Here is a 128,359-nt window from a genome sequence, read left to right as displayed (position 1 = left end):
AAATAATCTGGCTTGGTTTGCTGAACACTGTATGAAAATATATTTTCTTGTTTGGGGAAAGAAAAAATGAAATAAATGAGATGGTACAAAAGGATAATTAATTCCTGTAGCAGATCTAGCCGTGTGCTAATATATTTCTTCTCAGGGAACCCTTTGAACTAGAGAATTTGTATAGTCTGCAAAGAATGATTTTATCAAATGACTAACAAAAACCAATGTTTACTGTCAATGAAAAGTGTTAGCATATTTTCCCAGGGTCTTTTATTCCCCCTGTATGGACAAATTATAATTAACTCTACATGACTGACAGTTCACTCATGTGTCTCACATGGCCCTAAGTCAAAACACACAAAGAACATAAATGCTTGTGTAATTAAAGTTGCATGATAATGTAGACACAAGCTATGTTTTATTTTGTGCTGTTTATTTTCAGTATCTATTAAAATTTTGTTTATGCAAATATTTCCCCCCACTACTTCACAGCAAGGAGAAAGCTTCAAGCAAATATTTTTAATCTGCCGGCCATTTCCAATCCAGTTCATTCAGGGATTCTAGTATTTGTGACAGCACTATCATTTTGGAACATCAAGGGCTACTGAAAGGAGGCGATAATTGTGCTGGAGAATGTGTCAGAGTGAGGATATACCAAAAAAAGGGTATTTGACAAATGTAAGAAAAATATTAGGAAGTAATGATGATATTAATGGAGGTATTATTCCCACCTGTTTGATAAGAATGCAGCCTCTCTGAGGAAAGACATACTTAACAAAGGTCATTATAGCTGATGAAAAATATAAGTTACTGCTCTGAAGGAAATCACTAGTCTTGACGTTTGTTTTTGTCTTGTGTGAAGATGAAAAACCAAACTATTGAAATGTTTTGCCAAATGGAAAGTTTTAAAGGATAGAAACATTGAAATGTTTCATTGCATTAATCTTTGTATTCTCCTCCACTGTATGCAAGGTCTCTTGGGAGCTGGTCAGAACTTGTCAATGGGTAAAGAAAATAAGTGTAATATATTGCATTTCTCTGATGTTTTTGAAGATTGATTTTTGTAGGATTAATTATAATTATTCAAAGAAAGATTTGATCTTATTAGTTGCTCTCCTCATGCAGTCTTTTGCTAGAACAATCCACTTCTGTTCATTATGATTTGTGCACACCAAATCCCTGGTACGATTTAGTAGCTGACTTAATATAGAAAAAAGTTTTAAGAGGAGTTGACCTCAGATATGTCATTTTCATCTTCTGCTCCTCCCCTGCTCGGTTGGCCTGTGTCTCCCATGATCCGCTGCAGGCTTTCCCTAAGGCTGAACAAGCACAGTGCATGACAGAACGCCAAGAGGCTGGAAAAGTGGGTGAAGAAGTGCTTGCCTGCTTGAGGGGCAAGGCTCACTGGAAGAAAAGGGACACAGCAGGGAGCTGGAATTAAAACTCCCATAAGATAAAATGGCTACACTGACTATGGAACTAAAAGCTTCCCAGATTTTTCTGAAGGCTTTCCTGTTAAAAAAAAAAAAATTCCCCGTTGACCACATTGTATTTTCCAATCAGAAATTTCTTTTGTCTTTGCACCAGTGTCATCTGGAAATCCATGTCTGAGAGAAAGAATCCAAATGTGCTTCAAGAACCAAAGCTTAACAAACATCACTTAATTCTAGATTCCCAATGCAATTTCTCTGACAGATTGCATGCAACATGGCCAAATCTTCACATTGGTGTCGATTTGAGATGGTCATAGGAAGTCTCTTTCAGATTCTTAAATTCCATAGCTGAATGAGCTGACTAGTCAGATTACTTGAAGTTTTGCTTAAAAACCAAAGTCCAACTGAAAGTCAAACTTTTGTTGAGCTCTACAAAGCCACAATTAACAACTTCTTTCAACTCATGCATTCTCTTCCTTTCTTAGTCTAGGCTAGAAATGTAAATATCAAAGCAATAACAAAGATGTTTGAATGTTATTCCTCAACAGAACAAAATTCATTAGTAGTATAAAATCTCATGCACCACTGCCTCTTCATTAAATATCTGACCTGATTTCAGCAGTGGGAAACTAAGACAGAAAACTGAAAGAGCTCAGTAAAATCAAGGAAGCTTATCTGAAAGAAATCCTAAAACCTTTAGGATGTTAATGCTTCCTAACTTCAGCATAAATGCATATACTCTGAACTGAAGAGAGACCACTATGGCTTTCTAGTCCAACACAAATACAGGGAAGAAACTCTGAAACTTCCTCAAACCTTGTGGTTTAATAGAGCACATCTTATGGAAAACGGACAGACTTGATGTAAAGGTATGGAGTGAAAAAAATGTATTACAGTCCTTGAATATTTGGTGGTATTATTATAAATAATAGGAAAAGCTAACCCTACAAAACAGTGAGAAGTATATTTTATTTGAAGAAAAGTAAATTATATTAGTGTACATGGTTAAATACGATGTATCCTTTGTTTCTGAAGAAAACTAAATATGCCACAGCTTGCATGACAAACTGTAAAGTGCCTCCTTAGAGAGATGCTTGTGGAACGATAAACTTTGTTACAGACACATTTTAAATCCTCTGGAAATACAGACAACAAAAGTATTCTCCAGAAAATTCCACATGACATATCATAACTGATAACCTCAACAGGCTTTGGATTCAGCCGTGAATCTGGCTAGATTGCTCAAGACTTATTTGGGGGATCTGGAGGCAGATAAATTAACTCAACTCCCACACTTTTTTCCTCCCTCTTTCTATTTGGTACATGTACATATGTACATATAAATCCTTGAATTTAAAAGCATTAAAAAGGGAAGAGCCAAGCACTTAGTAACAAGGAAAATTATGTGTGTCAGAGACAGCTTAAGTATATGCACTGCTGCTGTGTGTGCCTGTAGGCGTAAGTGTGCAGGATGAGTGCTGTCTTCTGAGGCATTTTGTTGCCTTTCTAGAGAGATATGGGGACAGTTTGTTTGGAATTTAACAGGAGAACATAAATAGAGTGTTTTTAAGCCCGCAGATAGCTACAAGAAACAGAGATGTAGGAGATGAACCCCGCAGAGATGTTAGGACACTTGGGCTGGTTTGATGGGATTTTTTTTGGTTCATAAATAAACATTTATTTTGCAAGGCACTTGCCAAATGGCATTGGATTCTCTAGGTAACAGTATTCAGAGAGATTATGCTCTAAAATATCAAGGAGTTTTAGTGTGTTTAATTTTGAATGTTATTTCCTAATGAAAAAAAATAGGAGAGAGGAAGAGAGAAGAAATTATGTGGGATCATCCTGATTCCCACTCATTCTGGATCTATTCCAAGATCACTGCTACCTGTGCCTAGATGGCACATAATGAATCAAGCAGTCAGTAGCAGATGGGGGGGGCAGCTGCTTGGTAGGTTTCACTATTACTTGCTGAAAGTAAAAGGTCAGAACTGGGATTCCAGTGTTCAGTTGCTGCCTTAGTAGAAGACAATGCTTTGGGGGTCTTTCATGGGAGAGTCCCAGCCTTGAACTCTCCTCTGTCCCCACCTTCTAAACCCCAGTTCCCTCCACTCTTCCCCTACCCCAAACTCCAGTACACTGTGCATTTGTGTGCAAAGTTCACCCCCCCATTTCCTATCACCACTTGTCCCTCCCTCCTACAGCCCCCAGCACCTATCCAATTGCTTTTTTCCTCCCCATCTTTCTTGTGCTAATTAGCCTTCCTTTAGTCCCATCCCTCATTTCACTTGCTTCACATCCCCCCTCCCACATGATTTTCACCCCTTTGCTTTACTCAGGCTGTCTCCCCCACGATTTCTGCAGAAGGAGCACTGAGGAAACAAACAGCAGTCTGCTGTCCCTTCCACAGCTGAGCACCGGACCTGTCCAGGGCCACCTGGAGAGATGGCTGCAAGAAAGTCCTGCTCAGTCCTGCCAGTCCCAGCAGGGAAGATGCATGATGCTAGGTGAACTTTTTGGTTAGATCCACAAGGATCTAACAAGTCTCTACAGCCTGATGTAAACAAAGTTACTTGTACAGACTGGGACTAACAGGCAAGCCTCGATGAGCAAATGTAGGTAGATATTTAATAGAATAGCAATAACTGAGGCACCTGAGAGGCCCTCCAGTCTGCTAGATTACGTATCTCTGCTCCACTGCACAAAGATACTAGTCCTTATTCATGAAACAGCTAGAGGATCTTTTCTAGCATGGGCAAAACATGGGCCCTTTCGTCCCAAACTTCAGTCATCAAAATTATCAACTTTATTTTTTTTACTGAAGCTTTCAAAACCTGTGCTTTTAAAAAGCAGGCAGAGAAAGTATATTTCTCCCACTCTGCCTGAGACAGATACCCAGTGCTGTTAGTACTTTCATCCAAAATTTGTGACATCTCAAGTTGACATACAAAAGTTAATCAAAAGGAACAAAATGGTTCTTACCCACATTAGTGGGGGTTGATGTAGCCTTCAAAGCATAATATGCATAAATTCCACTGCACTAAGAGTATTCTTAGGTATCAAAACCAACACTGTGCAAACGTGAGCAAAATATCTTTTTAAGAAAACATACTTATTTTGACTTTACTGCATTAACAATAATAAACTAGCTGATAACAACACTTCTATGAACTGCTTTTGATGCTCTGTGGCACCCCTAAAAGACTAGGTGGCCCATGAAACAGTAGAGGCAGTTTATAAATACCATGAAAACACATGCAGAAAAGTCAGTTTTGAGGAGACAGCAGCTATGATTCTGATGTTCAGCCTTAAACCCTTATCTTAAAACACACTTTCAGTGTCCACTGCATATTTCTGTTTCTTAGATTAAATTAGAATACGAGGGGAGACAAACCAGAAGCATAAAATTTAATGAATTGCTCTTCCTCTCAGGCTATCCTTACAGCCTTACCCTCAGAAGTCAAGCCATATTCACTGATTCTTGCTGTGCCTTGAGGTAAAAAGGACAGAGAGCCTATTTGCCCTTAAACTAAAGTATAATTAGATTTTAAAATCCCCAACCATACAACATAAGCACTGGTAAGTCAGACAGAGCTGGAGAAAGGAAAAAGGCTGGGGCCAGGGGAAGGCACGGAGGATAAGAAATGAAAGCGGAAAACAGACAAAATAAGCACACAGACTGGGGAGGAGTGTTGCTGCAGTGGATGTGAGCACACAGTGAGGACTCAACCCAGAACCTTGCAATGGCGTGCTGCTCTGAGACGACCTGATTTAACGACACAGTAAGTGAACAGTCAGTAAGCACCTGATATTAGAGACCACTGTACATATGTACGGTTACTGGTGTGCGCAAAGACTTAAAAGATCAAGGGTTCAGTCAATACTAAACTGGAAACCTACAGAAACCCATACACTATATATATGTGTGTGTGTGTGTGTGTGCGCGCACGCATTACAATATTATAAAATCAGCCTAGAAGACACTCATGGTTCAATACTATTCTTATTATGCTCAATAGTAAACATGAAACCAAGAAGAGCAATCTGGGGGAGACAGAAAAGTCTGCAAAAATATCTCAGTAACTTACTCAAAATATTACTTATACTTCCTTTTGAAGTATTTCTGTTGAAAGCCAATCAGGAGAGCAAGAGTAAATAACCTTAACTCAACTAAACTCTGCTGGAATGCGTTCCAGGAAAGTGTCTGACTTGTTAAACATTAAGTGCCAGCCAGATGTTCTTCCTGCCCATCAAATCTTCTGCACCAGCAGTATTTTGCTACAGTAGCACCTCAAGGCTCTTACGGAGGTCAGCATCCCTATGGTACAACAGTCCATTGCTGCCCCAACAAGCTTACAGTCTACGTAGACAAAACAGACAAAGGTGTAGTTACAGAAAGGAAACTGTATGTAGGCAATTTGCTCAAAGCCACTGTGTGTATATCTGAGAGGAAAAATTGAATCCTGATCTCCAAACTGGCACAGGAGTATCTTCTTATTTTTTTTCAATCGTCATTACTGATAAAGGTTCATCTTGGAATCTGGCTGGCAAATGCGTTGACAGTACGAAGACGGAATGCATACAGCTCATTCTTCCACGGCTATCTAGTGACTCTGCAATAGTCTAAGCCATCCTAACTAATCAAAACCTACCCACTATTTACAATCCAACACATATAGCATGTTTCCGCAGTGTTTTAAAAGCAAGAAGGGTTGCTGAGAACTGGAGTTCAGTACATATATTCTTTTGATACATCACTCCTTGAATCATTGCTATGTACTAGTTTATTTATTTAACCCCTTATTTAACGGTGCAAAACAACTAGAGCACAGTATTAGTCATTTAGAGTTCCGATCCAAGAAAATGCTAAGGAAAATATGAGAAATAATGAATAGGATTATAGCCACCACAGAAAATTTTAAGTTGTACTTCACATCTTGCAGGATCCTGTTGAGTGCTGCCTGAAAATGCTCAGTTTAATCGCTCTTGCTTAAGACAAACTCCTGAAGCTTTGAATACCATGAGGGATAGGATATAATTTATTGTAATTTCAAAATGATTTTTGCAAATCCTTTGAAATACAGAACACCTTTTGAATGTAGAAAAACTGTAAGATGAGGGTGACAGGACTAGAGATTTTACGGTTTATATGAAATCATGACAGATAACTAAGTAGAACATTTGTTCTGCTTTATTTCCAGAGTTTTCTGACAGTGACTTCAGTGACTTTTAGCTAAGTATTCAATCCTGAGCTAATATGACAAATTAGCTAGTTTCAGTTTTGAGTTTGAAATGGGGTTGCTCAATTCTATTTTCATTTAAATGGGAATGAACTAGGACACCCATGACTTAAATCAATGAAGTGACAGAGTCAATGGTAAAATTAATTCAGAAAACAAGGAGGTGCAGGTCCATACAAGCTCTGCAACATATACAGCATCTCCTTAAAAAAATACACAGAACTACTAACATTGTGCCATTAATACTCTCTAGAATTAAAAATTAATTTCATGTATCATACAATATTGTGATATAATCAGCTTTTATGAAGCTAGTGATTCACAGAGCACTCAAATCAACACACCACAGAACTTACAAGAATTAAGATCTCTGGGAAATGTACAAGTCACTGATTGCGTGATATATAAGGACACTGTGAATTGCTGCCAGTGAGTCACACAAACACAGAAAACATTAATAAATGAAGCAAGAAAAACAAAAACCAAAAAAAACCAGAAAGCAAGTTGAGGAAGGGACAAATTTCTAAACAAGCCCTGTCCAAAATGAGCCCTTTCACAAAGGAGTAGCTGGCAGAACTCCAGTTTGAACTGAACACCTAAGAGGCAAAATGATAACCCCAAACCTTCCAGGTCTGGTATATTTCTTGATTTTGGCTCATCTCTTACAAAATGTCTCTAGAGATATTTTTTCCCTATGTGTGGTATTTTCTGTAACATCTCTTCCAAAAGCTACCTACTTAAATGACCAGCCATATCAATTCCATCTTTACACTAAAGAAATGCAGTCTTTTTAGCATTTTTTTTCTTGTGAGAAGTATCTTTCCCCATGAAGATCTTTGATTTTTCTATCAAAAACAAACAAATGACAAATCTAAAACAAAATATAATGATTTCAAAACATAAAAGCAGAACCGCTCATTCTTGTTCTCTTGTTCTGAGCTGATTTGGATCCTTGGTAGAAAAAAAAAATTTTTGTCAAAGCTTCCTCCCATTCTCCAACCATCTCTCTGTTTCAAGAAATGCCCAATACCTGCAAAGGCATATTGCAGTAGCTGATTTCTGCAGCTGAGAGTAACTTTGGCAAAAAGGATATTTTTCAGCTCTGAAAGTAAAGACAAGACATTGTCAAGACAAACTACAGCTCTTTAAATCATTCCTCTATGAAGCAATAGTTTCCCACAGGGAGAATTCCCAGAGGTGTATTTTTACATCTGCAAATGCCTTAGCTGTTCTTCTACCCAGCACAGCATGCAGAAGACTGAGAAGATGAAGTCATGCTTCCACCGAGTGGGTGGTTTGGCTTTCTTTTATTTTTTCTTTTTTTTCTTTAATACTTCAGAAGAGGGCAGAACTCCCGTCCCCCTTCTTCCCCCCCATCTCAAGCAGTCCCACTAAAATTAGCGTGGTTGTATGAGTGGTACTGTTAAGCAGAATGTATACTATATGGACATCACTGGGCTTATGATGTTGCCCTGTGTGCTATGACATATCACAACCATATGAATGCAAGGATAGCTAACAGCAACAATGAGAAAAAACATTCAAAACGTATCAATATCCAAACTAGTTTTGCTCAAATGGAATTAGGTTCATAGATTGGGGGGCCTTTGGGGGAGATCCCTGTAGCTCTACGCCAACTGCTATTAACCAACTGGATTTAACCTGAGTTTGTTCCTGAATACAGGCAGCGGAGACTAGTAAGTGCCTCTGTTTTCAGGGGCAGATTGGGCAAGGTGGATGACAGCTGGATAACAGTTGCATCCTCTTCCTAATAGACATGTTCTGGCAAACTAGTTTGTGCAACAAGTGAGCTGCTATCTCACTACCCCTCTCAATGTGCACATCCATATCCATAGCACTGCTTTATGCCAGGTTATGCTCTCCCAGCTCCGAAAGCATAAGATGACACCAAGCACTTCATCTCCATCAGAGCAATCTCAGGATAAACCAAACCTAAATGTCTGTATTTGCCAAAAAATAAGAAACTGAAGTCATACACTTCCTTTTCTTTTCAGGTAGAGTGAAGATGCACAGAAATTACACCAGTAAAGCAGGGCCATATAAATATGTGGGTAGAAAAACATCCAGTGAGAAATAAGGCCTTAAGTGTAAATTAAATGAGCAAACGTAACTTTAAGTCTGTCATGATTTTCAGTGAAGTGGTACCGAGGAGCTAAACCCTATGACAGCAAAAGAAGGGGCTCTGAAGCAGCAGCCTGAAACTTAATTTCTGTAGGACTACAGCCTTAGCTCTTAGCTCTTGCTAGCTCCACTTGAGGAGCAGATGTTCACTGCAGTTCAGGAGAGCTGCTTTTACCCCAAATGCCAGAGGAAGCATCTCCTGACAGCACAGGTTTAAAGTAAATAAACAAACAAACAAATCAAACTGAAATCAGACTCTGCCAGTTCACAGAAATTACCATGAACCTCCTCAGCTCACCTTCAGGAAAACAAATAGGATCTCTGGACACACATTGGATTCAGCTGCACAGGGATCTAGGGACACACTGCACACGGTAATCCGCACTCCCACAAAGATATGCTTGTCGGGGTTTGTTTCAGAAGTCACTGATACAAAGTGGAGGCTCTGCCTGTCCTGGCACTCTGCTCTCGGCTTTCAGCGCTGCTTGACAGCCTGGCTATCCCAGACACTACACACACTTGTGTTGCCACAGCCTCTGTGGAAGGAGAGCTGAGGAGCGAGTCCACCAGGGCACCTCCCTGACATTCAGCTTCCGCCTGGCCCTTGAGGGCTGCGGTCATGAAGGATGAATGGAAACTGGTCTCTGCACATCTTGGCTTGACCTTCTCTGAGCCCGGAGCTCCCCGTGGCATGCAGTGGACTGCTAGCCATTAAGGGCTGAGCTGAAAATGCCAAAGCAAGATTTGTTAATGCAGCTCTTCAAGGAAGTGCTGGATTAGATAGGATTAGCAGCTGACATTGTAGTCGCACATAATGAATTATGTAAAACGGTCGTGCTCATGTCAAGCAGATGTACAACCACATGACTTAAATTGCAGGCACAGCTAGGAATAAAACAGACTGGATTCAGCTGGGGGGGTGGGGTGGAAAATTTCTTATGCTTCCCCACATGCACTGTATCATATTGCTTATTCCAATGACACGTGAAAGCAACACAGTACAGTAATTTCAGCATGGGAAGTAAAATAGAGTTCAATTATGTTTAGATAAAACCCTTTTCCTTTGTCTTTCTCCTCACAACTACATGACTCAGGAAAGACTATATGAGCCTCCAGGAAGAGCAATCTTGAAAAGACACTGGGGGCACAGTCTAATCATTATCCATTTGTATCTTCCATTTAAACAAAAATGCTTTCACCTAATAAGGTTAGCCTATGCATTTTGATAATGTGCTTCCCTTCAAAGACAGGTCTTCTATCAACTTAAATGAACTCAACTGCCAATTAAACAACCAGAGCTGAGAAATTCACCAGCCAACAAGAATAACCACTGAGAAGACAGATAGACAGGATAGCTAATGTTTTCAAAACAAACATAAATGAGTTTAATTTAGATTGAAATGTGGTCAACATCCCCTTTAATTTTAAACATGGAAGAACTAATATGTGGAGAACATGACCTCAAGAGTCCAATGATATCAGACATTTCTTACTTTGGGCAAACTTCACACCAGCTTGTGCTAATTGGTGTAAAAAATATATACATAAGGAATATTTTGCCTACAGTAACTAGATAAAATGGCAAAAGCAGCAGGATACTCTGTACAGGTCAGTAAAACTGTGTAACTTAAGTCTTGAGAGGACAGGCCTTCCCTGCTACTGTCAGTTTTGCTAGTTTGATCAAACACAAAGAACTCCCTAATTACTGACTACTACCAAGCTTTCCATTCCTGAGCAATCTCAAAGGTCTAGCCAAACAACAGCTACCAGTCCCTCTAAATTAATCCTATACTTCAGGCCTGCCACTGTCCAGATTTAGGCTGAGACACAGAACTGAAAACACATCAGTATCACTAACGCACAATGTGCTGCCGAAGGACAGACGACAGGCACTCATTTTCAACTTCTGTGATGCTGCAGCACCATTCAGCACAGGGAACAGTGAGATCCTGCTGTCTATTTGCCAGACATAAGTGGCGGGGTTTTATGGTAACGTACTAAAATGGTTTCGGCCCTTCTAGAGAGAGATCCCCCAACGAAAAGGAATGAACATCCTTCATTAGGAAACTCGCTTGTGGATCACACTAGAATCAGTCCTCTTCCTGCTCTCATTCAACATTTTTTTTCAGCCACCAGATGAGATATTCAGACCGAACAGACTCCAGTGCTGGTCACATGTGCACATTCCTTCAGATTATATAACCTTACCACTAATGCTAGTCATTTGGATAAGGTCAGCTCATAGATGAAGAGCAGCTGAAATAGCTGAGGCTGGTGGAAAAGAATACAGAAATAAAGAGAGCTGGTGCTTGTTTTGTTCACTGTACACTTTATGCCTATGGGAAATACCAGCGGAGAATCTGAGAGAGCTTCTATAGCCTCCATCTCATTCTAGCTGAAGGTTCAGACTTGATCACACATTCTTTGCAGTATGAGTATACACATTACGTGGCACAGTACTACGACCACAGTGTAACGCAGAAGAAAAGCTAATGGCTAACTAGAATGGGTAACAGTAAGAGCATCAATATGGCAGCATGATACTCAGTAACCTCAGTAAAGAGGCTGGGTAAACGGCAATAATCCTCTACTGCTGCATCTATCTCACACTTGCGCTAGATGGCGTAAAGCGAACTTGGGTATGTGCGAAACCCTACAAAAACCCCTTAGAAACGGAAATCAAAGGGAACAGAGAATCCTCAGCAGGTTGCAGGACAAAGTCTTCATATCTGTTTGTTAAAATAAACTGTTACAATAATTTTCTCTAATTTCTGTATGAGGTTTTTTCCCTCCTTCAAAACCACAGGTATTGTATCTGTTTTTCACTTTTTAAATTGACTGCTTTCAGAAGAATGTATTTAATATATTCAAACTACATCCCTTGTATGGGTATGAAAAAGAAAATACAGCATATTATTTTGTTGCTCAATTCAGAATCTAGATATTAGTCTGAAAAAAATAATGCTTTCACTGAGGAAAGATTTATTAACAAGCAAATCAAATGGTGTGGAAGTGGCTCAGAAATGTACACTGCAGCACTTTATATTGCAGCATTCCAAGTGGCCTATGAGCTCTGTACATTTGGGTGATTTTCATTGAAATTCAGCACATTACATTGCAGGCAGGAAAGCTTGCCAACTATTTTATTTTTAAGATGTAGCAGCTACATGACCCATTTATGCCTTCACCATCAAGCAACTTCTCCCTCAAGGAAAAAAAAAAAAAAAAAAAAAAAACAGTACAGATTCCAGTACCTGTCCTGTATTTTGCTTTCTATTTGTGAAATGGTTGCCATACAGATAATTTGAAAAAGCGGCAAAGATTGACATTAGACAGCTAATGAGATCTGGCTGTTTTCCTCCATTCTTCAGTTTTTAGTCTCATGTCCAGATGAAAAAGTGAAAGACTATGAAACTATTTACTTAACTGTCAAATAAATTAGCAAGTACCTATTATCCAATAATGCCAACATAAACAGAGATGTCATCTGACAGCATTAGGATAACAACAGCATTCCTCACCCCCTCTGAAATGGCAGAATCCTCTTCTACCTCCACACCTCCCAGTCAATGCTTTGGCTGGATGTCAGTCAGCTGGTCCTCCCCCCTGCAGAGACGGCAGAGCTCTTGGGAGTCCATTACTTTTATAAATGACTAGTGTGAAAGAGAACAGGCCATTCCTTAAGCTTCCTAAAGCTCACACATCCAGTAAGAATTGCATTCACTTCCCACAGGAAAGAACGGCTGCTTGTCCAGTTTCTCAAGCTGGGATGGACACGGCAAAGCTGGAAAGTGAGTCCTGGGGCAAGTGAGAGGGCTGAAAAAACCCAAACAGCTATAGAGCCAATGGAAATGACCAGCTGTGCTCTGGGAAAGTATGTCTCACTATGTGCCTAGGCGGGAAAAATAAGTGTGTCCTTATGCTGCTCTGGGACAAAATACTTGTATGAGGCGGCCTGACTCATCATGACTCCCCAGTGGAGTTCTCTATTACATACACTGTAATCTAACCCCATTTTTAAAATCAGCACTGGCCATGCCCAACCTTCAGCACCCCCACCCCACACATACATTGTCTTTATAGTTACAGTTTTTACCTGCTTTGAAACTTTCAGGTTCATACTTTCAAGCGGCTCTCTGTACCAAGTACACATGGAAGTTTTTTTTTAATTAAAATTGGGACTTCAGGTCTCTGTAACTGCAGGAAGAAACCAAGCTCACAAAAGTCTTTGCAGGAATGGTAAGTATGCTTATATCCATTCAAGACAGAAATGGCAAGAGTTAAATTTTATGTTCCTGCCAAGTTAGATCATCATCTCTGATTATTTAACGCTGCAGTATGGAAGTACTCCAGTTTTCCTAAACAAGCAGAGTGGGCCTTCGCACCATAATTTAACAAGGAATTAAACAGATAGATGTAAAAATCCTGCTGCCTAAGGGTGGAACTGTTTGTGGCTGTTTATGCATGCTGTAAAACCCCAGAGGGCACTCAAGGTCAGTATGGGGGCATGAACATGAAAGTGTCTTAGTGGAAATTAAAGTTACAGATTATCCCCAAATTGAAGTCTGGTAGCTTGCTGTATGTCACCTACATTTGCCCTTTGTTGCATATAAAATATCCCAATAGATTTCTATTACATGTGCAAGCACACATGTAAAAGAAAGCTTGACCTTATTTATGGTCCAAACATGTCAAAAATAATATTACATTTTTGAGTAGATTAACAGAGAAATATTTATGTGATTTTTCCACTGAGCTTCTATAGAGATGATCTGGACTCACTTGAGATTAACACTTCATGACGGCCTCTTCTCTCAATTACAATTTTAAGCAAAAACCTGTCATTTATATACATACACATACATATATATATAAATACAGTAAAATATAAAAATTATGAAGGCCACTGTAGTGGATGACTTCCCAGTAACATATTTGGCTGACATTGTGAACTACTGACAGAACTACCTTAAAATAAAACAAGGCTAAAATAAAAGAATCTAATTAAAAGGGAGGGAACCCCCCTATTTGAAAAGAATTTGAACAAATTCAGCAGTTAATTGTTGCAGGTAACTTTTGATCTTTACCATTAGTTCCTATCATTTAAGCAGCCCTGTTTTTTTGACCTCAGAATACGGCAACAGTAAGTTTTTGTTTTCACTCTGAAACAGAATTTCATTTGGTTTCCCACACAGTAAAATATATCAACCAAACCCAGAAACTTCCCAATATAGATATGAGAAATTCAGTGTTCACCATCTATCCTAACTCTCAGGACGTTGTTATGCAAAAGATACGTGTGGAGCCTATAAACTGTTCTTCCACTCTTATCGCAGCATGTAGTGATAGAAGCCTTCTGATCCACCCTCTGCAGTCACAGTTGTGAAAAGTCATTTACTGCATCCAGTGTTGCTGTGTATATAATGAAAGACACCTGCATGCTATTTCCCTTTCTATCAGACTTTTCCAGCAACCTTCTACTGTGTTTGCCACTATGATAGCTCAGAGGAGGCCTTCCAAGGAGCACCAATATACATGCACAATGGGCATCTGAGAATCCAGATAGAATGAACATCACTTGAAACAGAAAACAGTTCCATAAAAAGGGCCTGTTCCATAAAAAGGACATCAAGGGACACAAAGATCAGTACGACAAGGCTCGGCCTAATAATAGTCAATCCACTCCTGGGACGAAATGAATCGCATCTTCAGAGAGCTCTAATAAAAAGCTTTTTAAGGCCTTCTATACTGCTGAAGGACTTTCACAAAGTCAGAATAATGCAAGGAGGAAAAAGAATACTGACTTTGGATTCAAGATACAAATTACTAAAGGTTTAGCAGGATTTCAGATTATTTTCTGGGAAATCCCAGAATATAGACAAAACAACTGTAGAATTTATGATGAAATTTGTTTTAAAACATGTCCCTAATTTCACAAGCTCATTGACAAAGAGGAGTATTTTGGAAAATTCTGATCATGCCTGTCTTTATTGTACTAGCGGAGCAGATTGGCACCAAGGAAAAAATGCCTGTCTTTCCCCAGCTACTTTAGCTCTGTTTCTTCCTTCTTGCTACAGCTCAAGTAGAATATGCCCAATTCCTCATGCCACTGCCTTGGTCAGCATCTTTGGTGGAACTTTCCAATTAAAAGCATTTGAGAATGTGGCCATCAGCATACTGGCTAACAGAAATTGCCTCACACAGAAGTGAGTGGACTGTAACCTGGGCATAGGGTGGCAATGAAGATGTCATGCCAGTGGTGTTACAACTACATCTAGCTGAGAGTAAGCTACAATTGCTCTCTGACATTGTCTAATCGTTGTGGCTACCAGTAAGTCATATACAACCTTTGTGCAAAGGTGCTCTTTACTTTGCAGTAAACCTAATTGTCTGGAGTTCTTTGTATTATCTGATAAGAAGCTCTGAAGTTTTATATAAACTACAATTCAAAGTTTTCACAATTTTTGAAATGCTATCTTAATTATTCATATCAATTGCATTAAAAGTAAAATCATTTCCTAGATACATGGAAAAAAAGAAATTCCTATTATTTGAAAACCTTAGACTAATCCGGATAGAAAGCAGAAGAACATAGGTAACCAGCTGTAAGTAGTAAACAGAGACTCAAGAATACACTTGACAGCCATTTCTCCAATACATCAATAGGCTGGTAATCCCAGTCATTTATTCTGTGACAGCCTGTGAGTTTGTGTTCCTGGGGATACAAACCAAGGAATCTCAGGGTCTCTGTGCATAGCAGCCAGAACAAAGAATCCCCTTTGTGTTTGTCAGAGTGCTTGTCCTTCTTATTTGCTGTTTTTTAGATGGAAAACACAAAGAAAGTTAATGGCATAGACCATGGCACAGTATTTTGGCAAATTGCCACTGGCAAATGAAACCATCCTTGCTTTGGCTGACTAAGCCTAGAAAACTCTTGCTCAGTTACCAGACCAAGCATACTAAGGAGTTCTGTGAATGGCAAAGCTAAGGAAATTCCGTGTCCTGCAATTTCTTCCTATTCCTTCCATTCTTGTGCAATTCTTTCATTTCCCTCAAGTCTCTTCCTTAACTTTTAAACTGGATTACACCAAGATTTTCCACCAATTTCAAATATACCTATGAAATCTCTCTCTCTCTTTTTAAAAAAATCTTATAATTTCAAAGTATTTTGGGGGGAACACTGCAGCTGTAGCAGTTTTTAGGAAAATACCTGATGAGCTATAAAATTATGGAGGACAAAGCTGTGAATGTTGGAACTATGTAACACACTGGAACCTTTTCCCTGCAACCACCTGGCTTTACTATTCTGATACGAACTTAATTATTCCCAAACATTCAGCCTTCTAGAAAGTTTGCATTAAATCACTCAGGGAGTTCAAAGCTATTGAAACGATGTGATGCAGATAAGGTGATAATCTTCTATCTCCCTTCCATTGTTTGGTTAAGAAGCAAAGTTAAAAAACAGAAGACTCCTCTTAACACTGGACCAGGGACTGCAGCTTCTGTCAGTCACAGAATCCCTAGAACCATGTTCCTTATGTTAAATTACAAAACTAACTTAAGGCAGACACTTAATACCCACCCTTATCAATGAGTTTAATGTAGTTTAATGAGCCCATTTCAAGTGAGTCTAAATATTTGGATTACAGAGCATCCTTTTTCCTCCCCAGAAAAACCCTGGAGTAATCCTATTTTCATCACATCTTCAGGTGATTAAGACAGGTTTCATTATATTTTAACTTAAAACACCAACTGAAAGGGAAGGGTATCACAAAGCAGCAGTCTCAAATGGATTCAGTCAAGCTGTTAAAAGCCCCTGCAGGGAGACAAGTTTAGTAACTGATAAAAGGAAATAAAGAGAAAAGAAAAGTTATGTTAAACATTCATTTGCTCTGAGCTACTAAAACAAAAAAGGTTTTTTGCTTTTGCTTCTCTTCCTGGTGCAAAACTCCTATATTGTTCTGACAGGAATTCTTCAATAACAAAAGTATATTTCACTCCTGAAAATGCTTTCTTTTTGCAAGCAGGTTATACATTACAGCGTTGAATTCTGCAAGTTAGATTGAATAGTTTACCATTCTCAATTCTGCCTTAAGATCCCCATATCCAATTAACCAAGCAGCTGGAATGACATATCAAAGTAAAATGTGAAGACAACCTTTCTTCTTTTTGTAAAGAAATTCTGCTGACACAATACCCTGATACGGAAGACATCTAAGCACTGGATCAGCTGCAGAGATAAGCCGCCTCGGGACCACTGGAAAATGAGAACTACATACAGAAAAAAACGTGAGAAAATGGACTATCGGAGTGGTCATTTTGCAGAGGAAGCTATTTGTTGTCTGGCTCAGCTAGCTGCAAGGGAATTGAGCAAAAAGAGGCGGGGAGACTGTCAGCAAGCAAGGAGGCTGGAGTACAGAGGAAATAATGATGAACGAACAGAGACAGACTAGCAAAAAGCAGTGCCAAATCTAAGCACAGAAGAGTCATGGCTCCCATCAAGCTTTAAAGCTGTGCAAAATTAACCACTTATCCGGTAATACCTTCCAGTACAGTCAGCACAGGACAAGCACTACCCTACACAGAGCTTCACTAGCTCCCCCTACTCAGAGGTCACATCAACTAATTAAATTAAACTAAGAGGACTGCAGGGACATGAAAGACAATGAATAGTGTAGCTCTAGGCCAGCCACAGAAGTGCAGAAGCACTCCAGTTTTTGAGTCACAGAAACACAAACAGCAGGAGCATAGACAGGAAGAAGTCAAAAAGCCACAGACCTATCACAGGAAGATGGTTTTCAGAGGTGACTAGTGATTTTTGCTATAAACAGTTCAAAAATCTGAATGATGTCCTCCTCCCTGCCCCTCCCCCCCCCCCTTTTTTTAAAGATGATACTGCTCAGCACCTTTGGGCACAGCAGGTGACTACAAAGTCTCAGGGTCACTCTACCTGTGAAATATAGAGGGAGGCCAAGATGATGCAATGTGAGATGCCTTATTGGGACCTACAGTTCAGGACCAGGTATTTGCTTTATAATATGCAAACTTAAATGCTGAACAGTAGTATCTGCAGAGGTGACTCCAGTCTTTTCAAGTATGGAAGGATCCATTTTAAAACACAGAGAACAAATTGTGTGTTACATGGAGAGGATTTGCTTGTGCTGTGACAAAACCGTGTAGTGAGATACTGCTGCCTGTTATACATCACTGCTCCAAAACTTTATCTGATTAGCCTTCAAATGGCAGAAGCATTGAAAATCTATGCAGCTTAGTCTTCTGAATGTCATGACACTCCTGGCTGTGCAATTAAAATAAGTACCAATAGGGAAGCATGCAAAACACTAGTTTCTCAATTTCTCAATTAGAGAAAACACATCCATGGTTTGTTGCTGCTTAAGACCATTCCTGCTAATCTAATGGAAAAGAAAGTAATCCTTTCCTCCCCACTGTCTTCTGCCAAAACTAGGACAGACCAACAGGTTAACCTAGTAAATATAGTGGATAATAAAGTAACTGGACTAGGACATTTTTAGATATAATTCAGGATGCAGTTGCCTGGATAAGGAAAGCAAATTTAAAAATCTGTCTAACAAATAGAAATCCTGAGACACAGTCATGGCCAGAAAAGGAAGGAAAACTGATATTTTGGGTGGAAAATACTTAATGTATTGCATATTGTTGCAGTCATCTAGATACTCATTCTAGATATAAACCTTATTGTACAGACCAAGAGAAATGGGACCTGGCATCACCAAACTACAGATGAGCTTGGCCTTAGAGAAAAAGAAAGAACTCAGATCACACTCAGTCTTTATGGAAAAGAACTATTTGCATTCATCCTCGACATACCAGTAAACTGGAAACTTCATGCCAATCATTAGCTGCTCTGGATCTCTAACCTTTCTGCTTTTGAACCCACAGAAGGAGAATGCTTCTTAGATAGACCTCAGAAGAACAGCAGCATGTGGATACACTGTGCATGACTTCATATATTGCTTTTGCCCACTGAAAAGAAATGAAAAGGCAAAGATGACTAGACATTTCATAAATGCTTTTCAGCCATCAGGAATTGTTTGATACTGAATTTGTTGTAACATATGGCGTGACAGTCCCTCCTAAACAGAGGCATTTAATAGAGAAAACGGTTATAAATATAGATGCAAGTAAATAGCTTTCAATGTGAAAAAAGTTCCAGCTTTAGCTTCTTTGTTTACCCAGGCTGGCTCTTGCTTAGAATGCTGTACAGCACACAGATATCTAATGGCTGAATATTAATGCAGACCATTATAGAGCACCACTATAATTAGCTTAAACAGACTTTACACTTTCCCCTCTTGTTGTCTGCTCTGGCTCCCTCTTCCAAGAACAAGCCCTGGGCATCATGTGATGCCTGCCCCCTGTACTCCCCCTCCCCCCCCCCCAAAAAAAAACCACACAACCCAGAGAATCCAAAACAAGTGATTATTCCAAAAGGGATAGTGAGAAAGAGGAAAGACAGACTGACTGCTGGCTTGGGCAATGGCTTGAAGTTTTCTGTTCGATGATAGGGATGGCACAGTGGCTTAGGCTAGCACTCCCGACTGGTTGTCCCATGCTTACTATATAATTAATTGAAGCATCTATAAATCAGCTATTGAAATGCCTCAACTTATAGCACAGCATTGTTTTAGTTATCACTGATTTGCATTAAAAGGCTGAGAGTTAAACAGTTGCAGTTCAGCAGTGAAAGCACAAGGGCAGGCCAGACCACTGGACACTGACTTCTTTGGTCGTGCTATTCCTACCCATCAGCCAGTGCCAAAACATTTAAAGAATGAGTTCAATAGCTTGTTCTTCAAAAGATTTGCCATGAATCTTAGACATTTCACTTTACCTTTTTGTGAACCAACACAGACAACGCTACAGTGCTTCACTGGTGTATCAAAGGTGGAGGAGGAAGACTGCTCAGGCCTGAGCCGCTCTGATAATATATACATCCAATATCAAGTGTAAAATGCACATTTACAACCCAGCTATATCATCATTCCAAATATCATAAGCATTTTGTGCAAACTAAAACAAAGCTTTGCGAGTAAGGTTTGTTTGCCTCACCACACCAGTACTGAGTACAGTCCTGTGACAAATGCAGCAAGCCAGATAAATTGATGACCTAGTCTTATCACAGCAAATTTTTTTTCCCCTCAAAATGGGGCTGGGTTTGGAAGGATTGGACACCTGCCATTTTCTCTGCCCTTCACTGATGAAAGTGTAAAAGGATACAAATAGCAAAGTGAGGAAAAGAAGCAAAATCATACAGGCAGAGTCTTGCCTTTTATTTGCATAGTTACTCCAGATATAAATTCAGCAAAATGGGTAGGTTTCCTCTCTCATAGGGTTGTTTCTCTAGTCTAACATGTTGTCAAAAAATACTTTTAAAAGAACAGGCTCTCTCATCTTCAGGATCAAGGGCATCTCAAAGGATTCAACCTTTAACGCAATATGAACTTCAGTATCAGCTTCATACACAGGTATAGAACCGTGGTACAGAGCAGCAAAATCCCAAATGTCCAGATCAAAGAAACACTTATTCTTTAAAGATGTGGATGCAAAGCAGAAAACCTCAGGCCTTCTGCAGATAAGATGCCAGTCTAAGACTCATGAGACAAAGGTTCAAATACCAGCTCTTCTCACTGAAGGCGTGACCTGCAGTATCTCAAATCTGGGCTGCTTCTTCTAATCAGTATGGAAGCTGCATCTCTCCACACTTGCTCTGTTGTAAGGATTTTCTAACAAAGTCTATCCCTTATTTTATATGCAAACAGTTGGGCCTGGTGGAGAACAAATATTTTTGTTTGCCAATTTTTTTTTTTTTTTAAGAGTAGAAATGTGAAATACATGTTCCTGGTCTCAAAAGATTCAGCCTGGTAGTTAGGGTACTCCCATGGACTATGGGATACTGTCACACAGCATGAGCACTTCTATCTTGCTTCTCAGGTGAATGTCCTTATCAGGAGAACATTGACAACCCCTAAGTGGGTCTCTCCTAACTTCTTTCATCCCCAGAAAGCAACAGGGTTTATTTTACTGTATTCATTATTTCATCAGAAAATGGTCCATATCTTACTCCTCCATGTACATTAAAAAAAAAAAAAAATCTGTTAAATTCACATTGGGGGCACTTGCAATTAGCACTTGCATTACAAACAATTCAAGGCTGCTCCCACTGCACAGGACAGCACGCACTGCATTAGGCTGGTTTGTCTAGCCTGCACTGTGCTTTGCAGTTGGATTTTTGAATTGGTGTTTTACTATTTTGCACACTTGTAACAACTTAACACATTTGTTTACTCAGAGCGATGTAGACATTTAGGCTCCAGGAACCTAAACCATCTTAAATACATGCTACTACAGAACACCTAGCAAGTCTAGAGTGCATTTACTATGAAATAAATTCCCTAGGTAACTTCACCTGCAAACATTATGTATTCAGTGTTATGACTGTCATCATCTGATTATATGAGTTACAGAAGATACAAGATTCAGTATTGGTGGGTAGAAGAATAGGGACACCTAGAGAATTCAAGACAGGCGTGGATTTTATGGATTACTTTCCCTGCTATTACACAATGCTGGGCTCTTAAGCTTAGCCCTCCTGTGTCGTCCCTGAAGCAGATGAAAGGGATCTCCATGACCTCACAACAAAAGAGCCTGAAAATCTTTCTCTCTAAAGCATGACTCAGGGTCTTAACTAGAGACAGGCCATATAAACACTTTTATATCTCATCCTGCCATTTAAATATTTTCACAATGGCTTTAGCTACTGGTGTTAGTCAGAAATAGCACAAGTGAGGTTAAACCCTAGAGATGTTCCTTTGTAGATCCAAAATCTTAACTGAGCACTTGATGCTTCATCCGCTTATTTTCTTTTGAGCCAGATTTAAAGAAAAGGTGGCTCCATATAGGGACATACCTGAAGAAACACACGTTTAGGTATAACTGAGAAATAAGTCTAACAGTGCCTATTAAAATGGCAATCCAGATGTAGCCTGTCCCAGAAAGTCCTTAAATTACTGATTCCTGGAATACTCTCATAGCTTCTAGCAGAGTTCTCACTGTTCCTTATAATCCTCTCCAAGCACTTACAGGCCACTGTACGGACTAAAGATAATAGTCTACATGGATCCATATCTCATCCTAGACTTCTAACTTTGCCTCATCTTCAATCATATCTTTTGAAGACAGGGACCATCTTTTCGGCCTGTACTTCACTTTGCACCTTTCATATTCATAAACAGCATCAAGGAACAGACACCAAATACTAAGCATAGTGGGGGGAAAAATGACAGACAAAGAGCAGATAGCTGAGAGACTCCTAGAAGGGTATCACCCTTTAGATTTCTATGATCGAGCCAAAATTTGGAATAGTTCCCTTTCCAAAAATTGGAATAAAAATCAGTTTTACAGTTTTTCTTAATATACAAACCACTGGGTATCATATAGGAGAGTGTAATCCCTCCATTAAAAAAAAGGCAAAAAAAGCTTTTTGAAGATCAGAACATACATAATCAGCTAATCGGAAGAAAACTAAACATGCTAGTGTTTTTAAGGTTGAAAACACCAGAATCTCAGTGACTCCAACTGCTGCACACCAAACAGTCCACACAACTATAGCAAGTTTCTCCAGCTGGATGCCTGGCACATTGTTTAAGGCCAGAAGAAATCAATAAAAGTTAGCATGAGCTCCTCCAACACAGCAGTTCCTACCTTCTGGCTGAAGCTGTGAGTCTTTAGGAAGGCACTCTTCACATAAAATCTCCAATACAGAGAAGACAAACATTTTCAGTTGGACTTCTACTGATAACCAGATCCCTGGACACTACCAATCCTTTTTTCTGAACCAAGACAGCTATAAATGAGTAAATCTATATAGGAATTTAGACTAACTCTTGACAGAACACTCCTGAATGCAAGCGCTAAGCATATGGGATGTAGTTTGTTTGATGATCTTTACCAAATAAAGTTGAATCTTACTGCATTACATATGCAACATACTGATTTTCTGTCTAGCTTTTCTTTTCACTAACAGCAAAACGAAGACCACAGTAACCTTCCTACAAGCAGTCACAGAAGCTATTCTGTGTTTTTATTACCTGGAAATATCAGTCTAATTCTCTGCTCAAGGAGCCTTTCTACACAATTATGATAAAAGTGAGTGCTTTTCCCCTGCCTTGTACAAAAATAACATTCTGGCCTGTGGCTCCAAATCCACTTGCTCCTCTGCATTTCTTGGCTGTTTCCAGAATTCTATTTATTACAGCTATAGAAGCTTTTTTGTGCTTTACAATTACTGCCAGATTTGCCACTCACCATTCCCAGTCATCATTCAGGCAGACAAATATTCTATGGACAGTATAAATACAGATAAATATGAAAGATCTGGAATTCTAGCCATAGCAAGCCAGTGATGAATTGAAGGCAAAACTCATAGCAAGCCAGGTCACCTCTCTACATGGTCTCAGAGGAGAACAGAGAAATATATGACTCCCAAAGCAGATCTGCAGCTTCATTTTGAATCATACCCTGTGTCAGGCACCTTACAACAGCTGCTATGTATGACCAAATCACCCTGAAATAGTCCTTAAAGAGGCAAATAAACTCATATTTCCTCATACTAGAAGCAGTCTATCTGATGTTAGTAGGCATATTCAAGAGCGGCTGAACATTAACTTGTTAAAAAAGTGACCATTTTCAACACCTTCACTAAGCAAAGCTTCAGGCAAAATGTAAACTCATGCCTCTTATCTCAGAGATGGAACTATACCTAGCAAAGCTCAATGAAATGTAAAGTCTTGTTTTTTGTTCAGTTCACATGGATGATTTTCAGAGGCAATTATGCCCCCCATATTTTCAGCTACTGCTCGTACATACTTTTATGGAACTGCCAAATATCACCCAATTAATTTTCTCCCAAAGAATCATGACTAATGTCTAAAAACATTTTCTTACCATTATTTCTTTTAAATGGGATGTTCAGGTCTCTTCAATCACTTCATGATTTGACCCTTCATGGTATGTTTTTTTTCTAAAAATTCACACTTTACCGCAGAAAATATGAGGGATAGATGTTCAGGTGTGGTAGCCCTTTTCTGTTGCTAAAACAAACACCCTGCTGAGTTCTCTCTGGAAAAGAAAAAGAAACCCCCCCCACAAAACTCCAAAAACTAGGATTTAAAGATGGAGAGGGAAAAAAAAAAAATCTAAAATTATATAAAATACCAAGACCAAGCAACACAATTCAGATTATGAACTTACTGGAGGAAAGGCTATCCATGCTTGCAAAGCTTTTAAAACAATAGAACTTGTGTGTTACTAAGACTCAAATCTGAAAAAAAAAAAGCCCTAGTAATTGAGGATTGAACTTACAGGTTCAATCACGCGCAAAAAAACTTTACACCAAAGATAGCTGCAGTTTCTAAGCTTTTACCTTCTGGAACAACAGAGGCTCTTTAGTCCTAACTTTCTTAAAACAAAAGAAAAAAGCAAAGCTATGATGTCCCTTCTCCAAAGACATATGTGGGAAAATATAATGTTCTTTTTATTAACAAAATATCACAGATATTTTCCCCAAAAGTGCATTTTGACACTGTAAAACTTTTGTTCAAACTGAAGAACTCCATCTTTCTTCCCTTACACTCAGATGCTAGATTTAGACAGACATAGCCCTAAAAGTAAGAGTTTTAAGCAAATAAAAGTAACGTATAAAATGGAAGTACCTTGCTTTCAGCTCCAGTGTCTTTAGAACAGACAGCAAAGAAGCCCAAGGTGGGCTTTAGATACACACCAGTTTACCAAAACAAACAAACACCCCCCCACCTTCCCCCCAAAAGAATAGCACTCTCAAGATTACACTGAGTACTTGCAGCAACTACTACAGAGTCTGTGGATGCTAAACCAAAAAATAAGGTTGCATTTATATTATGATCCTTAAGTATGTAATGTAGAAAACTAATTTCAGCCATCTTGCTATGAGAATTTTGGCCTACATTTTGTAAAACATACTATGTAAGAAGTCATACAAGATGTGCAAACTTAAATCAGCACCACTACACGAAACGTAAGATTTCCTTTCTGGGCTTTTCTACATATGAGTTTCTAATACAGCTAGCAATTGTAAAATAGCATTCAAGCTATTTGCTGTAGTTTGCTTGAAAGGTTAACTTCATTCTGAATTTAGGAACTCTAATAATACAGTCCTAAAGCAATTGCTTGGAACAATTCAGTCATAATGCTGTATATTTTTCTCGGTTAATAAATAACAGCATTGTCTTAAACATAAGACATTTATTAGAGAATGGTATGCATTACTACCATTGCCCATATCTTCATAAATTGGTTCCAGCCCTTGCCAACAAGCATAGCTCCAAATGGATAGAGTCCAGAAACAGAATGTTTCTCTAAGATATAAACTAGCAACCTATGATTAATCTCAGAAATTCCATAATGTATTATATCCATTTCTTAGCATATGCTATATTAAATATAAGCAGTAATGCCACGCATAAGTTATTCTTGTGTAGGAGCAAATTCTTCTCTGGCCCACATACAGAAAGACTGGAGTGACATCTGCTGTTTAACATGCAGTTTTAAGAAAAAGACTTTTTACTTAGCAGCCATTTTGATTAAACAGATGTAATGGAACTATCATCATCATCTTCACTCCTGAAGACGAGACTCAAATGTACTTGTTTATTTGCCTCTCAAAATGCTGCTGTTCATTTGAACACCAATATAAAGTAGTTCTTGAAGAGAATTTACATTCACAGTGACATCAAATGCATATAGCTCTTCTTGTTTGAAACTAAAAATACTTCAGTTCTCAAAGGAAGATTTAACACAGCATTTCTCATTAGTGAAAATCTAAACCAATTTCTCTGCTGTTTAGCTTTGGATATGAATACAGCATTGGAAGGACTTTCATCATACCAGTAAAAGAAAAAGCATTGGATTATTCAGGGTGAGGTTTGAGTATTTCACTTTTTTAGCATTTTGTATTATATTCTTGTAGTTACTGCCACATATAAAAGAGTTTATTTTCAAAGGTAAGAGAAAGCAGGGACATCTTCCATTGTCTTAGCTATTCCCTGATTAATCAATCCCTAATTAATTTGAACTGAGAGTAGATTTCAATCAGAGATGTTCCCAACTGGGAAACATTAGCACATTTGAGTGGCCATAACAAACACTTCTTCAGCAATTATCTACAATATTGAACAGGTGTAGCTCATGGTCAAATTCATGTTTACAAGTAAAGCATCATGACAGAACAGTTCAAGACCTGAGATAATTCAGGGAACACACTTAAGTCAAACATCAAGCATGGAAACTAATACTGTTTAAGCAATAGAAGGATAGACAGTGTTTGAGCAGACACTTCTAGGATTGTTATTTTAAGTAGACAAATGGAACTTAAGTACAATTTAGAAATCTAATTTTCCTTTTCTCATCTTTATTTTTTAGTTATTTGTTAGCCTGATCCCAGCAACAATGAAAAACAAGGAGCCGGGATTACGGCATATAAAACCAAGTGAAGAATTTGTCCTATCTTTGTTAGTTACACAAGGAACATTTTATTGCTTGCTTGCTTAAAATGGGAATAAGAGTAACATGATAGAAAAGAGAGAGAGGGAAGAAGTTGGCATAAATTGTCTTCCACGCCACATATATCACTGTTCAGTAGACACTGTGTTAGAGCAAAGTAAACACAGAAAAATTCACTTTTTTGAATCACTTCCTAGATTACCACATTAATACAGCAAGGGTGGAACCATTCATGGATCCTTCAGCTATGTCACGTATGCTCTCATGTCTATCCTTAGACCATGTTTAAATAGACTTTTATAGGCACCAGTAAATGGTCTTCCCTCATTCTTCAAAGTTCCAGCCTGGGAATCCTACATAAGGCAGCTCACGCTCTGTTCCAAGCTAGTTCCCATTTAGTTCCACTTCTCAAAAGATATTTCTCCTTCTCAGGCTTCCCAGAAGGCTAACAGGTTAGGAAGCTGCTTTCTCTAAGCACACCTTCAAGACCTCTTTTCTTTACAAGTAGATCCTAGCCAAAAAAAAGGAAAAAGTGCTTTCTAACATCTCAAACACTAGCAGGCTGGTATATCAGTTTCTACTTCAGTGAAGTCTTTTTTCAACTTCAGGATCAATCTAACAGCTATCCTCCTCACTTACTTAGCACAGACATCTTCAGATAACAGCAACAGCATTAAATGATCTGGCTCTCAAATAGGAACAGTGCTCTATTACAGCTGCCCTAGATATCCCTCATCAGGAACCATACTTTACATTCTTAACAGGGCACGACCAATAAATTTAGGTTTTTATTTACCCCTTTCTGTTTTGTCACAGGTTGTTCCTTTTAGCTAGTGGATCTCCAGGAGCAGCATGTATGTCTCCTGAAGTGCTCACTACAGAAACAGAACAATCTCTTTTTCCAGCACCTCTTCCAGGTCTTAGGCTTTGCTAACACGTAGTGTTCTTCAGTAGCTCAACTTTTTTCCTCAAGTTCCTTTAAAATCAGCAATTTTTCCATGTTCTTCAACATCAAACAAAAAGAGCACTCACAAAACTACTTCCTCTGAGGTATTTCTGTAACCCAAGAGGTTATGCCAAAGTCTGCAGTGAATTTCTCCTACCAGCTTTGCCCTTGTCAGATGCATTTTTCTTCTGCTATCTATCATATTCTGCCCACATCTTCAACTGTTTTGCTTTACTAATTACCTTTTCTATCATCTGCTGTATTTCTGCTCTTCAGCATCTGAATACCACCCTAGTTCAAGTCACTGTCTTCCTTATAGACAAAGGAAAGCATACCCAACAGACTATAGAGTGTTAGTGACGAGCAAGATTTGGAAACGAGGGGGTATTTCCTTAGCATTTGGCTCTAGCAGCCTCTGTCAACATCTGTATCAGCAAATAAGGAGGACATTTAGGTGCAGATTTTGCGCAATGAAACTGTTGGGGCTGAGGACCCTGTAGCGACATGATGCTTTTCTGACTAGCTCTAGCTTGGTCCTGTGGACCAAGGGCCCATTAACACCTGGAGCTTATCAGACAAGTGCCTAGCATGTATCTGTCAGTTTAGTGTCATCCAAAAAAAAACCAGTTCATCTGATCAGACACTGTTCCACAATACAAAACAGAATATACTACATTGGAAGATTTACCCTCAAAAGTGCACTCCTAATCCAATCAAATCCCACCCTCTCTCTCAAACCTGTAAGACACCACTGATATTCAGACTTATAGTGCCTTATTTTTCTATGCCTAGCACTATCCATACCATAGACCATTCCATATAGCAGTGGAGAAACACACCCACAGACAGAACCAGTCACGTAAGACCAGTTACGCTTTCTCTTTGGTATTTGCAGATTACCCAGGAAAGCAACATCTGTGTTGTACATGTCCTATCCCTAACTCTAGTCCCTTCCCAACTCCGTAGCTACACAGTGTATCAGCTTAAGTAACTTCCACTCATCTTGAGGGTCTGGAATTCCCTGGAATATGCCAAGTCCCATAAATATTGAGACTTTGGAGACTTTAGGTTCTCAAACCTCTCCCTGTTCCCTATTCCTAGCCCTACTAGTAACCCTGTTACTAGTTAAAGCTTGGTACCCACTAATACACATTAACAAGGAGTAATAAATCTGGGAATAACGATACTCTCACTTCTGACTCTCAAACTCACAGTCTTTCAAGTAACGAAATTGCAGTAGTCCCTACTACTCCCTTAAAATCACTAAGTTGTAACTCTTGAGTATACTGTTTATTAGCAGAGAATCCTCTTAGTCTCATACTGAAGCAATAATGACTCAGAGTCCAGCTGAGTCATCGCTACAAACTGCAAAACTAGTTTTTCCCCTGACCTCTTATTTTCTTTACCCAGTACTCACCAGGTGTAACAGACTGGAGTAACTAAGGATGGCTTTTAAAGAGGCAGAAGGGGCTGTCTAGCTTCTCTATTTGCAAAAGGCTTTATTATATTATATAAAGTAAGAAAGCTACAGATAAGAAATAGCTGTTGTGTTGCGGTATGCTGCCAAGCAAATGCTTAGTGGACAACATACAATAGTGTTATAATAGTAAGAAGCTAGTATTTAGTGTGTACTTGAAGAAATCTAATGTTGTTATTTTCTGTTCTGACAAAGACACTAGTAGTCAATCAGGAAAATCCAGACTCATCCGCGACATGTATGTTATGATATTCCGTAACTGTGAAGTTAAGACTGGAGTGCTACCGGCCATAAAGTTAACTAGTACTATAAAATAAATAACTTGTATTAGCTCTGGTTAAAGATACTCAGGTTCTAGAAATAAAGAAATATATTGTAATGTGGTTAGCTACTGAATTCTCACAAAGCCCATCTGCACAGTTTATAAGCCTGCTAGAAGCAGTCTCTTTTGCAACAAAAACAAACTATTTCTGCATCTTGGTCTCAGAACAGTAGTAAAGGCAAATCCAGTTTAGCTCTTCCTATGACACTGACTGACTCATATACAGATACTGATTTTTCTGAGATTGAAGAGTATAGTACTTATGAGTCACTTCACGTGGTGCTGCTGAAAATGTGACAAATACTATATTTTGCTGTTCAGCACAGCAAACTAAGGGCACAAGTAAAACTCAGAAGTTTAGTTTTGGGGTAAGGTGAATTCTGTTTTGCAGATGCTCTGCTGCACTTGTGATAATTCAAGCAGTATTTTTCTTATAAGCTTTGGCAACAATAAATTCTCTCTTCCCTTAGAGAGATCAAAAGCTGTAATACTTGGTTAACTTCGAAATGCCCAAACACTTCTGAAAAAATCAATATCATTCTACTGATAAAAAGGTTAGGTTTCCTGAACTCGTAAATCCATTTCTACGCTATCTTCGAGGATCTGCATCAGTTAATATGATATGAGGATCTGGTGTGAAACACATGCAGAGCGCACACTCAGAAGACATGCATGGTGCAGTAAGAATTTGAGGTGTCTGACAACACTTGTATTTCAAGTTGAACCATTCCTGCATAGGGCTACAAATTCACATTTCTCTGGATGTGCACTGAACATGTAAGGCAATGAACTAGGCTACTGTTACCTACAGTAACATGGTGCTCCTGGAGTCGGGGGGTGGGGGGGGGGGGAGAGAAGTCTCCTGGTTCAATACTTAGGGAGCACAGGGGAGTTTTTCCTAGCAGATTAGTTTTCAAGGAGCCTATATAAATCCTGGGCAAAGTTCCTTTAGTGAAATGCCTATGTTCTTTTAGTAAGGATTCGAGTTTGTTTCGAATTATCTATTTCTCTATTCCCATGTAACAAATAATTTTTCATTTTAACATCTGGATCTTATTCAGAACTCCTCACCCACAAATCTCTATGCTTTAAAATTAATAACCCTGAGCAAACTGTGGAAGGCAACCCGCATGGCTGAGGTCATGATCAGAAAACACTAGTCTTTTAGTAATAACCATGTAATGCTAACTTCTCCTGCAGAACAGACTTTAAATTTCAAGGAGAATGAGAGAATAAAACCATAGCGGCTTCTCAAAGGACTTAGAAATTGGAATATTTCATTTTCTAAATCCCAAAACACAGGGAAGAAATTGCCCTTTTTGCATCTAAGTACATTTTATCATGAAACATGGGAGTGGATATTTTCATGCTGCTCTTCAATTCAGAATCAAAGTTCTGTTTACTTGCATTTCAGAAAAATACTGAAGTTGGATACCTAAGTTACCCAGTAAAAGTTATAAGAACACTGTAGCACAACTGGGAACTGAACAAAACTGCTCCTAAGATAGGTTGCTAGCTTCATCCTTCATCCTTCTTTTCAGTCACATTGGGAATTTGTTATTAAAAGCATATTTACACATGACAATCTTTGTTTGGTTCAGGTCTACATGAATTTTTACCTACTCACCAAAAACTAAATCTAACCAAAGATTTGCTCTACCTCAGAAAGTTTACACTTTCTTTTGCTATTATTAAAATACTTTAGACAATAGCATGATACATTTTGCTAAGTTTTCCAGATGCTTTCACAATATTCTAACTATTCTGATTTTTTTAAAACTGAGGGGAAGAAAAACAAGAATGGAATCAGAGGCAACTCAGCTGTTTTAGAGTGGCTGTGAACTGATCTGTAGATACCAAGAAAAGTGGATACTAGCAACTACTTCTACTTAAATATTGCTTTAATTTTCATTTAACAGCCATCCTTACTAAACTCAACGTTTTTGCACTGCATGACAAGCTGCTATTATGGAAAGTAAAATACTCTAATTTGGTACTCTGTGTTAGAGATTCATCATTAGCTGAAGTATCAACAAGATTCTTCTGTGTTTTAAAATACACACCATCATTTAGCTCCATTATTCTTGATGTTTTCATGCTTCATGGTATATGGGAGGATCAACAGATGAAAACATTCTTTTCATTAAGTAACTTTAAACAGTCTTCATCTTAACACTTGTAATACTTTTTCAAATTCCCAATTGATGTCTTATAGCACTAAAACAATCACTTCAGTTAAAGAGATACAGCAATCTAAATAGCTTCACATTTTTTACAGTGATGAGATTTTATACTCCTAAAAATGAAAAGGACTGTGTAAAAAGATCTGAAAAATTCTATTTTTAATTACATATTTCAAAATTGAGTTATACAAAACAATTTCACTATTGAAATTCAGTACATATATTAAAAGCTTAGGAGACCAGGAAACAAATAAGCAGACTAGTCTGCAAGTAACTCAGTTACTTTGGGGAAAGCCATGTCATCAACAACTTGATCCTTGGTGCGTGAAAACAAAGAGAGAGAAGAAAAGAGGTAAAGAAAATGAATTTAAGCAAGAAACTGTAACATCCCTTTTGATCTTGCATGCAAGCTGAAATGAAAAAAGGTAAGTTTCAATCACTCAGTTTACAGCTCTATTTAAAGACCAAAACAAGCTGTAGCAGCTTAAAGCCTTACTTCATTAAAAGAAAAGAAGTTATGTGCAGTCAAGGAGTTAACTGAATGGTAAGTGGAACATTCTTACTTGCACCGTTGCTTAAGATGATAAGGACATCGTTATTTACAAACTGTTCTGTGTTCCACAGAATACAATAAAGTTCCACTGTACAAAAGTCTCCCCCCCTCCCACTCAGTCTGCCATTTCTTTTCAAGTCTTCCACTACCTGCTACCTTAAGATCTTGAGGTTTAATTTTAGTACCTTGCTAAATACGTTACTTATATGATTTGAAAATCTTGCAGTAATTTAGAAACAGGAAATGTATATGGTGAGAAGATCTTCAAAACAAAATTTGAAAATAAGATGGCTCAAGGTATTTGCTAAGGAAAGCCTTCACTCAGTTTTTACTGACAAAATTAAAACTACCAATGATAAATATCTTGCTGCAATACAATAGTCCATCTGAGTGCATAAAGCTTTTGTTGAGGCTACATAAAGTCTAATCTACAACATACACATTTTCTCATCAGCTCATTTTCTCATCAACTCAGTAAAATTTTCCACATTTCTCAGAAGAGACCAGAGCTAACAGACATTCAACACTTGCATAATACATGAAGAACATCAAGTGGGTCACCTTAAATTCAGCACTAAATATATTGAAAGAGCACATTCACATCTCCTGCAAGCATGCAAAAAAATTCATAACTTTTGAAGTGTCATTCACTAGTCTGAATACACTACTTTGAATACTCTAAGTCACATGTTACTATGATTCGGTGTATACTTGGCTAATCATGTAGCAGTTTCTAACAAAAAAATATTTGAAAAGGCCAGAAAGCACAGTAGATTAAGAATCAGAAAGTTAATTAATGGCCAGCAGTGTTTGATTTAAAATTTGTCTGTTGTCCATACTCTGATTACTAAGTGTATCGTAACATGTTATATATTACTCTGCTTTCAAGTAAGTAGCTTGCTGTGCAATACAATTCACATAAGAACAGAACTAATTTTGATCTTCAATTATGCATGAAAGATCTAAAATCAGACTGGCTGTCTCCACAGCTACTTGTAAGCCACTACATTTTGCAGCAAAACAGTCCAGTGTCAGAAAGTCAGTAGCTTTTACTGAAGGCTCTTTAGGGCAGCTCTGTAGAACAGGAGAGCTAAACTGGCTTTGCAAAACCCTCCAATTGAGATTCTGAGTGTTATTGTTAATCCCGCAGCCACATTTTAAAACTAAATCTGACCAGCTAGAGACAGAAGAAAAACCTGATGGAACAAGCCAACAGTGTCCATAAACCATGTCTGTAAAAATGTCTCCATCATCATGGTTCAGAGAGCAAGCTACAGACTCCAGTGAGCGGCAAAAGGCATCGGCAACCAATTGGTATTGCGTCTGAGAACAATCTATAGCTTTAAAACTGCTAGTCGACAGATTATAACTCTAAAAAACAAAACAGAAAAATCAACAGAAAATTAGAAAACTCTTTTACAGAAATAATGTCATCAAACATATATAGTACTGTTGCAATTTTTAAACAGACGATTCACATCAGTCAACTAAAAAAAATTGTTAATGTGATGGATTTTCCCAATAGTCAAGATTTCCAGACAAGTCAGAGTTGAGTTCTGCATGATCAGCACAAAAAAATAAAAATGAGTAGAATTTTTGTAAGTTAAACACATGAAAAAAATGAACACTTCCTATAATTAATGGATACCTAAAGCGACATTAAGGAGTACGAATACAGTAAAATTAACATGAGAGAAATCCTGAAACAGAAGTCATTAGAACTGAGTATTTCAAAATAGTTGTTAGAGAATAAAAGTGCAACATATATTAATTTAATATACTGAAGACAAGTGTTTTAACTGCAACAGTAATTCTATATAAACTAAGTTCTTGTTTCCTGAGTACGTTAAGCAGCTTTAAATAATCTCACAAGGCCTTACATACCTTGTGTCTTATGTAGGAAGCCAAGTGAGTTTCTGTACAGCCACCTCCTAACAGTGCCAAGGGTTCCTTGAGTGTTAACTGTAGCACATGCTCTGCAGTTTCATAGGCACGCTGAAACCATATGAATTTGTCATTACACATACCATAATAGGCCTCCCTCTTTTAAAAAACACTATTGAAACAAAATTTTGAGTAATTTCTGGGATATACTTTGTAAAGTTGAATTAAGTGCAAACATAGACCTGCTGAGGGATTTCCAAAACATGCTTATTTAATGAGAAATTCTGTTTATTTGTCCACGCCTTGAGTTGAAAAGCATAAGTGAAATAGCTGTATCTGATTTGTTTTCGCAAAAGGGAATTGTTCAGAAAATGCAAACAGTAACAATATCACTTTTAGAGCAACTATTCAATACAGAGTTATGCTTGACTACAGTTGCAGGTGTTGCCACTGACCTTCCGCTAGGCAATTTTTTCCTCATCCTCTCATAGATCAAGTAATGAGAATGAAAATATTTCTCCAGCACTGGCCTCAAAAACAGGTGGAAAAAATCTTCTGCCTCTAAATGACTTCCATGATTAAAATAGAGGCATTACATGAACAAGAGCACTTCAAGGTTCTTGTAATTCCAGAAAGAGGTAGTTTCTGAATTCTTTTCTGAAGTTATGTACTTAAAATCTCATTAAGCTCCATTAAGGTACTGAAAACCTCTTTTCTAAGCTCACTTTATTTATACTGTTCATTACTCTCACTCTTTTTTTTCCACTGAAAGTATGTTTTTTTCAATGAAATACTTCAGGAAAATTTGCCTACCTTCAATTCATCCCATGTGGTTTCATTTCTGTTACAGAGCATCAAGTTGCAGACAACTGTGTCATTAGGAATTAGATGCACAAAACATTTTGAAGCAAAACTCTCAGTGCACACATCCTTCAAACTGCCATAACAACTGGGAGAGAAAGAATATATGGAAGCTATCGGCTTTGAACCTGTTCAGTTAAGAAAAGCAGAGAACAGCATGTATTACTTTCATCAGACTCATTGTCTGTTGCATTTCACAAAGCATGAACTTATTTCTTTCTCTTAGATTTTTAAATAAGTGTTCTTCCAGGTATGTTCGCAGAACACTTCAATCTACAGAGGAAATCTTTAGCAAAAACTAACACAATGTTTTATAAGTGTAAAATTTAGTGATAATTGATGATAAAAGAAGTAATTTCATTGTTTTGATTAGACGGAGTTTAAAAATAATCTACATCTGCCATCCATTTCTATCATTCCTTGAGCAGCAAGCAGTACTCGTGCACTTATGTCATCATTATAGCTAGTCAGCACAAAACTGATCACCTTAAAAAAAAAAAAAAAAGTTTTCAAACTATAAGAGAATGGCAACTCTTATTCTGCAGCTAAGGTAGGATAAAAACAGAAATAAGAATCCTTACCCTGCAACCACACTAACCTATTTCACTCACTACATATTTTGTAGGTTTTTATTATGAGACAAACATTAAGAAAAAACTCTAAAACTCACTTCTTACCTGTCATTTGACTCAGGGGCTCCATCACAGACAGTCCAGCTCTGTCTACAGCAACAACATGATTCTCTTTCAGATACTGTTTCAAGGATGGATGGATAACTTTCTGGCACACTACAAGGCCAATCTCATCATTAACCAGCTGCTTTCCTACATTAAGTAACTGATCCAGTTCTGACATTTCTAGAGAAATTCTGTGATGAACTGTTATACTTCCTTCTTCTGGGTTGAAAAGGTCTCCTGACATAGACACACAAAAAAGTGCTATCTTGATAACGTTTGAAGAAGTTCTTTTGACAGATAGTGGTTTTGCCAATTGATTTTCTGGTGTTTCTAGCAGTAGTCCAGGAAAAACCGTAGAATCCACAACTCTTCTACCTTTCACAGGCACTATTATACACTTTCCTAAAACAGCATTAGTTTCAACATGACATGGAACAGTGAGCAAAAAAGCCTTTACAATCAGCATGGTGAGATGATCGACTTCTGTTTTACTAAGCATGCAAGCAGGTTTGCTTGTTAATACGCTACGCACCAAACAAAAAAGAGTGTCAAGATTGCTAAAATCCACAGATACTCGACAACCACAGGCCTCAGATCTGAGGTAGTCAGTACATAAGTTCAGAAGATGTTTGCTTATTTTAATAACAGTACAAGACAAGAAGTTTATGCTTTTAAAGTTTTCAATCAAGCTACAGCAAAGAATGGCAGTAAATAAGCCACAGTCACTGAAGCGCGATATATGATTCTGTACAGAGGCTGTCAAAACCTTTAATATAGGATGACTGACAGGAAGACAACGGAGTACAGCTGAAGATTGTGAAGTTGTACAAACATAGCCTCCCATACCATTGTGGAGCTGTTTAAGCCTACCAGCAGGGCCGTAGCAAGATTTCAATGCACCACTTAGCACAGACAGTGACTGATGAACTACATCTTTAGTTAAAGGTTCAGTAATACATAATGAAGGCTTTTTAGCTTCAACACGTGACATTTTGAAAATAAGATTTTAATTCTGGCCAGTGAAACACCAGATTTCATTTTCACTTGATTCTCAAATTCACAGCACTTTTAAAATGGTACATTTTTATTCTTTACAGTACAACAACATTCATTTAGCTGTTCACCACAAATCTTTTAAAATCTGGTTTAAATACTATCGTGAGACAAACATGTAATGGCAGCAGAAAGCTATTTCATTCACGACGACCTTTTTTAGTTTCCGAATGCGATTGAACAGATTTTTTTGCAACTACGTTTACAAGCATACTACCAACATGGACACCTATAAGTGACAGTCCAGCCACAAGCAGAAGGTTCTTCCTACTCCAGCTAGTTTTCATCTTGTCTTTTCGCAGCATTCACAGATGAAAAGCTTCAGAACTAATTACACCTAAAATAAACATAACATGAAGATATTAGTGCAATCTTACAACAACATTGTATAGCATGAACTGTTATTCTATTTTCCACGAAAAACTCACATATGCACTAACAAATAGCAAACTGCAATGCTATTTAATTGAGAAAAGCTACTAATACTATATATAAATACAAGCAGCTGGTACACAAATTATGCATTTCTGTCAATTAACATGTTTAATTCTGACCTTCAGTTTGTATACTGTCTTACCTATAGGTCTGTAAACAGCAGGCCACTATAAACTGCAGTGAATTGTATGAAAAGGTAAGGTTATAGTGTTGTTAAGCTCTTTATACTGTAGAACAAAAGAACTGAAATACTCAGCACTGCTTCCCAGGGAACAACTTTAGAAACAAAAGCTCTTAACGTTCAAACAAGTTTAAAAACTTTCTGCCTCTGAAAGAAGGGTTTCTTACTTGAAAACACCTAGCACATAAATTTTTTCAGCTCTCTTTTAAAGACTTCAGAATTTAATGACATATTTTAAATTAAAAAGTACTATCTTTAACTATGCTGTAAACATCTGTCCTTTTGGTATTCAGTAGTTTTCACTACTGAGATCCTGTTCCATGACTGTCAAGGGTTTGAACATGTTAAGGCAATTGCTTAAAAAAAAAAAAAAATACCAGCTGCTTTGTTATAGTGTCAGCTAAAGTGTCATTACATTCCTGTAACAGCTCTAAGATAAAGCATTTCAGGGTGAATTTGGAAAGACAACCTTTTTAAAAAATAATGTCCACCAATCTAACAACACTGACAACTTGCATATTGGAAACACTAAGAAACAAATACAACACTAACATTTTAATTATTTTAGTCAAACACCAAAGTGGACTTGTAGTATGATGATACTGATGATGACAATAATGCCATTCTAGCACTTTTTAAGGCATGAAGTGCAGCATGAGTAGATTGCCTACTGGGACTTTGTAAAATTTCATTCTGACCACTGCTTGCAATGGTATAGAAAAATGTTACTGTACAACAGTAAATGTCTTTGATGGTTTATGTTACGCACATAATATCCTGGATATGTATGTAAAACATCACTTAATTGGTATGTTCAAAGAGATCCTGAATATCTTTAACACTTAATGGTTAAATATAAATATGAAATAAGCCGAACAGAAAACTTAAGGGACAACTGCTGGTGCTTAAGAATTTTATAGTTAAATGAGGGGAAAAAAAACCATGAGAAGAGCTAAGTTGCAGAAAGAAATAATTCTATGAAATTAATCCTAAACCTATTTGAATCCACATGGTAGTTGTAACGCAACCTTCAACAGAGCCAAGAGTTTGCAGCACATACTGGTGCTTATAATTGAAGGTCACTTGTAACTGTTCTCAAAAACAAAAAAAGCCTTCAACTTTATACTGAAGATACTTAAACAAAACTACTTATTTCTATTAATACATTTATGTGTAGTCACTACAGTATTTAAGCCTCTCTAACATGTAACAGTCTTGCCTTTTCTGAAGTAGTAATGGCTATCACTACCATAACAACACAGACTATATTCCTATGTGAAGCCACAGTTATTTCTGGGCCCTTTTGGTCTGCAACACTGCCCTTTCAGGTTCAAGTCAGTTACAAGAGCCTGACTATTGTCTTGTTGTTAGGTTTTGTATGTTCTTAAACAACTTTGAGACATATAATAACATAACTTAATTGATCTCATCACACAGGATTTAGCAGTAATTTTTGAGAAGATGGATGATGTATTTTTGGGTCTATACAACTACCAGGTTAAATAAGTTTCAAAAAAGAATACATGTCTCGAAGACTAAGATCAGAGTAGCAAGACTGCATCTGTCAGAAAATTCTGATTTAACTGACTCATCTACTGCCTCAAAGACAGATATACAACTAATCAGGAAACTTACCCGTAAAACACAGCACTACTGCTACTTTTCTTTATTTTTATGTTCATTTTGCAACACGTATGCCACAATCCCAGGTTCTGGAACAAAATCCTCCTCTGTCTTCACTTGGAAAATAGGACTGGACTTGATGTGAAACCACCCCCAGTGCACCAGCCCAAGGCTAGTTCCCATAACAATCAGAACTTTGTAGTCCTTCCAGAAGGTTTTAAGACCCATTGCAGACTGGCATCTACCTAGATAAAAATAATTTATTATTTTAAATATATCCTAAAAATCCTTTGATCCTCTATTATAATAGCACAGAACAGATAAACCTGAATGTTAATATTGTTAATTACTGTGCAGCGAGTGATTAAAACATAAAATGACAAAATAAAGCCTTACTTTGTGAGCTTCAAAAAAAAAAACGCTTTTAAAAAAAATTCTATCTTGAAGTGTTAATTGATATATTTGAGGGGCAGTCATGCCCAATTATCTTATTTCTTTATCCTTACTTTTTATGAGTTACTACAGTATCTGTCCAAAAGCAATAAATTCATCCTCATCTAAAAAGCAGAAATACACAAGATCCTACTTTCCACACATTTTCCTTAAGAAGTACATACTATTACCGTGGGGGAGGGTGCGTACTCAGATTTTGTTTCAAAATAACTACTTCCTTTAACAGTTACAAGGGTACAAGCCGCAGAGCGGATGTTTTTAACCAGTTTGAATCTGTTCACCTCTTCAAGAGGAGGCCGCCAGGTCAGTCTCCACCCCGCTACAGACACTGCACCGCTTTACACCGCTTCACGCACAGAACAGGCCGGACTCAGCAAACACACGCCTCTGCGGTACGTGCACCCAGCAGGGCGGCAGCGGGCGAGCCGCAGCCCGGAGCGGAGCCCACCCGTGCCGGAGCGGCCTGGCGCCACGGACGCTGGGCAGGGCGACGGCGGCCCCGGGCAAAGGGCGGCTCGGGGCTAACGGCGGAGCCCGGGGCGAAGGGACGGGCCCGTCCCGGCGGGCCGCGCACCGCAGGCTTCGCCCCTCTCCTCAGGGCGAGGGGCTGCGGGCGGGGAGGGCGCTCCCCCGCCCGGCCCCCGGAGCCCTCCCGGCGCTCACCTCGGCTCCGGTGGCAGCCCCTCGCGGGCGCGGAGGGCACCCAGCGGCCTCAGCAAGGGCGCAGCCGCCCGACGCCTGTGCGGGCCGAGCCCGCGCCAACGGCCGCTGACGGGCCGCGCGGCCACCGACGCGTTTAAACTCCAACGGCTGCAAGCCCCCCCGCGAGCCGCAGAGACGAATCCTTGCGCTTTACGTCAGCGTAGTTGAGGCTAACGGTGACGCAGGCGCCGTACCGTCCCTCTCACCCGCCATTGGCCGGGCCAGGGTCACGTGGCAGCGAAGGGCCTTAGGTTTTGAAAAAACCTCGGCTACCTACAAGCAACTGCCCTACCAGCCATTTTGAGTTTGGGCAAAGTCGGGTCGGTAGCGGCTACAGCCGGCGGCCATTTTGGATAGGGGAGTAGAAGCTTGTGCCTGGCAGCCATCTTGGTTGAGGGCAGAGGAGCCGTTGGAAGCGTTGGTGGCGCGTGCGTCGCGGGGAGGAGGTCTGATGTGAGTATGGAGCGGGCGCCCAGCCGGTGCCGGCTTGTCCCATCGCCTGGGAGGCTACTTGTAGCGAGCGGCCGCCCGTGGGCTTCAGCCTCGCTTTTCTCTCGAAGTAAACGGGCTAGGTGATGTCCGAATGCCGTAGGGATGACTGTGGTGGCGGGGACGGTGCCCGGCTGCCTCCGCGTTTGCCTCAGGCACCGCCTCGGGCTGGTACCCCCGCTACGCGCCCCGCCCCCCGGCCTGGCCGCTCATGCTGCTGCTGCCTCTTTTTCCCTGCCGGCATGGTCGCCACATCTACTTCTGCCGTTCTCAAAATATTCCTCTAAATCATCAGCCATCGGGCGTAAAAAAAGAAAAAAAACCCACCTGATCTTATTTTACTGCCTAACTCCCAACGCAGTCACTCTGCATTACGTACTCATTCACCTGTCTGAGCCTTCCTGCAGGTAGTGTACCCTGACCAGTACCTGCCCCCCCCCCCAAACCCTTCATTGCCAGTTACCTGGCCTCTTCTCAGAAATACTCTTGCCTCCACTCTTGTTCTATTCTGCCCCTTTTCTTTATTTGCTCTTTTTTTCTCCCTCTCCTCTTGGAGTCACTTATCTTTTATCGTATTAATGTGTTTATTGCATGATCTTATTTCCTGGAAGGGGAAAAATGATCATATTTATTGCCCTGCAGCACTTTGTTGTGAAAAACCTGTCACTGGTGACTCTGAGCCACATGTGGGTGTCCTTCAAAAAGTGGTAGTAAAGCTGTTGCATTTTATACATAGTTGCAAAGTTTACAACAAAAAGATGGCACTTTTTGATGTATAGTCTCTATGCAGAAAGGAGCATAACAAAAAATTCTAGTTTTCCTGCAGCAGTTGGAATTTAACATTCTGTAATGCGCAAAAACAAAATAACCAGCAACTGTCTGTAAGGGGCATGTTTCTCAGAGTTTCTCATTTCTGTTTTTCTCTGCAGTTGCATGGTGAAAGCATATTTTTGCTGCTATGCTGTTGAACTTTTAAAGATGCATTAGCAATTTGCAAATGAGGAAGTTTAGATAACAACAAGGTAAAAACATGCAAACTTGTTGGAAGAGTAGCTTCCAAAGGTTAAGCAGACAAATTGAGAGGAGTGAGCCTGAAAAATCACAAGATAGCAAAGCCTGAAAAGTCTGATATGTCCTTCCAGGACTAGGAATAATTTACCAAATAGGAGTATTGCTGAGTGCAGTAGGAACTGGATGAAGGAATGGATTCAGAGTTTAATGTTCCTGGGGGTCTTGACTTATGAAATTCTGGCTCACTATAAAATGATAAGGGGATGGGAGAGGGGATTACGATTTAAAACCAGAAAAGGTCCCATATGTGAGAGCCATATCCCAAGTTTTCCTTACCATTGCTAGGTAAACATTTTGGTCTCTAAACCATGGAGTGAGATTTTCTTTTCACCTTTTCCCTATAAAACTCACGTCCCTTTCTGCATGTTGACTGAGCTTCAAGAGGAGGCATGGAGAAGTACTTGCCACGACCTAACTTATATCTGTATGCTTAAGAAAAGGGGTTTGGGACACTGCATTTCCTGCATGAGAGCTGTAATTACGCTAGAAGAACATTCACAGATACCTGGCTTCCATAAAGGACTCTGCCTAAGGTCTGGAGAGTTCAGAAAAAAAATCTATTTTACATTGTGATACTTAAATTTTGACTCTTCTATAAAAATTGTTAATAGTCGCTCATCTTAGTGAGTTCCTCAATTAGCATTTGAGGTTTTGGTTTTACCTTTTCCAGGTGTCTGATTCTCCCTCTACATAAAGACACCCAGAAATGGACAGAATGTGAAAAGTTTGCAGCAGTGCTACCGAAGTGTTAGAAGCTGCCAAACTTTGCATTGGGGGGGGGGGTGGCAGTTTCCAGTTCCTGATTCCCAGTGAGTTCCAGATTTCCTCAGCACTGGAAGCTGCTGCTTTGCAAAGGTGAGGTGCTGTTGATCAACTGATAACAAACAAACAAACAAAATGACTTTAGCTCTCTGAAAGGCCAAATCTCCTGACTTCTGCTGGCTTTGCACTATTCCATTTACTCTCAAATTTAGGAAGGAAAGACTGCATCATTTTTGAAATGTGTCTGACTCTTGTTAAAGGGAACCTAGGTGTTTAATCCTAGATTTTGCTTTCTTGTACAGGTTGGCCATCAGAAATTTGGGTGTTGAAATACCATGATACCATGTCTAGACTTTTTTTTTCTTTTTTAATATGACTAATTTCTGAGAAGAGTTTTTCTATCTTATTTGCTTATCTCCACATTTCCTTATGCTCAGGTTACTCTACAGGTTTAGATTAGTTTATTACAGATACGGTATTCCAGGAAAGAGATTTCTGTCACCAAACAGGAGCAGTTGTAGTAGTTTCCTACGTTTTGTGTTTTTTGCAACATAGAAGATGTCAAAGCTAAGTGTTTGGTGGGTTGCTGGCTTCTTTTCTTGTAAAACTGATAGATGGTTTTCTCATTCCCTGCTGTTTCAGTATTAGGCATCTTTTTCATCTCTGAATTTCTGATCTTTTTTTCATCTCTGACAGATCCGTGATTTTCCTGATGGACGCATTTGGAATATTGTTTTTGTTCTTCTACAGATTTGTTCACAGTTTTTATATCTTCTTTATTTCCTTTCTTGTCTGTACTGCCAGTGAAGAGGATGAGGTAGTCTGAAAAGCAGCTTATTCTCATGCAGTGGCATTTGAATCAAAGATAACTTTCCTTGCACATCTTTTTGTCTTCCATAGTTTTATAAACTGGATTTGGAGAGTAATTTTTGTCTGCCAAAGCTCGTCATCACTGCAGTAGTAGTATATTTGTTGCAGTAATAGTGTTCTGAGTGGCAAATTGTTAGGCTAAAAAGGCCTTGTGATGCCAGAATACTATCAGCTGGTTCATCTTTGTGTTTTGTTTGTTTTCAAGTGGGACATGAGCATACGGTGGAGAGATGATGTTCTGGTGTGTTTTGTTGCAACTCTTATTTGTATCATTACTACTGTAAGAATTAGTGATAAAACATTAACAGTCCAAATATTGTCCTTGACTTCACAAGCCTGCAGAAACCTTGTGAGTCATATATGCCATGCTTCATGAGTCATATGCCTTATGCTTCCAGGAACATGGGAATTCACGTAGGTTGTATGTCATTTTCTGAGCTTCATATGGCAAACTACCTTGCATGCTATTATTCTAGGCCTCCTGCTTACCATATTCCAAGGTACAGGTCACTCAGTGTAAGTATTAGGTTTGTTTAATATGGCCGGTACTGTTGCAGGAGCTTCTTAGTTGATGGTATGCTCCACAACAAGTTGAGAATTTGTTGTTATTCCTCTGCCAGTGTTTTCCCTATTTTTCCTTTGGTTCTTTTTCGTGTGTGTGTGTGAAGCTAGGGATCATTAGCAAAGCTCTGATACTAAACTTTTTAATAAAATAAAAAACACAAGCTCTGAAATGCCACTGTGAATTTGGAAACAAGATTTTTTTTTTTTTTTTAAGAGGATCCAAAGAGTCATACTTACCCAGGTTTTGTAGTGTTTTGGTAGGTGTTTTATGTGTTTTATTTGGTTTTCACTTTTGCGTGATGGGGAAGATACACCTTCCGTGGAGTTCCTGAATGCTAATAATATGATGTTATACACCATTAAACTGAGAAGTGCTGTCGTTTTTCACTTTGCTGGCTGCCATTTTCTTTTAGCTTCTATTCCAACCTAGTTCTAGCAGCTGCTCTTTCAAGGACTACTGGGTTTTTATCTCTTCCAAAGATTCTTACAGTAGTTCTAGTGTGTTACTTCTGTGGAGTACCACTACCACAATGAATTGAAACAGAGCAAATGATGTGACTGTTCCCTACTTTGTGTTTCTTGAAATTGTTATCAGTAAAGTTGACAGAATTTACTCCAATAACAAAGTTTCTAGGACTATTATGTGCAAGGGAGAATGCTAGTTCATGTGGCAGAAAGCATGGCACAGCATCCCAGCTTCTATCTGTGTTGCTGTTATTTGCTTTGTATTACTTTCTGCTTACTATTATTGTGTAGCTGATGAGATACAATGGATATGAATCCTTTACTTCTGAGCTTTTCAGAACATAGTGCAAACATTCATTTTTATTAATTATATTAACTTTCATTTTCCGTGGTTACTTGTAGAGTAATTTGCAGTTCAAAATCATTTGTATCTGGTTATAGTAATACTCTTTCTTATATATAAGAGTCAGATAAGTTAGTTTACTTCTCACTGTGATCTTTTTACTATTTCTGTTTCATACTGCTTGGATATTGATGACATTATATATAGGCAAATCATTGAAATCATTGGGGATTTTCTTTGAGCTAGGATATGGGTTTGTGCTCTTGCTGCTTTCTCATTTTCATGTAGTTTTCAGATGTGATGTCTCAATACTTGGGTATTTGCAATGGGAAAAACTGCACAGAAGTAATTATTTAGTTCAAAACTATTGCTGTTCAATTTTAAGATCAAAATTATCTCTGCTATGTTATGCAGTTCTTCAGTACTTCTTTATCCTGTTTTGCAATTTTTTGAAGTTAACTAAGGATAATGACTGCATTTTGAAATACTGAAGTGTAGTTCATGATGGAGACCTCACTGACCTGACTTGTATTCTGAAATTTTGACAGCTCTGTCACGGTGGTTTGCAATAACTTGAAGAATGCAGTGGCAGACTGGTCTATGTTTCTCCATTTGTACTCTTTTTGTGTACCATTTCTTGCAAAATTGACCAGACTTCTCTAGCTTATTAAGAGACTAATTCTTTAGGAGGCTTTAGAATGTAAAAGGCAACTCTGTTCTGCATGTGCTTTCTGTTGCAGTTCACATATTACAGGCAGCACCTACAGGAGCTTGCCTGTTGCCTTGGTTTTGAAACTTGAGCTATGTGTTTGGGTACTCACTCTTCTGCCAACATACTGAGACCTTTGTTCACCTGGTTTTCTCTCCATTCTAGGTCCCTTCCTTGTCTATTGCCTTTGGTCCCATCCTGTGTCAGAACAGTATGTATCTTAACCTTTTATTCCTTATTTTTCAAAGGTATAAATATGGTACCATCAGGCCCATTCCATGTCTCTTCTGAACCCTAACACCGTGGGGTTAGCTGGAAAGATTTTTTACCTGTTTTTCCTGCCCTACACCTGTGTTGGTTTTTTTTGACAAATGAATGTTTAGCTCCCATTAATGTGAGAAAGATGATCTTCCCCTAGTAATTTCAATGCTGTGTCCCTAATGGTGTTGTAAGTTAGGAAAAAGGTGATTAAAAAACTGAAATCTGTTTAGAAGGTGATTAGAGCTATGGTGTTTGAATTGCAAGCCTACTTAAAACTTGTGGTCATTTGAGGGAGATAGAACTTTTTTAGAAAAACACTTAGTGATTAACAAAATTGATAAAATCTGTAAATCTAACAGTCCCCTGGAGAGTGGAACAGATTTCAAGATCCAGGAATTATGTTAATTGTGGAGTTGCTTAATAGTAGGAGTTTCTGGAACTTTCCTCTCACACCCAAGGAAGGGCATGTTTAGCTTTTGGTGTGAACGAGCTCTTTTTAACCTGATTGGAATGGTCTGAGGCAGGGCCAGGATCTGCAGCTGGGTACGCCTCAGTCAGTAACCCAAATTAAGCAATCTAAACACTGCTTGGAATAAGCAGGAGAAGGTCTGAACTTTGTTTTGCCTTTGTGCAGAGAAAATAATGCTTGGGTCAAGATGACCAGAAGCTAGAGTTTTAATAAAAACCCCAAACCCCCCAAACTGTGCTTTGTTTTTGAACTTGTTCAAATTTTGGTGCAGCTGATTATCAGAACTGCAAGTATGAAATGGATTTCTTAATTCTGAATTTTGCTTACTGTTGCTTGATGTTGCTAAGTTCCTGCTAAGAGAGTGTGATGGAGGACGTTATTTCTATAGGGCTATTGAGTGAAATGCAGTAGGATGTATACAGGCTGCCATAGGCTCCCTAGCTTAGTAAGGATGGAGTTTCCATGAGATAGGAGGAAATGAGCTTCACTGAGAAAGAAGGGTTTGAGGACTCTGTTGAATAGAGCAAGTATTGTTTCATATGCTGTTTTTTTTTTTTTTAAAAAAAAAACAGTAGCTCCAGGAATTTTGGGATTTTTTATTCTTCCTGTGTGTGTTTCCCTCTTTTCTTCCTCATTCTTTCTTTCTTTGAGCTATGCAAAGGAATTTGAATCGAAAGCTATTACTTTGAAAGGGAAACTAGGCTGGGATCATACAGCTAGGGGCCAGATGATGAGACAGTAGTTGGGGTAATATTCCAAGTTCAACTTGCTGCTCTCCCAGAGGCTTCTTGTGGGTAAGTAAGGTGAGTTTGTCTGTGTTGTGGTGCTGGTCTGAAAAATAGTTCTATATTCTATTTCAGGTGTTGGATACTCAGTGCTCAGTACTCAGTGGTAATGAAGTTCATTAAAAGAAACAAGATAGATTGCTATGTAATTCTCTTTTATGTAAGAGTTTTCCTTGGATTTCTTGAAGGCAGAGTATAGGATTTGAAAAGCAACAGTATTGACGAAATCAGTTCATTATTTTAGCATTGACTAGATCAAAAAAAAATCCTTGTCATTTGGTATAGAAATCTGAGTTCTTTCTAGTGCTGATCACTTTTAATTCATATTTTTATAGGACCAGTTTACATTGAACTGTCATGGCATCCAGCAAATTTGTCATTAAGGTAAGTAGAATTTCATAGCTTTCTTTTAAAAAAAAAATCCTGATAATCTATAATACTGAGTAGAGTATGTGTACATTGAGATTTGAAAGTTAATGAAGAAGAGATGCATCCTTTAGGCTTCTGGTCATGGTAGCCTATTTCGTTTCAGTTTTATTCTGCCTTGGGAAGCAAACATCTTCAAGCACTGCTGTATCATGGTAGGGTGTGTCTGGGGTCCTTTTAGCTGAAGATTAAATAGTCACATGTACCTGTAGTGATTAGTTGTATAATTAGAAACTGCATGAATTCTCAGTAAAACAGCATTAGCTTACCTGAATTAAAATTTAATGTTGATTCTTCTTTTACTGTAATTTTGCATTATTATTCATATACTTGCCAGATAATCCAAGAGTTCCTGGTTTAAAGGGTAATAATATTCTTAAACTCTTTATTGCTCTTAACTCTTAATTTGCATCTTAGTTTGCCTTTTTTCCTGTTTTCAGGCATTAGGCATTTTACGAACATCCAGTAAAATGCTTTTGCAGTTTGTTTGCGAACAGTCTCTAACATTTGAATGTATATCTGAAGAGTAATGCTTTTCAAAACATTCTGTAATAAACATTCTGCCGTAACTAGTTCGGCTCACTAGTAACTAAACCACGCAGAATAAAAACCTACTGATTGTCCGGTAAAAATTGTGCAACCTTCTCTTTTGGACCCTCTTTCCTGTTTCTGTTTGTCTGTTTGGGGTAGTGCAATGCATGCATTTCAGGATGATTAGAGCAATATGTTACTCTTGGAAATGGTTTTCCCAAGAAATTTCTTCACAGAAGAGGCTGTGTTTCTTTTGTGGATAAGCTTTTGTTTGTTTGTTTTTGCTTTTTTGGAGGTCAGCCGCAGAAGTTTTCCTGGTTGATCAAGCTGTGGAAACTTGATTTTGTGGGGTAACTAACCTGTTCAAAAAGCAGACCAAACAGTTAGTTCTCTGTGGTATGGAGTAAAAATCTGCGTTCTTTGCAGGGAAAACTACTTATTTAGTGGGACATTTGCTCAAATCTTTTTTTCTTACTTTTTAACTTGATTGTAAACCTTAAATTGATGGCATCATGCCTAATTTTTAGAGGTCTCCTTGTCTGAGATACTATTCACTCTTCCTCAACTGATATAGAAGGAGTTAGAAGGGATAAATTTGATTTTGAGCATACTTTAGCTGATATTCTGATTCTGTATGCTACTACTCTATGGTAACAGGATCTGAGGGTGAAACCATTATCTTTCTCAGCTGAGATCTCTTGATATCATCAACATGAATGCAAGTGCCAAAGAAAGCAAGTGGTGCGAGTTGAAATGTCTCTGCTAGATTAAAATGTCCTAAGGCCTTGATTATTGATCTACATTATTGTTAATTTGCTAATCCAGCATAGGCACTTTACCTTTACTCAGTATGTACTCTGGCAACTGCTAAGTAGTTTGACATCATTATCTGAACAAATGGATAGTTTCTCATTGAGCTTGTATTTGTAGCTAACCAATATCGTCGACAGAACCTCTGAGAGTGCCAGTGAGCTATGACAGATTTATTTTCGTCCTGGTAGCATTTGAAAAATGAGGGCAAATTTTTGCATATACAGGATGCTGAAAATTAGCTCATATTGAGTTTACATTACATATTTGATATTCTCTAATCAAGGCAAATATGTGAAAATCTAATTGTTGGAATTTGTGCAGAAAGATGCATAATACTTTAATTCTTAGATCTGGGATTTTGTGTGTGTGTGTCTTTTTTTTTTTTTCTTCTTCTTTATTTTCACTGGATTTATATTTAATGTGAATATTCTCTTTTTAAAGACTGTTTAACTTTCACATCTTTCAAGGAAGATCCCTCTGCAAAAGGCTCCCCATTAAAGAGCAGAAAATATTCTCACTCCTGTCTACAGGGAGAGTATAAAAGATACTATGTTCTTACTTTTAGGTTCCTCATCCATTTGAAATTGATAGGGGTATTTTACTGGTTTTGAAAATGTTTCATGAATGTGTCATCTTCTGCACTCTCCTTTTAAGTTTCTGTCTTTGGAAGATATATATATATACATACACACACACACAGACACAAATAAAATATGTATGTATGTTAATCTTTTTGGTAAGACCTGAAAAGTACAGCTTATCCATCTTTCATGTCCTAGCAGACTCAAACATAATCTAAGAGAAAGACACCTATAATGTGTTTAATGGCTTCTTAACGTCACATGTGTTTTATAAATGTGTTCCTCCAATGTAATGGTCAGTTATTTTCAGTAGAGGGAGTAGTTGGTCTACTTTTGAAAGGTGATCCTAAGCATGGTTTTATGGGCAATTAAGAGCAAATGAAATAAAGTAAATGACGCAGTAAAATTGCCTTAACTGTATTTTTTGTATTAAGGTTTAAGTCCTAAACACACATTCTTTCCTTCCAAGTGGCAGGATGCCATGGTGTGTTGTTATGTGCAATAGATGATATTTTATACAAGTTAAGTTGATCAGTAATTTTCAGTTTTAAGTAATATTGATACTTCATAAAGAACTGTATGTTAAAATACCACCAAATCTGCAAAATCAGACATATGAATTTAATTATGCTTTCTGTGTGTCTGTGTTGCTAAAATATACTACTGCTGTTATGAGAAATAAATCTTAGCTTTTATTGGTGAAGCTTAACATAAAATCACGAACAGTATACAGACTTGAGAAATAATATCACTAGGGCCTTGTTTAAAAATTTGGAAAAACTAGAAAGAAGTATTCTTCCAAAATTATGTAAACTGAGTTTATCCATGCTAAACTGCAGAACTAAATATAGTAATTTTTGTAATTGTAGTAGAAAAAATTCATTTGCTGTTTTCTGTAATTTGTTCGTTTGCCAAACACTGAAGACTTCTAAGTTGTTGCTGTACTTCAATAAATCTCAACTCAAAAGGAAGCTTATTTTACTTTGGTTTTTCTTACATTCAGAAATTAAGAGCTCTGTTCTAACTAAGACTTGTAGACCTCCACTAGCACATATCTGAGCTTATAGACACTGAGGTAATTATAGTTTGACTGTTCCCTCTGGTCATCCAGAACACTATTATAGATTTTCACATGTGCTCTTTGTTAATTATTGCACTCTGGGAGTGCATATGAAACTCTTGGTCCTCCCTACTTTAATCTTTTTGCCTACTTTAGATCGCAAACTCCTTTGAAGCAGGGAACATCTCTTTCTATTTTGTATTGGGAGTAAAGATAGAAGTATTGGATATGACTGGACAGCAGAATGACAGTGTGACTGCAACATGCTCAGTTTTCACCTTCATTTTGCTTGTATGTATATCCATTACTTAATTATCCATAATATGCTTTGAAGATAACCATTAAGATATTGTTAAAATCTTTACAAGCAAATGCATTCTAGCATCTGTCTTTGCATGTCTAAATGCTCTGTGAAAGGAACTGTACAAAGCATGTCGATTACAAACCTAGGTAGAAGGCCTTTTCTACTAGGTAAAAAAGGATGGAAAGATATGTTCCTGTCAGACTATATGCTAGCATGTATTTCTGTCATTTTACAGGTCATCTTAGGGTCAGCCTGCTCACTGTTTGCAAGATACTGCTTTTACTGTTTGTTGAAAAGTAATACAAAAGTAATGCAATGAAAATATGCTAACAATGAAATATGTTGACATGGACTTGTATATCAGACATGTCTGCTTCGATGATTCTTAGGTGGCACCTAAGTGAGCAAGGCAGATTAAAGTTAGCTTTTCTGTGAAGTGAACTGGTTAACATACTGTTTTCTTGTCTGAGTGCCAGATTTTTAAAAGAGAGCTTAGTTGAAATAACTATCATACAAAACTTTGATGTCTTTTTTTCCTGCTGTTTTTCATTGCAAAACAATGTGTTTTAACACACTATTTGTGTTGCTGGAATACTGACAAATGTTTCAATAGAAATATGGTAAGATTCCATTTTCTAAGATCAGGTAGAATTTGTAAAAAGTATTTTGAAACTTAGATGTAAGGTACCAGAATTCTCTGAATTGATTAAAGGTTGTTGCTTTTTGAGCTTTTTAAATTAAGAAAATGCTATGTTATCCACATAGTGATGGGTTTCTAGAGATGGAGTTCTTCTAAAGCTGCGTTGGTCAGAACAACTATAAATGCAAGTGATGAAAATTATTATAAAGTAGCACCGTACACCTCACTTCATCTTGATGTCTGTGTTAGTTTCTGTATAAATGCATAAAATACAGTTCTTCTCTAAAAGGGCTTAAAATCTTTCAAATAAATAGATAAATAAGGAGCTTTGGAAAATGTGATTTAACACAGGAGGTAGGAAGCAACAATAAAGGATGGAGAGACATCTGTTTAGTTACCTTTCCTTCCATTCTTTGTAACTGTGCGTTTCATTTTTAGTTTATGGGACCAGAAATGGGATTACATGGAATGATTAAAGTGATGAGTAAATAAGTTCCAGGAAAAAAAGAGGAAGTTGGGGAGTAGAGGGGGGTAGGAAAATTAAGTGTACGGTCTAATTCTAAACCTCCTGGAGTCAATGGAAGTTTCCTCACTGACCTCAGAGGATTAATTTTCAAGCCTAGGGAAATGACGAGTGGATGAAGAGCCGAGAGATTAAAGTGTTAGCAGAAGGGGAAAGGAATAGGAAGCCAGAGGGATAAACATCAACAGTGGAAACACTGCTTTCATGGGGATCACTTCAAATAAGGAGTAAAAGGATGGCTCAGCTTGCATTACTTTTCTTGGTAATTCCAATAAATTTATCTGATTAGTTTTAAAAGTAACAGTTGTGCCAGAAAATGAGCATTTTGCTAATTGTGAGTACTATACCACTGTGACAGTGGTTTTAGGATTCTAAATGTGCATCGTACCAAATAATACTGATTTTTTTTTTTTAGGCATAATTAATTCAGTGACACTTGCCATGTGCCTTATTTCTGCCCAGCACCACCACATTTTACTTCTCTACCATTCTGCTTCTCAGAGGTGTTAGTGGTACTGTCTGCATAACCCCTCAGCCCAACAATGAGGGAGGAAGGGATGAGGAACCGAGAAGCAGACTTCAATCTCTCTCAGGCCAGCAAAGCATCAGAGCTTAGCAGAGATGCTGCGTGGGGTCAGTGAATGTCTTTAGGTCCTGGGAGAGGCTTCAGCTTGCACTGTAGGTGAAATTCTTCAATTCCCCCCAGTGAGTTCAGATGAGGGTTAGTAAGCTGAGAGGTGAGGCATCCCTGTTTCCTCCACCGCTCTCCCCAGCAGTACCCACTAATGCCATGTCCAGAAAGTTTAATGATGCAATGATACGGTTTTTGGTCTTAGTGCTAATATCATGAAAGCTGAATGTAAAAATTTTTGTATCATGTTTCACATGGTCTCTCTCCATCCTGTACAATGCAATGAATTTTAATATGTGGAAATTATCTGGATGTTTGAGATGCGCGAATGTTCTGACTGAAGTGTGAAATAAAAGGGAGGAAAGAGGCTGACAGTGCATTTTAATTTTCTCCCTTAGCTTGATCCAAGTTGTTCACTACTTCCTTAAAATGAGGCTATTTTAAAAAGCAAAATTATTACTTGGTTTCAGTTCTCCGATAAAAATTTAGTTTCTGGGCATTTTGTGTATACTACAGCACTTACCATTCAGCAATGACTTTGCAATTTTTCTTGACTCAATAACCAAATTTTTCCTTAAATAATGGTACCACAGGAAATGGCATACTATATATTTTGGTGTTTTGCCACAGTCATTGTTAAGTGTGAGCCATGATGACGCTTGGCTATTGTGAAAACCCTTTAAACTGCTGACAAAATGATGACTCATGGTCACCTGATGAAAACAGATTCATTACCATGACTCCAGAAACTTTATATCCCGTATAAGTGTTTCACTTCCCACAGCAGTTCTTCTGTAAGAGATGATGATGCATTTATTTTCTAACAGTTGACAGCTGCTCAATTAAGCTGTGACAGTGTAGTTGGCACACACTATAAATTCCAGACAGTTTTTTTTTTTAATAATTTAAGGAACTAAAATCTGTATGAGCTGTGAAGAAATCACTAATGTTATTACCAGTGTTACTTGGAATGCTTTCTAGTCAAGTTATACGTCTTAGATTTCATTTACCACTATTGAATTAAGTTCTTCTTATGGTGGAGCAAACCCAAACCTCAGTGAAGTTGATGGGCTTTGGATCAGAGCTTGTAGAAGTAAATTGCTAGCATACTGTAGCTTAACCAAGGACATGCTAATTTATTTCATTAACACCTTTACTCAGTTTTTTTTTTTTTTTTTAAGAAGTCTGTTTGCCTCTAGTGTCAAGGTCTAAAGAAGTTAGGTTGGAAAAATATTAAAAAGGGATAATGCCAAATAATAAATTAAAAATCAACTTTAATTTCAGTATGAAATGGGGATTCTTGTGGAGGGAGGAAAAGGGAAAGGGGAAATAAAACTTCGCCCCTGTACTGCCAACTCACGATTACCCAGTGTTGGGAAAAGATGGATATAGCAAAAACAAGATCATAAAAAAACCTTGAATTTTGACTATAATAGTGTACACTTATGAGTTATAAAGCAGAGAAAGGTAACATCATTGACCGAGTCCTCAGCCTAACAGGACTTAACAAGTAATTGAATGTAATGTAGCCTATGTAACCATGTTTATTTTTGTGTGGTTGTAAGCTGGCTCATGTGGAACCAATCTGAATATATTTCTATCTGTGACATGGTTAATTCCCTCTTAAATGATCAGGAGTTCCACTAGTGATTTTGTTGTACATTAGTTTCACTTTTTTGACTGCAAGTATTTCTAATTTGAAGTGCTGTGAGGCCCACCATGCTTAAGAAAATTGAAATATTACTTCAGTGATTACAAATGTGTATGATTAAAACTTGTGCTAGAATGGATAATGTTGGTATGTGTATGAAATGAGTGTAGAAGTAGAAGACTAAAGGAAGTATTCTTGTTTTCTTTTTTTCTAAAAAGAAGATGAATTAGTAAAACTTATGCTTTAAAAGTTAGTATAGAGGTTCTAACGATGTTTTGTTAGTTACAAGACCATTTTCTGTTCTTTTTATTTTTTGATGTTTTCCATTTATTTTCCTATTGACTTATTTCAAAGTTAGGTGATGAAGGTGGTTTATTTATTCTATGCTAAAAACAGGTACCCAACTGTTTGAAAGAGTGGTCTGATCAGAATCAAATATTTACTTCAGATATGAGTAGAAACAATAGAAACAAGATAATTTTTTAGTTGCTATAATATCAGTCATACAAACTGTGTCAAGAAATTACTGATGGAAAAGTCATAGCATGCTTTTTATACCTGAATCCCTCTCCTCTGTGTTTTTTCTTTTTTTATTACCAGAAATGTGGTAATGAAGAGGCAAAAATTTGCAGATTTAATAATGAAATTCAGTAATAGTGTCAGAAATACATTTGAAAAACAAAATATATAATACAGGATGAAGTGGTATCCTAATCCACGAAGAAGGACTCCTACTATAGATGATACGTTCTGTAGAGTTTGTTTGTGTTACTGCCCATCTGCTACTGTATATTTTTCTGTGCTCTGTTTCTCAGCAGAATAGAATACAATATCTGTCTGTTTTTGCTGTGGTGTGATGTTACTTGGGCAAATCAGCAGAAAAGAATAAACTTTAGGTAGCCTTTAGATAACAAATGTAAATTAGATTGGCTGTATAGGTTTATTCAGTTGTACAAACTGATTATGTTTTACTTGCTTACCTTTGGTAAGCAAGGTGGTGTGCAAAGGTGGTTTTACCTTTGCATATTAAATTAACTAATTTATTTATTTCCTTGCCACATAGAACAGAATATTTTTGAAGTATGTACAAAAGTTAACTCCCCTTCCTTACTACAAAGCACTTTTCTTTATCTGTAGCTGAGAAATTTTCACTTGAGAACTACACCAGGGAAGAGAATGGTTTGTGGACTAGGTCATGTGCAGACAACGTTGAACCAAAATCTTAACTTCAGTGATTTGAATGTTTTAAGATGAACTTTTCCTATTGGCTGTGTAGACTTTGCTGGGAAGCGTGGTATGTTCATAAAGCTTTAAGTGCCTTCTTTCTTGTCTTTGTAACCTCTTTCCTTGAGGCCTGTCTGCTATTTCTGCTGTCTGTATGTTTTTCATCTGGGATGAAGTCCTGAATCTACAAGCTTCAGCAAAATGAAGATTTTGTTCCTTTTTCCTATGTAATTTGCAGTGTATGTGTGAAATAGCATTCAAGTGGAGAATTGCTGTGCATATATTCTGTCGAGTGTTTATTGAAAAACAGTTGTTAGTCTTGAGGGAGAATGAGGAAGAGAGCAGAGGTAAGGAAGAAAGGCATAATGTCACTGGTTTTCACACAAGAAAATGTGGTGCAGCCTCAGAACATGTTCTCAGTGTTTTCTTATTGTGGATGACTGAGGATATCCCTGAATGTGCTCCAAGAACTCTGTCCTCATTTTGCTCTAAAAACCTTTGCAATAATTGAAGTAAACTGTCCCAAGTATAAGGTCCTCTTTGCAGGGCCCTGCTTTGTCTCCAGGAGGAAGTAAGGTGTCTGGCGTATCTGACACAGATCAGCTGGTTAAACAATAGTTTATATAAGATACAGTTAAATACAGTGTTTCAAGTTCAAGCCAATTTTCTGTTTTAAACTCGGAGAGTCTTCTTTGTTCACTGAATATACTAGTGATTTAATAGCAGTCATAATTAACCAAATATACGTGATTGTGGTTTATCCTGCTTTGTATCATCCAGATGAAAGCTGATAAGAGAGGCATATAGATCTGAACATAAAATACTTGCTGAGCTAAAGAGTTGGGAAAGAGCTAAGTCTTGGGCCATTAAAGAGGATCTGTTCAATGCCAAGATTGTAGGATTTGACAGTTAGCGGGTCATGCGGTGTATAACTACTTTTTTTTTTTTTTTTTTTTTTTGAATATATAGTAAAAAAATAGGAGAGTAAAATAAGTGGCACTTTCATAGTGCACTACCTTACTACAGTAAGGTAATCTTCAGTAATAGAAAAGAAGATTATAAACAGTTATTCTTTTGGTATTGTCTGCAAGTCTACAGTTTTAATTTTTGAGGTGTTGAACTGTCATATAGTGGTAATTCATGACTCAGAGAATTTAGAAGCAATTTAGATGGTAGGAGTAGATCTGATGAGCCAAAAGGTGAAAACAAGACCCACAATTAAAAAAACAATCAGACAAAAACATCCTCTCCCCTCAAATAAGTGTCTGGTTTACTGAGTATTTGTAGATTAATACAAAATAGACTGAATAGCTGTGATTGATTAAATCATCTTTGGCTGATGTGGGTATCTCAGAAGAGCTAACAGAAGGATTTGGAGTAGAAGAGCATAACTGATTTCTTCAGAAAGTGTGTCAGAATTCCTCATGAGTTTTAAATATTTTTATGTCAATTCACTTGCTTTTTTTTTTTTTTAATTTTTGGTGAAGGCAGAGGGGAGCGTTTAGACATCACCATCAAAGACTTCAAAATGTTATGGAAAATGCAGTGTTTCTTTGCCTTTATCCTCTCTTCACCCTGATTAATAGTGTTATGGGCACCACTGATGATCACAAATTGTTAAAATATAACAGAGAATTTAATTTTCAGCACCACAGTGGAACACAGATTCAAAACTGGTGTAGAGGGAGAGAATACTTGTGAAATTATCAGCAACACTGCTTGTCATGTTCCTTGGAGATCCATGTGTAAGCAGAACCTAGACTTAATGCATTTAGATGCGCTGCCAATTTTTCAGTTTAATGAACTGACATTAATTTTATGCAGTTTTTCTTTTAGTCCAAAAGACTTTGAAGATTAGCAAAAATGAAGAAAGTAATTCTGGTAGTCTAGTTCTGTTTTTTTACTTAGCACAGAGTTTGCACTGAGCCCAATTCTAGTCTTCATGAATTTTTTCCAAGATGTCTTTGATATTACATGAAAATTATCATTTGATAGTTGTCAGATAAATTTTCTATATTTGTTTTGTTTTTCCATCTGCTTTTGGGATAGTCTTCAAAAGAGCTTTACAGTTTAGCAGCTGTATTATCTTCTGGTCCTCTGGCCAGCCTTTAGAATATGAGCATCGCTAGTAAGTTCAGGAAGACAGTGAGGCGTTCTTTTAGTGCAACTCCCAGATTTGGTGTCCTGACTATTTTCTAACCAGAAATAACTGTGGATGTTGAAGTACTCTTAAATATAATATATTCACTTGAATAACATATGATTGGGAACTTATTTGTCGAAGTAATAATTTTCCATTATTGTAGTGGAGGCAGCTTATAAAAGTGCAGCATTTGGAGAAAGGCTGATCATTTTCTTTCCACAAAAAGCTTCATGTTTTGCTAGTGTCACTAAATTTACCAGGACGATAGATCTTGTTTTAGGGTTGTGATATGGTAAATGAGAGTCTAGTACATAGGAATAGGAACACTCATCCTACCAAACCAAGTAGTTTTTTAAGTCTACTTATTTGTCATGTTGTCCTAGCAACAGAAAAAAGTATCCATTTCTAGCCAGGAATATTGCTGTACTGCAAAACTTCAGACAGCTTTCTCAGTTGAAAATATGTCATCACTCACTTCGTACGTTGAATGAATTAAGACTGTATTGTGTTAGTTTGTGGAATCAGAAGTAACATTTAAAATTGCAACATGAACTTTAGTTTTTTCCCATTTTTAGGAATCAGGAAACTGAAATTCAGTAGCACCACTAACTCTTATTATTTGTGAGCTCTGTTATATGGTGTTTCTTGGAACAATGACTGAATAGTAATACAGAGCTGTGCTTACTCTTCAGAGGGTACAGATCTTCCTAGAATAATTTAAGCTGTCTCCTCCTGAGTATTTTTGTTCCATGTGAGAACTAGTTGTGTCCTTAACACTGGACTTCATCTAGCACAGAGGTTAGTGACTTAAAATTGGCGCAAATTATAATTTCAGAATAGGCAACACAATGGGATTTAAGAAGGTAAACTCATTTATAGCTTTATAGTAATTCCCAAACCAAAATCTTCTCTGCTCCTGATGGCTATCATCATATTAGTATGTGACTGTGAAATATTTCTTGTTTTCTGTTCAGTTACCACACAGATTTTGTGGTAAGACCCTGATCAGTAATGGTGTCATGCTCACTTTCTCTAATTTTACCATCAATAAATTAGTTCAGTGATCCTCAGGATGTTTAGATTAGTTCCCTTGTCTTTTCAGTAACACCTTGGACCTCTTCAAAAAGTCAGTATGCTACCTATTTAAATGTTATAATGGTAAGACATTAATCCAAACCTGTTCAAATATAATGTAATTTAAATTAGATGCTATTTACTATCTTATTAGTGTGATGAAAAACAGACTTTTTTTTTTTTTGGTTTCTTGAAATGTAGTTCCATTGTGAGCTACATGATTGGGATTTCCATCTATTGAAGGTGAAGATTCCAGACTTTTGCATTTTGCACAATGTGAAAAGGCCTTGTCAAAATTCTGTTCTGTGAGAGCTCGTTCTCATCAGTGAAGAGCTCCTTTGTTTTTATTTTCATGTTTATAATAGCACTTCAGGCTATTACAAATCAGGCAGAACTAGGGGAAGAAAGAGTAAAATCAGAAGTGGGAGTGTTGTGGAGCAGGCTCTGGAAGATCAGAGTCCTATAGGGGGAGAAGCTTTGAAATAAGCTTTCACTTGCATAACTGCTGTTGACTTGCAAGGGCATGTGTTTAACTTTTCTTTTTAATGCAGATAAATTACAGATTATAAGCATAAAAATATAATAGTCTGCCATTAATACTATGAGGAGTAGATTGTATGTAAGCAGGTATGGGATTATAACAGCTATGTACTGCCTAAACAGAAAGAAAGTGTTAGACCCTTCTTTTTTTTACATTTGTCATCAACCAACCCATAAATGTTTTTGGATTAGTGCATAAGCTGAATATTTACAACTTATTATTTAAAACAATATTTCCAGTTGTGGCGGGATGCATTTCTTACATTCCTCCTTTGATATAAAATAAAGTTTAGTCTATTTTGAAGTAATTAAGGATAATAGAATGGTAAAGCGTGAGAGAGTGGAGTTTATGGGGTTTTGATGCTGCATTCTGGATGGGAGGAAAATAATTAACAGAGGAAACCTCAGGTTGTGCTGAGACTAGCTGACCAATGGTATGAAAGCAGTATGCATTAAAAAACAAGGTAATAATATTGATGAAGGAGGAAGCTTCTATCAGCCCATAACTGTAATAAATCGTGACCTCACCTCATCATGGCCATGGGTTGCTGTAGGAGAAGAGAGGGGGGGATCACTTCAGCACCAGGTTGATCTCGGACAGCGGCTTTTCGAGGTTGGCACTGAGCACTGCTCTTACCCTTCTGGGCTCTCCTCCATGGTTGAAAGGCCTATACTCCAGTGCAAGAGCTTTCGAGTTAATCTAATGGTCAGCTTGCCGGGACAGCATAAACATGGAAAGTGAGTAATACTTCTCATTTTGTTCAACCCTTGTATGGTTTGGTTAACTCAGCCTCATTTTCAAACAGAAATGGAAACCAGTATTAGTTTTTTTCCGTTCTGCCAAGTTACAGAGCCATTCTGCTTTATCTGAGGAAATGCAGAAGGACCTCTTTCAAGGGTCATTTACTGGTTATTATTTTAGTGAATTGTTTTCAGGCAGATTATCTTTCTTTCTAATAGCTTTTTGATCATTTTTCTAGTGTAGGAAGCATTCCATTAAAGATTTGGGGTGATATATTTACTTTTTTGAGAAACACAGTCTCATGAGGCATGTGCATCCAGGTGAAATTTTATGGCATTAGAATGGTCCCACAATGTTAATTCTGTTCATCCATAATATCTCTGAATTTTCTCTTCTAATTTTAATAAAGTCATTTTGGGGAAGAAGCTGTTTTAAAGAACATTGCTTTCCCAGTGCACATTAAAAATACCAATAAGATGTAAGCATAGGGAAGACCTACAGGAACAGTCAACTTTTGCTTTCTGCTTCCCCTTCCTACCTACGCAAGTGAAGTTAGAAAAAGGGCAAGTAGAAGAATAAGGAAGCAGAAACGTCTGTTTCTAACCTTTTTACACCCACATTCTTGATACAACTTTGTACTTTCAATCTGTGTGTAGTTTCCAGACTTAATAATCATTAATAGCTTATGCAACTCTGTTATAGAATTAATTATGTTATATGTTGCACATGCTCCTTTTAGATTCTTTTAGTGCAGTCTCAACTTTGGAATTTCCGGTAAGATTTTAGAAACGTCATCTGACAGGGAGCTTGGTATGGGCAGGGGTGGTTCACAAATAGATGCTAGGAAGAATATGATCTCTGCTTTTTATTGCTGGCTATGGGAGGAAATCTCACTTAGTTCAGCATCATAGTGTGGAAAACATTGGTAATTCTTGTACTGAGCAATTGAAGGAAGTGTGTCATTCATACTGCATATTTGCCTTTCAAAAGTGTGGACATTGCATGTTTTGTTACTAGACATGTAATGGGAAGATGGGACAGGTTGATATGATTTAGCTATGTCAATCTTTGGATGTTTTATAACTGTATGAGTGGTAAATCTACTAATTGATCTCCCTGTGTTGCAGATAGCGACATCCTCTTTTCCTTAATAGATACGCAATATTGTTCCCAGTAAGCCATGAGAAGAGTAGGGCCCTGTTCAAAAAAAAATCTTCCCAGTAGTTGCAGAACACTTCTTAAATATGTTTGCAGCCCCAGGGATTTCTAAACAAAGCAACAGCAGATTGGAGGTTTAAAACTTTGAAGTACTGTAGCTGTAATATTATATTACTTACAGTTGTAATAAAATTTAGTATAATTTATTACAACTTAATTGGTGGGAGGATAAGAGCAAAGTTACCAGAGTTTCAGAATATCTCAGTGTTGTTTTTATAATGTTTGCTATTTTTAATAACATAACTGCATTCCTCCTCCCCCTCCCAATTTTTTTTTTTCTTTCTAAGCAACATAAAGGGAATGAAAATTAACTTACCCTCCTGAAATATCAGTTCTCTGGCTACTTTTAGAAATGCTTTGTTTAACTTTAGTTATTAATTAAATTTTAAAAGGGGATAAACATGTGAGTATGTATATATTTTAAGACTCATTAGAAGTGTTGAGATTTAGGTTTCTTAAAATGTTGGCAATCTGGCATTCATTGTAATTATAATAGGTTATTTCATGCTGCTTCTCCTTATATTCATGGTTATGATACTGAAATGCTACGACCACACACAGACAGCAAAGTCTCTAGCCACTTATGCATGTAAACAGTCTGACTTTTTACAAAGTGGAAAAATATTTCTTGTGCACTATTTTAACATGATCAGCATGTTAAAGCTCTGTGTGCAACTGTGTCAACATTTTTTTGGCTGTAACCATTCATTCTGTAGCCTCTTGATAATATGTAAAATCTGAAACTGGTTTGTTTACTACTGGGATTTGTCAGCAATTAATATCTGCAGTTAGCCTAGTACTTTCAAATAGATAATAGATCAAAGAATATTTTGCATTATCATTATGGTTTTAGTAAAACAAAGTTTTTTTTTTTTTTTTCTTTAGCTGATTTTGGGCCTTTTGAAAGAACTGGAACAATAAATTCTATAAACATTGTTGTTATACCTTTTTGATGTTGGTGTGCAGAGGTAAAATATATGAAATAGGATTCTGTAACTTACATTTCACATGAATTTAGTGATAGAGACATAAACGTGCATCTCTTTCAGGCTTCAGTTATCTTGAGACCTTACATGGCTTCAACAGAGCAACATTTATATCTTTGTTAATGTAGTATATATTAATACATATATTTAAAAAGTTGACTTCTTACTGCTTGTTCTCCAAAATGGTAAATTTTGGGCGTACCTACCAGCTATTTACTGTGATCTTTTGTATCATAGCAGATCACAGGCTTTAAGAAACAACAGTTACTGCAAGTTGAGTTTTAGGATGAACTCTGCCATAGGTCTGAATATCTCTCCACCAAGTTATACATATCTGGAAAATCCGATAATGCTTTTTTTCAGTAGAAAATTTTCTGTTTTTTAACTAAGGAAACCCTCTATTGAGAATAAATTTCTGGTGATCTTGGTGCTGATATTAAGGGATGATGAAAAAAACCTGTTGAAGATACCTATTAGGCATAGCAGAGGGATTGGGTTTACTTGTCTTGAGAATGGGCCATAGGAATACACTAATTTGGATGAGGAGCTGAGGAATTGAGACTGTTATGAGAGCCAGTGAAGCAGGAATGGGGAGGAGAGAATTAGTGATATACACGAACACTGGGGCAAAGATGTGTGGGTAGTGTCAAACTAAAAGTGAACTAAAAGGCAGAGGGTTGAATGGGACAAAGTTCAGCATGAGGGCAAGAGATGTCCTGCTTGCCCTTTCTTTTTCCCAAGAATGGGGTAGAGAGAGTAAAACAGGAATTGGTAATGGCTAGATAATGAGATGAGGATTAGGAGTAGTAAAGGATATTTAAACTGATGGGAAATCTTGAGTGGCAAGATTAATTTTTGCTGAGCAAAAGCCTGGTTTTGACAGCTAGGCGTAGAGAAAAGGCAAGGAATATGGGAGGTGTGAGGACAGAAAGTGTCATTTTTGGGAGATGAGGGACAGAATTTTCTGCTTTATAGTCCGTGCTCTCCTTCGCACCCTGAAGGAGAACCTAAGGCTCCTGAAGTGAAGCACTCTCACAAAATATTTATCTTTCTTTAGTACTAATCCAAAGAAAAGATGATGGTTTACTGTTGCTTAATTGTATTGGTTCAATTGGCAGACTCTTCTGTGGTGCTTCCAATCCTGCTCTTCTCCCTGAGGGAGTGAGTATGTAACTACTGTATGGCAGATTTTACTTAATCAGTCTTCTGCCTGCCTTACCAAGCTTGTACTGGGAAACAGTTTAACTAAACAAATTTACCTGCAGTGATCTAGGGGCATATGTGAGGTCCTCTGTCTTTCTTGAAGTCTTTCTGTAGTGTGCTTTGGTTTTCTTTTTAGTCTATTTCTGCTTTGCTGTGTGCATTTTCCTTACAGAGAGGTGAACAAAGTCTATGAAAGGCAGCTTGTGGTGGAAAAAGTAAAGTTACTTTAGTGTGGTATTCTTATATGAACAAGTCGGAAGTATTTAAAGGTGTACTTAACCGGAATAAAAGTAAGCTATCCCAGGAGTCCATTTTCGAAGACTTTGGTAGAAAGGTCAGAACATTTCTTGAACACTTATCTGCTAACTATTACTACTCCTAATCAGTTAATGGAGGATAAAATAAATTTGAATAATCTCTATTTCCTTAGTATTATAGAGGGAAACTGTTTACCAAAAAAAAAAAAAGCTTAAACCACAGAAAACCTGTAAGAATAGGTTAGTTGATTTTAATAAGTTTTTGTCATCTACATTTATATAAAACATGTATGTAACATTTTATACAAGAAACCTATACTTTTCCGCTATTGTCTTTTAAACACTTATGTATTTGGCCAAATATTTCAAGAGATACTTGTTTGATAAAATGGCAGTTTTGATTGTGGCTCATCAGTATTTTATAGAATTTTTTGACCTATGAAAGGCTTTCCTGAGAACTGTCAGTTAATTAGAATTTTTTTTCTATTCATGCATGTTCAGCTATTCCTGACTTACTGTTGTATGAATTCAAGAAGATGTAATTCTTGCTAAGCTCAGGATGACTTTTTAATTATTAATTTTTTCATGCAACTATTTATCAGTAATCTTCAGCCTAATTAAGGAAGATTGAAGACTGTATTTGAAAAACATTAAAGCCAGCAAGATATGGAGCATCTAGCACTTCTATCACATGATAGTTATTAATATTAATGAAATTTAAATGTTTACACTCCCTGGTCTGTAATGTTCTGTTTGATGTTAATTACTTTACAGTAGATCAACAAAATTCTTTCTTGGTGTCTGACAAGTAAGGGAATATTTCCTTTTCATTTAACTATTTCCCGTAGCAACATAGTAGGTCATATCAGTTGATTAATAACATATGTTTTTGCTGTGCGTGCTGTATGCAAATCCTTGTCTTTCCACATTTTTATAAAACTGTGTGGATCTTTGTTACTAAGTTTAAGAAAAAATAATATAAAGATATAAATACATGGATATGCATGTAAGTAGTGTAATGAAATTTAGCAACATTGTCAGACACACTAAATCAATGTTCTTTTTTTCTTATTATTGTGACACAGATAAAACAGACACTGTCTTCCCTTGTTCCTGTCTCTACGTTCCTGAATGTTCTTACTCATGTCTGGTTCTTCCTTTCTTTTAACAAAGGCAGTTGTGAAGCTAGCATACTATGCATTTTTTTTAATTAAAAAATGAGCTATTGCTTTCAAAAGGGTAATTTCCTCTAAATCTCAAATGTGGTTTTTTTTCTGTTGAAATCCAAGGAAAAATATACATTTTTCTTTACTTAATTTAAAATGTCCTCTTTTTACTTATTGGCTCTTTAAAAAGATGCAGATATGCAGGAACTGAAAACTCACTCATAAAAGTCTAGATTTGCAGATGTTGTTAAAAAACCTCTGTTGGCATTAATAGTCTTATCAGCCATTGTCTTCAGTAGGTGACGTTCAGACCAAGTGAGGGTTTGTCCTTCTATCTGTCTTTTTGTATTTTAATACATTTCTGACCACTGGCAAGCATTGCTTAAGTTCCAACAGAAGAGTTATTGCTGTATATAAAGAGGCCTTTCCACCTTGTCAACCTGTCGTCTTGAACTTTGTGGTTTCCAGTAACATGGGTACAGGTGAATATTGTAACAGGAAGAAAAGGAACTTTCTAACCTGTAATAGGATCCATCTGTTGGAAGAATGCTTCACAGATCTGTGTATCTACTCTACTGTCCACAGAGGGTAAAAGCTTTACACAGGAAGCTACTGTTGCTGTGTTTTTTTTCCAAGGGGAAGTATATTTCCCCAAAATGATCCTGAAATTTGTGCCTGAATATCTTGAGCAAAATGCAAGTAGATTTATGCTTTTGCAAGTGATTGCAAAGCTTTAATATGTTGGAGTTGCATGTTTTCTGAGATTTTTATTCGTCTTATATTCAGCTGTTTAGAAATACTTAATCGGGAGTGTCAAACTCATACTGGATCATTACTTGTGTTTACGTAACAGCAAGTCATAAAGATGCTGAAGGATACAGACTGTCTTTGAATGTGTCTTTAAACCTTCTGTACCTCTATGCAGAGATGTTACAATGGGAGAATTTGATCTTATCTTTTGAAATTTATTCTCTTCCATTGCTACTGTTATTGGTAGTATACGCCGTTTCTGTAGCTGAGGTAGACTTTGAATGAGTCATTAAAAGAAAAAGAAATTTTCATTAAGCAGGTATAAACAGAAATGCTTATAGGGATCTTTATCTGTTAAAAGTGATTGTGAAAAAAACGTAATTAAACACATGCAGTAGCGTAAAGACTGCAGTCTTGAACTGCTTCTTTATTATGCCAAATTAATCTTTAGTCAAACGGTTAATACATGAATAAAAGGTGCTATAGGCAGATGTGGTTTAAGTGTATAAATTCATGGAGAACTTTCTTCAAAAAACTCCAACTACTAATCCAACGCTTTCTTGTAATATTAAACTGTAAAGAGTGACTGCTTTTAAAATCCTTAATTTCCCATGCATAATGGTCTAGAGTGTTTAAAAAAATTCCTGGAAAGCAGACCTAAATACAAATCTTTGTAACATTAGAACTTAAATGGGAAAGATTCTGGCAGGTTACGGTTCCTTTATACCTCTGTGTTTTCTTTAAAATAAAACTTTCCCAGATGGTCATAGCAGGGTACTGAATGTTACCATTAATTTCATGTAAGCATTTAAGTTAGAATTAAGATAGAATTCCTTATTTTGTTATTGGATTCTTTGTACAGATTTTTTCATTTTTAGTACTATCTTACGCTATTGAGTGAATGGAGGTTGAAGGTAAGATTATCTGTAAGGTCGCAGCGAAACTTAAAACATGATGGACAAAGTATACTTATTGAGGTTGGAACTAGAAATAAATACACAAAGAAATGTATATGGCCATACTGATAGTTATAAATTAAGTGTTAAGGTTTCAAATCTGGGAAAGTATCATCAGAATTTATAAAGTTCTATTTAAATAGTCCATTCTCCTCACTTTAGACATCTGTTACTGGTTATTGTTTGAGTGACCACCATGTACATTATACAAAAAGGAATGTGTTTTTTGTAAGATCTTTGCTAATGTGGCAGATAAAATCCCAGTGTTTGATAGCAGTGCCAAAGGGCAAAGAGGTGCTGAACAATATTCCTCATCTTTACCATAACTTTCCTTCCTGGAAAAACAGGCTTTGACAGTGGGAAAATGAAGACAGAGATAAGGAGAGGTGGAAGGAAGCTTGGGAACTGAGAGTGATATAGACCAGAACTGTATTTCAGCAAGCAGGGGGAAAAAATCTTCTCTTGCATTAATGCGCCAATAATTATTTCTTTGTTGATTATAATTTTGAGTTATATGTCCTTGCTATGGTAATAAATTGAAAGGACTAGTGAGTTAAGAAACAGTTGTTTTTGTTGGCACTTAATGTAACCTAGGCCAATTTTTACAGTTCTGGTAACTGATTATTGACCTGTTAAAAATGCACTATTTTTATTGTTGTAAAATGCTATATTGCTCTCAGACTTTTCTTCATCTTTGTCAGTTTGGAAAGCATTTTTCACAGGAGCAAAATGTGAGCTGGGGAAAGTGATTCATCCCTTGCAGGATTTTAGGGAGTTGGCAATGGTAGTTGTCTTGATTTTATTATTTGCTGGCATTGAATTGCTATGCAGCAGACAGGGGTGTTTGTTGCATGTAAACTAGGCTTGTTTCTTCCTTACAGAGCTAAGCAGGTGAATATTGGCTACAGAAACTTAGCTACATTGAGGACACGTTAAGACTTAACTAAAGCTGAACGTGTTGCTGGCTAGACATAAACATCGCAGTTAGCCAGGATTTAATTCGGTTGACATTTTAGCTACTTGGTAATAGATGGCATATCTTATTTTACTAAGCTGCTCTCTTCTGTCAGATTAACTGTAGGCCTCATCCATTTGGAATATGCATTAGGGAGGAATTGTGACCCTGATAGGCAAGAAGAAAATCTTGAATGTTTTTTTAAATTTATAAAAAATATTATGAAGTGTTAGGAAACCTATGGTAATTTTTTTGTGATATGCTTGATAACAGCAGGAAGAAAAATAATCTGATAAAAATAGAAATATATTCCTTTGGCTAGAAAACCATTAAAATAATTAAAAAGATTGTTTTCAAGGGACTGTTTTACAGGAGGGTCTCAGATGCTTTTTTTTTTCCTGCAATTGTCTGGTTTAATATGGAGGGAATTTGGGAGAGAAGGGTGAAGACTCATCTTCTGAGGGAGGAGAATCACAAGAAGGCACTAGCTGAACATGATACTGTGTGTTTGTACACAAGAGCAGAGAATATTAAAATGCATTTGTAGAGTTTCACTATTTACTGAGATGTTATTGTTAAAAAGCTGACAATTTTGAAGACAGGCACATTAACTTAGAGCCTCACAAATTCAGAAAATTAGTTTTCATAGTTGTAAGTTGTAAAATAAACAATGGGTTTTAATATAGTTTTCTATTTTTGTTAATTCATGCTCTGAACCGGAATAAATACACAAAAGACAAATATTAGCATGTGTGTTTGAATAATAAACTTGAGACAGATCTTCTTGTTCTTAGTATTTAAACTGCCTTAATAAATAAAATTAATAAATATGTAGATTTGTGCAGTACGTTAGGAAACAGTGAAAAAGCCATTGTAAAGAGAAGTCATGCATCACAGCCTACTGGGTTCCTTTGAAGGAATCAGTGACTGTGAGGAAAAGGGAAATCTGGCTGCTATATCCTATTTAGATTTCCAAAGAGCAATTGACAAGGTGCCTCGCCAGAGTCACTTCAAGCAGGAGAGCTGAAAAAGAAGGTCCTTTCATAGATTACCTGGCTAAAGGATAAGGGAGGTGGAGTAAATACTGGAGTCAAACAGTTAACTCCTGGGACTGGGACTATTCAAAGTACTTTTAAATGATCTGAGAAGGGAGCTGAAAAACAAAGGGCTGACAAGGAAGCATTGCAAAAAGTTCTAATAGTATTGAGTGACTGTAAAATAAAATGGTAGATGAAATCCAGCATAGTAAATGCAATGCACGTAGGGGTGAGGGAGAACAACTCCAAATTTGTGTATACAAACAATGGGTCCTGGTAAACAATGGGTCCTGGTCTCAGAAATGCGTTCTTGAAGTAGGTAATGCTTTATGAAAGTATCAGCTCAAATCACAATAGTTCAAAAAGCAAAGTAAATTTTAGGATTTATTAGGAACAGAAGGAAGAAAACATAACTAATACAATTGTTGATCCGTGGTACAAATTGAGTGTACGTCTGCTCTTGAAATACTGCGTACCTTTGTAATTCTCCTTAGTGGCACTAAGAAAATCAGAGCTATGAAACTTCTTCAATATAAGGAACAATTTAAAAATCTCCAGCCTAGAAAGGAGACAGCTGGAGTTAGGTGGGAAGGGATTAATAGTGGTCTATTAAATCATGGATGGTGGGAAGAGATAAAAAAAGAAATGACCATTTGTTCTACTTTAACAACGAAGGGCATGAAATTAAACCAACATGGTAGTTTTGAACTGCACAAGAAGATACACTTCCTCATGCTCATGTGATCAGTTTGTGGAACTGCCTGCCACAGGATCCTGTGGATATGAAAATTTACGCTCTTTCACAAAGCTGCTTGACAAATTCTGGTAGAAAAAATCACCTATGACTTGTAAATACACACATCCAACCTGTGGCTTAGAAAACCCGTGAACCTCACATTGCTGAAGACCCAATACATCTGCTGGGAAAAGTGTCATTATTTGCTTACCTGTTTTATATGTTCTTGTAGATATCTGCCACTAGCCTCTGTCAGGCACAGGATACAGGACTATGTGGACCTTGGATTGACCCAATATAACTTTTTATATATTCTAAGTGTATGTTTTGTTACATAAAATCAACACTATTTATCATTTCAGGTGATTCTAATGTTTTCCATGTGTTAGGATTACTACTAATTATCACTGGAACTTGACTTTTATAAACATAATTGTGAGAAATATTTCCAATTAGTAACATAATCCACATGAAATTTGAAAAAAATTGGCTTTGAAATTTAAAACTGCAACAACATGATTTTTTAAAAAATGTGTTCCCAAATGCCAGCTGATACTGATATCTTCTAATATTACTTAAAATTATGTTCTTTTTTCTTTTTTGCGGCAACATATTTTTCTGATCTCTGTGAAATAAAAAGAAATTTGTTGGAAAACCCATCAGTCCTGCTTGCCCTTTTCCCCCTGCTTTTAAATAGTCCTCTGAAATCCTGAGAGCATGCTGTTTCTATTATACTTGATAATAGCTGAAAATGAGCAACTTGATAGCCATATTGTCTGTACATTATATTAAAATGAGTGTTTGCTCTTGCGGTTTCATTACTTAATTCATCACATGTGAATAAAATACCTATCAGTGTTCTTGGTAGCATGAAAAGCGATTACAGAAACTGATGAAGCCAATTATAGATTAATCTATGCCTGTGTAAAGTATTGAGTTTCTTTCTTTTTACAACCATGCAGTGTTTGTTTTCATATTTAAAAACAATGACACTACTTAGTTGAGATGATCTTTTGCCCTAGTGGAAGAGACTTTAATTTTTTTTAACAACTTCTGAAGAAAAGTTGTGGGGCTTTTATGTTTTTGTTTTGTTTTTTACAGATTGAGAAACTAAGTTGCAGAAAGATTTGCAGAAGGGTGCAGTGGTTTTGGGTTACAAAATTTTGGTGTGCCTATTGCATATATTTAAATACTGATTACTATACATACTGTGTAATACTAGTCTTGTCTTCATTACAGGTAGCTGATGTGTTCCTGAATTCCTCCCGAAGGCCTAATGTTAGAGCGCAATCAGATATACTTTTGCAGCTGCATGTGATTTAAGTTAGGGTCCCCCACCTGCTTTTCATTGCCCTGTTCTCCTCCCAGCGGTCACCACTTTTTATGTTTGCTAGGACAGATGTGTGAATAGTTAGTCCCTATGTATTTCTCCCAGAAGGGAGATATAGTAGTTTTTAGGATGAGTTTTAGAACAACTGCTGTGTCAAAGCTTGTTTCATTAAGGAACAGTTGTGCCCACTCAGTCCTGGAAGCAGTAATCTCTGGAAGAAGTGAGGTGGAGGGAGGATGGGCGAGGACGAACGAATAGGGCAATAGCTTCTTTATTAGGTTAAGCTGTAGTCTGAACAGCCTTTCTGGTGGTCGGCATCCCCCAGGAATCGAAGTGGTACATTTCACAACTGGCCTTGCTTGTCACTAACTCTTCAGAGTTCAACTATGCTAATATTTTACACTTATTTTTATAATTCTGGTGTTGCTCCTTTCCCCTCAGCCCTCCTTCACTTAATTTTTCTTTTTATTTATGCATAAAGACTATTGTGTCTTTGGCAGATAAAAGCAAGTTTTTTTGTTTTTGTTTTTGTTTTCTTTTTCTGGAGCACCTTTTAAAAGTCTGGCATTCTTTTGCCTTCTATCTGGTAATTCCTTAAAGTTTTTGTTAATCTGTTTACATTTTGATATACAATGTATTGTCCAAGCATTTGATTTTGCTTTTTCAGGAGCAAGATTTAGTGTCCCTTGTTCAGTTGAGAAGCTCATCTGTTTCTTCTATTGTTCCTTTGCAGATAAAGGATTTGATTACTTCATGTTGAGCTTTCCTCTGCTTTGTGTTGACTAAAGTATGCTACCACTTAATTTGAGGATTTTGTCCAAAGGGTATCACTTCTTATTTTTTACTTTATTTCTGAAAAAGCTTTCATGCAGTACTGAAACTTTCCTGGCTTTCAAAGACTAATTAGTTAAAATGGAGAGTTAAAATATACTTCTTTTATGCACTTGGGAAATGTAACATCTCAATTGCTTGTTCAAATTTAATGATATTAAGAAATTCTTTAATTTGACCTGATGCAAATTTGCTTTTGCAAATAGAAATATTTTTGTTTTATATATTTGTCTTAAAGTCTGAGCATGTGTGATCAATGTATCTTTAATCTATTGAATTATTTTGGCATAAAGACAACATCTGCAGATATTTTGCAGTGAAACATGGACTGCAGATGTTTGGTTTGGTTTTCTGTTTGCCCTTGCCTCCCACTTAAGTAGTTGTGTGCTGCGGTAGGTAACATCTTCAGGAGAGGGAGGGAAGAAAGTAAAATCTAGGGCAGGTGGGACTTCTTCATTTAGTATAAAAAGGATGAGAAGCTTTGTGAAATAATTGCAAAATTAGGGAATGTGCAACAATTTCCTGCTTGGCACCTGCCCACACTTCCCCATTCTGTTTGTGAGAGGGAGGTTGTTCCTTTCCCATAGCTGTTGTACAATGGATCAAGAAAAATGTTGTTGGATGCATCGTGTGCTTGAGAACTGCTGCTCCCTTCATCTCAGTGATGAGCACGTTACCTTACCAAACACTGTGTGTTCCCTCATCTTCACCTTACGGGAACTTTCAAATCATCTTTTTCGTGGTCTCCAAATGCTGGATTTATTTCCTCTGACATAATGTACATCAAAGGATATTCAGCATGCTATCTTTTCACCTTAATTTTTACTGCATTTTAATTTTACTGCAATTTAAGTATTGTCACAACCAGAATACATAGAAACACATAGAATCAGGTGGTGCATTACTAAGCACTTTAGCCGTTACGTACGGTCTTTCTCTTTGTACAGTTAACAACTGCATCAGTAGCTTATCAAATAATCTTTGGTTCTGTTTTAAAGTTTGGCTTGTTAACACTAAAGTGTAGCTTGTAGAGTGTGTATGTGAGAATCTGTGAAAATTATTTAACACGTAAAAAGTCTGAAAAAGGTTCTAAAGTCTTTTTAATTGTATCTTCACAAAAATATATTGTTACTTTATTGCTCGAGATTGCTCAGTTGTTGGAAACTTCAGTCATCCCTGCTGTTTCTTGGCAGGACTTTAAGTTGCCCTTTCTGCATTATGAACCTATAATTATTCTGGTTATTTTGATAAATCCCTGGACTTGTGATTTGTTTAAAAACAGCTACATCTGAAATTCAGTGTAGTTACTACAATGAAGTGACGTAGAAGTTGCTGTGAATAAGTATTTCTCTAATCTACGGTGCTGAAGTAGAAGGAAGTAATGATAATTTAGGGTTATTGGTCCTACACACTTGTTATGATAATATCTATAGCTGTACTGTCAGATCATCATTAAAAAAGAATGAATTCAGACATGCGTAGCTCTTTATATAAGGTGTGTACTAATATCATTATCTTTTCATATGCATAAGAAACTAAATCCTGGCATTGATTTTCCAAAACCACAAGGGATATCCCAAATTCCAGTTTCGTACTGCAGTAACAATGCTGTTTTTCTCATCAGGAATCAGTTTTGTAAGATCGAACTTCTGTTGACTGCTGATAGGTAAGGGTGAGAGCAAGATAAGGTAGCTCTAAACTTTATTTGTACCCCGTTACCAAAGATTGGGTGATAACGTAGTAATGTGTTATCCTGTGGTACCCTATTGGTGTGTGCAAGCCTTCAGGACTGTCCTTGATATTTACAATTAAGTTTATTTTATGGATATGTTCAGCTGTCCATCAGGGTGTTGAGAATAAACACTGCCTCTCACCCAAACCTCCTTCTGCTCCACCTGAAAAAGATTGGTATGTCTTTGTGGTCTGCTAACTATGATTTTAAAGATCCTGTGGTACTTGTAAGGGTATTTTAGAACAAAAGGGTGAAAGCAGCTTGTTGGAATCTCAAATTATCTTTTTAGTATCTTGAACAAATACTGAGCTGTTATTTCTGTTTTTCTGGATCAGTTCTGATACAGGCAGGGGCATGGTATATATCCTTTCAAAACAATGTTGAGATTGCACTGTTACTTGGAGACTTTGCCCGGAGGAAAAAGTTGGTTTTTGCAATTGTTTGAGCTCCAGCTACATGACTCCTTTCCATGTGTAGGCTACAAAACCTCCTACAGAATTGGTACCAGACCAGCATAGACTGACAACCTAAATTAAGATTAATTCTCTCCTACATTTTATGCCTCTTTTTCAACATTGTACTTGATAGAGCAGTTCTCGGAGACCAGTTCAGATATTTAGATTAAGTAATGACTGCTCAGCCTGATTGTGGGTGATGAAGTGTTCTGTTTGCATTGAAACAGTCTGTCTTTACTAAATAACGTGGAAATGCTTTGCTACTGCAGATACGTAGGGTGTTCTTGAAGTAGTTGTCTTGATTAATTTATTTTACTCTGATTCAGGTGGCTCTCTCACAGTTATGTTTTAACAACGTTGTATTAGTCCTTAATTTGGATGTCTCCATTATAATCCACACCTCCCTCAGATTTGAAGCTATTTAGATTTCTCTACGTTTTCTAGGGGTTGAAGCACCCACACATCTTTATGTTCTCTTTTTCCCATTGTCTTTCATCATAATATTCTGTCTATCCACATCTTCTGAAAGTCTGATATGTTGCATTGCATCTATTGTGTTGTTCTCAGACCACTGTTTTCTCAAAAGTTTGTTTAAAAGATCTGTTCTCTGCTTGCACCTCTTTGTTTGACATGTGGACCCTTGAGTAGTCTCAATAGTCCTATAATCTATTGCTTGAATTTTTAGATATTTGTTACTGCCTTCCTCTAAACCACCAGAAAATTGAACACTCCTCCCTTTTGGAATTTCTGGTATATAGATTACACATGTAAAAAGCAAGCCATTGGCTTTTGAAAGATTACTTAGGTGTACCTGTTCAGCTTATAAGGGGGGAATTTCCTCATTTCTTTTTAGAAGTTTGAATGCATTTTTAGCTTGCCTGATTCCTGCTGAATCTATGTATTACTGTACTTAGTACAGCTCTCTTTGAAGATGGATCTTCAAGTCAGTCCCCCTAGGCAGTTGCTGTTGATCTGCTGTTCCCTTTTAGGGAGATTTTGAAAGCAGGGGACTAAAAAGATCTAGATGTTAGCTGTTGACTATAATCCTTCTTCAACAACACCAGCTTTTTGTCAAAACTTTTTGCAAACTCTAGTAGCTCCGATATAATCCCATTTCAGATTTCCAAAGATAGTCTGGTTGCTGTAACTTTAGAGAGTCTCCTTGTACTTGCTGGACACTTAAACTACAGTGTATGGCCCAAATAAGTTTTCTGAAACTTAGAAGAGCTCAGTCTGAGAGTTTGAGCTTCTAGTTACTCCTCCAGTTGTGCATATCTTCCATCTTTTTCCTTTTTTGTGACTCAGAATCTTGTAGTCCCGTTTTGCAACTAGTACAAGGCTCATCTTTAAGGATATTTTGACTCACAACTCATCTTCTCAGAGCCATGTGAAACCTGTTTTACAAGTTTTATAAAATTTCTAGAACTGAGCAATCTCTTTCCAGAAAAGAGATCAAAATTAAAAGAATATTTGTATTTTTCTGCTTTTGCTTCTTAATTCTTGACTGTTCTGAAGCATGGACTTAGACTGTAATCTCCTAGAGAGTTTCTGCATGTGGCTCCTTCTAGAGCCTGCACTCTGGTGTGTTGTCCCACTCTCCTTTGGAAGCAGTAGGTGAGAGTTCCACTCTTTTAGCGCTTTCAGTCCCTCTTTTGGAGTGACCTTTTGAATAATCCCATAAGAGGATCAAAGCCAGTCACTGACGACCTGTTGTTTTCCTAACCCCCTCCTGAAGTTCAGAGTTGGAAAAATCACCTTGCCTTGAATGGTAACTAGGGAAGCACTATTTCTGCGAAAGTTGACTGTATGATGAAAAATGCCTATCCTTCTACTCCCCCTCCCCTTTTTTCCCCCAGGACAAGAAATAAAAACCAAACCCAAACCCTGGAGATTCTGGAAAAATATCTGCAAAAGCCATTTGCATATCAAAATGTAACTTTATCTACTTCTTAAAACAATGAGAAATATATGATGTCAGGGGTCACCAAACCTCTTTTGCTGCCATACAGTCATCAGCAGTGATAACTGCATAAATAGCTATTCTGAGCCATGTGCCTATGCAGGATGAGGCATTTGACTACTTGGAAAGAGACTTACAGTCTGGGCAACTTTGTATATTAGGTAGAAACCTGGTAGATACATTTTTTAAATGAAAGGTAAGTTAGATTTGTGTAATTATAAATACATCTGCTGTGCTGTACACTCACTCACTTAAGTGATTTTTGCCTATTGCTATTGTTCTAGAACAGAAGAGAGTCAAAATATTGAAAGTCATTGCTGCTAATGTATAAACAAAGGAAAAACTTGTTATTTTTTTGGACCCAGAAAAGTAAAGGAGAAGAAACTTTTGCTTCTGAAAAGCCTGGGAGAAGTGAAGATAGCATCCATGTATTACCATAATATAGTTAGCACAGTGTGTAGACCAATGACAATACATAATTGTCATACTTAATGCTGTAGACTTTGGAAATTACATAATTGGAGCTTGGAACACTTACTGATTTTAGAAAGCACTTGGAAGGGATGGAATATATGAAACGTTATTTTTTTTAACTACTGACATCATCTGAGAGAGGAATAAAATCATCTCCTAAATACTGCAACTCTCTGAGAAGAGACTACATGAGAAAGAAACATCACCCCTATGCTTATCCTGGAAGATTGAAAATTTTACAGCGTGGGGCGTGCTTCTCTCCAGCAGAACTGTGAAATGTATTTCAAAATTGTCTTTAATTAAAATTGATCATAAACAAGGCAAGTCTTATAGGGAAGGATATCAATTCATCTAAAGAAAGACAGTACAACAATTCCCCTTCCCTCCCTACACACAGTTTTTGGGAATACAAAAAGCCTTCTGGTCTGAAGCAGAGGCAGCAAGCTTCAAGCTAACTACTGCCACTAGGTCAACGGTGTCACTGATGCTAGCAGCTGTCTTTCTGGCAAGCAGAAGTGTTTGTGGCAGTTGCAGCCAGCTTCCTTCCCACTCACCCACAGAAGCTAGCAAAATTATGGTATGATGCCTTTTTAACTAATCATCAGTAAATCCTGACCCTGCAGTCCACATCTGTAGAATAATCATAGAAATAGGAGGCACTAAGATGTGTCTTGGGAGGTGGGCTCCCCCATCTTAGCATGTTTGGAAAGATGTTAACTAAACAAAGTCACTGTGCTCATCCCTGGCTTCCACATATTTTCATTGACGTTTTTAGGCTGCAAGTGGTGCAGTTTAAAGACATGAGCGTGCCCACATAGCAATAACTTTTTTTGTGAAGATGAGCCTGGCAATAAAATATATTTGTCTTGGTTTATCTATTGATTTGCGGAATTAAGGTAATAATCCACCATCTAAATATGTACTTATCCTGGGCTGAGGTTTTAACAAGTTATGAGGAAATGACTTTACTTGACTGACTTACTGCTTTGCGTTGGTATTCATTCTGTTTATGTTACATGTCTGGTTATCTTTTCCATTTGCAGAATCTATGAAGCGATTTATGAATGTATATGAACTGTTTGATTCCTGAAAATATGTTCTGAATTAAATCTCATTACTGTACACTGACAACATTCTGAGATAATTAAAAACCCTTTGTTTAATAACACTGAATATTATTAGGCTGTTACAGTGAGTATATGAATGTAAAAAAAAAAACAGATTGGAAAAATAAAGAGATTTTGAATTCTAGAATTATGAGGGCATACCAAACCAGCAGTCTGTTTCTCTATGTAATCATTTTTCAGTAAAATGTTTCTTTTGTGGTTCTTGATAGGTCAATTTTTATGTTGTTTTTTAAAATGATATATGTGTTTCTCATCAGCTCAGGTATTCATGTTTCAGTTTTGCCAAACACTCCCCAAAAATCATTTCCAGTACAAATTTTGTATTAAAATGAGATTTTAAAAATTTCTTTCTAGTTTGCCGTTAGGCTTCTGTCTATTTATTTATTTCTGTAATTAATGCAAAATGAATCAAGTTAATACCTAGCATTAGATGATTTGAATTTTTGTAATATATCAAATACTGTTTCTTTGTTATAGGTGCTGACCAATGAATAAATTAAGTGCTTTCTCTTCCAAAAATATGCAGTGTCTGGTAACTTTGAAGTTCAGTAGTCAACTCGAAAGTTGCTGGGGCTAACTAATGATTCACCAGAGATTTTTGAGAGAGATTTTGTCATCAATTTAAAACTTGGAGAGGTTTGCTATTGCAGCCATCTGGTAATTCTTGGTTCTCTGGAGGAAAGAGAAGCCACTTGATGGAAGAGATCAAAGCATTCTATTTTTTCAGTGAGTGATACCTATAAGTAACTTAGAATTTTCTCAAATTGGTTTCACAATGCCTGTCTCATTTGCCAAAGTTTTGCAATATGATGTTGATCATGAATTTTATTGTAGTTATACTTAAATTGTTTAAATATTTCTGTTCATTGTTAATTATGTGGAGTATTAATCTAAGTGTTAGTAATCCTAGAAATATGTAATTTGCTTCATATGTTGGTATGACTAGTAAAATCATGCCTAAACTCTATTATTCTTCGTCTATGCTAAACATACAGGCAAGGAGACTCTTAAAGATTGTTCTGCTACACCATAAGCATTAGATATAGATGTACCTTTAGGTGATGTGTAATTATAATGTAAATTTATAAGTAACTCTCTATTCTACTATTTATACAAATAGTTCTGTTAGCAATTGGACTTTTGTCTTGGGTTATGTGGATGTTTGGCAGTGAAGGGCAAATATATGGAGAGATTTAGGAAAGGAAGTGTAGGCTGCAACATCTATTTGAAACGAGCCAAATCTAAGAACTGGAATTTGCGTACGCAGTTGAGATTTGGCTGGAATCAGGATATTGTTTCCATTTTGTGAGACATTCCATGTGTGCAATTGTCATGACCGTACACGTCCAGCCCTCTAAAAGAGTGAGTTTATTATATCCTGAGTATGGCACAAGCAGCCAAAATGAAATGGTATAATTGGCTCTTAACTTGCGAATTGTTTAGTTGAAGGCTGTGTTAGTGAGGTTTTGTGCCGTGTGACAGGAAAAGAAAGGGAGAGTGTAGGCTTATAATGTGCTATACCTCTGCACGTGAAAAGAGAAGTATTTTCTTGTTAGGGGATGTTTAGTGCACAGTGAAACTGAGCAGATGTGGTTGTTGTTTATATTAGCATCTCATTGCAATGACTGATATATTGACAGAAGAAAATCATTAAATCTCTTGTGTTGCAGTATCCTCAATTAAGGCCTATCAAGGAATTTCAGAAATAGTTGATGTGACTTGAGATGTAGCCTGTATCATCCTAATAATTAGATACAACAGTTATTAATAGCTTAGTTTTATTTTCATTTAACTACTCGAGATATTGGCTGAATGACAGATGGCAATGAGTATGAGGTAGTAACCACAAATTCTTCAAACTTGCTTTTCTTTTAGCTAGCTGATTTGGAGAGGTGAAGGTTCTAGAGAAACTAAGTTTTTAAGGACTTACTGATTTTAACATGCAAACTGGATAACTAATTTAATACTAAATTTTCAGACAGTGGAACGATGGGAGTTTGGCGAAGGAATAGCATATTTTTCCATACATTAAAATTTGCTTGAAACTCAGATTTTTAAGGTGGCATATACATAGCAGAAGAAAATTTTGAATACTTGTACTTGCTATTATTAAGTTTTCATTTAGCTGTCCAAGATAGGTCTAGTGCTCTTACTTTTTGTTAAGCAAACGGACAATAGTAAATTTGTAATTCCATACTTTAAAATCTTTTATGAACTTCTACATTATGCCTGCTGTACCCATGAATCAGATGCATATGCTTAGCTGATTGTTTACTTCCTTGTCTGCTAGACATGTGCTTCCTACCAGCTACAGTTGAACTTTTTCTTTCCTTTTTTTTTTTTTAGTGTGGGAACTTTGCTGTTCTGGTGGATGTTCATATTTTGCCTCAAGGCTCCAGTAAAGACACCAGCTGGTTTTCAGATCATGAGAAGGAGGTACAACAGAAATAAATTCTACTTCAAAAGCATGTGGCTGCAGGGAGAAAAAGTTGGATTGCACTGAAGTGCTCAGAATTCTTCAGTGTTATGATAAGAATATTCTAGTTATACCTAATCCTGAAGAGTTTCTGTGGGACCCCTAAGTCAACAATATTTGCTATCTCTTTTTGGGTCACTACATTACCACTTGCTATTTGCCTTTTAATGTTTAAACTCTGTGTGTGTACATGCATGTGTGTGACTGCTGTTTTGATTCTTCTGACTTAAATAATTTAAGTTTTAAAAAAATATCTCCCGTGAGTGTTTGCAAATTATCTTAAGTTTGAGTGGTGAAAAAATGAATTGTGACAGATACCTTTTTCTACAGAGCTTGTCAGTGAAATACCTTTTTTATTAATGGTTTTGTTGTCTTCTGAGAAATGTGAATGATATTACACTTAGAGAATAAGTGCAAGAAAATATTTTCCTGAATATGCATGATCAAGTGTAGTAGATCCTTTATCTCTTATTAAAAAAGATTCCCAGTCTTTATTTTGAAATGTATCGTTTAAATGCCTTGACAGTAGAGGAAATCTTGTAAAATCAGTGCATCGGTGACCAGCAAAATTAAGAATGTAATGTCCATGAGATTCTGTGTGATTTCTGCTAGGATCTTGTGATGAGTTATTGGGAGGAGTTTTTCCCCATTCCAGTGAGTGTGGGAACTTGAGAAGTTCCCTATTGAAAATGAATGCAAGACATGTTTCAAATGCCTGTGGACTTTCCCGCAAGTCTCTGTTACGGTAGTTTTCAGCAGATAGGTTTTCTAATAATGGCATAATTAACTTGTCACTACAGAGTATCCTAGTATTTCTCAAAGTAATGCATTTGAATAAAATTAAAAGAAACAATAAATTAATATTCTGCAGGAGTGAAAGTGGAATATGTAATAGGATGTGATTCATCTGATTTGTGCTTTGTTAACCAGCAAAAGAAGAAAATAGAGGAAATCTCTTAGATTTCTTTTTTCTTGATGAATGAATACACATTACGGCTTCTATTTATAACTGGCTTTACTATCCTGGTTATCTGACTTATTAGTGTTTTCAAAATGTATTTTGTATGACTGCCAAAACAACAGATAAAAATTTCAGGAAATTAGCTCATGATTGGTTTAATAAAGAGGCATGACAGGGCAGCATTCATTACATTTCTGTGACCACACGTTTTGAGTAAAGTACAAAGGTTGCATATTTTCAACAACTGAGAAGTGTGATTCAAATTGCTTCACAATTTGCTTCCTGAAAATTGTATTCAGTCTTTGTTAAACTGGGAAGAAAAAGGTCAGTAAGATATTGCAGACAAGTTGTGCCCCTGTGAAAAACTAAGAAGAGCCTCAGAACTTTTCATTTCAAGCAGTTTTCAACAATTTTGCCGTTTCCAAATTCTGCAGAATGGTGGTATTGCCCTCTTTGCTTGTCTGTCTGACAGCAAGAAAAGCAGATGCTTCTCAGCCCCCTTGTAACCCAAACTTGATGTCTTCTGATCCTCTGCTTACGCTGGATGAAATTCAGTTCTCTTTGGATGAATTCACTGCTCTTTGTAGGCAACGGAGCCCTCACGTGGGTACCCACCCGCACCCGCGTAGAAGCACTACGGCAGAGGAAGGATGGCAGTTTAAAGGAGCTTCTCGGCAGTGCCTCTGCTGGCGATGTGATTCCCAGGGGGAAGGAGGGAGCAGTGTTGGCTGGTCCGCTGCAGGCTCCTGCTGGAGCGTGAATTGTGTGGAGCAGGCTGGAAAGTAAATGAGGGCCTGTAAGCACGAGGATTGTGTGAGAAAATACAGTGCACGTTGTGTGGGCCTTTTAAAGACCACGGTTTGCACGCTGCTGTCATGTGGAGCTAGAATCGTCTTGGGATTGTCAAGAAGTGCTGCTAGATGCACATCAATAATTTGAGGCATTTTGGAGCTTGTCTCTTTTTCTGTCCTTCTGCCCCTTCTAGTTTCCCTTGCCTCTCTGTCATCTTTTTTTCCCTGGAATAATAAAGTCACAGCTTTTGCTTTGTACTTTGAGAAACAGGGTTTTTTTATTCTGACTCCTATGCATGTCATTGTTACGGTCTCTCCCTATGCATGTATAAGGTCTCAGTTATACATTTTTTTTTAGCAGTAGGAAATAAGCAGTGATGATTCTCTTTAAAATTGGTCTTGCTTATAATTTCACAAATACAGGTCTATATACTACTTTATGGAGGACTATTTAAATAATATTTCCATAAGCATGCAAACTAAATATTTTGCATGTAAAGTAAGGAATTGTACGCTAATCTTTATTGTTGCAGAATGAACCAAATGCACGCTATGTTTCAGCTGCTTTCTAGACCTTTCCATTTTAACTTGAATACATAGTCCTATTGAAGGAATGTGTAATGAGATCGCTTTAATGAGTTTAACAGAAGAATAAGTAGATCCTATGTTTTATAAGTGTATTCTTCAAGCTGAAAGAAAATTATATTCCTAACTGTAAGGAGAAAATACTGTTTGTGGTTCACCAACTTATATGCATTGCTTTAATTTAGAGCAATACATTAACATTTTGTTGCTCTGCATACTTTCTAGATTAATCAAAGGTACATTTAAAGCCAAGCTATTTTGTTTTAGTTGGTAATAATATAACTTTGTCTGTTGTCCAAACACTATAAAAAGGTAAAATGATATCTTTGTATCCCACAAAGTATCATTTTTGTGAGCACATAGTTATGCACAATGGAAAATGAGAATACTGGGGGAAAAGGCTAAAATATGTGCATATGAATTAATCTGAAAACTTGTTCTAGTATTGGAGAGATTAATTTTTGCTTTTACTCCAAGTTGTTTTTTTTTTTTTTTTAATGGTAATTCTGGCTGAAAGACTTGTTTTTCTATTTGGATTGTATATGGTTTTCTTTGTGCTTTGCTGAAGGAAGTATGCAAGATATAAATGGTTATGTTCAGAAGGAGAAAAATCAAAATGAGTGAGAGCAATTAGGTTACTGTGACCGAACTAGCTCCCAGTCTTCCCCAAAATGTTACACTGAATTGAACCAAAATATCTGCTCTGTTTTATAAGAATTATTGCAGAAGAATAGTGTTGACAAGTCCTGAGAGTATTTTCCCTAATATTCTGCTTAAATTTCTCATGTTATGGTACATTTTTAGTGTGTCTTATTTTTTTCCTGCTTTGGTTGCATGCAAATGAATTTAAGTAATTTGCTGTTCAAAAATGAATAGTAGTATTGTAATGTCATAGTTTATTTCATCTCCCCAGTGAGAATTCTAACATTAAAGACTTTCTGTAAATAATATAAATCACATCATACAGTATGTCCTAGTTGAATCATAATGTACTTCCTCCTTTATTTTTCAAAATATATAACAAAATTATTTGATTTTTTCCCCATGTTTCTCTTATTCCAATGCTTTTCTGAAATTATGTCCTTCTGATCTCTGTTTAGTACCTCAGTACTTGATTGCATATGTTTTTCTTATATGTTAAAGGGAGTCATGTGATACTGATTTTTTGTTGTGCATCTATGTGCATGTATGTAAATTTAGATCTAGCTAGGAAAATGGTTACTCTTTCAGGAGGTCTGCATGCTGCTGGAAGATGTGGTTGCTTCAAGGGTCAAACACTACTTGGAAGCTTCTAAACAACGTGGTCAATTGAAATCGATGGAATGTGCAGCATCTGCTCCTTTGTTTCTAACAGGTAAAATCAATTACTTAATTTATTGTAAAGCAAAGTATTGTAGAAACTGTTGTTCTTTACTTTTGTTGTGAGAAATTTGACATCAGGAAATCCAGTAATCGCAAAGTGTCTGTTTTTTAATATGTAAAAGCATTTCAGCTATATTATTGAAAATATTAAGTGGGCTTTAATTTTCTGTATGTTCATTGAAAAAAAGAACAGAATACTTTTAACATTTGAGTCTATCATTAGAATTAAAAAAAAGAAATGGTATAATCCTGGATCCTCCAAAATTGATGGAAATCTTGCTGTTTTGTTTAGTTGGTCTGGTTTCCACTTAAAGTGGAAAATAACCCTTCTTCCTTCTCCTCCTTCTGACATTCTATCCACACTTTTTATTTTGTTATGGTGCGATAAATGGCATTTGTAATTTCACATGTGTTACTGTGTGTTTGGCAGTAGGATTGATGCACTTGGGAGCCTTTTGGGGTAATTATCGTATAGAAAAGAACAATGGAAAGAACATTTACTTAATCAGAACAGTTTTGTTGTTGTTTTGTGTGTGTGAGGGTGGTGAGACAAAAAGATGCACTTATGAATCTATTCATGTTTTAGGCTCATCGATACTGATTACTACAGCCTGTGTTCTAATGTTAGATCAGTTTGGGGCTCTAAATGGCTTGCCAATTTTTGTATAATGTTATTGCGCTAGCTGTTCTGGTCACCAGGTATGGGTGGTGGGTACTACAGTGGCTATAGTTATCTGCTGGTGTTATAGCACAAAATCAATTTAGTTTCAAATAGTTTTCAGGAAATAATGACTTTTGATTATTACCAGCTTAGAGTGCATTGTAAACTTGTCACAGAAAAGAAGGGCACTAATAACTGTGTTTCTTACATTTCCTTAAATATACTGAAATAGATGTCTACTGAAATATTAATTCTGCAGTGAAAGTAATTATATACTTATAGTATGCCATCAATGTACTGATACAAATTTTTGAATTTGAAGTATATTCTCTGAAGAAGTTCTTTGCCTCTCAAAATGTTTTGAGTTATTGTAAAGGTATATTGCTGTAAGATTCCAGTTGGTGGTTGTAGCTTTAAATGCTATTATCAATATTAACATGAATTATTCTTAATAAGGAAAATAGATTAAATACGGTATTGCTGGCTCAGTGTTGCAGTCGAGATTGTTGAACGCCTTGTAAAAATATGTTAGGAATACATGGGAGCCGGTTTGTTATGGCATGACAAGAGTGGTTTGTTTTTTTTTTTTTTCCCTTCTACACGAGTACAAAATATAAAATAAGCAAAAAGTGCCTCAGGCCATTTAAAGAAATTTAAACTCTTTTCTCCCCTGTAAGTGGGAACTGCATTTTATCCCTTTAAAACACTAAAAATATTTATAAAACATATGAACTTTTAGTTTCTTGTACTTTTCTACTTCTGACTAAATAGAATTTTCATACAGTGAAAGCAGAGGGACATCACAAAGTGTGGGAGGAAAAATTATTCTGTGAAGGTGTTTTTGTTTGTTTTTTTAACTGAGAAACCACTTTTTCTTATTTATTTTTAAAGTTTCTTGCCTGAATAAAAAGCATGTTTTCAAAAACAACAATTTTTTGAGACAAAACTGCCAGACAAGCTAATTTTTTATATGTGCAGACAGATGCACTAATTTGAGGGCTTCTTGAGACTTTCAGGTCTTATATTTTCTCTCATATCACAAACTTTTCAGTCAGAATACTGGTGCACTGTCCTAGGGTTGTTGAAATGGTCTTCTGCATGACTTTTTCCCTTATTTCCTGAAAATAAAAAACCTTAAGTAACATGCATTGAAAGAGGTCATCAGTACTATCTGTGATTGTTTTTGATTAAAGAATATTTACTTTGGATGAGGCAGAATTACTGTTCCTTCAGTTTTGTGCAGTTAGTATCACTGTCATTAGTTAACACCTAAAAAGGGAAGAAAGCAGTCTGTGATAACGAACATTCGTGCTGAACAAAGTTTCAAATCCAGGTCTTTCCTCTTCTCTCAGCCTGTGTTGCTCTTTGCATTCAAGCTTACTTTTACCTGAGAAAGAAACAGCATAGGTGGGTGTTCACCAGCGCAACTGGGACCTACCTCTGAGGGACTGACCATTTTAGGTGAGCCACATGTCTGGTGCTCTTTAACAGTTACAGCTCAAGCATGGCTCCAAAAGCTCTTGTGCTTATTTTCCTCTCTAGGACCACAGTTGGTCAAAGATTTATCCCCTCCCCCACCCCCAAAAAAAACGGTTAGATGAAGCACAAGATAGCTGGTCAGTGTTTAGCTGACAGTCTTTTGTAGTATACAAAGAAACGTGCAAGCTCTGTGTGTGGATAACTACACGTACGTTCTGTAGGTGGGTGCTGCTGTGGAAGGTTTAAGCTTGCAGCCACTGTTGCGCTTGGAGGCTACTAAAAGTTTTTGAGCTCTTCAAACTGAATGTGGTTTCTTTTTGCTCAGTTATGCATGTCTGTGTCTAGAGTTTCACTGCTGTGAAATCCCCACAGTTGCAAGGAGGAGTGTCTCTATGGAGAGAATTAAGATGCTTTCTTAACTAGTTATTGAGTATGTTGAGTATCCCTGGTCAGCACTTCATCCCTCTTTGAACTCACATCTTTTCAGGTCACTTTTAATTACTTATTTGTTTTCCATGTTGCAGGATGTATTCAAAAGCTACTAGAACCAGAATTATTAGGCCACTATTAGTAGAAATTTTAGACCACCTTTAACACTGAAGCATGTTGTGTTAGGATTGTCCTCAGAAATAAAAGCCAAGCTACTTTGCTTTGATTAGCAGATCTGGTCTTGCTGTCTAGATCTGCAGAACAGAGGAGAGGCTGTTACAATGGCTACCATAACTACTTTGAAGAGAAAATTAGCAGATATCACAATTTCTGTATAATATTATATTATATTTAATATTAATATTATTTAATACCACTTTTCAGTTTTACAGCACATAAGGTAAGTATCCATACTTGTTAATTTACTTTTCTTTTTCATTTAAGTTACACCCACACAGCAGTGTGTGGTGGGTCGCATACCATCTCATTAGGAAATCTGTGGGTGTTGTACATAGGAGAAGAAAGAAAGAAAGAATGGAAAAATGAGTGAAAGTAGCCAAGACAAGCAAGTTCTTCCTATTCTTCCTTCTGTCTGAACAATTTCCCTGCCCCTCCCAAATGGCCAGTGTGAATGATTTGCCAAAGTAAGCTTTAATTTAATCTTTGGACGTAGGCTTTGGTATAAACTCTCCATTTCCTGCGTTTAATTGATGTCCAAACGTGTTTGATTTTGGTTTGTTTTAATTTTTTTAAGAGAAAATTGAAATATGATAGATTTTCAAAGATTTAATTTTGCCTGTATCCAATCTGCATGGACAAAACCATGCAGAAGGGCATTGATCATGTATGTTTCAATAGCATTATCTGAAGTTCAGTAAGTATAAATCAACCAATAACAAAAGGCATACACTAGTGATTTTTGCTTATTCATTTAAAAACAGTACTTAACTACTTCACTTTACAATTATATAATCTTAAAAGTTACAACTTCTGTTTATATATATGCCATACATTTTTGCTTTGTGCTGCTTTTACTGCTTGAGAAGATATGTTTTTTAGTGTTGTTGTCAAGCACATGATGTTCACCTAGGTATAAAAAGACTGTAGACCTGAACAGGACAAAAGCAAAGCCTGTTTTTTCATGTTCCACAGAAGGTGACTGTTTCTGATTAACAGGAGTAACAGGAGGCTATAGAGAAGACTGAGCAGACTTTAAATACAGAGGAATGTTAAAGGGAAAACTATAGAAAATTAAGGAAGAAGGCAAAGTTTACATGCCTAGAGAGGAAGCAATAAGGAGGATATGTAAAGAAAATATGGCTAGTAGAAATCTCCACAGAAGAAATGGAAGGGAGGAAGAAGGTATCTTGTAAGCTGACCTTCTTCCTCCTCTTGAGGGAGGAAAAAGTTAATGATATTTATCCTACAAGTCATTTTCAGATCTTTTCTCATTCCTTCCCTAGCATCGTTTTTGGTTTGTTTGGCTTGATGATGGAACATTTTTGCTCTGATTTCAGATCTTTGTGTTATACAGTTTCTTCTACAATGAAAATAATTAGAGAGCGTGCTGTCATATGGCACAGAGAACTCCCAACTTGATTTTTTCAGCTTTCCCTAGGACTGTGTGTGTGTGTGTGTGTGGGGGGGGGGGGGTTAAATATTTTTTACCTGGTTTTCTCAGAAAGTCATGCTCATTGTGATCATTTTTTCTCTGTGTGTGCCTGTTTGCCCATCCATTTCCCCCTCCCAACTGTGTTTTACAAATGCAACTGAACTTTATTAACAGGTAGAAATCTAGGGCATTGAATTCTCAGGCATTAACGTCTGATGAGATTACTGAAATGAAAGACTAGAAAGAGTGCAAGCACTGTTACCAGCAGTCCAACCTTACAAAGATTTGCAGTGAAGGTTCACATATTACTAAATATCAAGGTGATCTTTAAGTTACTTAAAATATCAAGGAATGCATAAGGCACAAGTTCATAAGAAAATATGTTTCATTTGTTCTGTTGCTTATGAACTATTTGTTTAGCTCCTGGTGGCCACCCAAAAAATATAAAATAAATTGCAGTAGTAAATATTCCAGCTATTCTGGCCTTGCATTTTGATTTAAATGTTTTGGTGACTTTTGAGAAAACACACCCTTTTCAAACTCCCCTAATTTGTCTTAAGAGTTTTCACTATTACTGTAGAATATGAAATGTGTTACAAATTCATAGGATATGTTCCATGTTACAATCTCCTAGTGGCGCAACTGATAAAAAGTATTCCCACCCTTCCAGCTGTTCCCTTTTATTCCTCTGCTGTGAAATAGTGTTTTGTTTGTTTTTAACTGGAGTCATTTCCCTGATCTTGCTTAAAGGGCAACCCCACAAAAATTTGATGGGCGCAACTGAGGGGAAAGAAAACTATAGCAGATCAGCTACAGCAGGGGCCTGAGGGAGGGCAGCAGTCTTTTAAATGAACTTTGGTATTTGGAGTTGCACATTATGATTTCTGTCTCTCAAAGGATTATATTGAAGCTTCTTTGCAATGGATTCATTCTATTTGTGGCACAGTCCTCCAAGTCTTAATGAACCTTAAACTCGCATTCATCCCTGTGTGACAACAGAGTCTGAAAGCTCTCTGAAGTGTGCCATAACTTATCACCAGGATGTTTTGAATAGTATTTTGAACTTTTTTTTTTTTTTTTAACAGCAAGCTAATGGAGAATGAATACATCTTTTTTCACCAAAACATTTTTCTTCTAGACAGTCAAAGCTATGTATCTGAAATTTTTATTCTTTTTTTCAGGAAAGAGGATTTTTGACAACAAAACAAATACTTCTGCTCTATTGTTTTAGTAGTTTTCTCTTATCTTAGATTCTAATAAAATATAATTGCTAAAAGCCTGAAGAAGAGCAACGCAAATGATTAAAGGTGAGGAAATGCTTCTGTACAGGGAACAGCTCAGTGTGCCAGGACTCTTCAGCCTGGAAAAAGGATGAATTGAGAAGAACACAGTAGAGGCCTACAAAATCATTTCCTCTGTCCTTCTCTTTCAATTCAAGAACAAGATGGCATCAAAGCAAGTTATTGAACACCAAAATAGTTAGCAGACCTGTGAAACTATTTGCCAGAGGAGGGTGAGGGTGCTAAAAGTTTGTGACTTCACCGAATCGGACAAGAACATGGAAACAGTGAGGTTACAGAATGCACAGAAATCACCACTGGCTCAGGAAAGGCCCAAGTTGAGAGTAGACGGAGGCTGGGAGACTACTGGGCGAGATATCACATATGTTTCTGCTTGTTTTTATTCTCCCCTTGTATCCATTTATAGTGACTTTTAAATGCAAAACATTTAACTGTGTGGACCTTTGATCTGACCCGGTATGGCCTTTCTTATGTTCTTACCATCATCCTTTTCTAGCAAAAGCCTGCACTGTAAACTGAAAACTTATCAGTGTGTCAGAGAGAGTTGGTATCAGAGAAAGTTCTGGAATTTCTAGATTCAAGGATCTATATTTGTCTTTTTCCTGATATTATACTGATATATGCAGAGACTTTAGCAGTCTCTGTCTTCCATGGGACATTTACAGCTGCAGTACCAGGTGGGCTGACTGCTTTATCCATATTTTACTTCTTCCCTAGTTGCAGCTCCCATGTGAAGGTCTTGGAGAGGAAATGAAATAGGACTGTTTTTATTTTAAAGATACCCTATAATAAAGTGTTTTGTATAGTTAATATTGAAAAGAAATATCAGTTAGTCTAAAACAGTAGGTATGTTGTTTAATTTGATGTATTTTTGTGAAAAGAAAGAATTTAGTTTTAAATACAGCCTTGACCTCTGACCTTTAATTAATGTCTGCCTTCTATTCATTCTGTTTCAGCCTCTTGTTTCCATCTCGTTTCCAGCTCTTGTTTCTGTCTCATTTCCATATGAATTTTTTCATTTTATGAAAAGAAAAAAATTATGAAAATTACTATATGTATGCAGGTGTGCCAAAATACCTGTGTTTGCACACACAAACGTAACAGCTATTATCTTATATGTCTATATAAGCTATAAAGGTCTTTCTGTAGTATCCGAGTAGATCTCCATAGTTATTTTGCTGTTAGTACTTCAGTTTCTGCAGCAGAAACATACCTGTTTATGCAAATTTGAAGTTTACTTTTGTAATGTTCATTGTATAATTAGGCAAAAATTTAGTACAAGTAATCCCGTGCACTTACAAAGTGGAATCATGTCTCCTGTCCCAGTTTACCAAAGCTGGTTAATAGTCAATTTACCTGTAGTCAATTTACCTATACAAAATATGCAGGACAGAATTAATCTCATCCCAGTCTGGGATGGTGCGAGTCATGTTGCAGAAGTGTGTGTTTTTGTCTATTAGTTAAAAATGGAGTTTAGAACACGAGCTTGATGTAGGTGTCTCAAGTTAGGCAAGATGAGCCCTTCTCTTAATTTCCAATTTGCTTGATTTATATTCTGTTGAGATTGTCAAAGTGACTGTCATCTAGGCCAGGGAATATATAGCTACCATTTGAAAGAGACCTTAGCACCTGTTTGTAAGTGAGAACTCAGCATTTTTGGAATCCATGTAGGTAGAGATTTTCAGATTCACTGCAAGCACTTGCTGCTTCGTATTTGACTGCCTGGTTCTTCTTTGCAGCATCTGTTACACTTGAAAGTATTCTTTATTTTGTGCACTGTATAGTTTTTTAAAGCTTCTATAGTCTCTTGAAAGCAGGAATCTAGAGGTTAGGATATCAATGTTCAACTTCTTTAGGCCTGCTTAAGCACTGAGAACAGTTACAGTAGGTAGCAGTTAGTCTTTACGGTGCTCAGTGTTTCATCGGACATTTTGATCTAGTCTGTTAAATGCTAATCCTCTGGTGTTTCACATGGAGTTTTCTGAAGGATAAATTTGATTTTCAAGTATATTCTCCCATCCTTTTTAAATATGGCAAATTGGATTTCTGCTAGGACCATTTCATAGGACCTGTGGTCAGCATTTAATGGCTGCTCAAATTCTTTGTATTAGAGTGTGTAAAACATCAGAGGAGAATTATTAGGTCAGTATGGTATATCTGCTTTTCCTTTCCTTAACTGTCTTATCTTTACATATCAAACATATATCGGATACCTCAAGACTGTTATCTGGAATATATAGGTGTGCTTCACTTCTAGTGAATGGAGTTTGGCAATAATATAAGTACATCTTTAGAATACCTATTTTTCTGCTTGGGAACATATTAGTGCGTGTGTCACTTATTTACATGCATGGTAGATCAAGCTAATTAGATGCATAGCAGGCCTACTGCTTGTATATTACAAAAAACATATCCACTGGATATCTTTGTATTCATGTTGAGCTTGCTATTCACGTGCATGTTGCTAGTAACAGTGGCCATGTATATGGGGTTTCTGCGAGTCTGGAAGTCTTGACTCTGGAAATCTGTGTGTTACTGGGGCTTAAAATCTATTTTTGTAGACCTAAGTAGTCTTGTTGGGCAGTGATAGATAGAAGTCACTGAGATCACTGGTATGTTTTAGGAGGCACATAAGTGTTTGCAAAATCAGGAGCATTGTCAGCATCTTCAGTGTCAGAGTTCTTCATATAACTGCCTGGGAAGGAAGAATACCTTGATTTAGTTTAAAAAAAGAAATACGACCATGAAAATACAAATAAGGAAAGGACGTAGATGAAAAAGGACATATCTCTTCTAAGGGGAAAAGAAAAACTATGCCTTATTTTTAAATTTATTAGTTTTCAGTTTGGCTTCTTCTGCCTTTTTTTTTTTTAACTGTAAATTAAATGAGATGGAAAAAATTAAAGATCTGATTTTTATATTGAGATGAAATATCAGGCTTCCTTAAAAAAAAAAAAAAAAGAAAAAGAAAAAAGAAATGCAAAAACTAGGTACTCTGTATTAAATGCTACTAAAGAGAGCAATAGTGTTTTGGTTACAGTATAAGCCAGAAAGAATAGGGATTTAAAATAAAGCCTAAAAGAAATATGATTTCCCTAGAAATGTTTGGAGGAATTTACTTAATTGCAACCAGAAGTCTGACCTGGAAGTGTAATGTTTTGACCCTTTAGCTGTCTGGTTTCCTAAATGTGTTGTTTTGCTGTCTTTAAACTGTGAGAAAATCTATTTTACACGTCTTTAACCCTTGATTTCCCTAAAATTCTCAAAGTAAGAGTCCCCAAACTATCAGCAATAGTCCAACAAAAACAAAATTGACATTGCATTTTACAAAAAAAGATCGGCATAGAAATGTGTTGAACATGGGTGTCCTTTGTATTTTCATTATAATCAGAAGTAATTTAGAGTATGACTTGATTGTTAAATATGAATAGGGATTTCTTTTAAATTCTTGTTGTTACCATATTATACAATAATACTCTCCTTAGTGTTCTTTTGTTCTTAAGTATCATTATCACATGAAAAAGGTATGCAGAAAATACAAAACTTTAAATTACAAACATTTTTGTGAGTTTACTTATATTTAGAATTTTTGAAGTGCTTAAGAGAAATCTATATCCAGATAGAGATGGAGGGCCAAATCCTGAAATAAAAAATGCACACTGTTTACATAAGTAATTCATTAAGAGCGGTTACGTGTATTTGGTTCTGTAGGTTGAGCTGTCCCCAGTGAAGGTCCTAGGTATGTTGTGTTTATTACACACTGAATATTCCCATTGATTACAAAGGCACAACTGGCGGACCATAAGGAAATTGACACAAGAATGCTTTGCAGGGCCCAGGTCTTAATTTATTAAAAATAAATAGAAGTGAACTAAAATTTACTAGTAATTATAGTTCTGCAGCAACTAATACAGCCTTGCACTGGAAAAGAGGAGGGAAAAAAGTCCAGTGCAACCTTGTATGTGTGTTGTGGATATAGTAACAGAATTCCATCAACCTCAGACAGATGAGAGAGATTCTAATGAAAAGCAAATTATGATTATTCAGAGAGAAACTTTCAACTTTTGAAATATTCACTAAACCAATCCATGCAAAACAAAATTGTTTGAATGACAAAGCTTACTTTGTTATTTAAAGAAAGAAGGCTAGAAGGTGACAGTCTTGTGTTTGTTTACAGAATTTGTTTTCATTATTCTTTGAATTAAGAAATATATTTAGTTTTCTTGCGTGTGTTTGTGATAGGACATGGATAATGCCTGTCTGATCTCTTCCGTTGTATTCCTGTGGCACATCGTAGACTCATGGTTTTTGGTCTTTTGTATTAAGTATCTTAAATTTGCCATTAATGTTGAAAAAGAGAATGTTCTGTGTATTTTTTTTGCATGAAGCGTCTTTACACTGATGCCAGAGACTACAAGAGAGTGAGGTAAGTCATTCAGGTGGTCCATTGCAATACTGTGCTCTTGAGTAAGCTAAAATGAGCAGCTTGTTACCAGCCCTTATGAGATCAGACTCCATCTCTTTGCACCACAGCCGTCACGTGCTTCACTGCTAGAGCTGAGTTGTGGTCCATTTCCCTGCATCTAAAAAGAGAAAATATGACAGGCTCCATTGTGGTGGCTTTCCACTTCTCTTCTGAGAAGGAGTTCCTATAAATATTAAAGAGAGTCTCTTGTGTGAAAAGACAGGAACCTGTGAACCCCAACCCCAGCTTGCTTTGTTCTGACAACAGTGTGAAACGCATGGTAGTTCAAGTCCATATGCATCTCTTAGAACTCACTTTCTTTTTAAGTGTCCTTTAGGTCATAGGGTGGAAGAGAGAGGTCATGACCATCAACATCTACCTCTTGGCTCCACTGAACTATCTTAATAGTATTCCTCAAAAGAGAGACAAAGATATTTCTTGCTGCCATATATCAGGATCAACTGTGAAGAAACTGAACCGATGGTACTTTCATGCCATCTTTTTGAAGCTCTGCTGGAAATACCTGTACTAGTTCTTCTTTCCCTCTCTTTCTCTCCCATCATGTATTCAGAGGCAGACTGACTTTTTTTCACCAAACCCATAGGTTTTCTAGCCATGAGATACAATATACAGTTCTCCACCTGTTCAAAGCTTCTTCCTGACATTTTTAGTGACCCTTGCCTAGACTTCCTGTTATGGGTAGAAGATGGAAGTCTTGTCAGCTTTGGGAGCTATAGGTTTAATACCCTTTCCTCTCAGGGAAGCTTTTGCAGAAGCTATTTCCTATTGCCAGGGGAAAAATAGAGTCTGCAGAGCCATGAAGGGTTTGTTTGCCTTTATTTGAAAGTCTTTTTAGCATTATAGTATTAGCACCTATGATAATGTTGTTCTAATGAGCAATAAGGGGAACCAGTCATGTTTGTTAAACTCTGAAAGGCTCATTTCCACATCACAGTCAGGTTTTGTGCTAGAAGTGGCTTTGTTTGGTAGGGAGTGCGTTTAAAATACAGAATTCTCCCTGTCGAGTTTTTATGGCATCAGAAATCTTCATGAGCTCATGTGTACCCTCACAGGAAGAAAGAAGGTAGTCTGACTAGACAGACAATTAGCATAAAAGGACATATTTCTAGCAGGCAGTGTGTGCTTTAAAGACTATGCTGTATCCATTCCCTGGGACCATGGAAGTCGCAATGTCTGTGTTTCATGGGATTCTCATTTTAGCTAGGGTCTAGCTTCTACAGGGTTGTTTAATCACTGGGAAGGATTTAATGAAATAAACCGAGTGGCATTTGTCCATTGGGATACAGATGTGCCTGGCCAGTTAGGGGGACACACTTAGTTTTTTTCTGAATGTACAGTGTATGCAAATGTGACATCAGACAGTTTTTAACTAAGCTGGTCCTTCATTGAGATATGTTGAAGAGATGTGATTCTCCTCTGCTGGTGATGTGTCAGACAGCATTTACAGCAGAGATTTTTCTTCAATTCTCTCTGTCTTTTGGCTGATACTGACAGATAGCATTTTCCGTAGCAGTGGGGCTCTTTCCAGTGGTTCAAGAACCCCCAGGCATGTGGATTCCTGTGGAATACAGTTTATATGTTCCAAACAGTGCAGAATTTGTAATTGGCTTTCAGAAAGTTCACGTTAAAGCCCATCACATACAATTAATAACATGATCAGTAAGGGGAAATCAACCAAAGGGTGAAATCAAATCCTGTTTCCTGTTAGAAAGCAATTGTAATGGTGCACTGACCATCAAATGTGTGGCTCTACTTTATCTGCTTGAATACATTAGCAGGTGGTGTTATTTACTTAACTCTTACTCATTATGAATAGGTATTGAGAGACTGTATCTCAAGAGCTGTTTTCCAGACCTGGATCATTTGGCCTCTTCATCTCAAGTATTAGTGAGGGGAGACTCCAGAGCTGGGATGTTCTGAGGACCTCCATTAGATGCGTTTCTCACCTTATGGCCAGACAGGCTGATGTATGCCTTCCTTCTCACTTCTTTCCTTCAGAATACCTATGACAAGCAAGCTCAGAAATGCCTCATATGGGATCCAGTTTCATCAGTAGGGTTGTGATTTCAGAGTGAATTCCATGCTTGTCTTGCTGGAGGAGAGCCCTACAATCCAGTTCTTGCTCTGTCTTTCAGGAAGCTCTCACCCATTTGTGTTAGCAACTGGCCTGTGTTCAGAAGATTTAGTGATAGAAGAATGTTAAGAACAGTTAAGTTAGTAAGAAGAACGTTAATAAAATTGTAAAAGGGGAAGAGTAAGGAGAAAAAGTCCGTAGTCCATTTTTGCCTATACTTGGTTTAAGTTGATTGTAAGACATCCTGGAAGAGATAGAAGACAACTACACCATTGAATTTGTTTACAGCTCCAAAAGTTTTCAAGATTAGACCCTGCATATTTGCAGTATGATTTAGCACTTGGTAGAACTGTACAGGGGAAATCCTTTAATTTGTGCATTTGAAATCACACTAGCGGTGCTGCATTAAATGCCTTTAGCTTACCTGTTCCTCTTCCTAACAGACACATGCACTAGTATATGTATATTCATATAGAAATCAGTACTGCACCCAAGTTTCTTTCTTTTTTTTTTTTTTAATTCGCATTTTATGTATATAAATTTAATGGCTGGAATCTACGTTTTTAGGGTTGACTTAAAGTGTAAATACATTTCCTGTGCATTTTCATGAAACTGTCACTTGGAATAATACGGTTTTAAAAAACAGATTAAAAAGTACTTTGAACTGAAGGCAGAATGGAAGGAAGGAATGGATGGCATCTTCAGCTGGTTTAAGTTGTTCCGGGCCCACTATTAGGTGTATAAAAGCTTGTACTAAATGAAGATCTCTTGTGCTTGTGGTCATTAACTGTGAAGTTCACACTCTTTTTTTTTTTTTCCTTTTTTCTTTCTTTCTTTTTTTTTTTTTTTTGTAGTTGGAGAGTGCCCTTCATTCTGTTACCTCTACAGAACACAGGAACAGACTCAAGAAGCCTTAATAGCTTCTTGCATTGTTCCCTCCCAATTTCTGCTGTGCATAGTCCATATAGCTAGATTTAGACTTCATTTGGTTTTGAATCTCATCTAAATTAGAAAGGCTGAACTACCCTATAGCAGATGATGTGAATATGTGCAGTTATTTTGGGGAAGGAAGGCTGCACAATTAGCAGTAGGAGTTCGGGGGTTTTGTGTTGTTTTGTTTAAGGGTTTTTTGTGTGTGGTGGTGTGGGATTTTTTTTTTTTTTTTTTTTTTTTTAGTTTACAAATGATCAAGAATTTGTTCATGTATAATTCTAAGTGGAGAAATGTGACCGCTAAAATGCATCATAATAATATGTCTGTAGAGTACTTTGAAGATGAAAAGCCCTATATACCGAAAACATATTATGACTCTAGTTTAATCTGGGTGGAATAATTAAACTAGCATAAGCAAAATTCAGATCTTGTTTTATATGTACAATGTAATATTTCAAAAAGTCTGTATGTTTACTTCCACAGTTTAACATAGCAAATTCACCTTCTTAACATTTTCAATGCATTTGAGTTACAAGGATTTAAGGTTTTACTGTACAAACGTAGAGATGGTCCTAATTGGGAATCATCTGTCAGAAATGTATAGTATCGAGGCTATTGGGAAAAAATGGATGTTTTTAAAAGCAGTATGGAAATACTGCACAATCAGAAATGGCTGTCTGGCAGATATGGAACTGTTTGTGGGGCAATAGGACCTTCCTAGGCTTGTAGTGTGGGTTTGGAGAAGACTTTGCTGAATTTAGTTACAGAGCCAGGCAGGTGCCAGATTTTGCTGGGAAGTGAACACCTGCCAGGCTGCTCCAGATAACTCAGCAGCTCAGAGGCATTTTCCCAGGCTCCCAGATGAATGGTCTCTAATAGCCGTGGGAGAGGGCTTTCCACTGTTATACACTGTACCACAGCCTCTTCTTGGCAGCCTTGTGGAAGCTCAAGTCAACTTGGCTGTAACTCCTTTGGAAAACAAGTGTTACTGGATAGTTTTACAGTAAAAAGTCAGTGTCTGATACTTCCTCTCAGTGTCTTGGGACTATGAAATATAACAAGCAGGGCAAATTACCATTCCCTTAAAAGGCATTACTCACTGGTGCATATTACAGCTGAAGCTGAACTGCAGCCTTTCTAGAAATACTTTTATTAAGTCACATTCTGGGTTCCAGGGTCTCTCTCTTTCATTTGGTAGTTTATTCTTTTGGAACCTGGGTCTGATGATTTAGATGCACAGTTTTGAAAAAATGAACACTAGCAGAAATGTTATTTCTGCCTATGTTGGTAGTCTGCGTTGGGAGTTATGGCTGCGTTGCATGCTGAAGATGAAATTTAAGATTTGGCTGAGTGGGCTCGCTGAGCCTAAGATCCATGAACTAACTTTCTACGTTACTAGCTGCAAAACAGTGTGTATAAGTTTCTACAGTCTGCTTAGAAGGGGTTAATGCTGGATTATTCGAAACAGCTCACTTGTTCCATCCTTCCAGATAGCATGAACAGTAGCTTTTGGTCCTTGCTGAGTATACACTGGCCTTCTTCCCTGTCTATAAATAGTGTTGATGGTAGACGAGTCTGGATTTGAGAACTGATTCAGGCTCATGCTCACTAACTGTATAGAAAGTTTAAAAAACTGCAAGGTGCCTAAGGTTGTCAGGTAAGAAGGTATTCTTGTGAGGCTTTTTTTTGTTTCATGAAGATGAATGGTTAAATGGATAATATTTTTCTCTCGGTGCAAGCAGAAAGAGAGTGTTGCAGCTTTTATAGTGCTGCAGTGATTCTGACAATTTCAAAGCTACGGGGAAGTTCTGCAAACTGCAGGTGACTTTGTGGGCTAGGTCAGGTTTCACACAAGAGAGTTTCAAAATATTTGATAAGCATAGCTGTTTTTTAGTTTTAAAATATGGATATTTTGAATGTAACGCATCTTAACGTTTTCTTGCAGTTACAGCAGAGCATCTGTTCTGGCTTTTTCAGCAAAGTCTAGTAGTGAATCGTCATGGAAACTGAAATTCTCTTCTAGTGTTAGTCCCTCTGGGCAGAGCTTATTCTCAGCCTGGGAAGGCTCTGTATTACTTTCAGATTTGAGGTGACTCTTCAAAAATATTGTAGAGCTGTCTGGATCACTTATGTATTATTTATTTTGTTAGATTTAAGGGACGTGTTATACCCCAGAGAACAGGAACCAGCTGAATCAAGATTCTTTAAAAGGAATTTCTGACTTTGTTCAGGGCATTAGTCAATCAAATATGATTAAAAGCTTACCTCTTGGAGAACACCAGGATAGCAAGCAAAATAAACAGATATACATGTCGCTTGATTCTTAAAAGAATTTCAGGAATGAAGTATCGTGCTTTTCTCTGTGAAAAGCACAAGATTTCCCCTTTTTATTTTATGTTCTACTGAAGAAAAACACTTTTGGAATATCCTAGACACAGGTATGAGGAAAGACTCTCTTAATAATATTCTCTTTGGAAATTTGTTTGCAAAATTGTACTTCTATGAATGTTACTCTTTCAGCATTATGGAGGTCACAGTAGAAGACACTTATCACACTAATTTGTTTGTATAAAAGGCAAATTCCTTGATTTTGCCTACCCTATAAAGAGTGTTGAAGAACTGTGGATGCCAAACTGGAAATAGCTAAAAGTAATTTTCTTTAATTCTGTTTGTAAGTACACTGTTGATAAAAGTGATGCATTACATCAAAATTTTTCTCAGGTGCTCATCTTCTTTAAGGGATGGTTCGACTTGCCACATGGTGACTTGATCTGTAAAGGGAAGTGAAGTTTTAGTTATCTTCCTGAGGCGAAGGAGAAAAGATGGCTGATAAATATCAAGGATTGATTGTCATCAGTAACCATACTATTTAACGAGAGATGATTTTGTAGAACATCACTTTATGGTGAGCTCCAGGAGATCTTGTACACGTAGGAGAGTTGTAGACTGCAGGAGAGGACGTGCATTTTCAGGCTTATGCTTGGAAATAAAGCATGCCTTGGCCCTTGCTCAGCAGAGACAGACTGGGACACAGGGTCTTTCCTTACTTCCTTTAAATTGTTAGAGAACAGCAATACCACTTGATTTTTAAACTCTTCTGTGGTATTTGCAGCTAGAGTGTCTGACTGCCTTGGAAGGAGCAATACATTAAGACTTGCAAACCCCTGAAGAGTTAGGGGAAATATTGTTAACCCTCTTTTGCAAATTTTTTTTAGTGAGCTGTACAGAGAGACTATGGAGGAGGAGTGACGGATTCAAACTTCTTGCAATTTCAGTGGGAGTTAGGTTCCTAGGTACCTTTGTGAATCAAGTCCTAACTGATTTACTCAGGGTCCTTTAGGAATTTAAGCAGAACAGAAGTAGAAGCTGGTTTCATTAGGTCTAAGAGTCTCTTAACCATAAGAAAATCCTTTCTAGCCTTTTCTTATGCTCCTGGAGCACAAGGGATTCTATTGGTCTCAGGAATGGGAACTGAAGAAGCCTCTATATATGTTACAGGTATCTACTGGGGCAGCCAGCGTGACTCTGTGTACTTGTAGATATTGACATTTCTAAATGTTTGCATTTTTCAGTTAATTAAATATAGTTGTAAATAATTAAGACATTTCATGGATTTTTTTCATTCATTTTTCAGCATTTTTCTTACCAGCTTTCAGTATGTCATGTTTCTCTAGAAGGCAGTTAAGGAAATAGTCATCTGTAGTCTTCGTGTAAAATTTGTATAAAAGTATATTAGTGACTAGGAGTTTAGTCCCCAGGGCTATTGATGAGACATCTTCTGTGATCAATTAATTGATTTAAATGTATTTATATGATTGGATACCAGAACTTGGCAGTGAGTAAATTGTTTAGGTTTTCCCCCCTTCCAGATATTAATTTCTTCAGACTTCAGTATATGTAGCTCCTTTTAAAATATTCCTTTAAATTTGTGTTTTCTTTTGTATTCATGAGCTGCTGCTGTTTCTCTCTCTGCAACAGTCCTATTTTCATAGATGTGCAACATTTTGAGGCCAGAATGCACAAGATACTCTTACACTTACTGTTACCGCTTTGTTTTATGTTGTAGGCAACCGTTTTCACATTACTGCCCAATTTATGAAGAGATGGGTCAATCTTCATTGTGCTGTAGGGGAACATTATCGTGGTAAGAAACTGATTTCTTACAGTGTTACTAAGAATTTTGCATTTCTGGTAGAAAACAAGGGGATCATGAACTAATACTTGCGTTGTTTTTTTTGGTATACTTAATCAAAATTTTTTTTAGGATTTGATTTTATTTTTTTTCCAGAGGATGTTTGTTAAAATTAGAAGTGTTTCTTAACATATGGTGGATCTCTCTCTCTCTCTCTTTTTTTTTTTTTTAATTTAATTTTAAATTTTGTATGCCTTGCCTCAGGGTAATCAGCTAAGCCACACCAAATTCTGTAAGTGTGATGAGACTCAGCATTTTACTGAGTTTCTGCAGGATGAATCAACCAAAGGTTGCAGTATGAATCACTTCATTGTTGCTTGAGTGTCTTGTGACATCAACTGTATGGTACAAGTGTATGCAAGAAAAAGCTTTCATTCGGCTCAGTGCTATAAAATCTTTACATAAGTGATGTCATTGGACCAGATCTTTTTTTCATGTTTTCTCAGGCCAAGATGTTCTGTAAGGAAGTGATATCAATCCTGTCCTGCCAACAACAATAAAAAGGAGCTATAACAATCACTGCCCTTTGTGTTGATCTTTTCATATAAAAGAAGAATAATAAATCAACTAAGTGGCATTAAAAATATGGTTACTTGAATGGAAATCTTTTTGTAATTTCTTGTTTTTTACAGGAATTTATTATATTCATGAATGTTTAAATCTCTCTTCAAATATCAACTAATTTTTTTCTAACTCCATAGTGACTGAAGAGATTACAGTGTTGATTTTAAATATTTTGTCAAACTTGTTCTCAGCAAACTTGCCTGCTGAAAGAATAGTTAGGTTAGAATAGCAGAAAGCCTGTGATGCTGTTTCAACATTGTTTTCTGAGTATTAAATCTTAACTTTTTTTAAGCATCAATGAATACCTAAAGATATATTTATTTTGTTAGCCAGCAAGTGAGATTATTATAAAATATAATAAAAACAGCTAGCTAGAATTAACTTGCTTTACTAATGCTTCCAAAAAGAGAGTCTTTAATTCTCCAGTCAAAACTCAGCTTCTGCATGAAGTTTCTAACAAGAGAGGAGCTTAATTTTACTGGTTTTCACTGCCAACAAATACTAAAATAAGTATATATCATCAAATAGTAAATAATTTGGTGACCATGTTTCTTTTCTGTAAGACATGCCTAATGCTTCATGAACAGACATCAAGCCTAATCTAAAAAGAATCTTCCATATTTTAATTGGTGATACTCAATATCTAAAATAAGTTTACCAAAGAGACTATTACTGGAACATAACAATTTCAGTCCTTGCAGTAATTGCCCTGCTTTTCTTCTGCAGCCCCTCTCACAGAGTTGCAGAATATTTGAGGTTGGAATGGACATCTGGAGATTGTCTAGTCCACCCCCCCCCCGCTCGGTGCAAGGTCAGCTGGAGCAGGTTGCTCAGGACATTGTCAGGTTGACTTTTGAATGTCTCCAATAATGGAGACTCCCCAGCCTCTCTGGGCAACCTTTTCCAATGCTTGACCACACTTACAATAAAAAAAGCTTTTTCTTCTGTTTAAATGGAATTTCTTGTTTTTCAGTTTGTGCCCATTGCTTCTTGTCCATGTACTGAAAGCCACTGAGAAGAGTCTGGTTCCATTTCTTTACACCTTCCCATCAGGGACTTTACACATTGAGAAGATTCCTCCTTTTAAGCAATCCCAGCTCTCTCAGCCTCTCCTCATATTACAGATACCCTGATCCCTTAATTGTCTATGTTGCTCTTCACTGGACTCACTCCAGTATGTCCCTGTCTCCCTTGTACTGGGGAGCCCAGAACTGGATGTGGTCCAGATGTGGTCTCATCAGTGCTGAGGAGAGGAGAAGGAGAACCTTCCTCGACCTGCTGCTAATGCTCTTCCTAATGCAGCTCAGGATGCTGTTGGCCACCTTTGCTGCCAGGGCATATTGCTGGCTCGTGGTCAACTTGGTGTCCGTGAGAATCCCCAGGTCCTTTCTGCAAAGCTGCTTTCCAGCCAGTTGGGCCCCAGTCTGTACTGGTGCATGGGGTTATTCCTCCCTAGGTGCGAGACTCTGCACTTCCCTTTATTGCACTTCATGAGGTTCCTCTCTACCCATTTCTCTAGCCTGTTGAGGTCCCTCTGAATGGCAGCACACCAAACTGGTTGCATAACCACTCCTTCCAGTTCTGTATCATCTGCAAACTTGCTGAGGGTTCACTCTGGCCCATCATCTAGGTCATTAATGAAGATGCTAAAGATTATATGCCCAAGTATTGACCCGTGGGGCACACCACTAGTGAATGGTCACCAGCTGGACTTGTGCTGCTGATCACAACCTCTTGAGCCTGGCATTTCAGGCTTCAGTTTTCAATCTACCTCACTATCCACTTATCTAGCCTGTACTTCATCAGCTTGCCTATGAGGATGTTATGGGAGACAATGTCAAAAGCCTTATTTAGGTCAGGCTAAAGAATATCTAGTCCTCTCCTCATCTGCCAAGCTAGTTTTCTCATTGTAGAAGGCTATCGAGTTGGTCAGGCATGATTTTTCCCTTCATAAATTCATGCTGACATGCAGTCATCATCTTATCTTTCATATGTCTGGAAATGGTTTCCAGATCATTTGTTCCATCACTGTCTCAGGGATGGATATGAAACTGACTGTACAGTAGTCAGTAGACTGCTTACAGTTTGAAAGCCATTTTACTAGACCTTTGAGGGAGGCATTTCAGGTCTTGCAAAGAAACAATAATCTGGTCACTATTGACATGGAAATGTCAGTACTTCTTTGGACACAGTTCTGCTAGCAGAGTTGATAGTTCTGAAATCATTGTGAATGGCTTGTATTCAGAATCGATTTACAGTAGTGAATGGCTTGTATTCACAGTCACCTTACAGTAGTTTAATGAGCTGTTGTGGCATTTAAGCTGCAGCTATGGTTTCTGTGTGTACACTTTCTTAAATAATGGCAAATGTAAGGTAATATGTTTCAACATCTCCATCTTTCATTGTAATGACTCTAGCAAAGTTACTGCTGGGGCTGCTGGTAAGCACTTGTAGGAGTTTGTCAGACACTAATGGAGCTGTGCTTTTGGTGAAAAGGCACTGTCTTGTAGAGAGAGTCACCCATATGGATGACCTGAATCTCGCTGATGAATTGTGTGCATCATGCCCACACTCACTTCCTTGTGATGAGATACTCTACCAGAAACTCCAACAGATCAGCCTGATGTTTTTCTGCATGCTTGTTTCTTCCCTGTCTCAGAAGATCAAGTGTTCTGTCTTGTTTTTAAATTATGCCAAGCATAAAAATTGATATGACATCTCTTGAAAAAAAATTGATACATCTCTTAAAAAAAAAAAAAATCTGAGCTGAAAATATGAAGATATTAATCTGGAAATTATCTGGTTGGTATAATAACAGAATATCTAACTATCCTCTCTTCATAGCATGGATAGTTACTGATTAAAGCTATGTTTGATCTATTCTAATCTGAGAACCCTTCAACTTTTAATCTTCTCTAAATAGAAGCTTTGTTATTTGTTCATTACAAACCATGTGATCTTGAATAAAATATGTAATTCAGTAAAAGTTAACCAGTTTGTTCAATGAGTTCAAAATCGCAATAGTCAGTTGGAAACATCTTGATTGAATCTGTTCTGCTGCATAACAAACATGATTTAGAGCTTTCATTATGAAAAATTTAATCACCAGAACAGCACAAAAGAAATCATCTTAAGTTGTTTGTCTGTGGGTTCTGTGTGGTATATTTGTCGAGAGCCTTGGGTGGACTAATGTGCAGGCCATGGCTGTCCTCTTGAGGACTGGGCTTACTCTCACTTACTGATTATTGAAAGGTTTAAAAAGGCAAAGCAACCCAAACCAGGGATGAGATGTTGAAGAAAGAAGGTAATAAAATTCCTAGTAGTGGAGTAGATTAAGTGAGTTCTTGTGCAGTTAATTTTTTTTTTTTTTTTTTTTTTTTTACTAAAATGATACGCATATTGCTATCATGTGTCTCTGAATAGATCAATATGATTTTTGTAATCTTCTTTTCAATTGTTTTTGCATAGATCTACGTATATTTCCAGACAGGTTCGTGGTTTGTGTCAGTAAACTGGAATCTAATCCAAGTGCTTGGACATATGAAAATGGTGCTTTGGTATGTACAAAACAGTTCTACAGTTTTCCTGTTTATTGTAGAGTGGTAAGACAAATGTTTGTATATAGATGTACTTATTCACATATTTGTGAATGTCTGTTTGGAACCAGAAAATCACCTAAACAGTTGGACTGAAGTATTCAAAAGGAGTTCCCAAAGTGAGTCTGAAACAGACAATAATGCAAACTTTTGGAAACTCAGTTTTCATTTATTTATTTTCTTATTTACTTAAGACCACTTATTTAGGAAGCTAGGTATGCTTTCAGCACCTTGGCTTTAGGAATCTTTTTTAGGATCTTTTTTCCTTTATATTTTGTCTTTATAACATTTTATTTTCTGGAATGATTATGGAGCAGTTTTTAATGACTGTGGATTTTTCTGTATGTTTTGTTAATGTTTCTGTTCTGCAGAACAACTCAAATGGATCAGTGCTAGCCCTGCTGGGAGAAAAAAATTCCCAATCATTTATGGGAGGAAAAAGGCACTAGTGGGTAGTTAAATACCATAAAAAGTTGTACTTAAATATTTCATCCCGAAGGCTTTATCAAGGTTAAAGGCTTATATATTTTATGGTGCAGTTAACTGACAGTTGTCTCAGGAGTGTTCACATTGACTCAGGTGGCCTGCTATATGACAGGCAGTCTCTTCTGTGCTCATGGTAAGAGTCAGGATTACACATTGAGATCTGTGTATATTTTAGTGTTTTATATCAAATATATTTAACTATATTTGATACTAAAAAAAATAAGTATTTCTTTTGCTCATTGAACATGAGGGTTTTTTTATATCAAACAGGGTGTTTTTATTTCTTATCCTAGATTCAGATTTTATCATCTTGTTTCCTAAATTGATAAGTATTCTTAAGTGTCAAAGGACTGAGCAAATTTCTCCCTGCCTCCCTACTTCCCTCCAAATCTAATTGCTTTAGAAGCACTTTTCTAGTTTGGTGAAAATACTTTCTCAGTATTGTCTTGAAAATACTTAGATGCCTTAAACAGAAAATCCTGTGTCTGCATTTTGATTGAGAAATAATTTTTTTTCCTGGTTTAAATATCTGTCATGAGACATCCAACCCCCCCCTCCCCCCGCACCTTTGGTGGTATTAATTTTTACCAAAAAATAACAGATTAGAAGTTTTCTTTTTTACTTTCTTTCACATGATTCCGTTTAGTAAAGAGAAGGCAAACAAAAAACTTAATGATCTGAACTTCGGCTTGATTCTTTCAAAATATGATCTGATCTGTGGAAACTCCTGCTCGTTCAAGAAGTGAGCTTTAAGTTTAAAAGATCTCTCAGTGCAATCATACCCTAATCAATAGTAGAGTTTTGGGAGTTTGCTTTACTTACAGATGCGATATGGGCACATATAATTGGAATATTTAGTGTCACATGTTGGTAGGAGAGAATAAGATAGCTATTACTAGGCCACCTTCCCCGATTTGAAGAACTAAGATGACGTGAACAAATCTTTAGCAAATGTTTTGGAGTGCCTTCCTAACTCTTGCCACGCAAACTTCAACAGTCTACTGGAGACTGTTTGGATGAACCAGGTCTTCTACAGCACATTTAGTACTAAGTTTGTTATATATTCCGGTTGACTATTTTGCCAAGCTAGGTGAGTCCTCAGTTGCCCCTGAAAGATAATTTCAGGTTTTTAGCACTCCAGAAGTAAAGAGTAAGAATCTGCACTTTGTATATATGCTTTCCTCTATGCAATTTAACAGTGCATATGCTTGAATTCCAAACTGGACTACAAAAGACCACCGAGAAGACCTTTCCATTGATAGACTCTGTTGTATTTTATCATAGGCTGAAAATGGGGCATATGTGTTTTTTCCTCTGTATGTTGTTTGAGTTTGAATCATTTCCATAATTGCATTTAAGTTTTTTTAGGTGTTTCATCAGCCAGTACCTTTTGTTACCGATTTGATGGTCTCTCTCTGTTTTATGAAAGTAATTGACTAGTAGTTAACAGCGACTTCATCACTTTTTAGTGTTATGTATTGTCATGGGCTTAGTCAAGACTTCAAAAATCTTTTTTTTTTTTTAATTGCTTTTACGCTGTTTGATGCTTTGGCTCAAGCTTTAATTCCTGAACTGTGTCAATAAATGTCAGGCTCAATGCCTTCCTTTTGAATACCAGTTTTATGTCAGCTTGATAGAGGCACGTTTATTTCATTCATTGCTCCTTCTTTCACACTTGCAACTCCTCTGTTCTTCACCTATCTTCAGCAGTTAGTTCTTTGCCTTTTCACTGTCTTTTAGGCTGTTCTCTACATCTCCCAGAATAAGCATTGCTTAAACCAAGAGTTTCAAGAGATGTAGCCAGAGAGAAAATAAAATCCTTATGTCCTGCATCATAAGAAGACTCATGATTAGATTGCTTTTGAGATATTCACAAGCACAAACTCAAGCAGCAACTGCTGAAAGTAGCAGTTTGAAGCCTTCTGTGATGTGTTTTGTGGCTTAAACAGTCTCTGTCAAATTAGTTTTAAATGTAAGGCAATAAAAGGTTTGAGAGCATTTCTAAGGAATACAGCTGAAATTAAATATCAGTAGATTGTCTTCTATTTTTCTTTCTATTTTGTAAAATCCATACTTAGAAATGGGTGTTGCTGTGATCATATCTAGGAAACTGGCTGCAGACAATAATACATCATTTTGGAAGAAAGCAAATCTCTATTAAAGAAACAATATAACAAGCTATTAAAAATACATGAACAAATTGGGAGTCTCAAAGAAAAGATGGAAGAATAGCCTGGCTGATTAATGCTAAGTATAGGCATAAAGCTATTGTTTCATGTTTTGTCAAATTATATTTGTAATCTTGAGTAGTTTTATCTTGAAAAAAGAGTGAGTTTTGGGAACATGGCAAAAGAGGAAACTAGGGAAGTATAACAGCTATACAGACATTAGTCATCTGTGTCAAATTAATGACGTTTTCTTAATGATTATTATTTAGAGTGCTAGAATGGAAAATTGGAACTGGGTTATCTGAAGAAACAGTGGAAATGGGTGGAAAGCTTATTGGAGGCTTGGGAACATTTTTAAAATGTGCTAACAATGGAGCATTCATTGATAACCACATAAGCTTTATACTAGAGTCTATGAGAGGAAGCAGTTGTAGAGAAAGCATGAAAGAGGTTAAGGTAATGATGATATTAAAATGGAAATTTGAAATTACTATTCATATGAAGCTGGAAAAGAAAATAGAGAGTAGGAGGTCCTGTCTTCGTTTAAGAGGTATCAAGGTTTCCACGGAGCCTTCTTATGTTATGGGGAATATTACGGAAAAATTAAGATTTTTCCAAACAGAATATGACTCTTAAAAAGTACAGAAGGAGAAAAGTGTGAAAAGTATGCAGAGTGCTTTATAAAACCTACCAGATAAGTAAGAGCTGGAAAGCAAAGCATTTTGTCTTTTCCATGCATATCTTTTTCATTCACGTCTGTCTTTTTCATGCATGAGAGTTCATACTTATATTAGAGAATTCTCTTTAATAAACCAAATATTTTAAGAGCATAAATGACATAATATGCTTGGAATTTGATTATGCTGGGAAGAGGCCTCTAGTTCTTTCATTAAAACATGTACATTTAGTGAGAATTAACAAGAGACTGTTCAATAGAGGATGTGCTGCTGGAACTAGCAATATGGCTATTTGAAGGAAAGAATGAAAAAAAAATCCCTTTTTTCAGATAGGAGCAATTTGTAATGATTGGTAGAAGATTTTGTGTTAAATTCAGTTATCTTAAATACCCTAAAGACAGTATTTTATTGTTAAGTGATATCAGATTGGATAGGGGAATGAGAGAACACCATGAAATACACTGGTAAAATTCACACTGTACAAGGTGCTAACCTTGGTGTGAAACTGAGTTGTGTATATATAATGTCACAGTTAAACTGTTGTAATTGTGGGTTAATCCTGAAAAGGTCAGTCAATGTCCCCTCTATTTCCAGCTGCATATTGCTTTCCTTTCTGTTGCAATGGGCCTAGTGATTCTTCAGTTGAGATTAAATCAGTTGGAGTTGATCCAGCAAAAAGCTATTTATTTGTTAGATTACTTTGGGTTTTTTTATTGGAGGGTTAGTTTTCTGTCATGTCAGTTCACTGAACCAACTCATGCTATGCTCATACAGTTGCCAGTTGTGACGCAAAGAACATTGCAGGAGCATGACAGAATTTGGAAGAAGAGTGGAGGACCACCCCTTTAGGCAGCAGCAGACAGTCACCCTGGAGGGGAAGTAGCATCCAAAACACACGTTAATTGTACATTTGATGTAATACATGTCTGACTGATGTTCTTCAAAGTCATTACATTATCTTTTTTTTTTTTCCTCATAAAATCTAATTTTCATTTGGGTTTAGATAATATGCTGTAATTCTTTTTAACTGTTATAGGAAGCGTAACTAGAGGAGAACAATTTAATCTTAAGCTGTAGTTTGATGGTTGTCTGAAAGGGGTTAAATGTATTGTATGAATGGGGTTTAATGCATTGCACTGGTCTCAGTGGCCCAGAAGATAGTGTCGCAACTTATCATTCATTCAGCTTCTTCAAAACTATATGAAACAAAATTAGACAAGAATACTGAGTTATGTCACATTTCGTTTAGTCTGTGTGTAGATATATTCTGTATTTCTTTTGAATCCCAAACTCAGAGGTGGGAACTACTGCACCTGGAAAAAGGCATTTGTGTGAGGTATGGCCCCCAGGGCCATCTTCCTCCGAGCTCCTGCTTTGTTCAGATGTGTTATGCTGCTTGGCTTACTCATATATTGGAAGTACTGAGTTAGAAATGCACTAGGAGCTAGGATTCAGGAGCCTTACCTCTCCTGAAATTTTGTACCTACCAAGCTGACACTGGCACTTCTGTGTGTTCTTCAAATCTGCCCCTATGCTCTCTTTGGTTACTGGTGTCCGTTTTAAGCAATAGATGTGATGGGGATTGCAGGAACAAAACTATCAGTTAAGCAGCACCAAGTTGCCATGGAAACATGCTGTTCATTCAAGAATTATTAAGGAATTAAAATGAAAAGGTAATCAAGCTGTAAGAAATACATGCGATTTTTCATTAAAAGTTGTTTGTAATAGAAGTAATACAACTATCAGAGCAAATACTGCAATTATTTTTTTTGAAGAGACACACTGCAGACTAATGAGCCTTACCCCTACATCTCGTAGTGGGACAGATAAAGAATTAGGTTTTTCTCTCGTGAGTTTGCACTTTCAACACTTCAAGCTTTTGTCACCTTTTTCTACTCATCCTTCATATTCAGCTCAAGCTGGCACAAGACTGACGACACTGAAGCGTGCAATCTCTCCTGCCTTCTCTTCCCTTCTATTATCCATGCATACTTGTCTGCAACTTCTGTCAGTATCGGCATGTGTGGAGAGTTGAATTAGTTCACTGATCCCTCTGCAAACAAGGTTTTTTTTGTTGTTGTGTGCATGGTTAGCATTCAGTTGGATCACTTTGGTCAGACTGCCTATGTGGCTGCATAAGTGCTTGTGCTGATATGGGGACTTGGCAGGACCAGGTGTTTGATAAGGGTGAGGCTTCCCTTTTAATGTCAATATAGCTTTAAATTAGCTTAAATCATAAAACTCCTCTCTGAGGAACTAAAACATGAAATAGTGGAGCTAAGGTCTTTGACTCCATCAGAAAGAAGAAATCTGCAGCAGTTTAAGATACTCCCTTTTGTCCCAGTTGTCTGCCTCTTCTTGGATATTACTGTTCCTATAACAGAGTTTGCTAAAGAGTATGTGTGCCTGCACCTCATCTTGCTGTGCTTTGCAGTCCTATGGACTCATGCAAACCGAATTTCATTGCATTTTAAAGCCAATATGCTGAACTATGAGTGGGAGCAGCTGAGGCATGTGTGTGTGCATGTTCCCTTCTGCCAACCCTGCTGTGGGGGCAGAAACCTCCTGCAAAAGGGGAGGGAGGATAACTGAGAGTGGTAATGTGGATTGCCTCAGTGAGATTTGTCTGAACTTGTCTTAGTTTCTTAGCTTACAAACTGACTGATTTATTTTCTGCATGGCAAAAGTGTAATAGCTGTCTGCTATTTGTTATATTAATGATCCAGAGATAAATAGAAGTGGATAAATATTGAAGTTGATACAATTATTTCGATTAGTCAAGACTAGAGAAAACTATGGAGAACTTTGGAGAAACCTTGCAGAGATCAGTAAATGGTCTTTAGGACTCTAAAAGAAAATTATTCATTGATACATGTGAAGTAATTTATACTGCAAAGAGCAATTGTGGTATTTGTGCATGCTGCTGAGTGAATTAATTATAAGATGTCTGGAAAAAGACCAAGTTATTGCTACAGGGAACTGATTTGAAAATGATTGTTCTGTAACATTTTTTATCTGAAAAGCAGACAGAATATTAGTGTTCATAAAGAATGAAAAAAAAATAGAATTATCATAATGCCAATAAGTAAGTTGAATCCATCTTCATTAAAAGGTTTTGTACTTCTCATTGTGCAAATTGAACTGAAAGATAACAGAAATAAGAAGGGTCTTGTAACTGCAGTGTAAATTATTAAGCACATAAAATGATTGCTCTATGAGGCAATATTCAAAAAGCAGGGACAAGTTCAGTAATCTACTGATTTTAGTAGTTGTTTCTTATGTGAGTACTCCAGTTGATTTAAGCATAACTACTTAGCAGTGTTCACACAATCTCGTTTGTCAAAGCCTTGTGGTTATTTAAGATATTACTGTCTCTCATCATCCTTTCACTTGCATCGTTTTCCTCTCCACTCTCACGCTCTTGATGTCACAGTTTATGCTCGTTAATGCATATTTGAGCGAAGATTCTGGACTTTGCACTGGATGATGTTCTTCCCTCTGCAGACTTTGAGAGGATGGGCACATGCTAATGTTTGAAGCTGCAGTGAGCTGAAGATTTTAGTTAGTTATTGTGCACCTGAGAGATTCTGATGACTTAAGTACTGAAAGACTTAGTGTTAATGTGATAATAATGACTTAGTGTTGTGATAATAATTCTCTATACTCCTGTTGTCCAAAGAACATGTAGTAGTTTTTTATATCATTTTAAAGAGCAATCTGTTCCTCAGCCTTCAGCAGAAAACCTAGTAGGAATTTCATGACTTGATTGAAAAGTAAGCTGAAATATATGAATGGGAAGGTTCATGGATGTATTTTTGAACAATCTGTAATTTCTGCAGTTCAGTTTTGACATACCCCACCCTTATGCAAACATTTCTGACATGCGTTTTGCTCATCATACAGTCACTGTGCACAAATTTTCCATGTGGTTGAAATAGATAATGACTATCACCTGACCAAGATGGAGTTTCAGAATGGGTATGTTGATATAAGAACTCATTCTCCATTTTCATTGTTTCCTCATATTGTGTCCTTAATCCTCATTAGAAAAAAAAAATCTAACGGGTTGTTCTGTCATTACTGGAACTAATAAAGCAGATTGCCTTTGTGTTTATCCTGAGTCATCTCTTGCCTTCTCCCAGTCATCAACTTTCACCACGAAACCCCCAATTTCCTCATGGATTTCCTATGCCTCATCCACCTGAGTGACCCCAGCTCCCTGCCACCTCTGGTAGAAAATCTCTATGACATACCTGCAGTTCCTTCTTACGTCCACTGGAATTCTCTGTGTGCTCACATGGCTCTTCCACAGTACCCTCGGGTTTCTTAGCCCCGTGAATCTCACCCAGGTGCCTAGTGCGCCTAACCTGCCTTTGAGCTGCTGGCCGGGGAGAGCTGTGACTTGTTTGGACTGCATACCAGCTGTCAGCAAGCTGAATGGCTACAGCGATGGAGCTAGCTATGCCTTTCCCTCTGGGGAGACATTTATAAGGGATCTTTCCTTTTCCTGCATGTCAGTTTTCTTTAAACATTTAAGAACTTACTAAATTTGAGACCTCAGTGAGTCTCTCATAATTGCCTGAGATTGACCTGCAGGCTTAGAAATTATTTGGAGGGACAGGCCCACAGCATGAGCTCAGAAATCTTGGGGTTTCAGGGTGAGGGGGTTGTTTTGTTTTGGAAACCGAACTAAAACACTGGCTAAACTGTTGAACGGTAATGCTTTCCCAGGCTGTGCAGCTATATTACCGAGCTGAGGCCTGTTAGTTCTTCTGTTTTTACCTATTTGTATAACCAACAAGATCAAGAATATTAGTTAATCTTTCTGAGATATCCTACAGTTGTTAAATGCTATTGTAATTGTATAAATAGAATTGGTTTATTCTTTTTCCAGGTATTTATTCTGTAAGAACTGATGTTTTAAGTATATCAGTCATTATGTTGTATAGATCATGTACTTTAATTAGTGTTCTGTTATGTCGTATAACCCAGAACAAAGGAAACTGTATTTATCCTTGCAGATATAGTATAAAGTTTACTTAAATTATTACTGATCGTTAATACTGGTTTAGACATCTGCAGTGGTTTACTCTGATATACCACTTAGATTTAGTAGGCAGATGGAGGATCCAAATTTCAGACTGCTAAAAGCTGTAGTACTGTGTTACAGGATTGCTTTGCTTTTCCAGATACCCATGGGACAATTGAGAAGTAGATTCCTTCTCCTATGGTTTGTAATTTGGGCAAAGGAGTTGAGCTACACACAAAATTACTATTTTTTTATTTTATAAAAAGTTCTTTAAAGTATAAAACATCTTTCACATGCATGTCGTCTTTTGTAATTATTGAAGGCAGGAATTTTAAAATCGATATGAAAGGTTGGCTGAAGATGCCTGTTTTTAAGACTGCATTTCTTTGGAAAAAAAAAATCAGGCTATGCTTTAAATTTTCCTTCAATATTATTGAGAGAAATTATTTTACTTGAAAAGATAGTCTTTTTCCTCCTTACCTTATCAGTGGACAGTCTCTCTGAAGATAGTATCTGAATCTGGCAGCATCGCTATATAAAATCAGAATGATTAATAGGTCAATTAGTTAACAATTTTAACACTTTTGCCTTCAAGCAAATACACACAGTATGTATCATGTGTGCTTCTAAGTTTGTAAATAATCATTTGTTTCAGGAGCACCATCGGTGGGTTTAGAAAGTGTTATGTATGTTCTTCCTATCTGTATTACATAATAAGTATGAAGTTTTAAACAGGCCGCCTTGTAATGTTAGTTTTTTAATATACTCTCAACTTTTATTTGTTTTATACCATTACTGCATATTAGGAGTTTTTCCATTAGCTAGCAAGTATTCAAATGAAAATCTAGACAACTCTTTAGTTTTGTTATCTGTCATTTCTTAAATTCAGAACAGTTTTTGAATTTCTACTGTACCCAAAATTTGATTAAAATACATACAAAAGACTTTAAAAAGCAAGAAGGCATTTTTCTGATAGAAGTCATATGCTGTAAACTGATCTAATGATACTTGAAGGACCTTTTGCGTGTTTGGAATTGACCATACTTGATGTAGCAGGTGCGATACCCACATTCACACCTTGTTTTCAAAGTGGAATGCATATCACATAGTGCAGATTGCAGGGACTTTAGACAAGCAAAAACTTAGTAGTTAAGATTTATAGTGTCAAATAAAAGTGAATTTTGGTGGTAGATAATGAAGACTCTACTGATCCAGAAGTTAAACCTTGTTTTCTGTGGTATGCCACTAATAGGTACAGTTCTGCTTGTTATGGGTGAGATGTGGCTTTCTCTGGTTGATATTCAAGTTTCAGTCTCGTCAAAAGAATGTATGTCAAAACCATCAGCATTTCTTAAAAATACGTGTTTCAAATATGGAAATCAATACTGCCATTCGTAACATGGAATGTGATTCTTAGTATTTTTTGTTGCAAATTCTTGACCTGTGGAATGGGACAGTCAACTTTAAAACGGAAAGCAAAATTCTGCAAGGCCAACCAGTGAACAATATTTCAGATTAAGAATATCCATTTGTATACTTGGAACACTTCTGGGAATCGTTTACAGTATGCTAGGAATCTGTAGGACAGATGCACTGCTACATTGAAAACACTGAAAAATTTGAGTCATGTAGGAGTCATGAAAGAAGACATTAGGGGAAGATTTTCCTTCATGTGAGGCCAGCCAGAAGAGTAGACCCAATGTCCCATGCCTGTTGATTTTCAGTCAGTTGGATCTGATTCATCCTTCACTCACAGGCCTGTTTTAGGAGGCCTTTGATATTTATCAGATTAGAAAGAGTCCTATATGACCTCTTTGCTCTGCCAGTCATCTGTTAGAACCTTTCTGAGACCTAAAAGCTTATATGGTTGAGCTCATGATACCACTTGGGTGGCATGAAGAGAAATCATACAAGTACAAGCTCAGATAAAGCTCCCAAGAATAACTACTTCTGTCTGATTCCTTTTACTAATTTTAATTTTATTCAGTTGTGTGTAACTGGGATAATACTTTATTCCATTGCTTCATCTACATTATTATATTCAAAGTCTAGGAATTTTGATGTTAGGGACTGCCTCACTACATGTGCTATATGAGGCCTCAGTGGGGACCCCTATATGCCATTCTGATACTAAATTTGATTTATTGGACCCATTGATGTTTTCTATTAAGTTTGTTGTTTGATGAACAAGTCAAGCCACATTGACAAGTGCAATTCAAAAACAATGTGTTCTTTTTAAACAGACATGAAATTTAATTATCCCTTACAGTTATTTTATTGGTACACAACCATGTGCAACTGTTATCCTGGGCTTAGTCATAGGCAACTAAAAGATTTCAACGTTTGTATGAGCAGTATTGTCGGGTTGATTTCTGAAGAGGCCAAACCTTTCAGTCTCCTTCAAGATGATTAGTTGTAAGGATTCTGCACAAGTGCACATCCATAACTAGTAGTTTTACAGGTGTTTAATGCTGTGTTGCTAACCTAGGCTCTCCTGGAGAGAGGTGCATATGGCAATCACCACTCTTTCTGAGATTTTGGGTGGATTCTTTTTCACTTTGAGTCTAGATAGTAAAAGAACAAATTTGCAATTTGATAAACTTTAAAGCAAGTATACTGTGCTGCTAGCAGTCAAGTTTCTATGTAGGTCTTAAAAGAGAGGGTTTTCTTGTCTTCATGCCAGACCTCTGTTTGGATAAGTACTAAGGATCTGCAAATCAGGTTCTGTGAAGCAAGTATCTCATAAGCAGGTAGGGTAGTAACTCCTCTTTCTTTGTAAGCCTCGTTTCTGTAGGCCTTTCTCAGTTGAGTTTTGGTGACAAAAAGGAGTGAGCTTACCCTAGGATTTTTAGAGCACAGATTTTTAATAGAACTTGGCAGTTCAAGGGCTAAAGAACCATTTTAATCTTTCGTGCCCACCCAGTCTCTATACAAATGTAAATATGTCTGTCTTTAACAATTTGCCAAGAAATGTGGTTTTAATTTGTTAGCAGCAATCCCACTCCTTGCAGCTCTTTCAGAGTCAAGTTGCAAGTTTGGCGGTGCTTTGACGTTTTTCTCTGTCATGGTGTCATTGTTTATATGAAGTCTGCTTCTGCTGTCCTCCTTTTTATGCCTGGAATATTTTTCTTTAATTATTTCACTGCCCAAAAGGAATTTGGGATTACTAGACAGGATGAGAGCAGATTACCTTTTTTTTTTCTTTCTCTAACAAGTCCTGAAGTTCCCATAGGAAATAAGTAGTATTCCCAAAACAGACAGTGTTTTTGTTTTTTTAATTAACTAAAATCATTAAGTTTAATAAAGAAAATAAAGGAAGTATCACCAATAAGGGCCGAGTGTCTTAGTAGTATATGCAGTGCCCATTGTTGTTATTTATGACTCTTTTTGCCTTCTATTGTGGACTTACTCCAGCCTTAGGGAGTTTACATCACTCGTAACAGCAAAAGGCTCTCTGGTTCCCACACAGTCTTTCAAAGACTGACTCATATGCCTTATGTTAATTGTTCAGCTCTCAAAATACAGCACTTACAGGGTGTGGTTCCGAGGGGAAAATCTACTGTGCTTAGAGGGCATGTTCAGAAGTGTTTCACATATAAATCATTTTGATTTTTTATTTTTTTAATGTCTTAACCCTTTTCTGTCGCTACGCGATGGGATAAGTTACTTGAAAACAAAATAAAAGATGCAAGGTGGTGTAGAAAGTGAATGTGTTAGCCATTCAACTCTGAACTGTTAACTTCCACTCTGACTCAGTTCACATGTGAAATGACTTGGTCCTCTTTGCCTCTCTTTGGGGTCTGCTCTTAACACCCTGAAATGACTCTGCATTCCAGACAACATTCATTCACTGCTTGTAACGGGATGCAAGTTAGAACTGAGGTTTATGGCTTACCTACAGGAGTGGGTACGTGTGGACAGTTCCTGTCGGTGATCCTCCTTTGTCTACGCTGGCACGTGCAGGTTTTATACAAAGTGTTGCTTTCCACCCCTTGTTTACCACATCTAGAAGAAGCCTTAGTGGACTGGTGATTCTGTCACAGTCTGCCTTCTTGATGAGCTGAGGACTGGAAAAGATTTAATATAAATAGCCTTCCCAGTTACCATAAATCAGAATAAGGAAAGTGCAAATGCTTCTGCTTGCGCTGCTTTCTATGGCTGAATAAGAGTGTTCTCCAACTGTTTTGATACAGAATTATTGTGCAAGATCTTCAGTCTAAGTTGTGGGGCTATAACTGGAAACTACAATAGTCTGTGCCTCTTTTCAAAGCTTTTCAGTATCATCATAATAATATTCCTTTTAGTAGTTTACGAAAATATGAAAATATATTAAGTCAAGTTAGAGGGGTCCATACCTCTAACAAGAATAGAAGCAGCTGTTAATCCCTCACTTAAAACTAGTTAGGCTTGATTTTTGAGATTGAAATCATATTGCATGTATGTCTTGTGTGTTGTGTGACTAGTGTAAACACACATTGCAACAGCAGTGCACAGAACTTCATGCATCTATTAATACACACAAGAAAGTTTGCATAACTTGCATCTGAAGCGGAGGCTTAAAACATCTGCAGTTTTTTAAACTGTCAAAATGCCTTGTTTTTTTGCCGAACCGCTCTTTCTCCTTAACAAAACAGGAAGTTGTTTTTACTGGGTCATTCTCTTGGGAAGAGAAGTAGGGTTTATCTCCTCTCCTTTAGAAAAATAGCAGGGTTTAATCCCCCATAAGTGAAAGGTTCCTGAGCTAGTGGTCGTGTACATGCTTTAGCCTTGTGCCTCCACAGTCCCTCTTGGCTTTCTTCGGTTCTTTTGTTTTGCTCAGCTCTGGTGTACTAGGTTCACAATAAATGAGTACTCCCTACGTCTGATGAGCCCCCATCAGAAGTTGCATCATCCAGGCTGATGGAGAAAAATGCTGTCAAAGAAAAGGAGATGCACAAAGCTTCTTCTCTTCTTGGCTTTGTGACATTTTTTTTCTCTCCCCTCCGTAGCCTCAGAGATCGTATTTATTTGAAGTATGTGGTAGTTAATAGTGAAGTCAGCAAATGGCCCTTCTCTCATTGAGACTGTTTCATTGCGAAAGGAAATGCTCACAGTTTGAAGAAAAAGAGCATTTTCCTTCCCTCCCCCCCACCCACAGTCTCATATTATATAAAACCATGGTACTGCTGTTAGTTGAGACCAGAAAGAATTCCCCTGTTGTCCTGTAGTAGCCAACCACTACAAGCTGTGAGCGTCCGAATGTTAGTATTAAAACTTTTAACCCTTGCCATCTTAAATGAGCAAGTAATACTCTGTATATTTTTTGTAAGTATAGAAAATTATGGGAATTCTTTTGAGAATAAGTCTATAGACCGCTGCGCCAGTCAGTCTCTTCAGAAAAAACTGACAAAAATGCTCCTGTCTGCAACAGAGATTCCTGGCATTTGTCACAGTTTGAGCCACAAAGATGTCAAATATTTGCCAACAGTTTCCTCAGATGGTTTGGAAAGCTACATCCTTTACATTGCAGACTTGTTTGTTTGCGGTATATTTTAGCATATGAAATATGTTCATTGGGAGTCTGAAACTGACTACAGACTCCCAGATATTAGAAGATTAAAAATAATTTAGTTCTTAGCTGTTTCTCTTAGACCGCTCATATCGATATAATAAAGAACATCTGTAAGCCTTAGTGGTACAAATGGAGTTTTATGTTGAATAATCATAGCTTAATGTGTCATGTTTTAAACCTGTGTTTTCTTTTGGAGCAGAAAGAAGAACTTTCCAATGGGATGTCTGAATATTTTACTGAATCGGCTGAGAACAAAAAGCTTAAGCTTAGTCTGACTCAACAGATAAAGCAAGACATCTTAAAAGAAACGTATGTCACTCTTGTTTCTGAGATGTTAAATTTATAATCTGACAAAATATGAGTAAATAGGATCCAATGTATGTAATGAAATGTCAAATAATATAAACTTTTATACAAAAGATTATTTTTGATTGTTGAGACACTGATACTGGACTGTGGATAAGCACATAAAATGCCCTGTGTTATTTTGTAGGTCATGAAAAAGGCTATTGCAACCCACATAAGCTATCTCACATAGCAGTAGGCAGAATCAAAACAGGTTTTTTTTTTCTTGAATGAAGCTCTGAGCCAAAATAAATACATGTGATGTTTGAATCTGGTTTAAAAAAAAAAAAAAAAAAAAAGGACTTTGCAAACACTTTTTTTTTTTTTTTTTTTTTTCCATTTTGAGAGTCTACAGTGTACCACAGTATTAGTCAGGATCTTTGGCTACAACTAAAGAGTGCCCTGTACAGCTATATAGCGAGGTGGATAAGGAAGGTTAGTTGATCAGCTGAACATTTCAGTGGTCCTGTGCTGTACCACTATGCTGTTCTTACTTGCGTGAGCTGCCAGTTTCCAAAATGTTTATTGTGGGATTAGGGGATTGATGTGAACCCTTGCAACATTTGTTTTAACCCATGTTGTCTCATCTGTGCTGTCTTCAGAAGTGAATTTAGATTTGGAGCTACTATTCCAGCTCCTGGAAGGTCCCCCTTATCTGAAGTTAGATTAGTGCTGACTTGCGAACTGATGGCATCAGCAGAGTTGCAGAAAGCCGTTTCAGCATGGGAGGAGCTATGCTATGGTCTTCAGACTTTAAATCTTATGTAGGCAGCTTCCATACTTGTATACAAAGTTCATCTTACAGCCTATGCAAAGTTTAGATTTGTAAGTAATATACACTGCTGAAGAGTATTTATGTACTAACACTCCATCATGACTCTTGTGATTTCATTTTCCTCTATAATTCCTTTTAGAATATCATCTATTTGCATTACCTAAGTCCTTCCCAGATGAGCAGGCTTGATATTAGATGAGTAGTGGTTAACTTTAAAGTAATGCTTTGAAATGTCCTGGGAAAAATTCCAGAGGAACATTCTAAACTAGAGATCAGAAACTTTTGTATGCAGACACACACACTGCATCTTCCTGCCTGCCCCCCCTCTATTCTCTAGATATGCATAATGTATATGAATATATAGGAATGGTTTGAAATCATTTAGACACTTACGAAATGCTATTTTATCTAGCTAATTTGGGAAGGAATTCAGTGTACTTATGCAGTGTTGACCTTTAACATCTGTAATGAATCCAGTTCTGCCTCTTGGAATAGAATGTGAACTCCTTCATGGCTTAGTCATTAATAAATAGGGTTCCCCTAGTGCAGTGGAAAATCAGATGGATAACACTTGGTATTATCCACACTAGACAAACATTACTGCTTGTCGGGTGACATACTTTTTTTTTTTCCCACATTCAGAAAGAGGGTTGCCCTACTGGTCTTTGAGAGTTTGCAAAAAGGGCTGATTGAGGCAGTAAAGATTCCTTTTTATTAAAAGCAAAATTCTTTTTTATTGCAGTGTGGAAGGGACAAAAACAAGGAAAAGTAGTGTGAGCAAACCTCGAACCAGCAAGGACTCACAGAAAGGGAACAGAAAGAATGACTGTCAGACTTCTCCCAAACCTCTATCTGAATTAAAATGTAGGACTATAGGAGAACTAAAGGATTGCATAAATACATCTGAGAGCAACTTAGAGCTTCCTGTTTTAGAGCTGGAAAATGGTGTTAATCAGAGACAGCCAGATGATGCTAGCAGCCAGCAAAAACCTCACTCTGCGGAGCAGTTAAAGATGAGACTTCTGAGCAAGAACCCTCCCTGCAGCTATGAGTCGACACTGCTAGATCCAAAACAGAGTCAAAAAGTGACTGAAACACAGGCTCAACAAAAGAGTTGTGGTTCAGAAGAAAAGTTAGACCATTCCAAAAAAGTATTTTCTGAAGAGGATCCTTTAATTCCTGGCAGTACAGAAATGAGCAAGTGCAGTGATGATTGTTCAGGTACATTCTTGGAGGAGAAGACCCCATTTGATTCAAGATTGTTTTCTAAACAAGACTCGACAAAGAGGACATCTGATGAAGAGTCACTTACTTTGGGAGAAAAACTTTCCAGACCTCTTTTTGTGGAGAACAATATAGTGCAGACAAACAAAGATGAGCCAGACACAACAACTGAAGAATTATCTCTGACGCCTTCATTATCTCATTTTAAACTGCTGTCTATGCCTCCAGCGAAGCTTATCCAAAAAAGAAAAACAGAGGTTGAAGATGGTCTCAGAAAGTTAAAACTCCGAAGGCTTAAGAAGTCATGATAGCATCTTAAATATTACCTTGATGGTATGGATCAACAACCAAATTGGTATTCAGAAAGCATATATAAAAAGTAGGAAGACATTCAAAATCATGAAAAACAGTAAAAATGCAAAAAGTCTAAATTAGATGAACTTTTAAAGCAAATTTAGTAATTAAACAGCTCTGTGATTTGGAACTGTAATTAAGATAATTCTGTGAAGTTTTGGTATTAAGACATGTACATGTTTTATAAAACGTAATATTTATAGAAAGAAATCTCTTATAATATTTACTAAGCAAAATTTCTGATGGATGTATATTTTGGTACTATAAAAAACTTGGTATCAGCTGGTGACAGCAAAAGTTAAAACCACTTCCATGAGCCATTAACAACTATAGTTGCCAGTTTTTGCTTGTTTCTGAACAGTTGTTTGTATTAGCTGAAATTAATTGTTTCTGTTTCTGTGTTAGAAAGTTCGTGGTTTATTCATATGATCTTTACAACAGTAAAGCAAATTCAGGTTATATCAGATAAACTTTAACCAACATTTAATACTGCTGGTAAGTTAAGCCTTATATTTTCAATGGGGTTTCAAAATGATTGTAGTTTGTGCTATGCAGTTTTGTTATGAATATGTATTTCTAACATGAGCTGTGGATACAAGTGATCATGTATTCTCTGTTTGGAAAAATTCAGATAGGTTTTATATTTGTAACCACCTGCGTATGCCAACATTGCTATTGGGAAAAAATCATACATAAACATGCATAAACCCATTCAGGCATGCATGTTTCAAAATCAAGGCCTGTTTGTGTGCAGGACAACATACTGTAATATCTGTTTTTTTCAGGTGTTAGTGATACCTGAGTTATTTGTTATTTTAAAATGGAGTTAATTTTTTAATTGTACAGCACTTTTTAATACTGCATTTGTAAGTTGTATGCTAATGTGCTAAGGAAATGTAACTTCTTACTTCACATTTATCTTTTTAAAGAGGTAAAATAAAATTACAAGCAATTTCCTTTTGATCATTCTCTCAAAATCAATGTGAGCACAGAAATTTTGTGTGAAGCAAGTTTTGTAAAGTCTTACTGACATACAGTCACTGCTGTGGATATCCTTACTTAGTTTAGTAAGAAGGTTCACATAAGCATTAGAGTTAGTAGTAAGTTTAGTGCAGGTCCTTATGAGAGTTAGTAACTCAGCAGTTGACAGCAAAGCACTGTTGATTGAACAGCGTCTTTGCTGCTATAAATAACTTCAGCTTTTCCTATAGATGAAGAAAATTCTGCATGCCCACTACAAGACACTTTTTCTTTTTTTCTTTCAGTCTGTTTGCATGGTGTTTCTGACAGTGTTTTGCAATAAGGTTGCTAATGCTTTACCAATCGTCAGGCCTGCAAAAAGGTCTTTCCTGGTAACAAGCAAAACCAAAGCTGCAAATGAACATGGATTTGGAAGAAGAATAGCCTAAGGTATGCTTACTGTTGTCTTCTGTATGGGCTAAAGATGCTATGTTATACATCAGGGAAGGAGAAAGGGCACTTTTTTGATATACTCGAAAGAGGTACAAGGATATATTTATCAGAAAAATAAGAGTAATTAAAATAGAATCTTCTTGAGAGTTTACATTAAAGTCTTAGCATGTATTTTCTGGAGAGATTGTTTAAATGCTTACAGTATATAAATTGATAAAAACTGATACAAGCATATATTCTAGGCTACGGCTGTAAATTTCCATTTTTTCTACTTCGTTTTTCCTTGAATCCTTGTGAGTTTTCTATTACGTTTTCAGTTGTAACACAGATACCTACAGGAGAGGTTCAGATAGTTACACTATGACAGACATATGTTGAGTTTAGAAAATCATTTCAGTTTCTTCTTTTCATTTTTTTCTGGATAGAGAAAAGATCTTATGATTGCTTTTCGAAAGTGGCAAACACAATGATTGCATCTGTGAAAACTGTGGACAGACCTGAGCAAGTAGAGTCCAAACTACTACAACTTACAGTTTTGAACTCTGAAGCTTCCCTTTCTCTTGTCCCTCTCCTCTCCAAATCAAATTAATTCAGGTATTAGAAATATAACTCTGACCACAGATAGTATGTATCATCACATAGTATTATTGTTATACATAGTTTAACCATAAGGTTGCAATTTAGTTTTAATCTTAACTAAATTACATATGCAGGTATGCATCTTTTAAAATAAATGTCATCATACATGTATAGGGGGCTTGGATAGATTATTTTTATTTAGCTGGGAACACTTGATTCTGCCTTTAGGATCTTTTGCCATGTTACAGTGCCATTTTCCATCACTTTACTGATAACATAGGAACATCCTCCGTTTAAAACAGCAATCTTGTGACAAGTAACAATAAGGATTGTGCGGCTAGATTGTATGAAAGTGTTAGAGGTCCAAATATTCAGAAGGATTGCAACAGGACTTTTGAAAAAGTGCGTAGTTGCCCGACTCCTATTGTAATTAGTGGGTTGTTAGCCTCCCAGACTGTTTTGAAAGACCCACTTTGTGTGCTAGCTACATATTTAGAGTCTTATTACTTTGAAAAATTTTCTCCTGGATCCTCTTAGAAATGCAGTTATTCAGGGAAAAGCTTTGAATTCATGATCATGTTTGGATTTTAGCTGGTGCTGCTGCCCAAAATTGTTCTTTCTCTGTACAGCAGGACTATTATAAAAGTTTTCCTTTTGCAAACTTAAATGATGTTTTATGTGGTTCTGACATCCAGACTGTATTGTTACCATATATTTCTGTTATCTTTGTACTTTATCCCTAAGGTTTTCTCTTCAGTCTTTGGGTTTTTCTTTATCTACAGTCCACCTACATCCAGATCACTGACAGGTGTGTGTGGTCTGAGGTGCTCTTGATTCACAAATGTAATTTCTCAAATCAAGTTTAGGGATAGAAAAAAATAATTACTGGAAACCAAGCCTGAGGAATGTAAAACTAGTATTTTGCAATTCTCGGCCTTGGCTTTCTATTACAAATTTGCTTCAGAGCAGCATTAGCATATCTTTCTGCTAAAAATGATAAATATTTAAGGCGCTATTCTGTTCTGAAATTGGCATTGAAGCACAGAAATAATGTCTTTATTTCATTTTTTTCCTGTTTGGTCTGGTTCAGTTTGTTTTTTTCATTTTCAGAGCTTCTTCAAGCTTCTCTGACATATGTCAAGATTATGAGGAGCTGGCTGGCTGAAGCCCAAAATGTAGAGTTCACACTGAAAAATATAGATTTGTCCTTAAAAAGAAATAACTGTCTCGTTCAAGCAAGTCCCCTCCCCCACCCTTTTTTTTTTTTTTAATAAATCAGCTGGTTAATTTGGTCTGTGCTGTTTGCTGATAATAAAACAATCCTTTCCTAGGCAAACATTTTCTACATGCAGACTAGCATTTTCATTATCCTTTATATCCAAGTAGTTAAAAATATTTGTTTAGTGAACTTTTGTGTTTAAACACACATCAAAAGCCAGACCAGACTTTTACATATTTATTTATTAAAAGGAAGCAGCTGATGTAAAATCTCCCGTGGCCGGTGTTGATCTGTTAGAAAGTTTAACTGTCACAAGATTTATTCTGAGTAGTAAACATTGTGCTAGCTCTGATGCTATCTGTCAAGTTGTAGTTCTGCATAACAGGGTCTAGACCATGTGTTATTACCATTGTATAGCCACATTTCAGTGTTACACTTCTCTTAGAAAAAATTTCAAGAATGTCTGTTTTTAACAAAAAGGAAAATCTTAAGAACCAGGACTTCTCATTGCTACAGAAACTTTTGTCCAAGCAAGGTGTTAGGAAATCTTCCTAAGAAGTTCATTTAATCAAAGTAAACTTCCTTTTAACAGCTCTGCATGTGGGTCACATGGATTGAGTTTCAGTTGACATTTTAATATCATCATCTTGTTGGCTTTTGAGTGGAAAATGATAGATTCTGTTTTAAGTGAAAAGATGGAAGAAATAATTTTTTGTTTGCATTGATAAATAGGCAATTGAAATAATAATATTAAAAATGTAATTAGAATATACCAGATTGTTTGTGTTATGAATAGGTATCTCCTTACCTATATCAGTATCTAACAAAATGTTTCATATTGTATTAAAACACTAATGCAGGCTCGAGCAAACAGAGTTAATAGCATGAAGTGTCTTTGAGCCAGCAGTGGGAAGTGTGGGTTGGCCTCAGAAATTAGCTCTAATAAAAGACACTCCTCACTACTTTGCTTTCTGCTTTTTTGCTTCTCTAAGAAGCATTAACTAGCATCAAAAAACCTATGTGAACAAGAACATGTGGCATGGGGGAATAGCTGCACATCTAGCCTTTCATCAAAGGGCTCTACAAACAGCGGAACCTAGGAGGAATATGAATATGCTTATTTTGACAATTGGGATAGCAGTGAGGGTAAGCAACTTCTTCAGGGTAATGCAAACTGGTTAAGGAACTTATACTGCAAATTCTTTCATCAGCTCATTTGAGTATTTCTGAACACAGTTCTCCCTTCTGTTCACTTTTTTTTCTCTCCTCCACCAGACAATTCAAATGGAACCTAACAGGGGTGTATGGCAATCAGGTGACATTTTTACCCTGAACCCATCTTTTTTGTTTGCTAATGGCTTATACTGGAAAATGATAAAAGAGTTGTGAAAATGATTTAATGCCACAGGGCATTTGAGCTATAACCTGAAAATGGTCCGGGGAATTAACCCCCAGTATCCTATCTCCGTCACTGCCCGTTTCAATTATTTCAGAGTTGGAAATTGTTTCCTGAGAGACCCGATAGTACATTTTCTGTGAATGAGAATTTCACTAATTTGCTAACCTGTTGTCAAAGTTACATCCTTTACTGTAGCTGAGATCCCTCAAGTAATACTTCACTGTTGGGAATTGTTAATCTAGCTTCGTAACTGCTGCTTTTGCTGTCGGAATAATTGTCTTTTTGATTTATGCATCAACTCTTTAAAGAAAAGTGCGTTGAGTTACAATTCTAGAGATGGGCATGCTCCATTTTAATATTAAAATGATCTCATAGTGCTAGAATAAAAAGAACAGATTTATTTCTCCACCTTGTTGAGAAACTGGTTGAATCAATTTGCACATTGCAGAGAAAGCGCTCACTGGAAGAGCTGGGTTGGGTATCTGGTCTCACGCCCTATCTCATAGCACATCACTCTGCTGCTGCCCAGGTGAACCTGGGTAAACCATCAGCTGAACCTCCATCCAGTGGCCAAAAGACATTTCAGAACCTTCGCGGTTTTTTCTCCTTCACCCCAAAAAATTAGAATTAGTAATTTTGCTATTTTACTATTTTTTTCTTTGTTGGGAATGATAGCTAAAGTTTTATGAAGATCTGTATGCACTAGTAAACAATAGCTGTGAAGACCTTTAGTGTCAGTATTGCAAAAGAGGAAGTTGAAAAATTCTTAAATATCAAGCATATGTTAGAATGCTGCTTTTTAGTTTTGGAAGGGGCAGGGGAGCTTATGCAATCACTTCCATCTGAGGAGGAGAAAGGCTGAATTTGGCACTTCCTTTATCAGAACTTCTCATCTTCTTTGCATACACTAATAAAAAACATTAAGCTGCTGCCTTGTGACTTGTTCCAGTGGGACTCTAAAAATGGCAAAAATAGTGATCTAGGCCTCTGGATAGAGGAGGAGGGAAGATTGGCTTAGTGTAATGGCTGAAGCAGCTGCACTGGGGGGTGGCAGATAAGCAGCTGACTCATGTGATTGTCAAGGAGCAACAGCAAGCACAACTTTATAAATGCTCTAGTTTGGCAGCGAGCGCTTTAATAATATTAACTCTTGCTATGGAAGTGTATCAGTTTGTGCAAGAAGTGGTCAAGGAAAACAGTTTCATCAGTGAAATTGCATGGAGGCTGCTAGTCTCATGTTACTCACTTGCTAGGCTGTGGCTCTACAAGCACTGGCTAGCTGTCACTTGCTTGTATTAATGCGGAGGTGGCTGTTCCTAAGGCTGTCTTCCCCTAGTGACATGATGTATTGAGCTAAGGCTGATGTAACATGCAGGATCAGCACCTTGTTGCAAGTTACCTTTATGCAAGAAAGATGGGCCCTTTCCATGCGGAGGTGCAGTGACTTTGATGTGGCTATATTAAACTCCTGTTGAACTGAAATGAGATTTGACAGGTTCATTTAGCTATAGGTATAGCTGAGCAGAGAGTGGTTTTTTTTTTCTTTTTTTTTAAAGCTTTTATATTTAAAAGACAGCTCAGGAAACATTTTTCAGTTCTTGGTGAATAAACACACAGTACAGCAGGAAGCAACCCCTGACTAAACAGAATGCATCTTCCTGGAGTAGTAAGCTGTGAACCGACAAAGTAAAATTTCCACAAAAATAAAAGGGCTGTGATATTCCAGTTAGAAACTTCTATGTTTCTATTTATTTTTATGACAATGGAAGACACTCCCTCTACCACCTCCCAACTTGGTGGTGGTGGTTCTGGGCTTTAGAAGACTCTTTTTGTTTTAAAATAACCAGAGTAAATTTTGAAGCTACAACTAATACATGAGGATGTAATTTAAAAATACCATCATACTTTCACAGACTTCAATTGCCTTAACAATTAAATGAGTTATAGTGGAAAAGTATGGAGAAACTATGCCATAACAAAAACCTCTACATGGTCAATGTCATACTTTGTTGCACTGCAAAGGCTCAAAATAAATAGTGCTGTCAAAGTTTTAACAAGCTTTGAACCTTAATGTAGAGCAAAACCTTGGTTCCTTGAGTCTTTGAAGACCTAATCAGTAAATACAAAGACAAAGCCCTTCAAGTCTCTCATTAAAATTTACTTCAGCAGGTTAGGGAGATGGCCTGACAAATGCATGTTCTTAGAGACTAGTCATATCCTTTCTTCCCCCCCCCCCCCTTTTGCTTAATGGAAAGCAGTCCCAACTTTCTTCCTCCAAATTCAAGTGTAAACAGCTCCGTCCTTCAAAAGAGGTAGTTGGCTTATGCATCATTATAATTGAGACTTATACTAACAGCAGATTTCAGGAAGACTGTTAATTCAATATTAAAAGTGCAAAACTGTTCAAGTAACAACATCACTCTGGCTTTAAGTAGCTTCTTAAAAAAAAAAGTGACTTGTTTATTGCAGATTGGAAGAAATCTGGAAACAAAGGAGAATATTAGTGGTGGGGTTTGTCTGATGAAAAGTCATTGAAGTGGTCAGATGAAGCTAGTCCTGTTGACTTCCCATTCAGCAAGCAGTAAACTGAAAATTCCCTGATACTTTTGTAATTTGTGTAGTATTTGGGGAGGGAAAGAGGAAAGTAGTACCCCTTTCAGTGCAGTGTAGTGACTAGTTAAAAATCCCACCTAAAGTGAGTTTGAAATAAAAAGCAGTAATAAATAGATTTTGGCAATTTTCTTTTGAAAGCTGTAGAGAAGTTACAAAGCACAAGATCTCTTGCTTTTTCTTTTTTCTTTCTTTTTTTTTTTTAAAAAAGTGTTCATTGTATGGATATTACAGCAATCTTTTTATATATAAAGTTTCTGTATTTTGCTACAAACCAAATATAGAACAAAAAGCCTATTATCTTTGAACATCTTGTCGCAGGTTGGCTTAAACTGAAGTACAAGAAGCAGCCTGACCCTGTTTTACATTATTTTGCAACCGAGTTTGTTACATGTTGTTAATTGTTACTTCAAATTTATACTAGTACCTTACCAAAACAACTTTGCAGCTT

The 128,359-nt window shown here is 37.0% G+C and overlaps 2 protein-coding genes and 1 long non-coding RNA gene across 14 annotated transcripts; 1 reads left to right on the top strand and 2 right to left on the bottom strand.

The window, feature by feature from the left end:
* Positions 1 to 31,453: 31,453 nt before the first annotated feature.
* Positions 31,454 to 36,484, bottom strand: MKKS (MKKS centrosomal shuttling protein). The gene is made up of 4 exons (XM_026094610.2): positions 35,287 to 36,484; positions 34,562 to 34,737; positions 33,749 to 33,859; positions 31,454 to 33,235 (listed from the first exon to the last, which is right to left on the bottom strand). Exons 1-4 carry the CDS (start codon positions 36,275 to 36,277, stop codon positions 32,795 to 32,797), a joined length of 1,719 nt encoding a protein of 572 aa, XP_025950395.2. The 5' UTR covers positions 36,278 to 36,484; the 3' UTR covers positions 31,454 to 32,794.
* Positions 36,485 to 39,265: 2,781 nt separating this feature from the next.
* Positions 39,266 to 121,651, top strand: SLX4IP (SLX4 interacting protein). 12 transcript variants are annotated; one of them, XM_064509988.1, is made up of 10 exons: positions 40,094 to 40,186; positions 41,964 to 42,148; positions 45,172 to 45,217; positions 46,857 to 46,905; positions 78,924 to 79,013; positions 82,621 to 82,744; positions 99,794 to 99,871; positions 103,952 to 104,040; positions 118,190 to 118,299; positions 119,853 to 121,651. In XM_064509988.1, exons 4-10 carry the CDS (start codon positions 46,879 to 46,881, stop codon positions 120,640 to 120,642), a joined length of 1,308 nt encoding a protein of 435 aa, XP_064366058.1. In that variant the 5' UTR covers positions 40,094 to 40,186; positions 41,964 to 42,148; positions 45,172 to 45,217; positions 46,857 to 46,878; the 3' UTR covers positions 120,643 to 121,651. The 12 variants fall into 12 exon arrangements, with proteins under 12 accessions (XP_025950403.2, XP_025950402.2, XP_064366058.1 ...); XM_064509993.1 differs by lacking the exon at positions 41,964 to 42,148 and adding an exon at positions 77,055 to 77,303 and having other exon boundaries at positions 40,095 to 40,186; XM_026094618.2 differs by lacking the exons at positions 40,094 to 40,186; positions 41,964 to 42,148 and adding an exon at positions 39,266 to 39,423.
* On the bottom strand, positions 98,420 to 116,603 carry LOC135327962 (uncharacterized). Its single transcript, XR_010388652.1, has 3 exons — positions 116,335 to 116,603; positions 112,920 to 112,970; positions 98,420 to 98,498 (listed from the first exon to the last, which is right to left on the bottom strand). It is a non-coding gene; the product is annotated as an uncharacterized LOC135327962 (long non-coding RNA).
* Positions 121,652 to 128,359: the final 6,708 nt, after the last annotated feature.

The sequence above is a fragment of the Dromaius novaehollandiae genome, chromosome 3, assembly GCF_036370855.1.
Source record: "Dromaius novaehollandiae isolate bDroNov1 chromosome 3, bDroNov1.hap1, whole genome shotgun sequence".
In the NCBI taxonomy this organism is placed as follows: domain Eukaryota; kingdom Metazoa; phylum Chordata; class Aves; order Casuariiformes; family Dromaiidae; genus Dromaius; species Dromaius novaehollandiae.
Note: the sequence above shows the minus strand (reverse complement) of the source record. Positions and strands in the feature narration are given on the sequence as shown.

Bases quoted from the DNA above. Each gene is read 5' to 3' on its own strand.
- SLX4IP (XM_026094617.2), top strand. From the start codon at position 46,879: ATGGCATCCAGCAAATTTGTCATTAAG. The intron at 79,014-82,620 runs GTACAACAGAAA...TTACTCTTTCAG, and splicing joins TTTCAGATCATGAGAAGGAG to GAGGTCTGCATGCTGCTGGA. The intron at 82,745-99,793 runs GTAAAATCAATT...TTTATGTTGTAG, and splicing joins TGCTCCTTTGTTTCTAACAG to GCAACCGTTTTCACATTACT.
- MKKS (XM_026094610.2), bottom strand. From the start codon at position 36,277: ATGTCACGTGTTGAAGCTAAAAAGCCTTCATTATGTATTACTGAACCT. The intron at 34,738-35,286 runs GTAAGAAGTGAG...TTAACTGAACAG, and splicing joins GCCCCTGAGTCAAATGACAG to GTTCAAAGCCGATAGCTTCC. The intron at 33,236-33,748 runs GTATGTAAGGCC...TTTGTTTTTTAG, and splicing joins CTTCCTACATAAGACACAAG to AGTTATAATCTGTCGACTAG.